Genomic DNA, 118,168 nt, shown 5'->3' on the forward strand with positions numbered 1-118,168 from the left:
TGGCATCCTTATCACATAAGTTGGAAAATCAAGAAAGACTCACAAAGATATCCACGAGCTGGTTAGAAGATAAAGTAAAAATAACCACAAGCTAGCATCTTTATCTTATGGTCACATCCTCAAAGAAGAGTTCTAGTTTGAGTTATGTTTAACTTCTATTTATATTGAGTTATTTAATTATGCTAGAACTTATCTTTAAGTGTTAGAGTTTGGGTTTAATTGTGACAAAGGTAGCTTTATTGTAATTGGACTCTACTACCTTCCTCTATTATAAATAGAAGTTCATGTATTTTGATTATAATAAGTCAATGAAGTATTTATATTTTCCATAAATTCAACACTTACGTTGAATTATATTATGTTGACTGATAAAGGTGAACTAGAGAGTTATGAGGAAGTCATGCAAATTGATGAATCAACCAAGTTGGAGTTGGCAATACGGGATGAGATGGATTCACTATTATCCAATCAGACATGGCAGTTGACCAAGTTATCAAAAGGGAAGAAGGCCTTGCAAAATATATATGTGTACCGAATCAAAGACGAACATGATGGCAGCTAGTGGTACAAAGAAAGACTAGTTGTAAAGGGCTTTCAACAAGAAGAAAGCATTGACTACACTGAGATTTCCTCTCTAGCAGTGAAATTGACTACTATTAGAATAATGTTTTGACTAATGGCAAATGAATACTTGCACTTAGAGTAGTTGGATATAAAGACAGCTTTTCTTCATGGTAATTTGGAGGAAGAAATTTACATGATGCAGCCACAGGGATTCAAAGCACAAGGAAAGGAGAAAATGGTGTGCAAACCTCAAAAGAGTGTTTATGGTTTTAAACAGGCTCCAAGACAGTGGTATAAAAATTTTGACATCTTCATGAGTAGTATGGATTTCTTGAGGTGCCAAACAAATCATTGCTTGTATGTGAAGAAGTTTGATGACTCCTACATCATTCTACTGCTATATGTGGATGAAATGCTGATAGGAGGTGCTTTCAAACAGAAAATAGATAATTTGAAAAGGGAGTTGTCCAAGAAGTTTGCAAAGAAGGATTTGGGTGCTGCAAAACAAATCCTTGGGGTGAGGATTACTAGGGATATTCATAAAAAGAATATGTGAAGAAGGTGCTGAGAAAATTCAACATGAATGATGCAAAACCAATGAGTACTCCTTTGGCTAGTCATTTTAGGTTATCTAAGGAGCAGTCACCTTGTACAGTGCCTGAGCGAGCCTACATGGCCAATGTGTCTTATGCTTCTGCTATTGGCAGTCTCATGTATGCTATGGTGTAGTTATGGTCACTAGCCATGGATCGAATAACTCGGCATGGGAATTGTGAATCTAGCACTATAATAGGGTTGTTGGTCTCGGTAATGAAAAAGGAGCATCCTTTCCTCAGTTGTTCTCGATAATATTGAAAGGCCTTCTCTTGTTGTTCTCGGCCAGGAAGGGTTAAACCCTTTTTTTTTGCTCACGTCTAAGAGGGTGGGACCCTCTAGAAAGGTTGTTGCTATTCACATAGGAGAGATTAGGACTTCCTAACCCTCCCTTGCTCAGTTAGTGGCTAAAGCTACCTCTTTTAGATGTGCTGCTCGGGTAGGGACTCAAAAACCTCCCTTTTCTTGCTCGGATTGAAGGAGAATTATTCCCTCTTGCTGTTGTGAATGTGGAAGAGGCTACAACCTCAACTTGAACTTGGAAAACAGTAATTCAAGCCTTTCACTTGGCTTGAATAATATCAATGCAAACCAGAATTCAAAGAGAGAAAGAATAAAACCCAAATCAAGAGAACCAAAGTTGGAGCTCATCAAGGAGACCTCCCAACCCTAGAGCTCGTTAAGGAGAACTCCAAACCCTATTTAACCTAATTCAATACTTGCCTTTTCTCTATTTCTCTACCCTCTAAATAGGGTTTGACGTAATAAAAATTTTAGTGCTAAAACTGACAATTCTGCCATAGCTACCTTGATCATTACATAATTAATGAAAAAATATACTTAAAGCATTAAAAATGGAATTTTAAAGTAATTAACTCAGTGAGTTATTGCCACTTCCTTTGAGTGACTCGGTGTTCTATTGTGACCCCCCCCCCCCCCCCCCCCCCCCCCCCCCCCCGCCCCATGGAAAAAGAGCTTGTCCTCAAGCTCTTAAGATAGGTAGACCTATTGGAAGCTGGCTAGCTGCTCCCATGTCACATCTTCTTTTTTGGTGTCCTTCCACTGTACAAGAATCTCCAATTGGTCATTAATTTGATGGGCCCGCAATATCGTAGCTGAAGTAAGAATAACATGTCCATTGTCCACCAAAGGAAGAGACGGAATTGCCGACGGAGGTGGACCCTTAAGTAATGAAACATGGAAAACATCATGAAGTTTAGTCGTTGCAGGAAGTTGCAATTGATAATCTACTGGCCCGATGCGCCGAATAATAGCGAAAGGTCCAAAGTATTTTGGGGAAATTTTATGACATTGTTGGCCCACTAGTGAGTATTGACGGTATGGATGGAGTCGTAACCAGACATAGTCACCTTCCTTGTATTCGATATCCCAATGTCCCTTGTTGTAGAAGTCCTTCATACGAACCTGTACTTTGAGGAGGTGATCCGTGACATTCTGTAGCACCTGGTCCCGTTCTATAAGTGCTCGATCAATTGAGTCCACTTGGGTGGAGCCCAGAGTAAACGATAGAAGCCAAGGTGGATCTCTTCCGTAGAAAACGCTGAAGGGAGTAGATTGTAAAGCTATGTAGAAGGTGTTGTAACAATATTCTACCCATGGTAGCCATTGCACCCAGGTTTTAGGTTGATCGCCCACAAGACATCAGAGATACATTTCCACAGTGTGGTTAATGACCTCTGTTTGTCCGTCTGTTTGAGGATGATATGATGATGAGAGCTTCAACTTGGTGCCGCAGAGACGAAACAGTTCATGCCAAAATTTTCAAGTAAAAACCACATCCCGATCATTGACAATCGATTATGGAATACCATGTAAACGAACAATATGCTCGAGAAATATTTGTGCCACTTTGGATGTTGTATATGGGTGAGTCATGGGTATGAAGTGAGCATACTTGGAGAATCGATCCACCACTAAAAATAATATCGACTTGCCAAAAGATAGTGGAAGACCTTCGATGAAGTCCATAGAAATATCAGCCCACACCTATGTAGGAAGTCCCAAAGGTTGCAGGAGCCCCCCTGGACTTAAGTGTTCGGCCTTGTTACATTGACACCCCGAACAGGATGTTACATATGCTGCAATGGACATCTTCTTAGCCTGCCACTATGTAGGAAGATAGGGCTCAAGCCCACACGACCAAGGAAGGCCCACATATCTAAGAGTATTATAAGATGGGCCAAACGACCAAAGAAGGCCCATAAGAAGTAGGACCCACAATGATTACCATGAGCAAGCATCCTTATCACATCAGTTCGAACATCAAGAAGGACTCAAGAAAGTATCTTTATCTAATGGTCACGACCTAGAAGAGTTTTAGTTTGAGTTATGCTTGTCTTTATCAATATTGAATTATTTAATTATGCTAGGACTTATCTTTAAGTGTTAGAGTTTGGGAGTAATTGGGACAAGCGTAGTTTTATTGTATTTGGTCTCTACTACCTTCCTCCATTATAAATAGAGGTTCATGTACTTTGATTACAATAAGTCATTGAAGTATTTTACTTTTCCATAAATTCAATATGGTATCAAAGCAGGTTCTATGAGTTGACTTGGTCAACCCACAGAGATAATGAGATCCTTTTCTCTAAACCATAAACCCTAAGTCAAGGTTCGTAGTTATTTTTTTCAATCCCTACACCCGTAGTTTTGTTTGCATTTTGTACCTCTATACATGATTTTAATATTAAAATTATATATTTACATAAATATATTTGAGTCTAATTTTCAAAGAAAAATGATTTGTTCCAATTGGATTTATATACAGAGAGATATCGATATTTGAATGAGCAAAGGTTAGATTGCAAAAAGTTCTAGCAGCAACAACAATCTTCAAATTCTGAGATATTTTTTTTATATAGAGAACTAGACTTTATATGGAGAAATATCTGTAAGTCTATTCTTTTACCTATTCAAACAATTTTTTTTATCTGAGATACCTACAAAGAGAAATCAATATTTGAAGCAGCAAAGGGCAGATTGAAAAAGAGGTTTGAGCGGCAACTGAAAACCTCAACTTCCGAGGTACTTTATGTTATCAAGAAAGAGAATTTATAAGGAGAATTATATATCAAAAGAAAAGTAAGTCTATTTTATTACTTATTCAACCAATTCTCGGTATGATTTTTATATAAGGAGATATTGATCTTGGAAGACTCAATGGTCATTCTAGAAAAATAGGACAAACAATACTTAGTTCGGCCAGATAACAGAGACCGAAATATATCAACTTATTTATCTTCTGAGAATTATATTTTATGAAGGGAAGTTATACTTGGATGAAAGGTATTTAAGTCTAGTTTCATAAGGAAAAAATTTAATGTCAATCCGATGTATATTTAAATAAATATTCTCATTGGAAAAATCAAAGGTCATGCTGGTATCCTGTTACATTGAAAAATCCGAATTTAAACAGATTGTTTTGTATCACTTTTTGAGTTGATATATAAGGAAAATATCTCACTTCTCCCTGGTTTGAGGGCTTATTTACACATCTCTGTTATTTTGTCTTATTGCTATATCTATGATATTTGGTTCAAGTTGGGATCACTGCCATTACCTCCCAGCTTGAGGGGGAGAAGTACAAGAAGTACAAGAAAGAGGTATTTTATTCCATATATTGTGGATGAGTTTATGTGACCAAAATATTTAATAAAAGGGGAGCACAAAATATGAAGCTTCTGCATCTAAGAAAAAATATTTATATCGGATTATGATTATTTCATGGGTCCTTCTACAAGGTTTATAATTTTGGTTCATGTTATATGTGTTGGAAGATGGTCGTATTATATTCAGTTGTAGCTATTATGTCTCTTTGGGACATTATTATTGAAGAAGAGGTGGCCTCATATCATCATTTATGTTACCCCATCAAAATTATTTGTGGTTGGGACTCCATGACGAAGGAACTTCATCCCCATCAAAAAGATCAATATTATTTGTGGTTGGGAGTCCATGACGGAGGAATTTCATCCTCGTCAAAATTATCAAAATTATTTGTGGTTGGGAGTCCATGATGGAGGAACTTCATCCCCGTCAAAAAAATCAAAATTATTTGTGGTTGAAAGTCCATGACGGAGGAACTTCATCCCCGTCAAAAATATCAAAATTATTTGTGGTTGGATGTCTATGACGGAGGAACTTATTATTGTATCTATGTTATACTCCCTTGAATTGGCACACTGAGTCTCAAGGAAGAGAACACCAGAGTGAGGGGGAGAGTTAGAAGATTGGAGGACTGCCAATTTATACAAAAAGATCTTATACATCATTTGCAGCAAACTGGCAGTTCTTGATGTTCTCTCACCCCCAACTTGAGGGGCAGTGTTGGAAGATAGGGCTCAAGCCCACACGACCAAGGAAGGACCACGCATCTAAGAGTATTATAAGATGGGCCAAATGACGAAAGAAGGCCCACAAGATGGGCCCAAACCCATAAGAAGTAGGACACAATGATTACCATGAGCTATCATCCTTATCACATCAAGAAGCACTCAAGAAAGTATCTTTATCTAATGGTCACGTCCTAGAAGAGTTTTAGTTTGATTTATGTTTGTCTTTTATCAATATTGAGTTATTTAATTATGCTAGGACTTATCTGTAAGTGTTAGAGTTTGGCTGTAATTGGGACAAGGGTAGTTTTATTGTAATTGGACTCTACTACCTTCCTCCATTATAAATAGAGGTTCATGTACTTTGAATACAATAACTCATTGAAGTATTTTACTTTTCCATAAATTCAACACAATAGAAACCCGCTCGAATGTGATGCAAGGTTTTCTGGATGCCTTCATGAGTACTGTCATGTTAAGCTGAGATGATGGCTGAAACCAAATCTGAAGTGTGGAGGATATATAATCGTGAGCGATAAAAAATAAGAGTCCTGAATGGTCCATCTAGAGTCCATGGCCCCCTCTGTGATTTTCTTGCACATTTTGAGAAGAACCGGATTGCTGGCATTTTCCTCCATCACCAAGTCTAAAATAAAAAAATGAGGCTGGTTGATAGCATATAGAAGTGGCCAGGTCTCCAAACATCGGGACAAGGCATCGACCGCCTTATTTAATCTACCGGTATTCCACCGTAAAGTCGAATCCCAGCAATTTACTTATCCAGTGTTGTTGACGAGAAGTCGTAAGGCATTGCTCTAGCAAATATTTGAGGTTGTAATGATCAGTCTGAATAAGAAATGCATGACCCCATAAATACGGGCGTTAATGTTGTACTACTTTGGCCAACATGATTAACTCACGTTCATATGCTGGCAATTTGTCATTTCGTACTGCTAGTTGTCGACTGAAATATGCAATAGGGTAAAAGTGTTGTTGTAGAACGGCCCCAATGCCCCCACCTGATGCGTCGCACTCGACCTCAAATAACTCTTCAAAATTGGGAAGTTGCAGAGCTGGTGCAGGTGTAAGAGCTAATTTGATATATGAAAGGACTGAGTAGCCTTCTCATTGCAAATAAAGGAATATTTCTTGAGGAGATTAGTCAATGGTGTAGCAATTAGTCCATAGTTTATGATAAATTTCGTATAATAACCTGCCAATCCCAAAAACCCTCTCAAAGCCGAGGTATTCATAGGTTGTGGCCAAATAGCAATAGCCTGAATTTTCTAGGAATCCACTGTGACTTCATCATATGAAATAATATGGCCGAGATAGGCCACACGTGAGCATTTTGATTTCTTTATATATAATTGATGGGCATGCAATAGTTCAAATACCAATCGTAAATGCTCTAAAAAGTGATGTTCAGACTGGCTGTAAATGAGTATGTCATCAAAGAAAACAAGTACAAATTTGCGAAGATAGTTGTGGAATACCTCGTTCATTAATGCCTAGAATGTGGATGGGGCGTTGGATATCCCAAATGGCATGACCACAAATTCAAAGTGGCCATGATGAGTGCAAAAAGCCATTTTTTTTATGTCATCTAGGTGCATACGAGTCTGATGATATCTAGAGGGCAGGTCCAATTTGGTGAATATATGAGAACAGTGTAATTCATCTAAAAGCACCTCCACCACCTGAATAGGGAACTTATCTTTCACAGTTTGGGTATTCAATTCCAGATAATCAACACAGAAATGCCATGTACCATCATGTTTTTTTACGAGGACTGGTGATGAGAATGGGAAACGACTACTGTGAATAAGGCCTTGTTGTAGCATTGCTTGGCATTGTCGTTCAATTTCGTCTTTCTGGAGATGTGGGTACCGATAAGGTCGAACGACCACCACTTCGGATCCCTATTTTAAACATATCAGATGGGTACAGTGCCTTAAGGGAGGCAGCCCCGAGGGCCCTTTGAACAAGTCCGATATTTCTTCCAAAACATTATCTATATTGTTGTCCAGATTGTCTTGTGAGTGAATCGTATGAATATGATGTGGTTTGTCCACATGACTGCCCTATAATAATACTTGTTGTTCGCACATTACAAAACTCATAGTTAAAATTGTAAAATCCCATAAAATCAGGTTGAGTGTTTGCAGTCATTTAATACCCAAAACCAGATCAAACTGAGCTAGAGGTATGACAAAAAATCAGAATGAAAGAAAGTCGTATCAATTGAGAACTTAACTTTTTTACTGATGTCATAGCTAGGAACTTTTGCTCCATTGGCAACCGAAACAGTTGTTGTTAAGTGTGAAATTATTTGTAGTTGAAGGTGTCGAGCAGCGGTCCAACTGAGAAAATTACATGTACTTCCCGAATCCACAAGGTTTACAAGGTTCTGGTCCATCACTCAAGTGCGGACTCTCATCGTTTTGGTGAATTTCTGTCCTGTAATGGCATGCAAAGATATTTCTGGGGGATCCTCCTCAATAGTATTATCAATTTGTAATGGTTCAGTGATTTCATCGACCTCTAACCAGAACAACCTTTTACACTAATGTCCTGCCCTGTATGTTTCATCACAATTGCAACATAAGTTCTTTGTCCTGCACACAGCCTTCTCTCCACTAATTAATATCCGAATAAACTAGGTGGGTGGGTTGTTGGGTCGTGTATCTACTGCAGGAGTAATACTGGGATAATTTTAGACTGATTGCCCACATGGAGAAGCTAACTGAGGGCTAGTGTTGCGCCCCCCTTGCCAGCTAGTGGAAGTGTTTCAGTCCCCTTGCCAAGCTGGTCTCCTGTTTTGAACTTTTTGTCGAAGTTCCAATGCGCGAGCTAGATTCATTGCTCGACCTAAGTCAGCAGGTGCATGTAGCTACACCTTTAACCTTAATAACTAATTAAGGCCCGCTATAAATAAATTGACCTACTGATCTACGCGAACCATCTGGCTAGCTCTTGCCAATTTTCCTTGGAATTGTTTTTGATAGAGTTCCACTGGACCAGTTTGTCGTAACAACACCAAATCCCCCTAGGGGTTGCAGTGGGCTGGAGGAACGAATTGTATAGTTCATAATTCTTTAAACTCTCCCCAATCCAGCACTAATATATCCAACTCAACTTCATGAAACCAAAGTTGTGCTTCCCCAAGCAAGAAGCAAGCCCAAACCAACCATATCACTAGCTATTGTTCTTTGATGGATAAAAAAAATTTCGCACCTATGTCACCAAATCAAGGGGTCTTCTGACCCATTAAAAGTAGGAAAATAAAGTTTTGTATACCTTGGTACGGTGCCTCCTCCCTGGTTGAAATTTTCAGTCTGACCAAGAAAACTAGTGCGCCCAACAAACTCATCTCCCCCTCTATTGTGTGAGTTGTCCTCTCCTCTTTGTTTCGGAATTGAGATCCTTCTAATCGTCATATTTCCCATCATCCCAGAAAATCTCTCAATCTGAATATCATATCTGGAATTTGTACCATCTACTCCATGATTAGAGAAATTTTTCTATTAGTCTCTGCCTGATCTCTGAGCACCACTTCCCTTAACTCATTAATGTTGTTCTCTATTGTGTTACCCTGCTCTGATACCAAGTTGTTATGGTCCCTAGCCATGGATCGAGTAACTCGGTGTGGGAATTGTGAATCCAGCTTTGTATTAGGGTTTTTGGTCTCGGTAATGAAGAAAGGATCCTCCTTTCCTTAGTTGTTCTAAGTAAGATTGAAAAGGAGTTTCCTTTTCTTAATCTTCTCGGTTAAGAGAAGACTTCTCTTGTTGTTCTCGGCCAAGAAGGGTTAAACCTTTTTTATTGCTCACGCCTGAGAGGGTTGGGACCCTCTAGAAAGGTTGTTACTATTCACGTAGGAGAGATTAGGACTTCCTAACCCTCCCTTGCTCGGTTAGTAACTAAAGCTACCTCCTTTAGATGTGCTGCTCGGGTAGGGACTCAAGAACCTCCCTTTTCTTCCTCGGAATGAAGGAGAATTATTCCCTCTTGCTGTTGTGAATGTGGAAGAGGCTACAACCTCAACATGAACTCGGAAAACAGTAATTCAACCCTATCTCTTGGCTTGAATAATATCATTGCAAACCAGAATTCAAAAAGAGAAAGAATAAACCCAAATCAAAAAAATCATACCTGGAGCTCATCAAGGAAACCTCCCAACCTTAGAGCTCGTCAAGGAAAACTCCAAACCCTGTTTAACCTAATTCAATACTTGTTTTTCTCTATTTCTCTACCCTCTAAATAGAGTTTGACATCATAAGTGTTTTAGGGCTAAAACTGAAAATTTTGCCCCTGCATCCTTGATCATTACATAATTAATGAAAATTTTACTTAAAGAGTTAAAAAATAAGGAATTTAAAAGTAATTAACTCAGTGAGTTATTGCCGCTTCATTTGAGCGACTCGGTGTGCTATTTTGTCCTCAACAGGTGTGTACTACACCAGACATAGTTCATGCAGTGGGAGTTGTGAGAATATATATGAGTAATCCGGCTAAGCAACGTTGGGAAGAAATGAAGTGGATTTTCAGGTATTTGAGAGGCATTGCAGACTCAACCTTATGTTTCAGAAAGTTCAACTTGGGATTATAGGGTTATGTAGATGTTGACATGGCTGGAGACATTGATGGCAAGAAAAGTACCACTGGATATGTATACACATTAGGTGGCATTATAGTTAGTTGGGTCTCTAAGATGTAGAAGATAGTTGATCTTTCCACTACTGAGGCAGAATATGTCGTCATGACCGAAACCAACAAAGAGATGGTATGGTAGCAGTCTTTCTTGGAAGAATTAGGCCTTAGGCATGGGGAAAATGTATTGTACTGTGACAGTCAAAGTGCAATTCATTTAGAAAAGAACCTTGTTTATCATGCCAGAACAAAACACATACAAGTACATTATAAATTTATTAGATCGGCTCTGAAGGATGAAGTCTTAGCACTTGAGAAGATTCAAGGGAGTCAGAATCTGGTTGATATGTGGACAAAGACTATTACGATTGAAAAAGTGAAGTTGTGTGCAATTTTCCTTGTACTTCTCTCTGAGGATTGAGAAGTTGTTGCCACTGTAAAGGAAATATTGATGATGAATTAGTCACCAAGTGGGAGATTGTTAAGTTGTGAAGCCTAATTAATGTCTTATGTTGAGTCGATATGCGGATCGATATTTGGGTCGATATATTGATTGTTGTTTCATTAAGGATAGTTTGGGGATTTCACTCGAGTATTGTTGTTGTCGTAGTTTTCTCTTTATATTTGAGGTGCCGCTATTAGGGTGTCTCATCATGGATAATCATCTACTGTGCCCCAAGAGAGGCAAGAGAAAAATACACCTGTTAGTGTGTATGATTTCTTTTGTAAACTATTTCATCTTCATAGTGGATTACTAAGTAGTGGAAGACAAGACATAGTCTCACCTTGAGGCTAACCTGTATAAATCTTGTTGTATTTTTGTGCTTGCTTATTTCTTCTTTCGCGAGTATAATTATTGCTCTCGTAAGTTTTGAATTAAGGCGTCTAATTCTAAACATGCGGAAGATGGGTTCAAGCCCACTTAGTCGTGGCAAGATGGTAAATTGTGAGTCATCTCATCTCTATAAATAAAACTTAAGAAGGAGGGTTTGGACAAGTCCATTACCCTAATCTCCGTCATATTTTCTCCAAATTCGGCACTCTTCCTCTTCTCCTCCTAAAAACTTCTCTCTAAACCTTTTCTTCTTCTTCACACCCTTTAATCCTCTTCTACTATGATTATACATCATGGAATCCTAAGTTTCAACATGGCATCATAGTAGGGAAAGATCTGAGATGGAAAAGGAGAAGAAGATTGATAAATAGATGGAGAAGAAAGGGAGAAAGAAGAAGAAGGAGAAGAAGAAGAAGAAGAAAAAGAAAAAAGAGTTTTTTGTTTTTCCTTCAGTCTTATTTCTCAATTTCTATATTTCATTGGAAGTTTCACTCCCTTGCCATAATTTTCAAATAGCAAAATATATACCATTGGAAATATATTTGCTTCTTGTTTCTAACTAAAATATAATTATTTAAATCAGATTTTTGAAGAAAGAGAAATCGACATCTGAAGAAGCAAAGGTAAAGCAGCAGAATTGTTTCGTGCAGTAGCAGAAAGCTTCAACTTTTGAGCCAATTTTTTCCATCAAGAATGAGACTTAATATGGAGAATTATATATCAAAAGAAATATCTGTAAGTATATTTTCTTCCGTATTCAACCAATTTTAATTTTGAGTTTTTATATGGAGATAGCAATCTCGGAAGAGTCAAAGGTCATGCTTGCCAAAGATGAAAGAGTATTCAGTTCAGCCAGATTACAGAGTCCAAAATATATCCAATTATTTATCTCAAAATAAGTATAATTTTTTAAAAGAAGTTATTCTTATTTGAAAGGTATTTAAATCTAGTTTCATAATGAGAAACTTTCAAGTCAATCTGATCTATATTTAAGGAGAAATTCACATTGGAAGAATCAAAGGTCATGTAGGTATACTATTGCATGTTAATATCTTGATTTAAGCCAAATTTTTTTGCTTAATTTTTGAGTTGCATTGATTGACCAACAATATCAGGAAAATAACTCATGATCTAACCTTGGAAATTTTATGTTTGTTAACTAAAAATATCTGGAAAGAATCTTTAGAAGATCATCTTATTTTCAGAAACTTTCTTTGATTTATTTGTCAGAGATTGCCTTGCCTAATGATTTCAAGAAAAAAAAGGCAAGAAAATGTGTATACTTTGATTGCTAAGTTGGAAAATATTGAAGGAATAAACTACCTTATTTAGAATATATTTCCAGCCACATGATTTTTTTGGTTTTTTAAAGATTACAAAGATTTTGATTTTGTATCCTTGCCTAAAAAAATTAAGGCAAGAAAAGATTGAAATATTTGTCTTGGCTTGAGTTACTTGGTTTACAATATTTGCGCTAGTGAAGTTGTTGATAATTGCCTTCTTTTACTTAATCATACAAGAGGTGGATTAGCAATTGAGATTGAAAAATATTTTTTGACTTCAAGCTAGGATCATTAATATTATTTCCCAACTTGGGGGAGAGAATAGAAGGAGAAGTATGAAGGATGAGCACATTGGAGATAGTATTATTTATAGATTATCCAACAACACTTGGTTCAACTTATTATTGGCAATCTATTAGTCGGTTTAACTCACTCACTCATTGTCAAAACTACTATCAGCTATCTACTATTTTTTATCTGCTACTGGGTTGACTGTGGCTTGATTATTACCTTGGATTATTACCTTGGATTATCCTCAGTTTATTACTTGGTGCATAGCTTCCATATTCAAAGATGGATTTGCTGCACATTATCTTATGTGGCCTTTTTTTCTCTTAAGGAATTTTACTACCTATTGGTTATCCGGTGCTATATAATTGCTAATTTGATAGGTCTTATTTGGGCCTAGACCCGTTTCATCTGCTGCTATTGTGTCTCTCTGATTAAGATATTATTATTAAAGGAGGACTTCTTGGCTGTTGATTATCATCACCATTGATTATTCTTATGAAGAAAAAAGCACATGGTGGCCCTAGAATATTATCGTCCGATGATTACATTTTACCCCCTTATTTGGCATTTTTACTCCTACCATTTGAGAGTCGGTACCCCGTGGAGGGACACCGTGATGGAAGAGCTTATTATTACACTTATGAGTAATGCCTATAGACCTACTACCTAGAAAGGATAGGAGTGTGTCCAACATCTAGCATGAGTCTAGTCTATTATTCACCAATTTTTTTTAGCTACCCTGAGAAAGTGGGTTGACTCTATGCCCCACAATAGGACTACTTTTTTGCCTATGAAATTGAGCAGAAATTATTTTTTACTATGACCATTTGACTAGAGTATGGAACGATGTCTTTTGGCTAGGAGTGATTTTACTCTCTCTTATATTATGCCAATTAGGTAGCTTGTAAAAGAACAAAGAGACCACCAGCTTGAGGGGGAGTGTTGGAAGATATGTTGGACTACCATTTTATACGGGAAGATCCTATACACCATCTGCACTAAGCTAGGTGTTTATGATGTTCTCTCAACTTAGCTTGAGGGGGAGTGTTGGAAGATTGGCCCAAACCCGCACGACCAAGGAAGGTGCATACATCCAAGTGTGTGGAAGATGGACTCAAGCCCATAGACCAATGAGAAGGCTCACAGGCCCACACATTGGTGGCATGATGGTAAATAAAGAGTCATCTTATAAAGATGGCATTGATGTAATTAGTTTATAATTTATGTCTATTATTCACTCTTACTAGGTTGAAGCGTATTCTTGTAATATTAGTACTTTTGATATCTATAAATAAAACTAAGGGAAAGGGTTTCGACAAGTCCATTACCCTAATCTTCCTCCTCTTTTCTCCAAATTCGTCACTCTTTCTCTTCTCCACCTAAAACCTTCTCTCCACAACTCTTGCTCTTCTTCTCACCCCTTAATCCTCTTCTACTATGATTATAAATCATGGAATCCTAAGTTTCAACACTTTATTTAGGTACATATGTGAAATCAGAACTTTAGGTCATAATTTGCATTGAGACATGTTTAGGATCATCATAAACATCATTTAGAACACGCTAGAGCCCTTAGAGAAAAATACTCTCTTGATTTGAAAGTCTACATTGTTGAATCAACATTGGAAGGATCAATCAGCCACTGGTAATGTTCGATCATCTAGAACTGTACAGGTAAGAAATATAAAGCATGATTGATCAACCATAGTCAATTGATCGATCATCCAGAACATGGCCATTTCATGCTATAAAGTATGATTGATGATCCCACATTGATTGATCAATCATTTCTGCATTGGCATGAAAATTTCACATGGAATAATCGATCGTCTCACCTGATTGATTGATGAAACAAAACTTTGCTATTAAGGGACATAAAGTATGATCAATCATAGAAATGCACTCATCCATAATACTTGTATTGCATAGCCAGAGGGAATCTTGTTTGATCGATCATCCTTTTGTCAATGATTGATCAACTTCATTTTTCTTGACCAACCATAATATATTGATCAATCAATCCACCGATCAATAAGTCATTGTCTAATAGAATAATTGTTATGATCGATTGATTAATCAATCACTTTTCAATGATTAATCCATCAAAGAACTGATTTTGGCAAACGGGCACATAATGGGTAGTTTGAGTTGGGCAAGCTATAAATACCCCACCAAACCATGTATAGAGAAGAAAATGAGCACTCATTGGCAAATACTCAAGCCATTATTCTCTATCTTTTAAAATTCATTTGAAAGTGTTTTAGAGTGAAAGAGAGAGCCTCACACCTTTGAAAAATATCAATTCTCTTTCATCAAACCTTGCATTGATATAGTTAAAGCAATTTCATCATTTCACATCATGCTATAAAGGAAGAAGAAGCTTAAATCTCTCAAAGAGAAACATCTCTCCAAGTAATGGTGTGTTTTTACCTTTCTTTTATTTGATTTTGTGAAAGCTTCATCTAGAACCTATATAATCTAGATAGAAAGGCTTTGCTAGAGTTATAATCAAGCAGCAATCTCTTAGGGAGATTGGCATAATAAAAATCGTGTTATGAGCTACATGTGGCCAAAGAGTGTTAGAATTTCTTTTGTAATTCCACCTATTAGAGATTTTGAAAATAGCAGAGTTTTTCCAAGGAAGGGATCTTGGGCAGTGACTACCACTAAGGGAACATCGATAACAAAAACTCTATTTGTCTTTGTGGTGTGTGCATGTTACATTTTATCTTGACTTGCTTTTTTGCATTATTTTTTGCTACACGCACAACTCATTTTTAATTTGATAATCTCAATTCACCCCTCTTGATAAGCCATGCACAACTCTTCTTGGGATTTTTTTTATGCATTGTCCAATCTATCTAACTCAAATGGACAAACTTCTTCCTCATTCCATCTTTCTACTATCCTATTTACATGGGTCATCTGGTCAATACTTATCCATTTTGATGACTTTCTTCTTTTCTAATTTTCAAATATTTTTAATAAATCTTGATTAAAATTCATGAGAAATTACTCAAATTTTTCCTTATAACCAGCTAATCTTATAGATAGGTTAGTTACAAAGTTTGGAGACCATTATTGGTCCAATTGAAGCCCTTTAATATCACTTTGAAACATTTGTAAAACCCATTGTTTGGCACACTTTGACTCGGTTGATTGATCTTCCTTGGAGGCCTATTTCTCGTTCAGCCTCATTAGAACTAGTAGTCCGATTGGTTAAGCGAATGACTACGAATAGAGACTTTTTTTTTCACCAATCATTCGATCAACTTGATATTGGTCTGTCAATATTCTTCAATGATCCTTTTTCATCATTCCTTTATGCTCATTATGTTGGCTTAGGTGGCTTCCTTTATGCTCATGCCTTTAGTATTTTAAATTTTAAATTTAAAGTGTAAGGAAAATAAAGTAAAAAATAGTGCATGTAGAAGATAAAGTCACACACCACAAATGGACACAAAATATTTTTTTATCAATGTTCCAATTGGTATTCACCACCCAAGAGCCCGTGCTTGAAAATTTCCACTAATAATCGCTCTATTAGATTGGAATTACAAGAAAGAGATTTCAGTTTTCCATCAAGTCACGCATATGGTCACATACATGATAACAAATCAATCTCTCCAAGAGATTAGCTAGATTCTAGCTCTAGCATGCCTTTTTATCTTGATTAAGCAAGGTTCTAGATGAACCTATTAAGAAATGAAAAATTAAAAAAGAAAGGTAAAACTTATAACCTTTAAAAATAATGGAGAGATAGACTTTTCCTTGAGATATCCAAGCTTCCAACCCTTGATGCACAATGGAATAGATAGGAGCTTGACTAAAATGTATACAAGGAGTTGGAATTCAGAAAGGAATGAAAAGGATATGCGAAATATGGTTTTTCTTTCTCAAAAGAGACTTACGAAGGAATTTTCAAGAGAATGCTTATGAATTGCAGTAGGTATGCCAATTAAGTTCTTTAACTTCTCAAAGAGATATTTGGTGCGGTATTTATAAGTTCCCCAATCCAAATTGGCCATTTTTTGCCTATTTGAAAAAATTTGACATTACATTGATCTATCAGTGTAAAGTGACTAATCGATCCTATATTTGTTTCAAAAAATGACTTATTGATCAATAAATATCTTCCCGTTAGGTCTGGCAATTAAGTTGATTGATTAATGTAAAGTGTGTGATTGATCAATAAGAATTTCTATTGGCAGTGCATAATAAGTATGATTGATCAATGGCTTTGCTGTGATTGATCATACTTTATGTCCTCGGTTGGCAAAGTCTGTATGATCAATCAGTTTTAGGGGGTTGACTGATAAATCGACATGAATTTATATTGTGTGGACTAATCGACCAGTCCACTTGGGTTGATCAATCATGCTTTACAGCATAGATTGGTCATATTCTATATGATTGATCAATTGACCTTGGTTGGTTGATCATGTTTTATATTTTTTGCCTGTGCACTTCAGGTTGATCGACCATTGGCTGATATTGATCAATTAATCCAATGCATGTTCACTATACGAATTTTTAAAGCATAGATTTTTGTCATTCTAAGTGATTCTAGCATGTATGAAATGTATGTATGTTTTGTTGAAAAAATGTTTGAATGCAAATATGTCCTAAGGCTCCAAATTTATATTGAACCTCAAGTTTTGAAAGGATTGGAGCTGCTCTCTCACATAGATTGCGTTTTGACATTTTTTAAATACTTCCTGAACTCTAGTCTTCAATTTTTTGCTTCTTTATGAGGGTGCTTCTTCATGAACACTTTGTCGTTCCGTGGAGCTCAAGGTCTTTGAGAAGCTTGTGCCATTTCATTGCTTATACATTTGAGTTTTGCATCTAAAATGCTTGAATGCAAGTCTTAGAATAATTAAGTGTTGTTTCTTCGTTCAATTATTCAATTGTCTTCCATTAACTTGTTAGGTTCTCGCGCCATGATAGAGTCACCCGGTGATCTCCTCTGGGTTCTAGATTGGCTGACACAAAAGGGAATGATTTGGGGGTTTTAGAGACCAAGGAACCCTTTCAAAGCTGTGACGGAGTGAGGTGTGGGCCATTCCATGACAGCCTGTATCTTGCTGAAATCAGGTTTCACACCAGAGGTGGAGATCACATGCCCCAAATAAGCTACTTCGGAAGTGGCGAGGTCACACTTGGCTATGTTGAGAAATAAATGGTGTGCTCGGAGAAGTGTGAAAACCTGTCTCAATTGTTCAAATGTGCTTCCCAAGTTTTGCTATAAACCAGTATATCATAAAAAAAAACTAAGACATTCTTCCGTAAGAAAGGGTGAAATACCTCATTCATAAGTGCTTGAAAGGTGGACGGGGAGTTGGATAGCCCAAATGGCATCACCAGGAACTGGTAGTGACCATGGTGGGTGCGGAATGTAGTTTTTTCGACATCCTCTGAGTGAACCCGAATTTGATGGTACCTAGATTTCAAGTCCTGCTTGGTAAATAATTGAGATATGTGTAGCTTGTCCAATAATTCTTCTACCACCGGAATTGGAAATTTATCTTTGATGGTGCGAGCATTGAGTTCACGGTAATCCATACAAAAGTGCCAAGAGTTATCTGACTTTTTCACTAGCAATACCAGGGACAAGGGGAGAATGGCTAGGCTGAATAATACCCTGTTGGAGCATTTGCTGACATTGCCTTTCTATCTCATCTTTTTTCACATGTGGATAGCGGTAGGGACGCACTACCACTGGTTATGTGCCCATCTTCAAACAAATTATGTGATCACAAGCTCGTATAGGAGGGAGGGTTGCAGGGTCCTAAAACAAATCAACATATTCAGCCAACAATGAAGCTAAGTGATCCCGCTCTGAAGGACCCACTAAAAGTGTCTGGATGGTGCATGGTTGCTGGGCGTTAGTCCCCTGGAGGGTGAGCTGATGGTGGTCCTGTGTAAAACTCATGGTAAGGGATTGGAAATCCCATAAGATCGGACCCAATCATTGCAGCCATTTAATGCCCAACACCAGGTCAAAACCAGCCAGTGGTATGACCAAAAAATCCGCCACAAAGGAGTGACCCTCAATAGTAAAGGACACTACTGAACAGAAGCCGACAGTGGTGACCTTGTCACAATTAGCCATTGAGACTGATATTCCTGAATTCAGGTGGAGGGATAAATCCAACTGTTGTGTTGCATATCTGCTGATAAAATTATGGGTGTTGCCTGAGTCCACTAGTGCTAGCAGAATAAGATGATTGATGGTGGCGTGGACCTGCATGGTATTTGTGATATATAGGCCTGTCATTGCATGGAGGGAGATAGCTGGTTCCTCCTCCTCGGTTTGGTCCACATCCTTTGAAAAGTCACCCTCATCTGGGTCTTCTATTTCGACCCAAAAAAGTATTTTGCATTGATGGCCCCTTATGTTTCATCACAAGTGAAACATAGTCCATGAGCCCTTCTCTGATCAATTTCTCCTCTAATAAGACTTTTGATAAATCCCAGTGGTGGTGTAGGGGTTGGTGGTAGTGGGGCAGAGGTGGTGTGGGAGTGGGGCCGTGGGAGAGTGGAAAAGGGGCATTGGGATGTGGGCGAGGTTGCCATGGGGTACGTTTGTTTAATGAATCTCGGAAGAGGCACTGCTTGGCGTCCAATGCTCTTGCTAAATTCATGGTGTTGGCTAGGGAGGGTGGGGCTTCCAATTCCACCTCTAGGCGAAGTGGTTCCACAAGGCCAGCAGTGAACAGACTGACATAAAGTTCAGGGCGCACCAAATGGCTTGCACGGGCAAGCTTTTCCTGGGACAATTTCTGATATTGTTCTATAGTTCCAAGCTGCTTTAAATTAACCAAATCATTAACTGGGTTGCTACAAAGTGGAGGACCAAATCGTAGCATGCAATTCTCCTTGGAAAATTTCCAATCATAGACCACAAACTCATTTTTGAATTGATGAAACCACAAAAGCACTTCATCGAGCATGTGGAAGGCAGCTAATTGAACCTTGCCCTCTGGCAGAGTTCCTTGATTGGAAAAGAATTGATCACACCTGTGTAACCAAATCAAAGGGTCGGAAGACCCATCATACATTGGAAAATCAAGCTTTGTATACCTGGGCACAGTAGGAGGTGTTGGATTGACGCCCCCACGAGGTGGAGGTGTTTGGCGCAAGGGAGGAGGTGGTGGCAGGGGCTGAGGTTGGGAATGGTATGCAGTACGTGATGAAGAAGCCATCTGGGCAAAAAGTTGAGAAAAGCCCTCCTCCACTCGGGACATCAACATCTGAAATTTTCCGTCAAGGCCATTGATTTGAGATTGTAGATTAGCATGGATCTCTTCCACAAAATGCCAAATTTCTAAAGGGGAAGCGGAATCGCCTATGGTGGTCCTGTCTGATACCATGATGTTAGGTTCTCGTGCCATGGATCAAGTTACCCGGCAATCTCCTCTGGCTTCCAGTTGTCTGACGCATAAGGGAATGATTTGGGGGTTTTAGAACGCCCAATGGTATAGGAACGTGAGCTTTTGAAGGAGCTCCACCCTTAGGCCTCATTGGAGAGAGTACCCGATCTCGTTTAAACTAATTGACAAATGCTTGGCTCATCTCATTAACCTGACACCCTAGGTAATCAGAGAAAATGTCAAAGGTTCCATAATTACAATTAGACCCTTATTGAACTTCAAATTACAATTAAACCCCTAAGATATTGAAATACAAGTTTACTCCATCTATCCTCTTCTCCGATTCGCTACTATTGATGCTATGGAGTCCATAACATAACTCCTCTTATGATTTTTTATGCAATTTGTGTTGGATTTCAGATCCCGTGATAATAAAGTAACCGTATAGTAGAATAGAGGTGGAAACCGAGGAGAAGGAGAAAGAGAGAAGAAGAACGAGAGATAAAGGAGAAGAGGAGATAGAGAGAGACGTGGGTTTGGAGAGAGTTTAAGAGAAAGAGAGGGAAGGAGAATTAGGGTTAAGCGACATGCCAAATCCATCCCCCCCCCCCCCCCCCCCCCCCCTCAATATGTATTTATAACAATAAGTATCTCAATAATTACATCAATACCATTTACCCTAAGAAGAGAGGAAAAGGGACAAAAATAAAAAATAATTTACATCATGCCACTACACTTCGAGTCTATCTTCCAACAGTTTGTTTGATCGAACTTAGATAAATGAACTTCATCCACATTCCATCTTTCTTGTTGGCCTATTTACATGGACCACTTGGTTGATACATATCAATTTTGATGATGTGCTTCTTGTTGGAAGATAGGGCCCAATCCCACATGCATGGAAGGCCCACATATCTAAGAGTATTATAAGATGGGCCACATGACTAAGGAAGGCTCACAAGATGAGCCCAAGCCCATAATAAGTAGGACCCACGATGACTACCCCGAATTGGCATCCTCATCACATAACTTGGAAGATCAAAAAGGACTCACAAAGGCATCTTTATCTTATGGTCACGTCCTAGAAGAGTTCTAGTTAGAGTTATATTTGTCTTTTACCTATGTTGAGTTATTTAATTATTCTAGGACTTATCTTTAAGTGTTAGAGTTTGGGTATAATTGGGACAAAGGTAGTTTTATTGTAATTGGACTCCACCACCTTCCTCTATTTTAAATAGAGGTTCATGTACTCTGATTATAATAAGTCAATGAAGTATTTATCTTTTCCATAAATTCAACATGGTATCAGAGTGGCTTTTGTGAGTTGACTTGGTCAACCCACAGAGATAATGAGATCCTTTTCTCTAAACCCTAAACCCTTAGTCTAGGTTCGTAGTTATTTTTTTATGTCCCTACACCAGTAAGTTTCTTTGCTTTTTTCACCTCTAGCATTAGATTTTCATATTGTAAATTATATATTGAAGGAAATATATGTGAGTCTACTTTCCAAGAAAAAATGATTTTTTCCAATCAGAGTTATATACAAAGAGATATCTATACTTGAATGAGCAAAGGACAAATTGCAAAAGAGGTTTCGTGCAGCAGTAGAAAGCTTCAGCTTCCGAGGTATTTTATGCTCTCAAGAACTAGACTTTATATGGAGAAATATATATCAAAAAAAAAAAAATATATATATATATATAAGTCTATTATTTTACCTATTCAACCAATTTTTTATCTGAGTTATCTACAAAAGACAAATCGATATTTGAATCAGTAAAGGTCAGATTGCAAAAGATTTTCGAGCAGCAGCAAAAAGCTTTAACTTTTGAGGCATTTTATGCTATCAAGAAAGAGACTTTATATGGAGAATTATATATCAAAAGAAATATATGTAAGTCTATTTTCTTAGCTATTCAACCAATTCTTGGTATGATTTTTTTATAAGTAGATATTCATCATGGAAGATTCAATGGTCATTCTGGGAAAAAAGGAAAAACAGTACTTAGTTCAACAAGATGGTAGAGACCGAAATATATCAGATTATTTATCTTCTGATAATTATATTTTATGAAGATAAGTTATACTTAAATAAAATTTATTTAAATAAAGTTTTATAAGGATAAATTTTTATGTCAATCTGATCTATATTTAAAGATATATTCGCATTGGAAGAATCAAAGGTCATGATGGTATTCTATTGTATTGAAAAATCCGAATTTATGCCATTTGTTTTGTATCACTATTTGAGTTGCTATATCAGGAAAATATCTCACTTCTCCCCGATTTAAGGGCTTATTACTGTATTTATGTTATTTGGACTTATTGTTGCATCTATGATATTTGGTTCAAGTTGGGATCACTGCCATTACCTCCCAACTTGAGGTGGAGAAGTAGAAAAATTACAAGGAAGAGGTATTTTATTTCATATGTTGTGGATAAGTGTTATGTGATTAAAATATTCAAGAAAGGGGGAGCACAAAAGATGAATCTTTATGCATCTAAGAAAAAATATTTATTTTGGATTATGATTATTTCATGGGTCCTTCTACAAGGTTTATTATTTTGGTTCAAGTTCTATGTGTTGGAAGATGGTCGTGTTAAATTACAGTTGCTTCTATTATGTCTCTTTGGATGAGACATTATTATTGAAGAAGAGGTGGCCTCGGTATCTTTCCTCATATGATTATTTATTTGTCCCTGTCAAAAATATCAAAAATGTCAACGGTTGGGATTCCATGATGGAGGAACTTAATACCCCGTCAAAAATATAAAAAATGTCTATGGTTGGGATTCCATGACGGAGGAACTTAATACCCCATCAAAAAAATAAAGTGTCAATGGTTGGGATTCTATGACGTAGGAAATTAATACCCCGTCAAAAATATCAAGTGTCAATGGTTGGGATTCCATGACGGAGGAACTTAATACCCAGTAAAAAATATTAAATGTCAACAGTTGGAACACCATGACGGAGGAACTTATTATTACATCAATGTTATCCCCCCCCCCCCCCCCCCCCCTGAATTGGCCAGCTGGGTTACATGGAAGAGAGCACCAGCGTGAGGGGAAGTGTTGGAAGATTGGAGGACTGCCATTTTATACAAAAAGATTCTATACATTATTTGCAACAAACTAGGAGTTCTTGATGTTCTCTCACCTCCAGCTTGAGGGGGAGTGTTGAAAGATAGGGCCTAAGCCCACACGACCATGGAAGGCCCATATATCTAAGAGTATTTTAAGATGGGCCATATGACTACGGAAGGCCCACAAGATGGGCCCAAGCCCATAAGAAGTAGGACTCATGTTAAGCACCTAGCCAATACTACCCAAAAGACTGGCCTATTAGGAGCGAAAGGCATAGGTACTTAACCCAAGACCATAATATCACACCACACCTTCGGGAGCCAACAACCACGGGGGCGCAACGACACTGGCCCAACTGCAACGACACTGGCCCAATCGCGATAATACCTAGACGCGACCTACCAGTAATTTTAATCCAGCTTCTATGACCTACCAGTAATTTTAATCTAGCCTTTGCATGCCCTGGAACTCGAACTCGAACTCGCGACGTGGAGACTGCTCTGATACCAAATGTTAAGCACCTAGACAATAACACCCAAAAGACCGGTCTGTTAGGAGCGGAAGGCATAGGTACTTAACCCAAGACCATAACAACCCACCATGATTACTATGAGTTGGCATCCTTATAACATAAGTTGGAAGATCAAGAAGGACTCACAAAGGCATTTTTATCTTATGGTTACGTGATGATTTAAAATAAAATCTGGTGAAAATGAACTCTAGGTTTAGGCATATAGGTAATTAGTTAAGTATTTTAGAGGAAGAAATATCTCTTTATAGGAGGAATGATAGATTTCTTGAGGTTTTTCCAAAATCTTGGGTCATGTGGAAGACTGCTATAAGAGAAAATGATAGCTTTAGAATGATGATGTTTGACCAGCGGTTACGGTCCCGGATCTAATAAAGGATTCTTTGGGAGGACTTGAGATCTGCCATGGGTTACGGGTCTTCCAGGCATTACTGTAAGGATAGTAGGAAGACATGGGGAAGACGAAGGTCAATGGAGGATGAGAGAATACGTAGATTTTTTAGGAAAACCCTAACCTCGGATCTCACCTCTTTACGTTAGATTTAACCTAATTCTTAATTCTTCAATGCTTCTGTTTCTCATTACTCTTACCCCTTAAATAGGGTTCACCCTGTTAGGGTTTACAATAAATATTCTAAAAATACCCTTATAAATAAAATATTCCAAAAATACCCCTATGACCTAAAACTAAAATAAAATAAAGTAAATAAAATAAAATAACTAAAATAATGATGTTATTGCGTGCATAACATTACACGCCCTGGAAGACGAGCTTGTCTTCAAGCTCGGAAGCAGTGTTTGCGAGCCTGTGCCGATGGCGCCATCCCTGCGCAAGTGTCAACCGCAATATCGGAGAGCCTCCAACCAGGTTGACCTGGTCTGAGTTGGCCTGGGTTGACTCAGTTCGGTCCGCCCAGTCCGGAGCGAGAGTCAGCGTACTGCGCTGACTCTGAATAAATTTTCCTAACTTAGAAAAATTTAATCGGAACCCGTCTTCTTCCTTCGGCAGCTCCCAAACAATGCGGCTGGCAGATCCTTTCCTCATGGCACAGACGAAGGTGAGCGAAGGACGTCTCCTTCCTCTCTCACGGCACCAAAGGAGTCGCCTGATTTTTCGGTGGCGAATCGCAGCCCATCGGGGCTTCTCCACCTGGATAGTTTTCGAGATAGAGGGCTCTCGGAAACGTGTGAATCGTTGTTGCTCAACCCCCCGAAATCGAGATCCTTTGCGGAAAAGTCGCCTATGGCACTGATGAAATCTCCTGCTTTGCCGGTGGCGAAGAGAAGCCCATTGGGGCTTCGCCACTGGGAGCATTGTCGAGACAAAGAACCTATGTTTCTCAACCCCCCAGAACAAAGACCCGTGGAAATTTTGCCTACGGCGCCGACGGAATTTCCTGTTCCCCTCCAAATTCGGATTTGAGGTCACCCCCAAATCGTCCAGTGCCGACGATTTCAGAATTTCCTCTGTTAGGAAATCACCTCCCCACTACAGCTTCGGTTTGGAAAGATGCACGACGTCCATTGGGAAAGGGTGAGCTGAATACCCTTCCATTTTTGAAAAATCGGTGTCCTCACTATCGGATTTTTGACGTTTGGGGAGCTTTTCCAAGACAGAGGACTCTCGGATTTCATACTTCTTCTTTTGTTCATCTGAGAGAGCTTCCGCTGCGTCTTCTGTGCCACTGTCGTGCTCGGAGAATTTAGGTCGTGTGATCGATTTTGCGACAGCGCGTGGCTCCCTTGTACAGCATTCCATGAAAATTTCATACAATGCTCGTGCTTCTCCAAATTCTTTGCATAGTTTGTCGACGGAATTGTATACATTCTCCATGCAAGCTTGTACCTCGTGCAACCTACTGTCAAATCTCTCTTGACATGCGCCAATAAACTCCTGCAACTCCCATTCAATTTTTCTGGTCTCCGTCATGGATGAAGAATTCATCCTTGTGTTCCTGCTCTGATACCAGTTGTTACGGTCCAGTATTTTTTGGATGAACAGAAGAAGAAGTATCAAATCCGAGAGTCCTCTGTCTCGAAAAAGCTCCCCAAACCTCCAAAATCTGACGGCGGGGACACCGATTTTTCAAAAACAGAAGGGTATTCAGCTCACCCTTTCCCAATGGACACCGGGCGTCTCTCCGAACCGAAGCTGCAGCAGGGAGGTGATTTCCTAACAGAGTAAATTCTGAAATCGTCGGCACTAGACGATTTGGGGATGACCTCAAATCCGAAATCGGAGGGGAACAGGAAATTCCGTAGGCGAAATTTCCACGGGACTCTGTTCTGGGGGGCTGAGAAACAGAGGTTCTTTGTCTTGGTAATGCTCCCAGCAGCGAAGCCCCAACGGGCTTCTCTTCGCTATCGGCGAAACAGGTGATTTCGTCGGCACCATAAGCAACTTTTTCGCAAGGGATCACGGTTCAAGGGAGCTGAGCAACAACGATTCACACGTTTTTGAGAGCTCTCTATCTCGGAAACTATCCAAGCGGTGAAGCCCCGACGAGCTGCGATTCGCCACCGAAAAATCAGGCTACGCCGTCGGTGCAGTGAGAGAGGAAGGAGACATCCGTCGCCCACCTTTGTCGGTGCCGTGAGGAAAGGATCCGCCGGCCGCATTGTTCGGGAGCTGCCGAAGGAAGAAGACGGGTTCAGATTAAATTTTCCTTAAGTTAGGAAAATTTAATCAGTGTCTGCACAGTACGCTGACTCTCGCGCCGGACTAGGCGGACCGAACCGAGTCAACCCAGGCCAACTCGGACCAGGTCAACTCGGGAAAAAAAATTATTTCTCTGGCTGGAGGCTCTCCAATACTGCGGTTGACACTTGCTTAGGGATGGCGCCATCGGCACAGGCTCACAAACACTACTTCCGAGCTTAAGGACAAACTCGTCTTCCAGGGGGTGTAATGTTATGCACACAATAACATCATTATTTTAGTTGTTTTTTTTAATTTACATTATTTTATTTCAGTTTTAGGTCATAGGGGTATTTTTGGAATATTTTATTTATAGGGGTATTTTTGGAATATTTTATTTATAGGGGTAGTTTTAGAATATTTATTGTAAACCCTAACAGGGTGAACCCTATTTAAGGGGTAAGAGTAATGAGAAACAAAAGCATTGAAGTATTAAGAATTAGGTTAAATCTAGCGTAAAGAGGTGAGATCTGAGGTTAGGGTTTTCCTCAAAAACCCACGTATTCTCTCATTCTCCATTGATCTTCGTCTTCCCCCATGTCTTCCTACTATCCCTACAGTAATGCCTGGAAGACCCCTTGGAATCTTCTCAAAATATGAAATGAAATATGATGAAAAAGAGAGAAACATCTAAAAGAAAAGAATTAGCATTGAAGACCAAATCCTTATGTATTGATTGTTATAGTAATAGTGAAGCTTAGGTGAAATTAGCAATATAATAACATATTTACAAAAAAAATATAGGAAGAAGAACTTTAAGAAAATAAATTGTAAGGGTGAAAAAGAGATTTTTTTTAAAGGAAAAATGTTGCTTTGAGTGTAGAAAGCAAGGGCATATAGAAACAGGTACCCAATCTCAAGCAAAAGTCACCATCTATAAGTCATGAATATACACCTCAAGAATCTAGCAATTTTTTATGGCAAAACATACAGCTAAAGATTGAATTAAATTAATAAAAAATTGATTGTAGTTTACTAACTTCAACCCATTTGGAAGGGCAGTATATTCACTCTCAGGTATCTTTGCACCTCTAAGCTGCAAGAGAAGAGTAACTTCAAATTAAAAACAACTCTTATTCTTTAAATTAACAGCACTTCATCGAATCTTAAATTATGGATAATAATTCTAAATATTACTATCTTTATGCCAAAATTATATTATGATAAAATTCTAAATATGACTTATAAAATCAAAAACCTATGGCTGACTAATGTAACAATTTTTTATTGAAATTATGGTATATGCATAAAAGGATCCTCCTTGTGGGCCCTTTTTCAATAATAGAAGGGAGAGAAGTGAAGGTGGGGCAATGTTGGGTTTAAGTTCTTAATTTCAATGTTTCATTGCATGGCTGTTAAATCACATGTGTGACACCTTCTTCCAAATTAGTCTCTTCATACTCTATCTAATGGCAAGAGAAGATAATGACACAAGAGACTCCTGCCTAACCAACCTCGTAAAGCTGCTGGAATAGAGTGATAAGCCATTCTAGACCCTCTGTCCTTCAGGCTTTTTTTGGCTGCATCATATTATAGATTAGAAGATCGATAACCTCCACTAGGATCCTTCTATCGGTGCTAGTCTAGCATGGTAGGTAATTGCACCTAGCAGGGTGCTGCAATTCCTATTGGCAACAACACATGGAAAAATTCTTACCTCTTACTCCATTGTACTCAACTCAGAAGAGAACCTAATACAAAACTTTGTAGGAAACCTATTTCTTAATGAATTAAATTTGAATTTTCACTAATGGTTTGGGTTTGTGTCCATTGACACCCTTATTGAAGTCAAACTTGGGAACCAACTCAAGCTCCCAACAGTTTGAGCTATCGCATTAAAATTTCAAATTTAAGAACCACAAAGGCAACCACAATTTACAACTCAGACTGTCATTCAATAGTCAACAACATGATTTAAAATCTGCAGTTTCAAGCCACCTATGGCAAACCACTATTGCTTCAAGCATGCTCCCACAAACCAACTTGACAACCTAATTTAAAGATGACAACTAAGGCTTCACCTATGAATGTTAAAAAGCATTGGAGAAAAGAAGCAACCCTATTGAATTCCCAAAGAATATTTCTTACTCAATCTTCTTTGTAATTAGTCTTTTCTAATTTCAAGGATCCTCCTTGTGGGCCCCTTTTCTATTATAGAAGGGAGAGAAGTGAGGGTGGGGCAATGTTGGGTTTTAAGTTGTTAATTTCAATGTTTTTTATCTTGCTTCTATAATTCATTAGGTTTATGATTTTAGTTCCCTGAGGCATCAGCAATGGTCGATGCATAATCACATAAGAAATTTCAAGGTTGATCTCATATGAAAAAAGGATAATTTATCTCTTTGCATGGCTCTAACAAGTAGTCTCAAACAAGCAATCTGATTTAGTAATTTGTTGTGCCAAGATAACCATCAAAATATCATGGGCAAACTATCAACATATTCTTAGTCCTTCAAATATTTTGCTAATCTTTGTCCTAATATGCTTGCCTGAGTTAGTATCAGCAAAATTTCTCAATTTCTTGGTCTACGAATATAATTATTATAGGCTACATAAGCTCTGCCATTGCGTCTCCAATCCTTCAATGTAGAATTTGAGTTCGAAAGGCCTTTCAAGAAACATATCACTAGAAAAATTTGAACTCTACTAAATGAAGGCGCTACACAAAGATATATATATATATATATATATATATAGATAGAGAGAGAGAGAGAGAGAGAGAGAGAGAGAGAGAGAGAGAGAGCATTAGGAGGGGAAATCTCAATAATTATTATTAGTCATTTACACTGCATTAGGTAAGTCCTATGCCCTAAAGTACGGTGCAAAGAAAGATCTCAAACTCAATCTCAATATAAAATTCTTGATAAACAATGTTGAAAGATAAGCTCAAGCCCACTCGACCAAGGAAGACCCACATATTTAAGATTATTATAAGATGAGTCACATGACCAATGAAGGCCCATAAGAAGTAGGACCCACAATGATTACCATGATCTGGCATCCTTATCACATAAGTTGGAAGATCAAGAAGGACTCACAAAAGTATCTTTATCTTAGGGTCACGACCAAAAAGAGTTTTAGTTTGAGTTATGCTTGTCTTTTATCAATATTGAGTTATTTAATTATGTTAGGACTTATCTTTAAGAGTTAGAGTTTGAGTGTAATTGGGACAAGAGTAGTTTTATTGTAATTGGACTCTATTACCTTGCTCTATTATAAATAGAGGTTCATGTACTCTGATTACAACAAGTTATTGATGTCAATGAAGTATTTCACTTTTCTATTAATTCAACAGTGTTACAATGTGGGGCCCACCATGGTGCTCGAGCTGGTGGGACCCACCATGAGGACGTAGGTCATCAAGAAAAATCCTAGAGGACTTGGGATACCAAGAAGAGTCCTCTCCCAAAGCAAGCTCGAGTACCTTGGTGGGCCCCACATTGTAGCACTTTTTTTTTTTACTAAAATTTTAAAAATGAGTTAAAAAGAGATTTCAAAACAGAGAACCTATTGCTATGCTGCCTAGAATCAACAATTTGGTAAATAGCACCATTATTTTGATCAAGTCTTGTTTTTGCTAGTCATTTTACTCACCAGTCAATAGAAATAAACCTACTCTATCAAAAGTAGCATTTCTATTAATCAAAAGGTATCAAGTAATAACAATTAACAATGCATAAATAAAAAACACATAATAATTGGCATTGAACATTGAAAAAATAAAAAATTTCTCACCCAAATCCTCTAATCCAACTTATGGCGTTTCAAATAGAATTGCCCCAAGTTTCAAAGCTACAAGACCCACAACAGGGCAATAGCATAAAAGCCTATTTTGAGGCTTAGATACCCGTTACTGTATTTTTCAATCCTGATCTTTGTGTTCTCTAATAGAGAGCCCTAAAGCAACAATTATTCTAAGTAGACAAAGAAAAATAAACTAAAAAAGCCGAATAATCTTATTGTTCTCTAATAGAGCTTTGCATAAATAAATAAATAATAAATAAATAAATAAATTGATAAGGTGCAAGTTTGACTAAGCTTGGTTTGTACCTTGCAATGGAAAGGCAACCAGACGACAACGACATCACCAAAGACAACGATGGAGACTTTGGGAGAAACTTGAAAAAATAGAATGAAAAAATGAAGAAAGGATTAGGCAGCATTGGGAATGAGTGTAACGATAAGGCTTGACGGAAGGGGAGATTAGACGATGACGAGTTGAGGCAGAAGGGAATGAGGCGAGGCGAGGCTGCATGGCTTAGGCAACAGCAAGGCAACGATGTGCGAACGGGAACGGGGCGTGCAATGGGTTGGGTGAGAAATGAGAAGAGAGGAAAAAAACGGGGAACGTGGAGCACAACCTTTCACTTTTTCTGTTGATCAAGATCAGACGACTAAAATAGCCATTTTGTATTTTTGCACAAAATCGGGTTTCGTACCTTATCATCCCTATATATAGTTATAAATTTAAAAAGCCTATATAAGTTAATTAGGTTGGTTAGGGTAAGGTTTGGTAAAACCCATTGCCAGCCAGAACCCACATGGATTTTTTACCAACTTTGTCTTAGCCTCAAGGGGTGAAGAAGAAAACCCAGACTCAAGTTTTTTAGGTTAGGTCAAGTTGGTACTTTGCTTAACCCAACCAAATGCCTACCCCTACTCCCCTTCAAAATTCTTCAAAGTCCGTAGAGAAAAGCTCAGCATCATTATTTTTTTAATTTTTATAAAAAAATACCTTATTCAATTGGTTAAAAACTGGTGGAAGTGGGTTTAGTCAAACTTATCCCACTTTATAATAAGTTCAAGTTTAATAATATTGATGTTTAAAAACATACATATAGGACTATAGACACAGTAAATAATTACACTATATTTAAAATTAAAATGATTAGTTTCTACATAATATATAGAATACATGCATATAATTGATTTATGTCTTCGTGGTTTCCCTTAATAAACTGACAACTCTTTAATCAGTATTTTCAGGCTTTCGCTCGCTGTATACTTTATCTGTGTGGTCCAGATACGGAAGGGGAATCAAGCCTCTCCATACTTGCTCTCTGCTGAACACTCTGGCTTGCTTATAAACCGACGGGCGCGTTCTCTAATCGAAGAAGTTCGATTCACTCTCCCGAGGAAAGGACATTCTAATTAGAAAACGCCCTTCCTCGAGAGAGCATAGTAATCTTTTTTCTGGTGTCGGCGCTGTTACAGAGACTTCTGTTTAAGGCATGTTTTGTAAATCTCCTTCACCTCTCATTCTTTTCTCCATATACTCTGCTGTTAATTGTGGCGATCGCCCGTCTTGGATTTAATAAACCTCTTCTATTTTTTATTATTGCTGGTAGCGGGGTTTTAGCTCATGTGGAGTTGTTAAAAACCCTATTCGATATATCCATTTTCCACATCATGCTTCTGATGATTCTCTTTTCCGTCTTTCTCTTTTATCTTTTCTAATAAAGAAAGTCATTTTAACCCTATGTCTTAATTGCTGATGTAAATTGTATATTCTAGTGTTAGATATGTTGTTTCTCTGAATTCGGATGTTTCGTTTAGTCCATTGCTTTGCATAAGAATACTTCCATTTCTGAATCCTTTGCTGCCTTTATTTGTTTGGTAAACTTGGGAAATCCTTTGGATATTGAAATTTTCTTTAGAATGGAAACGGATATAATTCGTTGAACAGCTCATTTAGCTAATTCGATGACGGAGACCAAGATCGTCAATTAGAATAATATATTTGGTGTACTGAAGAGTAGTATCACTTAGGAGTAGTTGGTATTTTTAATTAAGCTGGCCTCAAAGTTCTTTATTGAACTAACTGTAATTTACTTTATTACGCATTTTAAGGGTCTGAATCAATGTATACCTCTCTCTTGAAGTTCACCTGGTCCGTGTGCTAGTTATTTCTTACAATGAACTTCATTGTTCCATTCTGATCTGGTTGGTTGTGGTTCTGAATGTCTGAATTGGGGCATACATGTACTTCTTTTGCAATAAGTGTATCTGTGCTTAAAACCTTTTGCAATGGATATCTTGACAGCTGAACCTTCTAGGATTGTTCATTTACTGCTTCGATTTTGGCAGTGTCTTCTCTTATGATTTTTTCGTGTTTTTGTATGGATGGCCTTTTATTTACAGTGGACATAGATGTTCCATTCTGATCTGATTGATTGTGGTGCTGAATGTCTGATTGAAGATTAAATGCACTTCATTTGCAATAAGTGCATGACTGTCCTTAGCAATGAATATCTTGACAGAAGAACATGCTAGGATTAAGTCATTTACTGCTCCTATTTCTGTGGTATCTTCTTTTATAATTTTTATTTAAACGGATACCCTTTTATGGAATCATGTAGTGCAGAGTGCAAAGAATTGATGGCTAATAGTTTTAGTTGCAATCTCTTGTGGTTGGTGATTCTTTTCCATTGGATATTAACTCTTGATATATTTTTCCCTATTAGTATAGTTAAGAGTTAAAAAGGAAATTACTGTGTGAATTGAGCCTTTGTCTCAATGGCCATATGGGGGTTTTTTAGTGTGACGTCTTCGGTTCAAGTCTCACTGAGGAAAAGGATTGTTGTGTGTATGTGTAATCAATATTCAAATAAGAAATTACCGTGAAGTCATCTGTTTATAGAAGCATAGAAATCTAGTTGTCTATTCTCATCTAGTTTTGTTCTGTAAAATCCATGTAAAAATAGAAGGTCTAGTCTCATTAATGATTGTTGTGCATGAGATGCAAGAGGGATAGGTGCAGGAGTGTACTGTTTGTTCTGCTTTTTTGCCATATTATTGCTTTGGAACATTTACCATGTTCGGTTGAGAAGTGGAAAAGAACGTAAACACAGTGCCGGATAACAACCTAGTGTTTCTCACTAGGTATTAAGCATCTGGTGTTCTGCTGTTGTAATTTATGTAAAGTAAATATTCTCATTGTCATTGGTGCCTTATCCTAATCATGTTGTTGTTAGCTTTGTGCATCATTCTCTTCCACTCAGTGCAATCATTAGCTAATCACAATCTTTGGTTGGTCTTCTTCAACTCTTTCCTCAGTTCTCTGTTCAGGTCATTTTTGGCACTCTTCCTTGTCTTGCTGGTCCATCAACTAACATTGATAAGACCCTTCCTATCAGGCCGTCACTGAACATCTCAAATGATTGTATCTTACTTTCATGCATATTTGTGCTACTTGTAATGCTTTCTAATATGACATTTTATGTTTCGTAGTTTTGCTATATTTCTTTACTGTTCTCATTTTTGGCGCCCTCATCTTCTGTGGATATTGTGTTTTTATTGATTTTTTACGTTTGAAAATTTGAATGTTATTATGGTAACTGGGTTTTCTGCCCTCCTTTCCACTATCTGTCTGTTTCCCTGATTATTTTACGGCGAATTAGCATGAAAACGTTTTAGATCATTTGAGTTTCGCTACTGAATTAATGAAGGTATTACTTGATAATATTTCACTTTTGTGCAATTAATGCATGTAATCATTCAAAAAATATAAATATTGCTTTCAATATTCTGTTCATATTTCTTGCTCACATAGGAATTCCACCATTGTGAGTCACTTGCAGGTGTTGAAGTTTTTTCAGAAGCCATGGCAACCAATGGTCCAGATGAAGTAATTATTTCTGGGTCTAACGAAGCTGAGTGTTCAGAGACCATGGTTGAAATAAAGATAAAAACTTTAGATTCCCAAACATTCACCTTAAGAGTGAATAAATGTGTGAGTGTTTAAAACTTCTGTTATTTTTCTTAGTAACTTCATTTACATATATATATTTGGATACACCTGTTACTAAAAGTTCTTAGCCTCTTTTAGTCTTTTATTCTTTTTCATTCTTATTTCCATTCAGGTGCCAGTTCCTGCTTTAAAGCAACAAATAGCAACTGTCACAGGTGTCTTATCAGAACAACAACGCCTAATCTGCCGGGGGAAAGTTTTAAAGGATGATCAACTTCTATCAGCATACCGTATCCTTTTTTACCAATTTGAGTTATACTGGCTTGCCCCAAGTTGTGCATCTGTCTAATTTGCTTCTTATGGTTTCCAGTAAAGTTGGTGGACATAAAATCCTTTACTTGACTGGGTGCAGTATAATCTTTTCATATTGATATTGGTTGTCTTTGTATTCTAATGTGCTTATATTTTTGTGCATTATCATTCTCAAAGAATTTTTTTTTTTTTGCTATTCTGATTTACTTGAACTGCATGAGCATCATTTTTAATCTATTGCCTTGAGAATATGAAATCTCTTTGTAGTGAGTAATGAGTAATGAGAATTCTCTCTTCTGTATGTGATGCTGATTTCATCTAATACGGTCTGATGAGCAAGGTAGTGACGAGAACTAGTATGCTAGAATCTCTAGAAATTGATAGTGTTGCTTCTGATTTGGTAACCAAAATTTTTCATCTTCTAAAACAATATGAATGATCCAATAGATATGCTGCATTTTCTTTTGTTGTAGCTATAACCAGGATAAATCAGAATTGTAGCTATGAAATTCTCACTGTTTTTTAAAAGAAAAAGACTAGATTTTGTCTTCTCTAGAAGGATGCTATTCATTCATGCAATATAATTCATTTTACTCTCTTTGTAAACTTGAACGAGTGGTCCCATGCAAAATAGCAAACCTTGTCTATCTATGTTAACAATCTGCAGATGCAGATGTAAGTGGCTCGACATTTTTATTATACCCCTGTGGTCTTGAAGAAAAAAAAGTTGTTGTGTGAAACTTCTCTATTTTCTTGTGAGCCCAAATGTCTGACGAGGCTTGCAAACCTGGGATCATTATCAACCTGTTCAAGCTATGACATTTCAGACGGTCAGAATTGTTTGAACTTCTGGACTTGACTATCCATTTGAGTGTGGCTTTGGATTGTTCAGTGTAATTATTCTAGTTGGTGCTACCTTGTTTTTCTCATTGTGCTTTTGTATTTTATTATCTGTTCAAAGGTTAATATGGAAATTAATGGTTATTATACGCATATAAATAGCATTTAATTTTCCTTGCATTCTTTAAGTCTATTTGATGCTGCCAAATTTTACTGTATCTTGTTCTTATAGCACCTTTAAGGATCCATGTTAGCCTTAAAGATTAGGTTGAAAGAAATTGCTAGTTTTGCTTTCACTTGTATTTATGTTACATTGCATATATGCAGCAATTTATTCTGACTCTTTATTATTCTTTTAATTGAAATTTCATTTACTTATTTGTAGAAATTTTATGTTCTTACTTAATTTGAGTTAGATGTGGAGGATGGTCACACACTGCATTTAGTTGTTAGGCAACCACTTCAGTCATCTTCGCCACCAGGCATTTCAGGATTGGAAAGTGCACCAGGTAATCTAGATCAAACCCTAAGGAATCTGTTTATTGTGATCAATTTTTTAACTCTTCATGGATGCCTGCTTGTGTGATATTGGAAAAAATTCGAGTGAGCATTGATGTTTGAGGTCAGCAGGTTGTGACATTGTGCACTGAGGTTCTAATTTTCTTGTGTGAGTTGCATAATCTTTGCCCATTGATAGAAGAATTCGTATCCTTCATTTTTTGAAATAGGCAAAATTTTGTATTAGGAATCAAGAAAGGAAAAACAAAAGGGCAAAAGAGCCCAGCAACAAAAAATAGAAAAATTACAATACATCCCCAATAGGACAGCCATTTCAGTTTGGGAATGACCCATCCTAGCTTACCAATCTTCCGCAATATTGGCTTCATGAAGAATGTGAACTCACTATCTTCATTGAGTCCACAATATCTTCGATTTGGGTAAGCTCCCTATCAAACCTCCAAGCAAAAATATGTTGTCTTTCCTTACCAACGAGATAACAGTTTTAGAGTCTCTCGACTATAATTGGTTCATTAAAGAACCTCTCATAAATTATGAACCCCTTCAAAAAGGTATGTGATGAAAAAGGGGATATGAATGTGTAAAATCTGAGTTATAGAAGACTAATCTACTCACTTGCAATTAATATACGTGAAAGAAATCAAAGAGAAAAAGAAAGAGCGAATAGAAGAGATCTTTTATTCCTTGTGAGTTTCTAAGAGAAGAAAGAGTGCAGAATTTTTGCTCTCTTGCATGAGCTCACTTTTAGAGGTTTGAGGTTTTCTACAATAAAACCAAAATTCCAAGAATATTGCTAATGAGCTAAACGAGATCAATACAAAAGAATGCATATCTAACTCCAAGCCATAAGACATCGCTCCATATTCTAGTCAAATGGTCATAGTAAAAAATAATTTTCGCTCAATTTTACAGGCGGAAAAGTAGCCCTACTGTGGGGCACAGAGTCTACCCATTTTCTCAGGGTAGCTAAAAAAACACCTTTTGGATGAATAATAGACTTGACTCACGCTGGGTGTTGGGCACACTTCTATCCTTTGTAGGTAGTGGGTCTATAAGCATTGCTCAGAAGTGTAATAATAAACTCCTCCATCACGGTGTCCCTTCATAGGGTACCGACTCTCAAATGGTAGGATTAAAAATGCCAAATAAGGGGGTAAATGGTAATCACTAGAAGATAATAGTCTGGGGCCACCATGTGCTTTCTTCTTCATCGAAGTAACTAATGATGACAACAGTCAACAACCGAGGAGTCTTTAATAATAATGTCTCAGGGAAAGAGACAATCGCAGTAGCGGTAATGAGGCAATGTACCAAATAGGCAGAGTTATATATTAGGGAATAACCAGTAGATAGTAAAAGTCTATAAGAGCAATAAAGACACATAAAATAATCTGTAGCAAGTCTATCATTGAATAATGTTGAATTTATGGAAAAGAGAAAAACTTCATTAACTTGATGTAATCTGAGTACATAAACCCCTATTTATAATAGAGGAAAGTAGTAGAGTCCAATTATAATTAAACTACCCTTGTCCCAATTACACCCAAACTCTAACACTTAAAGATGAGTCCTAGCATAATTAAATAACTCAACATAAATTGAAGACTAACATAACTAAAACACCTTTAAACTGAGACTCTTTTGTGAGACCTTCTGTGAGAGTCCTACAAGAGCTTTCCATATCTTCTCTTTGACACTCTCCTTCAAGCTGGGAGGTAATGACAATGATCCCAACTTGAACCAAATAACATAAATGTAGTAATAATCTCCTTCATCACGGTGTCCCAACACAGAGCACCGACTCTCAAATGTAGAAATGGTTGATAAAACATAAGTCAAAACCAAACTCGGATTTCGAACAAATATAGTGATAATAATCACTAAAGTGGGTAATGCTTGTCATTCACAAGGCGACGATAAAAGACCCACGGTACCAATAAAAAGTCTCAATGGACTTAAAACACCCATATATATAAAAGGGACCAACCAAAGCAATGCTTCAAAAGGGTTTGGCCAAAGGGGCAAATGAGAATCAAATAAAGGACGGTTGGAGTAAGTCTGCCAAATAACTATAACACGATAATGGGAATCAAAGGAAGATAAGATGATGGGGCTACAATGTTCTTTATTCAAATCTTTATCAGAATAACCAATGCTGATAATAGTCAGCAACCGAGGAGTCATCCATAATAATGTCTTAGTCAAAGAGAATAGCAACAACGGATATGGGCCAATACCCAAATAACACGTATCAAATAATGAAAGTTTTAATAAGGACATGTGAAATAATTTGCTGCGAGTCCATCACTGAGTGAGGAAGCTTTAATATTTCTGATATCAATATCTCCAAAAATATAGCTTAGAATCACAAATGGTTTGTTGATCAAGAAGCTAGACTCAAATATCTTTAATTTGATATCAAATTTGACATAAAAATATTCATTCTTGAATCATTTTTGATATCTTGGTTCTCTTTATTCTGTATCAAGACCCTAGCCAACTCCAATGCGAATATCTCCTTAAGTATAGAGCATATTGACCTGAAATTTTCTCCTTCTGAAACTAGACTTCAATACCTTTCATCTAGGTATAATTTTTTTTTCATAAAATATACTTTTTTGAGAAAAAGAATCTGATAGATTTCGGAATCTATAATCTGGCCGAACTAAGTACTCTTTCTTCTTTGGCTAACAACCATATTGACTCTTCCAAGATCGATATCTCCATTTAGAAAATTCAGATTGAAAATTGGTTGAATAAGTAAGAAAATAGACTTACAGATCTGTCTTTTAATATGTAATACTCTCTGTATAGTCTTTTTCTTGATGGCATAAGCTGACTCGAAAGTTAAAGCTCTCTGTTGCTGCCCGAACCTCTTGCAATCTGACCTTTTTTGCTTCAAATATCAATTTCTCTTTGTAGAAAACTCCGATTGCCGAAACTCATTTTTCGTTGGAAAGTAGACTCAAATATCTTTTCGTCAATATATAATATGCAATATGAAAAATTCAGTATAAAGGTGAAAACACAAAGCTGACAATGGGTATAGGGACTAAAAAGAGAGAAAAAAGATAAATACGAACCTACACTGCTAGAGATAATAGATCAGAAAAGGATCACATTATCTCTGTGGGTTGACCGAGTCAACTCTCAAAACCTGCTTTGATACCATGTTGAATTTATAGAAAGGAGAAAAACTTCATTGACTTGATATAATCTGAGTACGTGAACCTTTATTTATAATAAAGGAAAGTAGTAGAGTCCAATTACAATTAAACTACCCTTATCCCCATAACCCCAAACTCTAATTTTTAAAGATAAATCCTAGCATAATTAAATAACTCAACATAAATAGAAGACTAACATAACTAAAACACCTTTCAACTGACTCTTCTGTGAGAGCCTTGTAAGGGCCTCCCATATCTTCTCTTTAACAAATAAGGAAGCTATGCACCAAGTAATAAGCTGAGGATAATCCAGGGTAATAATCAAGCTGGAGTCAAGCCGGTAGCAGATAGCAGATAGTAGCTTTTATAGTGAGTGAGTCAAGCCAAGTAATAGACTGCCAATAATAAGTTGAACCAAGTGTTGTAATCAATAAATCAAATAATCTCCAATGTGTTCATTTTTCATACTTCTCCTTCTATTCTACCCCTCAAGCAGCTTGAAGTCCACAAATATTTTGCAAGCTCAAGTGCTAATCCATCTACTGTATGATCAAGTAAAAGAAAGCTCAAATATTGTAAACCAAGTAACTCAAGCCAAGCCAAATATTTCAATATTTTTTTGCCTTAATTTTTTAGGCAAGGATACCAAATCAAATTCTTTGTAATCTTTTAAAATACCAACAAAATCTCACAAAATTTCAATTGGTGCCAACTTAGCAATCAAAGAAGACGCCTTTCCTTGCCCTTTTTTTTCTTGAAATCTTTAGGCAAGCAATCTTTGACAAATAAATCAAGGAAAGTTTCTAAAATAAAGATGATCTTCTAAATATTCTTTTCAGATATTGTTAGTTAACAAATAAAATTTTTCCAAGGGTAGATAATGAGATACTTTCCTGATATTGTTGATCAATAACAACTCAAAAAGTTAAGCAAAACATTTGGCTTAAATTCGAATCTTCTCATGCAACAACATACCAGCATGACCTTTGATTCTTCCAATGCGAATATCTTCTTAAATATAGATAAGATTGACATGAAATTTTCTCCTTCTAAAACTAGACTTAAATACCTTTCAACCAAGTATAACTTTTATTCATAAAATATATTATTTTTTAGATAAATAATCTAATAGATTTCGGAATCTATAATCTGGCCGAACTAAGTACTCTTTCTTCTTTGGCAAGCATAGCCATTAACTCTTCCAAGATTGATATATCCATCTAAAGTTGAATAGGTAAGAAAATAAACTTATAGATCTTTCTTTTGATATATAATTCTCCATATAAAGTCTTGTTCTTGATGGTATAAAACGGCTTGAAAGTTGAAGTTTTTTGCTATTGCACGAAACTTTTCTGCTGCTTCAGATGTCGATTTCTCTATCTAGAAAAATTTGATTTCAACGATTCTTTTTGAGTTGTAAACTAGACTCAAATATCTTTCCAACGTGATATAATTTGCTATATGAAAAATACGGCAAAAGTGAAACATCCTATGAAATATAGAAATTGAGAAATAAGGCTGAAGGAAAAACGAGGAACTCCTTTTTTCCCCTTTTCTTCTTCTTCTTCTTCTTCTTCCCCCCTTCTCTATCTTCTTCTCCTTTTACATCTCAAATCATTGCTCGCTCTGATACCATGTTGAAACTTAGGATTCCATGATGTATAATCATAGTAGAAGAGGATTAAGGGGTGAGAAAAAAGAAGAGGAGAGAAGGTTTTAAGAGGAGAAGAGGAAGAGTACGAATTTGGAGAAAAGACGAGGAAGATTAGGGTAATGGACTTGTCCAAACATCCTCCCCCTTAAATTGTATTTATAGATATCAAAAGTACTAATATTTCAAAAATACCCTTCACCCTAGTAAGAATGAATAAGAGACATAAATCATAAACTAATTACATCAGTGCCATCTTTATTAGATGACTCTTTATTTACCATCATGCCACCATTGTGTGGGCTTGTGGGCCTTCTCTTTGGTCTGTGGGCTTGGGCCCATCTTCCACACACTTAGATATGTGGGCTTGGGCCCATCTTCTACACACTTAGATATGTGGGCCTTCCTTCTCGTGTGGGTTTGGGCCCATTTTCCAACACTTATTACAAGATTTTGGCTTCGCCTTCACTTTCTGCTAGTTGTTCCAAGGTCTCCTATGTTTTGAATTGTAATGCTCCTTATATTCTTCATTTTATCTAGTATGCTGCCTATGGGAAGATTGGACCTATGACGAACTAATTGAAAGAGGTCAAGTAGTGTTGGCTAGTTTGTGTTAAGTTGTGTGGAGAGGTGGAAGAATGGCACCACATCTTCTACTGCATTGCTTGTTCTGTCGACATGTTTGGCATTCTGTTTTCAGGAGTCGAGATGACCGGTGTTGTTTTCCCACAGATTGCTGGTTTTATCACTCAGTTTACTACATGCACATTCTCAATTGAAGGCAGGAAGTTGTTACAACTGTATTTTGGCATCTGTGGACGGAGAGCAATGCCTGTACTTTTAAGGACTTCCATACTTGGTGGGAGCTGTTATTGAGCAAGTTATTCACTCAATACTTACCTGGGCTTATGGCTATGGCTTGGTTGCTCATTATCCCAGTTCAGTTATTCGAAGGAACTGGTCATATTTGATATTTGTTAAGTTGTGGAGCCTAATCAACACCCTACACTGAGTCGGTACGCTTTCACTCTTGTAAAGCGGTTGCCCTAATTTTCTCTTTATAATTTGGGGGGCGCCGCTATTAGGGTTTTATGGTTATCATCTGAGGAGCATCAGTTGTGGGCGAGAGGGGTTAGAGAAAAACAACACCTGTAAGTATGTGCGATCTCTCTTGTAAACTATTTTTCATCTTCATAGTGGATTATTGCAGCGGCGGAAGACAGGACGTAGTTTCACCTTGAGGCATACCTGTAGAAATCTTGTTGTTTGTTTTTTTATGCTTGCTTTTCCTTTCTTCTGCGATTATTATTATTTCTCTCATTAGTTTGGAATTAGGGCGTCTAATTCCTAACAAGTGGATCAGAGCTTTGGTTCGTGATTGAGAGCAATGGTTGGCAGAGAAGGATCTGCACTTGGAATTAACAAGTTCGATGGTATGGATTTTGCGTTCTGGAGGATGCAGATCGAAGACTATCTATACAGTAAAAAGACGCACTCACCACTTCTAGATATAATACCAGAAGGGATGAAAATGATGAGTGGAATCTCCTTGATAGACAGGTGTTGGGAGTGGTCCGGTTAACATTGTCGAAGAACGTTGCTCATCATGTGGTGTCGGAGGAAACCACAACGGGGATGATGAAGATTCTGTTAGATATGTACGAGAAGCCTTCTGCAAATGATAAGGTACATCTTATTAAAAAACTCTTCAATTTAAAGATGACAGAAAATACATCAGTGACATGATATTTGAATGAGTTTAGCACGATGTCAATCAACTGACCTCCATTCAAATTAAATTTGATGATGATGTTCGTGCTTTAATTCTTTTGGCGTCTCTGCCAAATTGTTGGGAGCCTATGAGGGCTGTGGTCAACAACTCTGTAGGCAACGCGAAGTTGATTTTTAATGATGGTTGGGATACCATTCTTGTGGAGGAAGTTCGTAGAAAGGACTCCGAAGAATTGTCGACATCTAATTTTGCCCTAAGTGTCCATACTAGGGGCAGGCACTTCGAGATGAATTTCAACAAGGGCAATGGTAGAGGGAAGTCAAGGAATGGTAGAAGCAAGTCCAAATTCGGAAGGAATGTGGAATGCTAGAATTGTGGCAAGTCTGATCACCTAAAGAAGAACTACAGAGCTCCGAAGAAGGATGAAAAGAAAAGCGATGTTATAAATGCGGTGATTGAAGAGGTACAAGATGCTTTACTCTTGTCGGTTGATGACTCTTGGGTGTTAGATTCAGAAGCTTCTTTTCTCACCATTGCTTATCGTGAGATCATGGAGAATTATGTTGCTAGAGATCATGGGAAGGTGTATCTTGTTGATGGAGAACTTTTGGATATTGTCGGTATTGGTAATGTTAGTTTGAAAATGTCAAACGGGTCAATGTGGAAAATTCGCAAGGTGAGACATGTACCAAAATGATGCGTAATCTGATCTCAATAGGGCAGCTTGATGATGAAGGTCATAATGTGACTTTTAATGGTGCTGCCTGGAAAGTCACTAACGGAGCCATGGTTGTTGCATGAGGAGTTAAAACTGGAACTTTGTACATCACTTCCAATTGCAGAGACACGGTTGCAGTTGCTGATGCTGTTACTGATTCTTATTTGTGGTATTATAGGCTTGGTCACATGAGCGAGAAGGAAATGAAAGTGCTTTAGTCCAAAGGGAAGCTACCAAGGTTGAAAACTGTAAACAATAGTTTGTGTGAAGGTTGTATTTTTGGCAAGTAGAAAAGGGTTAGCTTTTCTAAGGCTAGAAAGGAGCAAAAGACAGCAAAATGGAGTTGGTTCACATAGATGTGTAGGGGCCTTCAATTGTTACCTCCCTTGGTGGTTCTAATTACTATGTGACATTTATTGATGATGCAAGCAGAAAATTATGGGTTTATTTCCTGAAAAAGAAATCTGATGTCTTTGATACATTCAAGAGATAGAGAGCAATGGTTGAGAATGAGACAAATTTGAAGGTGAAGTGCTTGCAGTCAGATAATAGGGAAAATACATAGATGATGATTTCAATCGATATTGTGCTGATAATGGAATCAAGATGAAGAAGACCATTCTTGGAAAACCTTAACATAATGGTGTAGTTGAGAGGATGAACATAGCCTTGAACGAGCATGAGATTACATACAGGATTGCCAAAGATGTTCTGGTCTGAGGCTATTAGCAATGCTGCATATTTGATCAACAAAGGTCCCTCAACACCATTGGATTGCAAAATACCAGAAGAGGTCTGGAGCGGCAAAGAGGTAAATCTTTATTTCTTGAAAGGTTTTGGTTGTCTCTTATATTCACATTGATTATGCTATTAGAAGTAAACTTGATGCTAAATCTAAGATATGTTTCTTTATTGGCTATGGTGGTACCGAGTTTGGTTATCGCTTCTGGGATGACCGAAGTTGTAAGGTAATCAGGAGCAAGGACGTGATATTCAATGAAGGTACCATGTATTAAGAAAGGTTGAGAACAAAGTCTGAGAGCACAAGTGATAAAGCCAAGAATTTTGAAGTGATCCAGTTGAGAGATCTTCCAGTTATTGAGATGGAGAATATTGCTCAGGAAGACCAGGAAAACATACCTCCAAAAGTAAATCAGAACATTCCTGTGATTGAACTCAGGAGATCTGCCAGAACTAGCATGCCACCATAGAGGTACTCCTCTGCACTGAATTATATTTTGTTGACTGATAAAGGTGAACCAGAGAGTTATGAGGAAGCCGTGCAAGTTGATGAATCAACCAAGTGGGAGTTGGCCATGCGGGATGAGATGGATTCACTGTTATCCAGTCAGACATGGCAGTTGACTGAGTTACCAAAAGGGAAGAAGGCCTTGCATAATAAATGGGTGTACCGAATAAAAGACGAACATGATGACAGCAAGCGGTACAAGGCAAGATTGATGGTAAAAGGCTTTCAACAAAAAGAATGCATTGACTATACTGAGATTTTTTCTCCTGTAGTGAAATTGACTACTATTAGAACAATGCTTGGACTAGTGGCAAATAAAGACTTGCACTTAGCTAGTTGGATGTAAAAACCGCCTTTCTTCATGGTGATTTGGAGGAAAAAATTTACATGATGCAGCCACAGTGTTTCAAAGCACAGGGAAAGGAGAAAATGGTGTGCAAACTTCAAAAGAGTTTTAATGGTCTTACACAGGCTCCAAGACAATGGTATAAGAAGTTTGATACCTTTATGAGTAGTAATGATTTCTTGAGGTGCCAAGAGGATCATTGCTGTTATATGAAGAAGCTTGATGACTCCTACGTCATTCTACTGCTATTTGTTGATGACATGTTGATAGCAGGTGCTTACAAATAGGAAGTATATAAGTTGTAAAGGGAGTTGTCTAAGAAATTTGCAATGAAGGATTTGTGTTGCAAAACAAATCCTTGGGATAATGATTACTAGGGATGTTGATGTCTTGAAACTGTCACAAAGAATATGTGAAGAAGGTGTTGAGTAGATTCAACATGAATGATGCAAAACCAGTGAGTACTCCTTTGGCTAGTCACTTTAGGCTATCTAAGGAGCAGTCGCCTTCTACAAAGCAGGAGTGAGCCCACATGGCCAATGTGCCTTATGCTTCTGCCATTGGTAGTCTCATATATGCTATGGTATGCACTAGACCAGACATAGCTCATGCAGTGGAAGTTGTGAGTAGATATATGAGTAATCCGATAAACATCATTGGGAAACAGTGAAGTGAATTTTTCACGTATTTGAGAGGCACTACAGACTCAACCTTATGTTTTAGAAAGTTAGACTTGGGATTACAGGGTTATGTAGATGTTGACATGGTTGGAGACATTGATGACAGAAAAAGTACCACTGGATATATATATACATTGGGTGGTACAACAGTTAGTTGGGTTTCTATGTTGTAGAAGATAGTTGCTCTTTCCACTATTGAGGCAGAATACGTCGTCGTGACTGAAACTAGCAAAAAAAAGGGTATGGTTGCAATCTTTCTGGGAAGAATTAGGTCTCAAACATGGGAAAAATGTGTTATATTGTGACAATCAGAGTGCTATTCATTTAGAAAAGAACCCTATTTATAATGTCAGAACAAAGCAACAACATGGAGTCTTCACCAAAAAATGAGAGCATGAGAGAGGCGATTTGTGTGATTTCGGAGAGAAATTAACGTTACGCGTAACGTGCGCCGTTAGCTTTGAATGTGCTAACGTGTGCCGCTTTTTGAAAATGAGCCGAGATCTTTTGCTGATCACTGTCCCCGCCGCTGGTGATCGGAACCCTCAACGGCAGACTTCTGGCAATGATGCCGACTCCTTCTCCGACTCCAATAGATGGAAAGAGGTTGACCTTCCGAGAAGACGCAGAAATTCCGAACTAGAAAAAACTTGAATCTTCTCTTCGACGAGCCAACGGAACCTCCTACGGAAGATTTCGAAGCCAGCTGGAAGACGATCTCCCAGTGAAAGAATAGGAACCTCCCTTTTTGTTCTAGCTACGGAAAAAATAGAGTTACAGTGGAGAAAGTCGCCCGGAGCTCCGGACAGGTGATTCACATCTTCTCTGCCGTCGGATCGAAGATGCCCTTCATCTATGTTCTGATGGAAGCCGCTTCAAGCTTCGTCCTTCAGTTCCAACGAGTCACGAATGAAGCTATCCGAACCCGTGAACTTTTGGACACGGGATTCGATTTTCTTCCTGTCAGTGAGCTCCTTTCGGGGACAAAGAGAGTGTCGTGTCGTCCATTGGCGTGGCTCAACAGTGCTTGCCAAGATCTACATTCCCGAGGCTACCAACTCGGGATTTGGCTGGAAGGTGTTTGAAGAAGCCATTCGGAGCCTCTCTCCGGCGCAGACTTCAGCAGGGGGAGCCCCCAAATCCAGTGGCGCCACCCGAGCCTTCTCCCCCCCCCCCCCCCCCCCCCCCCCCCTCCCTTATATCCAAGCCCCATCACCGACAAAACACTCCTATGAGCCCATTTCTCCCCCTCACCAGCCCTCCCCTTCCTTCGAAATTACCTAACCCCCCTAACCCAGCCATTCAGAACCTCTTTTCAGAACACTATGTTCCTACACACCTTCTTCCTTCAGAAAAATCCAAAACCATCCAAATCCCTCCCAACTTGCTCTATAAAGGGCAACAATCTCTAACCCGCTCTATCCTAGTCCACACATTCTCCAGTATCGTCAAATCCAGCATGCTTCAATGGCTGACTGATGAGCTTCACCTCCCCTACACCCAGAATTTCCTACCTCAACCCCCATTCTTGGCTTGTTCACTTTGAAACCCAACAAGAGTCTTCTGTGGCCCTTGCTCTCACACCCCGTACCCCTTTGGGCATCATAGGGATATCAGAATGGCTTCCCTCGACTCCTTGTAGTCAATTTGGGCAATGGGCTACAGTCACCGGCCTCCCTGCGGAACTATGACACAATGAGGTCTTCACGAGCATCATCTCGGAGTTTGGTGACATAATCGCTCTGGACCCCCTTACTGAGCACTGGCATCGTCTTGATGAGGTCCGGATCTTCATCAATCCTATTCATCCTTGCGAAGGATGCTACTTCCGATGCATTATGGTGGATAATACCCGATTCTGGATTCGTATTGAGTTGGTAGATATGCAAGATTTCATAAATGTGACCTCGAGTCCTACAAATAAATCCAGAGATTCTCCGCAACTTGTCCACACATTGAGAGCAGCAACCCCAACCTCTTTTCCCCAAAAGATGCATCTTGAACCAGCCAGTCTTACAGTTGGCGATGACTCTATTCCAGTTGCCTCCTTGGTTGTCCCTCCCTCCAGCCTGCCATACCATCCACCCACCAGTCCATCTCAACCCACCACAAATGTTATCCCTGATAGAATCTATTCCACTCCCCAGATACCTACAAATGCCATTCACCTTACACGCCCCAGATACCTACAAGCCCCGCATGCCTCCCTATAACTCCATCCCACAGTCCTCACACCACTCAAATAATGAACTCTCCCCCTCCACCACCTTCGAGATATTCCCACCCCAAAATTCCTCCTCCTCCCCTTCCACCTACAAGCGCCGGAATAGAGGTTATCCGAGACAGCTTCTCCAAGATGGTCCCAGTGCTACTTCTAGATACCCCTGGAATCTAGAGATAGGGGATTTCATCCTTCCAGAGACGGGTGAAAGAGCTCAAAAGTATGTGGCTGCTCTTCAGATAGAACAACAAAAATTCTACCCAGAAACCTGGCCCACAGATAGTGGAACTTGCCAAGGTGATGGGCACTGTCTACACGGAGCTCCTCAAGGGAGATAACCACTTGTCTGAGAAGTCCAAGAAGAAGACTAGTGATCAATGATCATTATCTCTTGGAATATTCGAGGAATTGGATCCATGCGTCACCGTGCTGCAATTCGGGACCTCCTTGCCTCTACCAAGGCAAATGTTGCTAATCTTTCAAGAAATCAAAGTGGCTTCTCTGCCCCTTGGTCATATCCGTGAGCTGTGGCCTCACAAGAAGCCTAGATGGATTTCTGTGGATGCGATTGGATCGGCTGGCGGCATTCTGATTGTGTGGGACACTAATACCATTGAAGTGATTGATCGTTGATGTGGCACTTACTCCATTGGCATCAAATTGAGAGACAAAGGATTGGGGAACATTTGGTGCCTTGTGGGTGTGTATGGTCCTACTAGACACCATGAGAGACATCTCTTCTGGGATGACCTTGTGAGGACTTGTCAGAGGTGGCCCATTCCTTTGATGCTTGCGGGAGATTTCAATGTTACCCGCTTCTGCCACGAGAATTCCCCGCCCTCCTGGAGAATCACTACTTCCATGAGGCTATTTGCAGACTTTATTGGCAGTTGGGATCTTGATAAGGTTACCATATCTGGGAAGACCTTCACTTACGCAAAGGGCAGACAGCCCCCTGTCCTCTCCAAGCTTGACCGCTTCTTAGCCAACAACGACTGGCTTCAGTTATATAGCAATGTTACAGGCAAAGTCCTCAATTGGGTTGTTTCTGACCATTGGCCGATTATGGTAGATACCCACTTCGGCAGTTGGCCACCCCCCCTTTCAAGTTCAACAATGCTTGGAGAGCGAACCCCTCTTTTGACTCCTCTATCCAGTCCTTCTGGGAGAGGATGGTCGTGACGGGCCCGATCGGGTGGAATTTCCCAGCCAAACTCAAGATGCTAAAGCCGTTGTTGGGATCATGGGCCTCTGCAAGAAAGGCCTCTTCCTCAGCCGAGAGAGCCGCCGTCCTTTCTCATATTTTCACTTTTGATTCTGAAGAGGAATCTAGAAGCCTCTCTTCCTCATAAGTAACTCAGAGATACGCCCTTCAAGGGCAAATGCAGTCCTTCGCTCATAGTGAGCTCGTGCACTGGAAGCAGCGTGAAAGATTTAAATGGCTCGTTGAGGGGGATGCCAATGCTAAATTCTTCCATGCAGTCGCCTCTGCTCGGAGAAGAGCCAACCGCATCACCGCGCTCAGCGTCAATGGTGAGAGTACCTCGGATCGATCCCTTATTTCAGACTCACTGGTGAAATTTTTTGTAGAATTATACTCTGATGGTCAGCTAGTTAGCCCTTTCTTCGAAAGGGTTCATCTCCAGGCTATTCCTTCGTTTGCAACTAGTCTCATCGAGCTCCCTTTCTCCAGTAAGGAAATTGAAAAAGCAGCATTGGGTCTTCCTTTGGATCGTGCTCTGGGTCCAGATGGTTTCAATGGGGAATGCTGATGTTGCCCTTCATCAGAGATGATATTGCCTACATGGTCCACTCGTTCTATCAACATGACATCAAATATAGGAGCATCAAAGCTTCGTTTATTGCCCTCATCCCTAAAAATGAAGGGGCAGAAATTCCTTCTGACTTTCGGCAGATCAGCCTCACCACCAGTGCTTACAAGGTGCTTGCGCGCCTCCTTGCCAATCGCCTCAGGGCGGTTCTCCCTATTGCCATCCATCATGGCCAAAGTGCTTTTATCAAGGGAAAAAATATATTAGACTCGGCCATGGCATGTCACGAGCTCATCCACCATTTTAAGGCTTTAAAGCTTCCCAGATTCATCCTAAAGCTTGATTTTGAGAAAACCTTTGACAGAGTTAATTGGAAGCTTTTGGACACTCTCGGGGGATGGGATTCGAGGAAAAATGACGTTTCTGGATTCAACGTTGCATCTTCTCTGCAAGCTACTCCGTTCTTCTCAACGGAACGACTTGCGGTTATTTTAAGGGATCCAGAGGAATCAGGCAGGGAGACCCCCATTCCCCCTTGCTCTTCAATGTGGTAGCAGAATACTTATCATCTTTGATCTATTCGGCTAAAAACCTGGGTTGGCTCCTCCCCACGACGAGTTGTGCAACCTTTGATGTGCCAATCCTTCAGTTTGCTGACAATACAATTTGCTTTGGGGTTAGTACTATTGATCCGATCTGAAAACTCCGTGTTGTATTGGGACTATTTGAACTGGCTTCTGGTCAGAACATTAACTGGAAGAAAATCACCCTCCTAGGCTATCATATTGACTCACCTATGCTTCAGGGTAGGGTTGACTATTTGGGGTGCTCAGTGGGAAATTTGCCAGCTATATATCTTGGACTACCACTCTTTGACTCTCGGCCTTCGACGACGCTTTGGTCCCCCCTTATTGAGAAATTTGAGAAGTGACTAGCTACTTGGAGGGGCAAACTTTATCTACTGCTGGGCGGTTCACTCTCCTCAAGTCTTGTTTGGCAGGACTGCCAAACTATTTATTATCATTCATGCACTGTCTGGCCTCCGTTTGCAACAGGATTGACGCCATCCATCGACGTTTTCTCTGGAGAGGATCAAAGGACACCTTCGGATATCATTTGGTGAGTTGGAAGGATATTTGCATGCCCCGAAATCGGGGTGGTTTAGGCATTCGGCCTACGAAGGAGATGAACAATACCCTTTTGCTCAAATGGATCTGGAACTTCAACATAAAGCATAACAGCCTATGGGTGATATGGTCAGGTTCTATCTTCAACCTTCGGGTGCCTGGTGGAGGGAGGATGGCGTTACTAGGCTCCTATCCCCGATATGGAAATCAATTCAAAACGTCCTCCCAATTTTAAGAGAGCAACTTCCTTTCACATAGGCAATGGAAGGACCCTTCTCTTTTGGTCGGATGAATGGCGTGGCCCTCGCCCCCTCTCCGAGGATTTCTCGGGGCTCTCTAGGATGGCGAGGGACCTCTCTTGTTCAGTGGTTGATTCTTGGAGAGATCACTCATGGTGTCTTACATTTCGCCGGGGATTAAATGATGAGGAAACTACGATTTTTTGCTCTCCTCTCCAGACTCAGCAGCACTACTATTCGTGAGCATGCAGTTGATAAACTGACATGGAATCCCAGCATTTATGGCCGATTCACAGTTTCATGTGCCTACTCTCACATTAGAAAACAAGATTACAACATGCATGAGCACAAGGCAAACCTGACATGGAAGCTCTCAACGCCTAATAAAATCATATTCTTTGTGTGGACGACCATCAGGGAACAGATCCTCACATCTGACAACCTCCATAAAAGATTTTACACCGCCCCCGATCGCACTTGTCCCCTTTGTGGTGTGTGCGATGAGACAATCTAGCATGTTCTCTTACATTGCGACTTTTCATGGCAAGTCTGGATGAAGATATTTCAGAAAATTGGTCTCCAAATGGGGCTACATCAGGACCTTTTCGGCACCTTTGAGATGTTTATGGGGATACGCCTTCCTAAGCTGGGCAAGATAATTCTCTTGGCATGCCTTGCGCATGTCCCATGGTGTATATGGATAGAGCGACACAACTTGAGATTCAACTCTAAGGCTAGCAACCCGGATAATATAGCTTCTCAAGCAGTGGGCCTTATCTCGAGCTGGCTACATTCTAGGAAGGAGTTTGCTTCTCTATCGGGCGTCTCCCTTCGAGAAAATTGGGGCTCGATCGCACACATGGCGGGCCCCTGTAGGAATCCGGTTATGGCCACTTGGGATCCTCCCCCTTACGATTGCATCAAACTCAATTTTGATGGCAGTGCTTTAGGCTGTCTTGAGCTGGCTAGAGCTGGTGGTGCTTTCAGATATAGCAGTGGAGACCCTATTCTATCCTATGTAGGGCTGGTGGGTATTGCTGATTCAAATACTGCTGAAGTGAGTGCTCTTCTATTCGGCCTCCAAATCTTTAAAGAGGGCTCCATGGCAAGCTGATTATTGAAGGCGACTCAAAGACTGTCATCAGCTGGTGTTCAAAAGAAAGTTCCCCTCCTTGGCGCCACTGGCCAATCACTGATTGTATTGCTGACATTGTGTCATCCATTCATTGTAATTGGAACCTCGTTCCTAGATCAGCCAATTCTTTGGCTGATAAATTTGCAAAATTCGGAACCTCCCAACAATCTCTCATTGTTTAGGAAGGCTTCCCATCATATAATCTGCTCGTTTGAGCTCTCATAATAAAATTCAGCATCATTTAAAAAAAAATGTCAGAACAAAGCACATACAGGTGCGTTATTACTTCATTAGATTGGCTCTTGAAGATGGAGTATTAGCACTTGAGAAGATTCAAGGGAGTCAAAATCCAGTTAATATGTTGACAAAGACTATTACGATTGAGAAATTGAAGGGGGGGTTTTAGTCCACAATGAACTTGAAATGAAGTGAAGAATTCAATTCATCTTAAATGAATTGATTCAACTTCAACTCATCCTTGGGTGTTAGTGTAGACGAGTTCAAGTGCACTGGAAAACAGATTCCAGTGTTAGTGCCTCCAAATGAAAAGTATGATATAAACAAGAGAATGAGTAACCTTTTATATTATACTTAAATAGAACATATACCTAAACAAATAATTAACCAAAATAAACATGGTTACTACACTTATAAGTGATTTAACGTGTAGTATTATAATATATTTTTATCTTAATTAATGAAAAACTATATTATATAACTTTTAATGATTATAATTTATTATAAATTAATACAATAATTACGTGTGACTAGAATAAATTATTAAAAATAAAAATAAAAAATAACATAAGCAAATATAAAAAATAAATAATTTTTTTATAACATAAGATATGTTTTAATATTAAAAACAACTAATTTAATACAATAATAATAAAATTAATATAATAAATAAATATATATTTATCAATAACATAATATATATTTTTATGTATTATTAATTAATAATATATTGTCACAAAATTTAAAACCATTGGTTTAATTAATTATAGCAGTGGGATAATTAAACTAAAACAATTTATCAAATATTTATTTTAAAAATATTTTAATTATGACTATTAAATCACTATTAATTATTTTAAATAAAAATAATTATTTAATAAATAAAAATATAAATTATTATTTTTATGATGATGGTTTAAACCCCCCCCCCCTCCACCGGCCTTCCTCCCTCTCCTCTCCCTCTCGACCTCCGTCGTAGAGCAGCTCGGCCTCCCTCTCTTCTCCTTCTTGGCGTATAGTCGGGGCGCCGCCTCCGTCCCAGTAGTCTCCCGCCGCTGAGGAAGACGATGCGCGTAGTCTTCCTCTGCGGCGAAGGAGGCGGCGCCCCAACGGTACGCGCGCAGTCTTCCTCTGCGGCGAAGGAGGCGGCGCCCCGACGGTACACCAAGAAGGAGAAGAGAGGGACGCCGAGAGAGAAGAGAAGCCGAGAGGCTCGGCCTCCCATGCTTTGCGACGGAGGTCGAGAGGGAGAGGAGAGGGAGAAGAGAAAAACAACACCTGTACGTGTGTGATTTCTCTTGTAAACTATTTTTCATCTTCATAGTGGATTACTGCAACAGCGGAAGATAGGAGGTAAACCTGTATAAATCTTGTTGTTTGTCTTTTCCGTGCTTGCTTTTCCTCTCTTCTGCGATTATTATTGTTGGAAGATAGGCCCAAGCCCACACGACCAAGAAAGGCCCACATATCTAAGTGTGTTAGAAGATGAGCCAAAACCCATAAGATATGGACCCACCATGATCACACGAGCTGGTGGGACCCAACATGATCACGTGAGGTGGCATGATGAATCCTACACAATAAGAAGTCTTAGAGAGCCAAAATTATTATGGAAGCAGGTCTCATAGGAGAATCTCAATTTAAAGGTGTTTTAATTATGTTAGTCTTCTATTTATGTTGAGTTATTTAATTATGCTAGGACTTATCTTTATGTGTTAGAATTTGGGTGTAATTGGGACAAGGATAGTTTAATTGTAATTGGACTCTACTACTTTCCTCTATTATAAATAGGGGTTCATGTACTCTGATTACATAAAGTCAATGAAGTATTTCTCTTTTCTATAAATTCAACAATTATTATTGCTCTCGTTAGTTTGGAATTAGGGGCGTCTAATTCCTAACAATTTTCTTTCGCAATTCTTCATCAGCCCTTGCGCCTTCTTGGTCTCCACTTTCAATTGGTCATTTCAAGTTATATTTAGATGGTAGCTTGGTTTGGTTAGCTTTTTCTGGGCCTTTTGGACAAGCAAATGCCATTAAAGCTGACATCAAGCCCTTTTGCAAGGCCTTAAGCTTTATGTTGTGTGGTTTTCCTATCCATTAATAGTTGAAGAGGATTCTTTGGCGGTTGACTCGTGGTTCACAAAGTCATCTATTCCTCTGCGGTGTCTTTGATATTTTTATGATGAAGTTCATCACTTGGCGTCTAGTTCAGCTGTTACATAGACTCATGTTTTGCACTCTACGGATAGTCATGCCAACATATTACCTAAAGATGATGTTTTAAGTTCATTACATAGCATCTAGTTAGATCACATACATGCCTCTCTATATGTAAACCCTTATATCTCCCTAGTTATACCTGGATTGAAATCAAAATTTAAACATATAACTCTAGCATAAAGATAAGCTCTTTGCTATCCTATGGGAGATATATAACAATGGTAAATGACCAAGATACCCTTTTTATAGATATTTCAACTCATTTCGTGGAAAATCTATGTTATATACATTTGGGAGCAGCTTATTGTATGCTAAAATATTTTAAGGTAGTTCTAGGCAAAGAGTTTATTTATAAACCTTGTAGTATTTTTTTTTTTTTGAAATATTGTTGAATTATATTAAAAAGCTACAAAGAGCAGAATTACATGGTGGGGGGACTGACCCAAACAATGAGAGATTGCATGGAGGTCCCGAGTTTAGCTAATCTATCAACTGAGGAGTTGGTCCATTTAGGGATATGATTCCAAGTACAAGTAATGGTAGATACATTGTCAGAAATAGAAGAGAGGGTGGGCCAATGACGCCAAGGGGGAGAGGTAGAGCTAGAGCACTAATTGATAACAACTCTGGAGTTGCCTTCAATGAGTAACTTCCCATGCAAACGGTCTTTGAAGATTTTAACTCCATGGAAAAGAGCAGTAACTTCAGCAGTGTTGAAGTCCGCAATACCAATCGGCCTAGCATAGGATAGAATGGTCTTACCTCTGTGATTTCTTAAAACTCCCCTTGCACCCACCAAACCTGAGCACCCCAAAGCGCTACTGTCAAAATTCAGTTTTATAGAATCACTAGGAGGAATCCATTCAACCATGGTAGGCGCCTTTTGGGGATCCATCATATGAGCCAAAAGATGTCAATTCCAACGAAGGGAGATACCCACTTGGGGGGCAAATTCCTACCTGGTGTGTACCCAACTAGAGATCATACCCACAATGCAAGAGCATGCTTTCCAAATTGCTGAATTTTAGGTTCAAACAACGGTTGTTGCGCTCCAGCCAAAGACACCACGGGATGTGAGCGAGGCAAGCGGAAAGAAGCAATTTACCAATTCTAGGCAGACAAATCCCCAAAACCATCTGGATAGTGCCAACGAGGTTCTGGTGGAGGCCCAATTGGACACCAATTTTGTGAAAAATGGCCATCAAAACTCCCCAAGAGTAGCTGTAGTGGAGGAGAACATGCTGAACGGACTCCTCACGAACGCTGCAGAGAGGGTAAGTATTATCAGGAGTGGTAAATACACACTTGTGAAGGTTATCCGCGGTCAGGATTTGCTCTCGAATGGCAGCCCATAAGAAGAATTTAATCTTGTTTGGGGCCAAGAGTCGCCATGCAACATAGGCCCTGTGCTTCGACATGCTGGGGTCTTCTCCACTGATATGGGAGTAAGCAGAGGCAACCGAGAAAGTTACTGTTAGTTCCAAATCAACTTGTCATGAATTCGGTCCCGAATGATAACACTGCTGAGGCTGGACAAGAGCGAGCAAAAGGCAATGACTTCCTCATCATTCAAACCTTGAAAGAAGATAAGGCTCCAAGACTGATTATTCCACGCATCAGCCACCAAGTAGGACAAATTTGAGGAAATCCTATAGAGTCCGGAGTATTTCTCAATGAGAGGGGGGAGGGGGGGGGGGGGGGTCCTCCCATTCCCAACATAGAAGGACGTTGCAGTCTTTAAGGTAGGGAGCGGTTTGTATACAAATTTCCATATTGGGAACAAACGGCGGGGAGCGCCTCCCTCTCTCCACCAGTGGCCAGTGAGCTGGAGTGAAAAGCTCACCATACTCTTCCATAGGCCACAATGTTTGGTATTGAAATTCCAAATTCATTTAAGGAGGAGGGTGCAATTCATGTCTTTAGTAGGCCGCATACCTAGACCCCCACGAAATTGAAAGAGACAAGCTTCCTTCCAGTTGACAAGATGATATCAGAAGGTGTCTTCAGAACCTCTCCAGAGAAATCACTGATGGATAGCATCAATCTTAGTACACATCGAGGTGGGACAATGCATGAAGGATAAGAGGTAGTTAGGCAGGCCCACCAAGCACAATTTCATTAAAGTAAGTCTACCCGTAGTGGATAAGAGCTTACCCCGTCAAGTGGCAAGCCTTTTCTCGAAGTTCTCAATGAGGGGACCAAAGAACTGTAGTGGGACGAGTATCAAACAGCGGAAGGCCCAACTAAGTGGATGGTGTGCTACCTAGAGAACAACCCAGAAACTCTGCTTGATCTTGGAGAACCGCACTGTCAATATAATATCCAAGCAAAGTGGTTTTCCTCCAATTTATATCTTGCCCAGAAGCCAACTCGAAGAGGCCAAGAATGACCCTCAGTTTTCTGATCTGATCCATAGTGCCCACACCGAAACATATGGTGTCATCTGCGAGCTAAAGAATCGGGATGTCAAAAGCAGCATGTTCGGCATTTGGGAGGAGCCAATCAATCTCTTTGGCTGAATAGATTAGAGAGGAGAGATATTCAGCCACCACATTGAAGAGCAATGGGGATAAAGGATTGCCTTGAAGGATGCCACGAGTTCCTTTGAAATAGCCACACACCGTCTCATGAAGAAGCACAAAATAACTAGCAGAGGAGATGCAACCTTGCATCTAGAAACGCCATTTGTCTCCGAAGCCCATTTTGCCCAATAGTGTCCAAAAGATGCCAGTTCACCCTGTCAAAAGCTTTTTCAAAATCCAGCTTGAGGATAAACCGAGGGAGTTTCAAGGTCTTGAAGTAGTGGAGAAGTTCGTGATTAACCATTGTGAAGTCAACAATATTTCTCCCTTTAATAAAAGCGCTCTGGCCCTGGTGAATGACAATAGGTAGGATCTCTCGGAGATGGTTGGTGAGAAGCCGAGCTAGAACCTTGTAAGTGCTAGTAGTGAGGCTTATGGGCTGAAAATCTGTAGGCTGCTTCTCCACTTCTCTTTTGGGAACAAGGGCAATGAACAAAGCTCCAATACTTTTGAATCAAAAGCCTCAGTGGTAGAACGCACGGACTATATCAGAAATATCCTCGCTGATTGAAGATCAGCAGTGATGGTAGAATTCGACATTTTACCCATCCGGACCCAGAGCCTGGTCCAAAGGAAGGCCCAAAGCAGGTTTTTCAATTTCATTGGTGGAGAAAGGAAGCTCAATAAGACCAGCAGCCGTTGCGGGAATTGCCGAGAGGTTAATACTTTAGAAGAAAGGCCGAATTGGATGGCTTTTGGAATAGAGATCTACAAAAAAGCTCACCGAAGTGTTGGAAATGAGAGACCGCCCCAAAGTAACTTCGCCATTGAAGCAAAGCGAAGTTTTTCAGTTGGCCCTCCGCCTGGCGGTTGCAACGGCATGGAAGAACTTTGTGTTCGCATCCATCTCCGAGAGCCATTTGAAACGGGCAGGGGGACAAGTCTGTCGAGGGGGCCAGCGGGGTTAGAGTTGCATAGGGAGGGCCGAGATTTGTGGATTTGAATTTGGGGTATGAGGTAGGTGAGGGGGGGGGGGGGGGGGGGGGGGGGAGATAATCACTTGGTGGGATAATCACTTGGTGCCGAGTATACAGGTAAGGGTGCTGGCTTAGGTGGGTTGCCTATCTGGGGAAGAGAGGCGCTATTCAACTGATCGGAAGGGAGATGATGATCAGCCTCTTGCCGGAAGTTCGCCATTGCATTGAAAGTAAATTGGACCCAGAAACGGGTGTTATCAACAACAATGCTTGCAAAGGGGGTTGATGAGGAGGCAGGCCTCATCAAGCCGGTGCCACTGCTCTGTGGTAGGGTCCAATGCAATGATTGAGCCGAAGCCGGTGATAATGCTTGAGAAGACTGTGGATTGCCAAAGCTCCACCGGTAGGCCAAGAATGGAAACCCATTGGCCAAATTGACTGGATGGGGCCTAAGGGAGCCATTCCGAAAAGCTAACGATGCCAAAGAGTGGGCTAGGTGGGAGGACGAGGGCTGTGGTCTTGTCTGTTTGCGAGCAGAAGTGGACTTGCTAGCAATGGGGGTTCAGGTAGAAATTCTAGGGGTGTACGGGAGGTGTAGTTCAGCGCTCAAGCATTGGAGGATGGGAGCTTCCCAACTTCGGGGCTGGTACCGATGACGATCGAATGATCCATTATAGATCATCCATCGCGAAGGAGGTTGGAGGGAAGGAGGATGATCTCGAGAGCTTTTTCTGGTTGTGTTGTGGCAGGGGGCAAAGTCGCGAGAATCAGATTTTTGGGGGCTTCCAAGGGGGTTGGGACGGGAGTGGTGAGAGCTTGTTTGGAGGGCAGAAGAAATTTCTAGAGGTGTTGAAGGCCAGAAGAAAGTGGGGGGAAGGCTGGGGGCATCGGTGTGACTGCGCCTCGCTCGTTGGAGGCGGGGAAGATGAAAGGCTGCGCAAGGCTTCAGATAACACCTGCTAGCCGAAGTCATTACTCGTTCTCTCAAGTATGAAGAGACGGGCCAAAATGAGGCTATCTCGACTTTGGGAGATCCGGCATTCGTGACGTCCTCGGTAGGTGGCAACCGAGAAGAAGGAGATGAAGCAACCAGACCAGAGCTCGCACGATTTGTCGTCCTTCGCATCAGTGGCGTGGGAGAACTGTTGGCAAAATGCCGCGATGGCCACCAAATGAAAGCAGATGAAGGAGACCATGGAGCCGCTGGCTGAGTTGATGCGAATGACCGGTCCAAAGGTGTGATTGACATGCTCCGCAGTCACCGAACAATTTTCGTAAAAGAAACGGAAAAAAGGTTGAGGTCGCCGTCGACGAGAGACAACAGTCTAGTTGCTGCCAGAATCCTCAGTTGGGGCCGTCTGGTTCTGGTCAGCGGGTGGCGTTGGTCTTCTTGGCCTCCTTCTGCTTGCCTGGTTGTTGGTGGTAGAGATGGCCTTTCATCGTCTGTTCTGCACTCGGAGCTCAGGGTCGGAGCACCGGCGGTCGACATCAATATTGCCAATGACGGAGCTGCTGGCAGGGTGGTGCCAGCTAGACCCGCGCGGCCCGTAGCTGGCTGGGCCTGTCTTCTGCACGCCCAGGCACACAGGCGTGCTCTCAGATCTTGTGAGCGCCATACCTCCAATTGGGTGCGTATGAGCCTCTCTCAAATGCTCTCCTCTCTTTCTTACTTTTCCTCTCTTCTCTCTCTCTAAACCTTATAGTTATTTGAACATGGTAGAATATTTAAATGCTGATTATCTGGGTCAAAGATTGATCAGAGGTTTTCTTTTGGTTACTATATATTTGTGGGTGAAAATTTAGTTACATAGAAGAGGAAGAAAACACCCGTAGTAGCACAACTAGTGCTAAAGCAGGATATTGAGCTATGATTCACATTGCGTGGAAGATGATATGGGCAAAATCCATGCCGGTAGACGGTTTCCAGTAGAGTCGCCTTGAAGATGTGATGTGATAAATAATCTATTATTCAATTACCATTTCATTTAACACTATATTGAGTGGTTAGATTTACACTTCCAATGTCTGATCAGAAGATCAGTTGGGTGATTTTTATTAAATATATGTTCAAAATGCAACTTGTTTTGATATGTAATAAGCTTTCAGCATGCTTGATATCTATGCTCCAGCTTGAGGGGGAGTTTTAGCTGTGATGAATTTTAGCTTGGGATTGATGGATCAGTTGTTTGATCCCTAACAGTCACCTTCTTTGCTCTCGTTGTCTTTCCTCTGTCTTCTTCCTCTTGTTCTCTTATTGCATTGTTATAACTTGCTCTCCATCTTTACTTTCTGTAATGGTTTTGCCATTATTTGGTCAATTTAAACATTTCAAAAATAAAGAGGAGATGGATGGTTCCACTCAAATTCCTAATTTTACTGTCAGACAATGGTCCATAAAACATCACTTAATAGTGCTTGTAGATATTGAACTAACTCAGTAATCATTGAGCCTTTTTTTAAGAAAGAGTTATTTTTTCTGATCTAATTTGCAGCTGCTGATCCTGCTTCGGAAGCTGCTCGAAATCGTGTAGCTCACAGTGTAGTTCTTGGGACCTTTAACTTAGCCGAGCAAGGGGATGGGCTTATGCCTGATCTCAACAGGGTGAGGCCACGAGCAGATACTAAGTCAGTGTTGTTATTATTTGAGTACTTACCTTATTGCGCTTTTTTATTCTTAATGATTTTTATTACTCATGTTCCTTGTCTGTGTCCCTATAAACAGATTGTTTCAGCTGTTCTCAGTTCTATTGGAATCACGGGACCAGCTGCTGAAGGAGTAGGTGTAGTTCGGGTAATATATTACGGATTGGAAGGATTGACCTGCTACCATTTCAATTTTTGTTTTTCAAAACATTTCCTCTTTATTTCTGTTTTCAGTCTTGTGGTGTCTGATCTTTTGACATGTAAAATGTCCTTCACTTAATAATTTTCAGTCATCTCCTTTGTTGGCATGTTCACCTCAGATTTTCATTAAAAACTATCACAATGTAGGAATATGTCCCAGAAAGACTTGATCAGACGCCTAGTGCTGGCGGTATAGTGGACATGGCTCGAAGTCAAACTGACCAAGTGCCTCAAAGAGATGCCACTCATGATGCTTCTCATCTTCCAACCGGAGCTCCTTCAGGTCCTCCACATGCAACAGTAAGTCCAGTTTTTTGTCTCATGTTTTGTCCTACTTTTAATGTTGTGTTTGTTTATTTGAAGGAAAAAATAAGGCATTTTCCACTCATATTTTACAGGTTATTCCTGATTCTTTGTCTACTTTATCTCAGTACTTAAGCAGTCTGAGGCGTGAATTTAGTGTGGATGGTCAGTATTTGCTTATTGTGGATTGTTGTTTACATGGTATTTGAGATTGATCCTATGATGGTTAGCAGGTAGAATCTCTAACAACAATGCAGGAGCTTCAGACATTCCTGGTGTTGAAGGACAACACTCAGGTGCAAGCATCCAATCAAGTGGGGGACAAGGTCCTATGCCTACACCAGCTTCTTTGGCCGAAGTAGTGCATTCTGCTCAAAGGTTGCTTACTGAACAAGCTTCAGGATGTCTGTTGGTATGATCTTGTTGTACTTTTTTATTTTTTAATTTTTTTAGCTTTGTCGTATTGTTACTATGAAATTTTCTCATGATTTACTTGAGACTTCATGAACTACTCGAATCTAACAAAACAGAACGGAAAATATTTGACTTATTTGGGTCTTGGATGAGTAGAGTGGTGAAATTCAGCCTTTGATGGAAAGGAGCAATTGGAGAAATTCCAAATACTGGGTGGTGAACATTCAATATCATGAAGGCAGACTCTTGTTGTCTCACAAGGGACACATGGGCTTGTTGATTCTTCTGAATCTAAATTCATAGCTCTTCTGAAAGGATTAAAGCTTTGCAAATTAGCCCTTTCTAATCCCATAATCATCTAAGGTGGTTCCAAGGGGTTATTTCTTGAGCTTCAATTACTCTTTCCCCATCTTGGAGATTTGTGCATTTCTTTAAAGAAGTTCAAGATACTGCTAGCCGTCTCTCAGTCTTGTGGGTGCATATGCCTACATTGGCCTAGATTGGAAAAACCATGTGTTGATGTTTGTATTGACAGTGGGTTGCCTGTTAATGTCTTGGTTCTGGCAATTCCTGTCCTCTTTAGCTCTTGCTTTCTTTTGTGCAACTTTTTCATCCTTCTCTTTTGTTTAATGTTTTGCAATCCCTCTTTCCAGTGGGTATGACTTTGGTTTCCTTTTCTCTTCTACTAAAACTTCCTTGCCTTTCAAATGAAACAAAAGATTATTTAAAGACTATCTAGCTGTATCATACTCCTGGCTAATTAGATCTTTTTCTTGCAGCAACTTGCAAGACAATTAGAGGATCAGACAAATATTAATGATTCTCTGGCTCGGACAAACATTCAGTCTAGTGCCATGAGATCTGGAGTTCTTTTACAAAATTTAGGTGCTCTGTTGCTCGAGCTTGGGCGTACAACCATGACATTACGCATGGGTCGTTTACCTGTATGGTTCTTCCCTTTCTGACTTTCACGTTCCTTTAGTTAAAAGATAGTTTTCCTACTAATGGTAATTGGATTTTGCATTGGGCAGTCTGAAGCTGTGGTTAATGCAGGACCTGCAATTTTTATATCCAGATCTGGTCCCAACCCTATCATGGTTCAGGTTATTAACCTATCCCTCTCCTTTTGTCTATTGGTACTTATGCATTCTTTAATTTCTTATTGTTTCTGCTTCATCTAACTTAAATATAAGCAGCCTCTTCCTTTTCAACCTGGAACAAGTTTTGGCTCATTTCCTGGTGGAGGTGCTAGTAGTGTCTCTGGTGGTTCACTCGGTTCTGGACTTCTTCCAAGGAACATTGACATCCGAATACGCACAGGTGGCATTACTAGTGCCTGAATATATTTACTATTTGTTTATTAAATATATGTTGTGACTGCTCCATTTGGACAGAAAATGACATTTTTTTTTCCGGCAATTAGGACCTTTGATGCCTAATGTCAATGCTGTTCCGGGTGAACAAGTTGGTGGTTCACAACAACCTCCTGCACAAGTTGGTATGACAAGAGATGCTTCTTCAGGAGTTCGGACTAATGCTTCAACTGGAGATGCAGGCATGCGGGTGCTACCAGTGAGGACTGTAGTTGCTGCAGTACCTGCAACAAATCGCTCTCCTGATTCAGCTAATGGTGGGAATGGAATTGGGTTGTTTTACCCACTTCTTGCAAGGTTTCAGCACTTAAGAGGAGGCCTACTTGGTTCAGGAGATGGTGCCTCACAGACCGGCCATCTTTTCTCTTCTACCAATGGATTTTCTGTATTATCTGACATGAGGACTTCAGTGGACACATTGGTTCCTCAACAGCAAGGTTAGTTTAAGGATATTATAATTCTATATGCAGTTGTTTTTTTATGTACACATAGTTGTTTTTAGTTCAGTTTTCTAAACTGGTAAAGTATATGTATTTGAGGCAAGTTGGCGGTTGCTGCCATTTAGTAGTTCCAACTCTTATGATAGCTCAAAATTATGTTGCAGTTGTTTTACAGTTTTACCCCTGATAGTTAGACTACCAGATTATCACCTCTGTTAGTTTGCCATCCAGTTTTACCCCTGTACAGAAGGTTTAATATGTAGAGAGTTTAGGGTTGAGTATAACCCTCAGTTTGACTATTCCCATTCTCTCTCTTATTTTAGATCTTTTACTGTTTCCCTTTCAGTTGCACACACTTTAGTCTCTTTTCTCTGTGGTTCAGTTTCTTCAATCATCTCTCCTACCTTTTAACCAGTAGGTTGTTCTCTGGATTTTGTGCAGTAATATGAAACCCTGTAACCTCTCTACCCAACTGCCAACAAACACACTTGTAGCCTGAAAATGTCTGGCTTTTGATATAATTTAGCTTTAGAAGTCTTAGCAAGGGCAAGGGGCGTGTGTGCATGGGTAATCAAAATTTGTAAAAAAATTTCGCCCCGTAGAAGCGCCAATCCGCCCCAGTGATTCCAGAGTAAAATTTCTACCTCTCCTCCCAGCAGCCCAGCGCCACCAAAACACCCTCCTGACATCCCTTCCTACTCCTAACAGCACCCCCTCCCCGAAAATTCCCGATTTGCCCCAAAACCATGCATCAGTCCCCCTTGCTCCCACAGAAACACCCAAAATCATCCAAATCCCACCAAACCTTCTCCATGATGGGCGCAAAATTTTGACTCGCTCCATTCTCGTCCAAACATCCCTGACGTCATCAAATCCAGCGTTCTTCAATGGCTGATTGATGCACTTCACCTCCCTTACACTCCCAGAATCTCCTATCTCAGTCCCCAAACTTGGCTTGTTCATTTCGGAACCCAGCAGGAGTCTTCTGCGGCTCTTGCCATCATACCCCACACCAGCTCTGGCATCATCGGGGTCTCAAAGTGTCTCCCCTCGGCACCCTCCAGCCAGTATGGCCAATTGGTCACAGTTACAGGGCTGCCTACTGAGCTATGGCAGAACGTGGGTGTATGAGTTTGACTCTATCATTGCTTTGGACCCACTCACAGAACACTGGCACTGTCTGGATGAGGCTCAAATCCTCATCAACCCTCTTCACCCATGTGAAGGGCAATATTTCATATGTGTTATGGTGGATAAAGAGCGATATTGGATCAATATCAACATCGTTGTGATGGATGATTTTTGAGATGTGGTCCCCGAAAGCCACAATAAAATCTCGGGAAATTACACGACCAGCCAATGAGCTTGGAAGTGCACCTCTCGACTCTGCCCCCTCCGATCCCCCCTAAGCAGCTTTATAGCTGGCATGGGAACTATACTTGCTGACCCCCCGGCATTCCCCCCCACTTATCTGACACATCACTCACCCACCCACTCAACCCAGTCCCCCACCAAAAATACCCTTGGCCCAGATCCAGATGTCGTTCACCCCTCTTGTCTTAACTCCAGAAATACCCTTACCTCACCTCCCCCCCACCATAGAAACCCTCACAAACCCTCCTACAAATCATTCCCATAACCCCCACACTCGACAAACTTCCCCCCAAATATTGGAATCCCCCCCCCCCCCCCCTAGCTCACCCCCAAGAAATCCCCACCCTGAAAATTACCTCTCCAACGCAGAGTCCGGAAGCAGGGAGCACACTCGTGCCCACATACAAAACAATTCTCCCCCTCCCGTTGTAACCTACCAGCGCTGAGCTAGAGGGTACCAGAGACAACTTCTATAGGGAGGACCCAGTGCCACCATTCGATACCCTTGCAACCTAGGGATGGGATATTTCATCATTCCAGAGTCGGGTGAACGAGCTCAAATGTTTGTGGTAGCTCTCCAGTCAGAACAACACAAATACGACCCAGAAACCGGGGCCCAGATAGTGGAACTTGCCAAGGTGATGGGCACCATCTTCACGGAGCCTCTCTCGGGAGACAACCACCTATCTGAGAAGTCAAAGAAAATGAATAATGATCAATGATTATTCTCTCCTGGAATGTTCGTGGAATTGGGTCCTTGCGTCGCCGCTCCTCCATTCGGGACCTCTTTGCTTCTACCAAGGCAAATGTTGTTGTTCTCCAAGAAACCAAGGTGGCTTCTCTACCCCTTGGATACATCCGTGAGTTGTTGCACCTAAAGGCTGGGCTTCAGTGGATGTAGTGGGATCGGCAGGTGGTATCCTACTTATGTGGGACACCAGTACTACTGAGGTGCTTGATCGTTGCGATGACTCTTACTCCCTTGGCATCAAGGTGTGAGACAAAGGTTCGGGGAACATTTGGTGCCTAGTTGGTGTCTACGGCCCTACCAGACACCATGAGCGCCACCTATTTTGGGTGGATATATTGAGGACTTGTCAGATGTGGCCTATTCCTCTGATGCTTGTGGGTGACTTCAATGTCACTCGCTTCTGCCACGAGAAATCCCCGCTGTCCTGGAGAATCACAACCTCCATGAGGCTATTTGCTGATTTTATTGGCAGCTTGGACCTGGATGAGATTGCCCTATTTGGGAAGACCTTCACTTGGTCAAATGGTAGGTAGCCCTCTGTCCTCTCAGAGCTGGACCGATTCTTAGTCAGCAATGATTGGCTTCAGCTCTACAACAACGTCTTTGGCAAAGTGCTCAATAGAGTCATCTCTGATCATTGGCCAATTATGCTTGATACCCATTTTGGCAGTTGCACCTCTTTCAGATTCAACAATAATTTGGATGGCGGACCCCTCTTTTGATCTCTCTCCAATCCTTTTGGGAGAATATGACCGTTGTTGGACCGAGCGGGTAGGCCTTCCCAATCAAGCTCAAGATGTTGAAGCCGTTGCTAAGGTCTTGGGCCTTTGAAAAGAAGGCCTCTTCCTCGGTTGTGAGTGTCAGAGTAGTTCAGTCCACTCTTGTAGGTGGTAGCTTTCCGCACCTAACAGATCGGTCTTTTGGGTGTACTGTCTAGCCGCTGTCATGGTATCAGAGCTGGGCACGCCACGTCTCGCTTTCGAATCCCGTGAGAGGCGGTCAAGAATGGGCGGGGTGGGTGTCAGAGTGGTTCCATCCACTCTTGTAGTAGCTTTTCGCACCTAACAGATCGGTTTTTTGGGTGTATTGGCTAGCCGCTGGCAGTGAGAAGCAATGCCCTTGCTCAGATAACCTCTCTCGACTCTGAGGAGGAAGTCAAAGGTCTCTCTTCTCCGGAAGTCTCTTAGAGGTATACCCTTCAAGGGCAATTGCAGTCCTTCGCTCACAGCGAGTTAGTGCACTGGAAGCAACGTGCAAGATTCAAATGGCTCTCCGATGGGGATGCTAATACTAAATTCTTCCATGCAGTCGCCTCTGCGCGAAGAGGGGCCAATCACATTGCCATGCTCAGCGTCAACGGTGAGGCCACTTCGGACCGAGCCATTATTTCTGATTCACTGGTGAATTTTTTTGCAGATTTATACTTTGATCACCAACCATTCCGACCCTTCTTCCAAAGGGTTAACCTTCAGGTTATTCTATCAGCTGCAGCTAGTCTCATTGAGCTCCCCTTCTCTAATCGGGAAATTGAAATTGCAGCCCTTGTCTTCCTTTGGATCATGCTCCCGGCCCGGATGGATTCATCGGGGAATTTTATCGTCATTGCTAGCCCTTCATCAGAGAAGATATTTGCAGCATGGCCCACTCCTTTTATCAACATGGCATCAGATATAGGAGTATTGGAGCCTCTTTCATCGCCCTCATCCCTAAAAAAGATGGGGCAAAGCTCCCATCCGACTTCCGACAGATCAGTCTCACTACCAGTGCATATAAGGTGATTGCGTGCCTCCTTACTAGTCGTCTCAGGGTAATCCTCCCTATTGCCATTCACCGTGGCCAAAGTGTTTTTATTAAGGGAAGAAACATTCTTTATTCAGCCATGGCATGTCATGAACTTAGTCATCATTTTAAGGTCCGAAAGCTCCCTAGATTCATCCTCAAGCTTGACTTCGAAAAGGCATTTGACAGAGTTAACTGGAAGTTTCTAGACACCCTCCTGGGGAAGATGGGATTCAGAGAAAAATGATGCTTCTGGATCCAAAGCTACATCTCCTCTGAAAGCTACTCCGTCCTTCTCAACGGAACAATTTGTGGATATTTTAAGGGAACCAGGGGAATCAGACAGGGAGACCCCTATCTCCCTTGCTCTTCAACGTGGTGGCAGAATACCTATCCTCCTTGATCTACTCGGCCAAGAACATGGGATGGCTCCTCCCCACGATTGATTGCACAACCTTTGATATTCCGATTCTCCAGTTTGCGGATGATACTATTTGCTTCAGGGTTGTTACTATGGATCAGATCAGAAAATTGTGTGCCGTGCTGGGATTATTTGAATTGGCTTCCGGTCAGAACATAAACTGGGAAAAAACCACTCTCCTTGGCTATCACATTGATCCAGTTGGGCTTCGGGATATGCAGACTATCTGGGATGCTCTATGGGAAATATGCCAGCTACATATCTTGGGCTTCCACTTTTTGATTTTCGGCCTTTGGCGTCACTATGGTCCCCCCTCATTGAGAAATTTGAAAAGAAGCTAGCCACTTGGAGGGGTAAACTCTTATCAATAGCGGGGCATCTCACTCTCCTCAAGTCTTGTCTGGCGGGGTTGCCAAATTTTCTATTATAATTAATGCACTGTTCGGTCTCCGTTTGCTCCAAAATTGATGCCATTCGTCGATGATTTCTATGGAGAGGTTTAGAAGATACCTTTAGATACCATCTGGTCAGTTGGAAGGATATTTGCATGCCTCATAATAGGGGAGGATTCGGCATCCGACCTACAAGAGAAATGAACAAAGCTCTTATGCTCAAATGGATTTGGAATTTCAATACAAGCATAACAGTTTATGGAAGAATATGGTGAAATTCTACCTTCAGTTTTCGGGTGGATGGTGTGGAGAGGGTGACACTGTTTGCCTCCTATCCCTGATATGGAAAGCAGTTTTCAAGCTCCTTCCAGTATTCATAGATGCTACCTCGTTACACGGGCAATAGAAGGACCCTTCTCTTTTGGTCAGACGAATGGTGTGGCCCCCGATCTCTCTTAGAGGACTTCCCGGGGCTGCATAGGGTGGCAAGCGACCTCTCTTGCTCTGTGATTGATTCATGGAGTGATCACTCATGGAGTCTCCCATTCCGTCGGGGATTAAATGATGAGGAATCGTTGGCTTTTTGCTCTCTCCTTACTAAACTCACTAGTACTATTATCCGGAGCACTCAGTTGATAAGCTGATTTGGAAGCCCAGTAATAATGGCCGATTCACTGTCACTTCGACTTACTCTCATATCAGAAAGCTAGACTACAGTTAGGGGTGACTTCGAATCGAGCCGGCTCGAGTTCGGCTCGGTGCCAGCTCGGTTCGATTCGTTATCTCTCGAGTTCGAGCTCCGAAATCGGCTGGTTTAAATAAACGAGCCGAGCTCAACCGAAGCCCGCTTCGGTTCGTCGGCTCGCGAGCCTGCTCGAGGTGAGTCAGGATTGGTATCGGGATCAGCTCGTCACCGCCGAGCCCCTCCCGTTGGTTGTTGTCGCCGCCTCTATCGCTGTCGACAGCTGCTTGCCGGCCGCCTCTGTGGCCGTCCATCCATTCGATTTCTTCCTCTGATTTCTTCCTCTCCTCGCCGTTGCCTTTGTTTCCGTCGCCGTCATAGCCGTCATCCCCGACGACAGGTCCTCCCCGGCGCCGTAACCCCCTTCCCTCCGCGTCGTCTCGGCAGAAAACCAGAACCAGTAAGTTCAGGGGAGAAATTAGGGGAGAAATAATTTCTCCCCTCCCTCGCGCGAAGATGATTTTGCATGTGCGAGATCATAAAGTAAATTTTTTTTTTTCCTTAAACACTCCTTCCTCATAGCTCTTGAACAAATTAAAAATAAATTTTATAGAAATAAGTTTCGATGAACTATTAGTATCTCATTTTTTTGTAAACATTTTTCTAATTAAAAATTCTTATTAAAAAATCATATAATTTTCTAAGTAAGATTTTTCTGCCAAGATGTGGTATAAAACTCTATAGAAAATTTTTGAATAAGTATTTAACAGTTGATGCTGTAATACTTTTAGCATGAAGCAATTTTCATTGCAATTTTGTGTTTGATATTTTATTTGATTAAAATTGTATCGATAAGTATAATAATATATTAGATTGATTATTAATTTTTATTTATTTCCCTAGAAGAGGCAATAAGAGGTCCATTTAACTTTCCTAAGAAAAATTTAAAATATTTCTTGTAATTTTCTAATAAGTCACTAATAGTAATAGGATTTTATTTAAAGAATTTATAGTTTTTACTTGGGTGATTGTAAATTGATATTGATATTTCATTTAATTTTGTTGCGTTTGATTATTGTATGGAATTTATTCATAATGTTATGCAGTGTATGGAGTGTTTAGACTATTTTATGGAGTGTATGGAGTGTTTATGGAATGTTAGACTATTTTATGGAGTGTTTATGGAGTGTTTATGCAGGTATTATGTATATAAATTATGCCCAATTTTAAGTAGAGGTTATGCCGAATTTTATATAGGTATTATATACATAGATTATGCTCAATTTTAAGTAGAGGTCATGCTCAATCTTATACATGTATTATATATATAGGTTATGCCCAATTTTATGTAAAATTTATACATAATTTTATATACAATTTATTATATATATATTTTTTTGAAAAGTTTTAAATGTATGTTGAAGCTCGAGTTCGGCTCGAACTCGGTTAAAATTTTTGGGTTCGAGCTCGATAACAATTTTAGGCTCGAGACGAGGTTCGGCTCGAAGCTCGGCTTGAAATATTTAAATCAAGCTCGGCTCGAACATAGGTAGGTTCGGGCTCGGCTCGGCTCGATGCCACCCCTAACTACAATACTTATGAGCACAAGGCGAATCTGACTTGGAAACCCTCAATGCCAAGCAAATTCAAATTCTTTATGTGGTCAGCCATCAGAGAACAAATTCTTACTTCAGACAACCTTCATAGAAGAGGCTTCACTGCCCCCGATCTTTCTCGTCCCCTTTGCGGTGAGTGCGAAGAGACATTCGAGCATGTCCTCTTACACTCTGGATTTTCGTGGCAAGTTTGAAAGAAGATCTTTCAGAAAATCGGGCTCCAACTGGGGCTACATTAGGACCTCTTTGGCACCTTTGAAATAGTTCGAGGGATTCTTCTTCCTCGGCTGCGCAAGTTAATTCTGTCGGCCTGTCTTGCGCATGTTCCATGGTGCATTTGGCTCGAGCGGAACAACCGGAGATTCAACTCAAAAGCTAGCATCCCAGACAACACAGCTTCTCATGTCGTCGGCCTCATCTCGAGCTGCCTCCATACAAAGAAGGATTTTGCCACTCTATCAGGGGTTTCCTTTCGGGAAAATTGAAATTTGATCGCTCACATGTTTGGCCCCAGCAGAGCTCCAAGAATGGCTACCTGGGATCCTCCCCCTTGCGACTGCATAAAACTGAATTTTGATAGTAGTGCTATTGGATGTCTTGGTCCAGCAGGAGCAGGTGGTGTTCAGAGGTGATAATGGAGACCCTATTCTTTCTTATGCTGGTCCGGTGGGCATTGCTGATTCTAATACTGTTGAAGTTAGTGCTTTGCTGTTTGGCCTCCAAATCTTCAGAGATCGTCTCTATGGTAAGTTAATCATTGAAGGCGACTCGAAGACGGTTATTAGTTGGTGTTCCAAGGACATCCTCCCCCCTTGGCGCCACTGGCCCATCACTGATAGTATTGCTGACATTGTATCTTCTACACATTGTAATTGGAATCTTATTCCTAGATCAGCTAACTCTTTGGCTGATAAATTGGCAAAATTTGGAACTTCCCAGCAATCTCTCATTGTTTGGGAAGGCTTCCCTCCCTTGTAATATGCTCTCTTGAGCTTTTGCCTTAATAAAAATCAACATCATTTAAAAAAAAATTGTAAAAAAAAAAGAGGCAGGTTAAATAAAGAAGAATTCCTACAATTTGCCAGATTTCTGTTGTGAGAATTAATTATACTGCAAGTTTAATGTGTAGAGATCAATAGTTTCATTATCCTGCCATCCTCCTTGGATGTGTAAATCTGGTAAATCTGATTTACTTGTAATGTTTGTGCATCTTGGATGTTGGTTCTCATCTATTGGGAATGTTCTTTTTTTGTCATAGTCATCAGTTGCTCAAAATGAAGAAAGAAATAATAAATAAATAAATAAATACATATATATATATATATTGATCATTTTTATTGTATGAGGAAAGTTTTATTGCATTTTGCAAACTGGTTTGGAGATGATGAGCAATTTTAGGAGATCATAATGGGAGAGAGATTACTATCAGAATTTGCAGCAGAGTTCAAATTAGTAAACATGAGTACAACTTTTTGTTAGATCTCCCCTGACTTTCAATGAAGTGAACAATACAACAAGAAAAACTTTCTGTAGTGTGACCATATGCATCTATCTGTTTCATGGATTACACTCCCAAAGCAGTTGATATGGAATCACCCTACTAAATTGTACAAGAATCACATTTTGAAAGTTGTCTTAAAGGTTCAGTTCAACATTAGTTGGCATATGGTGATGACAAATATGGAATCTTGCAGCAGATTAAATGTGAGACCAGCACCCTCTACTCTCTGAAGAAGCTGACCAGAGTTGTGATTAGACTGGTGTTTGGTAGACCTTCTAGAATTGCAGAGAGGAAAAAGGGAAGATTGCTTCTTCTATGCATAGGAAATAAGATACTGCAGTTGTTTGAATGTTGAAGGGTAAAGTTGATTCATTTCCTCTCTCTTGGGCAGCATGACAAATTGTTGCTCGGGGATGAGACCTTCCCAATGTTCTGCATAAACTTATGGAAGAGCTTTCAGTCATATGACCCTTGTGGCACCAATTTGTGATCAAATTAAAGCTCCTCAAAGTGAAAATAGCGACTGGTCTCAGAACATGTATAGGTGGTTGAACTGTTTGTTGTATTCTTGTCTGATGTGGATCCATGATCTTGATGTCGTTGAAGGAATTCATCCTTTTATTAAATGGTAACTTCTAAGACACCGTTTCTAAAGGATTAGAGAGGGTATGAAATCTAACCCATTCTGCTTTCTTCTTATAATAGAGGAGCTATTTGAGGATATATCTTTTTGACATTATCTGAGTTTGCAAACTCCTTTGTCAGTCTATCTCGCAAACAGCCTCAAGCTGACAAGTTCCCTCCATAATATTCCCACATCCTTGGCAGCTGCACACCAGAGAAATACAAGTTGCAATCCTTTCTGTTTTCTAATAAAGCTTCTAGGGTAGATAATTTTACTTGGGATTTTCGAGCCATAATTATCATGGATAATGTGGGTCATCCCTATGAAGATGTCTTTGAAAATAACTGATAGCAAAGCAATGGGTGCCGTCTTTGATAATTTCATCCTGAAATTATTAAAGATCTGAGAGACCATTAGATTTTGTGTCACTGGCCTCATATCCAGCTCCTCCAAGATGACATGGACGTGGTTGCCAACCATGTCATACTTTGTACTATTGGTTGGCCACTTAGGATCCTTTTTTAAAGGAAAACAAATTTACACTGAGCTAGGTTCTCACAAGATCCAAACAGCTATTGCCAAGGTGGATTGGAGAAGCTTCTGCAACTAGGTTTGTTCTTTTGGACTTCTAAAAAAGGTGGCTTTTGGGGCAGAAGGTGATTTTGGTTGACAAGTTATATGTCCTTTACCACATACTCCTTGATTGGAGCAGCTCATGGGTACTCCTAAAGCTCAAGCATGCTTAGACAAGGAGATCTGGGAAGAACAGAACTACCAGTACGAGTGATAGAGGAGATATCCATTACCAACATATATCTTATCAGAACCTGAATAGGGTTTGAGATTAGAGATAACACCTGGATTTTTGGTCATATTAGAAGCTCCAGTATCTGAGTATGGCACCAAAAGATTGTGGTAATTCATCACTAACAGAGACATGATTGAATCTCCGTTGACAATTCAAGGCACTGTGGTTGTATTTTCCATAGATCTGGCATTGAACACCAGTCTTGACCATTGGAGTTGTTGCTTAGCATCACCATTGTCAGAAGAAGATGCACACATGTTTATATGAGATGGCTGCTGGAAGGAGCTTCAACCAGCAAATTTGCCTCCTCTGCTATGATTCCTACCATTTCTTCCTCTTCTTCCCCCATGAGCGTGTTGAATTTGGCCATGACCTGTGGCAAATGTGCTTGTTGAATCAGTCACATAAGAAGTGTGTAAAATGGTGAGATTAAGAAGAAATAGGAAGAAATAGAATTAGAGGGAAGAGAGGGGAGAAGATGAGAAAGCAGCAATATGATGGCTGCTCTGGATTAGGTATCGAAATTCGAGCTTAATCCTCTTTTATATCACTTAGGTGAAACATTACAGAAAGGACCAAAATACCCTTGTGTAAATATGTGCTTATATCTCTTGCGATACACACCAGACTGTAATGCAATTTAAGACAGATAGATAAGAAGTAACCTAACAAGCTGAAACTATGTGAGTCCCATATTTAATGGTCAAATGACCAAATTACCCTTCTACCAAAATTTCAACTCTCCCCCTCAAGCTGGAGAGTAAATATCAAACAATCTCAGCTTGTTACAAAATGCTAAAGGCTCAAGTCTTCCTAGGGGTTTAGTGAACATATATCCAAGTTGCTTTGAGGATTTAACATAAGGAGTAATCACCTTCCCTTGCATAACAACATCTCTTATGAAGTGACAATCGACTTCTATGTGTTTAGTTTTTTTTGGTGGACTACTGGGTTACTTGCTTTGAATATAGCTGCTTAATTGTCACAGATAATAGTCATAGGTTTTGAAATTGGAAATCCAAACTCAACGAGAATACATTTGACCCAAATAAGCTCACTAACTGTGTGAGCCATTGCCCTATACTTTGCTTTGGCATTGGGTCTAGCCACTATAGCTCGTTTCTTGCTCTTCAAACTCGCCAAGTTACTACTAGCAAAACAACAATAACCGGTGGTAGATCGCCTATCCATTTTGCAACTTGCATAATTTGCATTCAGAATATCCCATAACATCAATGTTCCCATTTTGGGTATACCATAGGCCTTTCCTAGTAGCACTTTTTAAATATTTTAAGATCCTTTGAGCTGCTTCCAAATGTATCAATCTTGTGTTTTCCATAAATTGATTTACTATTCCACTGCAAAAGATATATCGGGCTTAGTAACTGTAGCATATGTTAATTGACTTACTAGACGTCTATACTGAGTCTTGTCATTGAGTGCAGGATTCTAAGAGTTATGAAGTTTAGAATTTACCTCTATAGGAGTATCCATTGGTTTTAACACCCAAAAGACCATACTCCTGCAACATATCAACAATGTCTTTCTCTAAGAAAGAACAATTCATTTCTTACTACGAGCACTTCAATACCAAGAAAATATTTTAGCTGTCCCAAATCATTGGTTTGAAAGTGAGTGGCCAAATATTTTTATCTCCTCAATTCCTTCCAAGTCACTTCTAGATAGGACAATATCATCAACATACACCACTAAGATAACCATACCAGTCTTCCTTTTTAGCACACAAAAAAATGGTCACAATGACTTTCTACAAAAATCTAAATTTCATTATCATAGTGCTAAACTTTCAAACCATACTCCAGGGTTTTTAAACCCCCATAAATGGCTTTCTTAAAAAACTGAGATAAATTTATGCTTCTATGAGATGACGATGACTTCGGCTCTACGGGCGATCTGGTTGGTGACCATCGTGAGCGTCGCCTTGCCGAAAAATGACGGACGGGCACACGACGGCCTTCAGCTCGGTGATTATGAATGAATGTTGGAACCTCAACACTCCATCTCGAACAACTGTAGACATGGAGGCTTGATTGAGAAGAGGTAGGAGGTTCGTCACAATGACACCCCAAGGACCGAAAATGACGACGATGTTGCTGGAGCCAGGACAATTGTAATGGGAAGACGAAAGGTTACTACCAGAAGGAATTCTTTCTGTTTTGTATATGGAACTACCACCCTCACCATGGCCACCTTGGAGCGTGCCTTTGGTGCAATTGTTCATGTCATCGTCACGAATGGGGCGAAGCGATCTGTCGTTTCCATCCTGATCGTGGCGGTCTTGGCTTTTGCAGCTCAATTTGAATGGGTGACTTCTAATATGGAAATCATTGGAGTTATGGACGGGCTGCTTCACATTCTATCTCTCTAGGACAAATTTTCGTGAAAAATGTGAGTGCAAAATCATTCAATACAAGGGAGACCTCATCATGGCGTGCCTCTACATTCTAGAGCAGACTGCATGTCACCTCAACAGGGGACCTCTTCCTTGCCTATTTAAGAAAACTTTCAGTACCGATACCAACCCGTGCAACCAATCAGCTCCCAACCATCCTGAACATCCACTTCCCACCTCTCTCCCCCTCCAGCAGCCCCGTCACCCATCCCCTCCACCCCCCACCCTCCTCCTTCCCTCCTCCTCCCACATTAGCAACACTACTAGCCTCATTCACTGACCTCCTATGTGCCAGCAAACCACCAGTCAAACATCCGAAGCACTCCACCAATCCACCTGCCAACCGTACAAACCGCTCTCCAACTTGTCCTAATATAGAACCCATTGTTGACCCTGGACCACTTCCAATTGACTCTTCTTTAATCAATGCCATATGATTCTGCAGTGATAAGTCACCGCCTGCAAGCTGCATTTCCTCCATGCAGAATTTTTCTGATTTTATTGGAAGCTCTGAGCTAGACGAAATCACTCTCCGGTAAGTCCTTTACTTTGTTGAATGGTCGGTGTTCCCTCATTCTTTCCAAGTTGGACAGATTCCTGGCCAACGGCGATTGGCTTCGCTCCTATGCGAATGCTACAGGCAAAATCCTTGGCTGCACCACCTTCAACCATTGGCCAATCATTTTGGACACACATTTTAGGTGCCCCACCCCCCCCCCCCCCCCCCCCCTTCAGTCGAGAATTCGTGGCTCCATGTTTCTAACTTTGACACTGTCCTTTCTGATGGGTGGAGAAACTTTAATGTGAGTGGGTCGAAAGGTTGATCTCTCCCTAAAAGACTTAGATGCAACATTTCACACTCTGGTCCTTGGGGCGGCATTCTGCATTGTCAGCCTAGAAAGCCTCCCTTCTCAATCAGCTTGCCAACCTTGATGCAAACAAAGAGCATTGGTGTCTCTCTTTCACTAAATTCCTTCGTCTCATATCTATTCAGAATCAATTCCAATCCTTGCCCATAATGAAAAGACACATTGGAAGCAGTGTGCTTGTTTTAAGTTGCTATTTGATGGCGACGCTAATTCGAAATTCTTTCATGCCGTCACCTCAGGTAGAAGGAGCCAACTGAATTACCTCATTATGCATCAATGACGAGGTAATGTCGGACATGCTCTCATAACTGATTCTCTAGTGAGTTTTTCTTCAGACTTATATTCAAAAGAATGCATGAACCATTCAACCATCTAGAACATTAGATTGGCCTCAATCTCACAAACTGCTGCCGCATTCATCGAGCTCCTTTTCTCCATTATGGAGATTGAAAATGCCACTCTCGGCCTCCCTTATGACCGAATGCCGTGGTTGGACAGATACAATGGTGAATTCTATCGGAGGAGCTGGCCTGTCATCCATGATGATGTTATTGCCATGGTTTGTGATTTTCACCACTTGAGCTTAACTTTCAAGGGCCCTGCTTGCCTCTCGGCTTTTGGAGGTGATTCCATCTTCTAAAACTAGAGAGGCCATGGTCGACTCAATGATTTGGTGGTCGGAGATTACTGGTACTTTCTTTGTTTCCTCTGCCTACTCCCTCATCAAGGGATGGACTTCGGCGCTTCTTGATCATGAAGTGGCTCTTATTTGGTGCTTATGCAATCCCTCGAAGGTCAAAATTTTGTTGTGGAGTGCCGGGCTCAATAAAATCCTCATTGCTGACAATCTTCAACGCTGTGGTAATCACAATGTGTGCACCTCCTGCCCCCTTTGTGGTCTTAAGAGGATACTATCAGCCACCTTCGCATATCATGCCCCTTCACTTGGTTAGTTTAGATGAGCATTCTAAGTCGGATTGGCCTTCACATATGCTTGCCTAGGGATCTCTTCTCTATATGCCGCATGCTCCTTGGGGGTCCCTATCCCCAAATTGGACAAGATGCTCATTTATGTTTGTGTTGCTTTCATACCTTGGGGTATCTGGAAGGAGCGCAAATGTCTCTCCCAGGAAAGGGTCACCTCCCCCGTCATTGGTTTCATCTCCTCTTGGCTTCTTTCCAGAAAGAAGTTTTCCTTTCTTAGGTCATTCTCTCAAGGACAATTGGCATGGCCTTGCCCATATGGGCTTTTTGGTGAGGCCTCCCACTCTATAGGAGTGGCAGCTTCCTCAATCAGGCTGAATTTTGATGGTTGCTCCTTCGATAATCCTGGTTTGGCCGGATTTGGTGGTTTTTTTTTGTGATTGAGATGGTAATCAGCTCTTGTCATACTCTGGACCTATGGGCATCTTTGATTCCACTTCTACCAAGCTTCAAGCCCTCCTCAATGGTCTTACCATATTCCTTGAGTACCTCTCTGGCCTGCTCCACATTGAGGGAGACTGCAGTGATTATTGGATGGTTCTTCTCTCCCTCCATCCCACCGTGGCGGCATTGGGATACTTACTATTCTGTTATGGTCATTCTTGCCTACGTCTCTGGTATTTGGTTTCATGTTCCCAGATCTGCTAATTCTGTAGCTGATGTTTTTGCTAAGCAAGGAGCTTCCCTCCAATCCCTTGTTGTTAGGGGTGTGCTTTCCAAATTTATTGTTTCTTTGTTTTGCTTAATAAAATTATCACTTTCTAAAAAAAAAAAGAGAGAGAGTATTGGAGCATCCTTCATTGCCCTTGTCCCAAAAAAGGCAAATGTCGAGCAGCCATTGGACTTCCGCCCCATCGGCCTTATCACGAGCACATACAAAATCATTGCTCGAATTCTAGCTCATTGCCTCAAGGTGTTCTTGCCTCTGGTGATCCATCATGGTCAGTATGCTTTTATCAAGGGACGAAACATTCTTGACTCAGCAATGGCTACCCATGAGATCCTCAACTTTCTCAAGAAATCGGGCCTACCGAGATTTGTTCTCAAGCTAGACTTCGAAAAAGCTTTCGATAGAGTCAATTGGAAGCTCCTTGATGATCTCCTTGGCAAGATGGGTTTTGGGTCGAAATGGAGATTTTGGATCAACAACTTCATTTCTTTGGCCTCCTCAATCCTCATCGTTGTGCACCAATAATGAAGTGACATCAGATAGAGCCTCTATTATTGATGCCTTGATCAATTTCTTACAGCGTTGTACTCTGAAGAATGCCAATGCAGACCAAAGCTTCAACGGTGACATCTATTTCCTCTTCGGTTGCTGGGCTACTTGAGTTACCTTTCTCTACCAAAGAGGTGGAGCTTGCAGTGATGGGTATGCCTTGTGATTGTGTGCTTGAGCCAAATGGATATAATGGTGAATTCTTTAGAAGGTGTTGGTCGATTATCAAAAAGGATGTCTTTGCCATGGTTCAAGATTTTTATCAGAGAGGCATCACATATAGGAGTATGGGTGCTTCCTTCATTACACTCATTCTCAAGAAAGCGGACGAGGATGGCCCTATAGATTACCACCCTATCAGTCTTGTCTCTAGTTCTTATAAGATTATTGCCTACCTTTTTGCCCACCGACTCAAGGTGGCCCTACCATTGATTATCCATTGAGGGCAAAGTGCTTTTGTGAAGAGGAGAAGCATTCTTGACTATACTATGGCTGCCCATGAAATTCTGGATTTCTTCAAGAGATCTAATTTACCAAGATTTGTCCTCAAGTTTGACCTCGAAAAAGGCATTTGATAGAGTCAACTGGACACTCCTTGATGATTTGCTCGGAATTATGTGATTTGGGCAGAGTTAGAGATTCTGGATTAAAAGTTGTCTTCGACCTCTTACCCCCTCTTACTCAACGACACTGTCTATGGGATCTTCAAAGGTTCTAGAGGCATCCGACAAGGGGATCCCCTCTCTCCAATGTTGTTCAATGTCATTGCTGAGTATCTGTCCTTCATGGTGTATGCGATAAAGGATGCTGGTTGGATTAATCCTATTGCTTGCCAAGGCGGAGTTTCATATACACCTTCTCCAGTTCACGGTTGACACTATGACACTATCTATTTTGGAGATATTACGTTTCAGCAGATCAAAAGGGTCAAGGCATTGCTAGGATTGTTTGAGTTATCTCGGGCAATGAATTAATTGGAGAAAAATCACTCTATTGGGATACCACATTAACCCTGAGGACCTTCGAGCTATGGCGGATTATTTGGGATGTACATTGACCTCGCTCTGTGCTACTTACCTTTGTCTTCCTCTTTTTGATTGTCGGCCGCAAAAGAACTTATGGATCCCCCTGGTTGAGAAGTAAGAGTAGTGCCTTGCCACATGGAGGGGGAGGCTTCTCTGTAATGTGGGACGTCTTGTTTCGCTCAACTCTTGCATAGCGGGGTTCTTGAATTACTTGTCTTTCATGCCATGCCCAACCTCTATTTGTTGGCACATTGAAACAATCAAGAAGGGTTTTCTTTGGAGGGGTTCTGGTAGCACATTTAGGTACTGCCTTGTAAATTGGGAAGATGTGAGCTTCCCAAAGTCTATGGGTGGTTTGGGCTTTCGTCTTATAAAGGATATGAATAAGGCGCTTCTTGAAACACGGGTGGATGCGACATGGGCGGCAAAGCCGTAGAAGGATGCAGCACAACCGACACAGCCGATTTTGACGAATTCGTATGTTGGACTGCCAAAGTGGAGACTATTGGCGATGGTGTGAAAATGGGCTTTTCAAGGTGGAATGGCAGCGCCAAGTCATCAAAAAGCCCACCTGGGGGTAGTAACAACTTCGCAGGGCCCAAAAACACGAATCTGGCGTGAAACTGCCAAGGCAGCAATAGTGGCTAGGCATGTGGGCATGCGTGGGGCAAAGGTAGGTGTGTTCGCTTGGCACAGGCCAGCATGTGCGTGCGTGCGTGGGCAGAAGCCAGCAGCTGGCTGGCTGGCAGTTTGGTTTAAAATTTGAAATTTGAAATTTGGGACCTATCTAAACTGATTTGGATGGGATTTTGAACGATTTTAGGCATGTGGGATAATGCCTTATTTGAATTTGAATAATTTTGAGATTTACCTTGCTTACGTGGCAATTTCTCATTGGCTAGAGTTTGAATAAGGGATAAGGGGGCTTATCCCTCTTTGGCCTATAAATAAGGCTTTGTAAATCACTTGTAACATCTTCAAATTCGTGCTTAGAGTTCTCCATTTCTGTAAAAGCTCAGTTCTCTTCATTTTTGTTTAGTTTCTTTTTAAAAGAGAGGCCAACTAGCTTACTTTCCACCCAAAGTAAGTTAGGCCGCACATTGAGGGACTAGGAGTTTTTTTTGCTTGGTCTAGTAGCGTGACACTTCTGCTAAAATGAATTTGGAAATTCAAGTGTTCTCAGACTAGCTTTTGGAGGCCCATGATTGCTGTTAATCTTCTGTTGGCTGGCTATTGGTGGACTACGAGAGGAAGACATAGCGGGTTTTCGCCTTTCTAGAGGTCCCTGTTTCTTCTCCTTCCAATTTTCTAAACAACAGTTAGATTCTTTGTGAGCAATAGTCAAAAAATCAGTTTTGGAATGACTGGTGGACAGGGCGGGGGCCATTGTGTGATCACTTTAGCACAATAATGCAAACAGCCACGCACCATGAGATCATTGTCACTGATGCTTGGGATTGTACGCATGAAATCTTCACTTCTGCCGGGGTCTCAATGGTGGAAAAGCATCCAATATGTGCCGTCTCCTTAATGACATTGAAGTGGTCAATATTTGGAGACATATCTATGACAAGCTGATTTGCATGCCTGTTGACAATGGGAAGTTTTCGGTCTCTTCCGTGTTCAGGCACATCAAAGGCTGGACAAAGAGATATGAGGAGCATGAGGCAGCTATTGCTTGGAACTTATCTGCCCCTAGCAAAATCCGTTTTTTCCTATGAAGCGCCTGCTGGAACAGAATACTGACTTCGGATAACCTCCATAAGAGTGGCAATCCTCCCCTATGCAGACTTTACCTCCTTTAATGTGTCACCCACATCCTTTTTCATTGCTTGTATGCATGGTATATCTGGTCTTCCTTTCTTAATTGCATCGGTTTGCAGATCCATCTCCCCAAGGACCTCATTACCACATGCAGAATGCTTCTAGGGACCATGATTCCAAAACTAGGAAAGTTACTTCTCTCAGCATGCTTGGCCCACAACCTTCGGTGTTTATGGAAATAAAGAAATAGTAGAACTACAATCGCTGGTTGTAAGGGATCCGCTCCCTCCTGTTTTGTAATTTCTCTTGTTTATATAAATACATCTTTATAAAAAAAAAAAAATAGTAGAAGGTTCAATTTCAAGTTTAAACTGTGGAAGATATCATTAGCCACATCATTGGCCTTGTCTCTTGCTGGCTTCACACGAAAAAGGAGTTTGCTTGCTTGTCTGATGCTCCTCTTCGCATTTATCGGGGTGTTGTGGCTCAGATGTCTGCCCCCTCCACGCAGCCTTCAATGCAAGAATGACAACCTACTCCTGTTGGCACCCTCAAGCTTAACTTTGATGGTAGTGCTATAGGTAGCTCAAGTTTGGCTGGATTTGGAAGTGTTTTTTGAGACTCGAATGGTACTCCCCTCCTTATCTACGCGGGCCCGATGGGAATTTCTGATTCTACTTTAGTCGACCTCTTTGGTCTCCTGCATGGACTCATTATTTACCGTGACCACCTCAGTGGCCCTTTGCTCATTGAAGGTGATTCTAAAGTAGTGATTGGCTTGCGTGCTTTTTTTGCTAAGCCCTTGGTAGCATTGGGATGTTTTTTATGAGATTTTTGGTATTTCTTGTGTAATTTTATGTTCTAGGAATCATGTCCCAAGATTTGCTAATTCTTTTACTAATAAACTTGCCAAAAAAGGGGCCTCCCTCCAATCTCTTGTTGTAATGGGAGGGCTTCCTTGATATGTAATTCTTCTTTACCGAAATATTTGCACACTTTCCTTAAAAAAAGTCTCCATAGAGGAAGACATTCTTAACATCTAGTGAGATAAGGGCCATCCTTGATTAATTGCCACAACAATTAAGATGCGAATAGAAGTAAGTTGAACCATAGGTGAAAAAGTTTCAAATACATCAACATCAAGCGTGTGTATCCCTTGGCTACTAATCTAGCCTTATACCGCTTAATTCCATCAGCCTTATATTTAATGGTGTAGACCCAACGACACCCCACAACAGCCACACCTAAAGGTGGGTCACAAAGTTTGCATGTACTTCAAGATAGCAAAGAGTTTATCTCCTTATCCATAGCTCGTTTCCACTCAGGTGAAGCCATAGAATTCTGCATTGATCGAGGAATAGAAAACATGGACAATGACATAACAAAGGATTTGTAGGATGAGGATAAGAAATCAACACACATCGAGAAATAGGATGAGAGGTACATGAACGCTTACCTTTCTAAAGGCTATTGGGAAGATCCAAGGAGACAAGAACATTAACTGTATACCTGAAGTGGAGGAGCTAAACCTGTAGGAGGTGCATCCATCACAGTCACAACAATTGGAATTGGATTAACACATGGCTCAAACATACTATGACTTTGCAGGAGTAAAGTATGGGGTGGGTTCGAAAAATGTTATATCAAAGGAACCATATGTTTTCCTTTTAATAGGATCATTAAATTTGTATCCCTTCTGATGTTGTGGATAACCCAAGAATACATACCATCACTCGAGGGCACAATTTTATCTATAAAGGCACTAAATAAATGTATAAAACATGTAGACCAAAAAATACAGGGAACAACCTTAAATAATTTACATTGTGGTCTTAAAACCTGCATAAGAACTTGTCCTCACAAAACAAAGGAAAACATACGATTAATCAAATAGCATGGAGTTAACACTACGTCTCTCCAAAAAAACTTAGGGATACTCATATGAAACAATATAGTGCGGGATATTTCGAGGTGTCAATTTTTACGTTCAGCTACCCCATTTTGCTGGGGTGAATAGATGCACAAAGTTTGATGAATAATCCCATGCAATGCACAAAAAGATGCAAATTTCTGAGAAATTCAAGATCATTATTAGTACGAAGAATATTAATCCAAGCACCAAAGTGATTTATTATTTCATTAAAGAAATTCACTCATACATCAAAGATTTCAGACTTTTCTCATGAAAGATACAACCAAATTACTCTGCTGAAGTCATCTATGAAAGATACTGAGTACTTTAATGCAAATGGACTGTGGACTCTACATGGACCCCATACATCAGAATGGACTTAACTCAAAACACGCGAACTAACTGGGAAACTTAATCTGTGATGTTTTCCCAATTGACTCACTATCAAATGAAACATTAGCAGGCAAAGAAGGAAAGGATTGACATAGTTTGGCCGGTGATGGATGCCCCAAACGTAGGTGCCATAGCAACGGAGATTCTTTTGTTGCAAGTGCCATAATCAGTGGGGTAGATACATCATCCAACAAATAGAGCCCCTCTTCTCACGACGGGTACTGATTGTCCTCTTTGTCTACAAGTCCTAAAACACGTAAGAAGTAGGAGAAAAGGTTACAAAACAATTTAAGGATTTAATTATGTGATTGACAAAGAGCAAATTAATAGGTTAGTAAGGAAACAAAAAGAATTGAGCTTAAGGACATTCAGGAGTAGGTTGTATTGTACCCTCCTCCTGAAGAGGGAAGGTAGAACCATCAACTAAAATAACTTGATAATAGGATTGAGAAGGATCTATGGACCGGAACAAAGAAGCCATACCTGATATGTCAGTGGAAGCTCTAGAATCGATGGTCCAGGAAGGAGAGAGACATATTCAGTGTTGGCATACCTGTACTTGCTATTGTGGCACTTACTGAGGTAGAAGTATTCAGTTCGATGGTAGTAGAGGCATTCATAGTAGTAGTGGTAAGTTGGCCAAGTCTCAGAAGTAACTGCTGAATTTCTTCTTGAGGACCCGAATGGGAATGTGATTCATGACTAGTCACTGTAGAATTAGCCTAAGCAGACTTTTCAAATTTCTCCCAACATTTGTCTGAGAAATGATTTGTCCTTCCATAGTGAATACACTTCATATCCCTTTTGTCATTACGAGTATGGCCTCGAGTGAATGATTCTCAGCCACAACCTCTATTACTGCTCTCACAACCTTGGGTCTCAAGCTTATTATTAGACGAATTGAGGTTGAGAATAGTTGCATTAGAGAATCATGTAACTTAGCCCTTATGGCATCATATTTTCATCCCAGACCATCAAGAAACCAAGCAACCCGAATCTGATTCTTCTCCTCTTGAATGCCTTCAACATTCGTAGTAAAGGGATGAAAAATACTTATTTCCTAAAGAACACCACTCATCTTAGTGAAGTAATCAGTCACTGACCAGTCACCCTTCTTCATATTGAAGTATCAAACCTAAATTCATGTATGCAAGACAAATTACTTTCCTCGGATAAAATTGAAGACAAGGTATTCCACATCTCTTTAGCTGTTCCACAACTCAAAATCTTATCACTGAACTGTCCCTCCATGCTATTTACCAACCCAGTCATAACTTGGTTATCTTCTGCCTCCTAGACTTCAGTAATGGGGGTGGGAGGATCATTTTTTAAATACTTTGCTTTCTTGTTGGCCTTTAGAAAAATAACAATTGAACGAGACCAGTTCACATAGTTTGAACCATTTAACTTGATGGAAGTTATCTGTATTGAACTTGAATTCTTCTTATTAGAGCCTTCAAATTGTCTAAGGGCAACAACTTGTGTGCTGGAACCAGCCATATAAACCTTTCAATATGCCTAAAATGAACTCAATAAACTGCACCAAATAAGCTTCTAACTCAATGCAACAACTTTTTCCAATTTTCCAAAATTAGGTCATGTGGGCCTCACACTTCAAATTAAGGCATACCCACCTCAATCCAGCAGTAGTATCTCAATCAACTTTAATTCTGATAGAAATCGCCATAAAACATCATATATTGCACAATAACTATGATGATGCAAGCTAGGGCTTGATGATGCAGATCGAGACTGGCTGCACAGGTAAAATAAAAGCATAGGGCTTCAATAGGAACCCTCTAGGGGCAGTAGGGGCATAGTATATGATCAACCAACAAGAGTGGCCATCAACCGGATGGTTATGGCAGGAAAAAAGAGGAAAAAAGAGGAAAAAAAAGGAAAAAAAAGTGAAATTTTACCCTACCAGGAGAAAACTGAGTTCATCCCCTTAGTGTTGTGAAAACTGTAGAAATACCTGAGATTGTGGAGAAAGGAGTCCCAAAATCTAAGATTACCGCTCTGATACTTTATAAAATGGTGACATTTAGAAGAAATAGGAAGAAATACAATAGAAGGAAGAGAGGAGAGATGATGGAGAAAGAAGCAATATGACGGCTACTCTGGATTAGGGCTTGAAATTCGAGCCTAATCCTCTTTTATATCACTTAAGTAAAACATTATGGGAAGGACCAAATTGCCCTTAGGTACAAATATGCTTCTCTCTCATACATACGACCCAGAATTCAATGCAATTTAAGACAGATAGATGACAAGTAATCTCACAAGCTGGAACTATGTGACTCCCATATTTAATAGTCAAATGACCAAATTACCCTTCTACCGTTTCAACAAAGTGTCTTGCTAAATCTTCAACACTTGATTAAGAAATGGAGGACATAGCTCACTGAATGTTGGAGTGGTGTTTGCATATTAATTGCAGCAATACAAGCAGCATAAGTACTAGATCTTCTACCGAGACCATTTTCAGCCTGTAGGACTAGATCAACATCTGAAACTGGATAACTGATGGCTTAAGGCAATCATTAAGTTGCTTAAGCTTGTGTCAATATGCAGTCATGAAGAGTTGGCCATTCGTTTAAGGTAGAGAGCTCCTTTTTAAGATACAAAGGCAGGAAGATGTCTAATCTACAATTTTTTTTTTTTTAATAGCCAACTATAACCCAATTGTTGTATTAGTTGTGGTAGAGAATCATTTCAAGAATTTCTGTGGACAAGATAGCATTCATCCATGAAATGTGAGTGGCATCTTTTTGAATCCAAGAAACATATTCTGGATTTGGAGTTTCAGACTCAGCACTAAGAGATGGACAGAAGTTCCATCGACATGATAATAGGCATTAAAGCTTTTCAGAACAGGTAGAAAAAGGTATTTCCAAAGACGACAGTTGGTAGAGCTGAATTCCAATGGAACTAGAGATTTGATGTTGGTTAGAAGCAGAGAAAAAAGGAAGTAGTAGAGATATTGGATTTAGAGAATGAGTCTTTGGATGAAGCCCTGAGAGAGACAAAAAAAAAAAAAACTTCTGGTCGAGGCTCGTGGACCTCAAGCTCTGACACTGTAAAAGATTCGAGGCCAAGATGATCCTCACAATGTGCGAGGATAATATTTTTATGGATAAGATTACAGCTAGTTACGCCAATGGAATTACAGCAAATACAATAGCTGGATTACAGTAAAACAGTAAAAATACAAAATAGTAATGGAAGTATAACAACACGTTATTCTATCACTAAGGAAATAAGTTTGTCAGATGATCAGCGTTGGGAGGGTATGGGTTAGATGAATCAATCTCAAGGTCTATGATGTTGAAAAAGAATTAATAAACCATTTGCATTTTTTTTTTTTTGAAAATGATGAAAATTTCATTGGAAAGGAAGAGAGAGCTCAAAAAATACTAGAATAACAAAAGTAAGACTTCTCTTCAAAAAAACAAAAGTAAGACTAGCCTAATGAAGTTGGCCAGCACCAAAATAGAAAAAGACACCACACCCCAACCTATCCAAAGAAATCAAAACAATTTGCTCGGGTCAATGACATTCAAGTTGTTCTTCGTAAGTTAAGGAGAGAAACACCCATTCTTGCCAAAGTGTAAGCAACTCCATTTGCACTTCTAATAATATGGGACCAGTTTAGGTGAAGGCCGTCATAAAGAGTTTTCCAACCTCTGCTTTGTCATGAAGTGTCCAAAATCTCCAATGGGATGACTTACCAGCTGAAAACCAGCTTTCTCCTGTCATGTTTGGAGTGGTTTGGTACTTAAACTTTGAGTTATGCTTTTTTTTTCTTGTCCAGCAACCTATAGGTAGTATCTGAGACCTTCGCCATGCCTTTATTGGACCTTGGAAATGTTAAAGTTGGGTCTGGGTCTACCTCAAAATGCTAAACTGAAATTAGGGGTTTGTTTTCTGAACAATAAGCACAAGATCTTTTTAATCTTGGGTTTTATTTTTGGACTACTCTAACACTTCTTCTCATTTCTGTGCCTTCTTTATTGCTCCTACATGTAGATATTTTTGGGTGGGGGCCCACATAGAGGCGCTCACTCTGATACCATGTTAATATATGATTTATGTCCATTTAATTTGGTTGTCAAAGTTAGGAGGTCCAGGGGTGGCATCGAGTTGAGCCACGAACGCATGTAGGTTTGGGCTTGGCTTGACCTTAAAACTTCAAGCTCGAGCTCGAGCTTGGCATCGAGCCTTAAATTGAACTTGAGCTCGAGCTAAAAAATTGTTAATGAGTTCAAGCTTGAGCTCGAGCCATGTTCGAGCTCAATATACATTTAAAGCTACAAATATAAATGAAGAGAATATGGTAATGAGCTTAGTACCATTGAACTTCAAGCTATCACTAAGGAGTCCCAGACTTTGCAATGAAGTATACTAATGTATAATAACCAGCTTAATAGACCTAATAGAAAGAACAAACATCTCCATCAATAGTGTTTATTCCATTGACAAGCAATAACATTAGATGTTGAGGGACCCAAAAGGGCTGAACGATCGATCGTCTTTGAGGTTTGAGGTAAATAAGAGCAACCATCAACCAATTACAGAGGGAATTGACGAGAACAATTAGAGTAAAAGGTATTTTTTAAAAAAAATCTATGCTAACGAGCTAACAAGCCGATCTTGGAAAATCTTGAGTTTGCTTGTTATACTTAAACAAGCCTTATTTCAAGTTTGAGTTCGAGCTGAGCTCAAGTAAAAACTGAACTGAGTCGAGTTTTTTTCGAGCTGAGCTCGAATGGTTTGCGAGCCAGTTTGGCTTGGTGCCAGCCCTAAGGAGGCCTTCCCATGTAATAAACAAATGATCTTTTTAATTCTGGGTCCCTATAACGGGAAGAGCGCTATGGACAACCATCTTTACCTTGTTTCTTGATAAGGTTTGTGAAAGAGATTGAACTTTGTGTTGTGTCTTCTTCAATGAGGCCTCTTCAAACCTTTATCATGGGGTAGAACATTGAGTTCAACACCTACTTGGTTGTCATGTTTTGGGGAACTGAAAATTGGTGGCTTCTTTAACAACTGGTGCCATGGACTCCAGATGGAATCGTGGAGGTTAGTTTTGGTGGGAGCTTTAGATGTTACCCAGGGTGAGAGATTGTACCGTTTCATCTTATTCTGGCTTTCTAGGTGTAGTCCACTCTAGTGAGGTGGGGTTGCAAGTCCTATTTCTAGGACCAAAGATCATTTGAGACCAGCTTGTTGACCTGGTTGAGGTGGAGGGTGATTAGATGGTATAAAAATGAAACCAGCTCTTCCTTGAGACACATGTTTTGAAAGAAACGTGAGATATCTCTAGTTTTTGTGCCTGTCTCGGTTATTACTTGAAATCTGCTGGCAGTGTAGCAGATTATCATGCTAGGGAAACAGTTGGTCATTTCTTGCTGCTCATGTAATGTAGAATTACCTTCTTTAGGGGTGAAATCTTATTCTTTCCCACCTGTTCCTCTCTCTCTCCTTACTTTTCATTTGATGAAATAAAATCATTTTTGTAATTAAAAGCAATGCCACGGAGAAACGATTGAATGTTGAAACCTGTCAATATCATTAGAGTTCTTTAGTTACCAAAGCAAGGGTTAACTGATTTGCTGTTGGTGATGAGAGATATTAATACAGTGAAAGCAGTTTATTAGTTTTAGCAAACTCCTTGAGCATTGATTTTGTACTATCACCTACCTGAAAGATACATGTTTTTTGCCTTGCCTGAAATAATGCAAGATCAGCAGTAGTTAGAATAAAACAAGCTGAACTTTTCTGTTTTTTTTTTTTTTTGGTTGTGTGTGTGCTTCAGCTTCCGATCAAATCAGGCAATCTCAGACTCAAGCAAGTAATGTGATGCCTCAAAATGGCCAGGAATCTCGGTCTGATATTTCAAGCAGATTTGATCAGTTGTTGCGGACTATATTCCCAGGAGAAGAGTTTCATGTTAGTACTGGTGAGGTGAACTTGCAGCATAGCATGAGTGTGGCAGGTGCTACACGGGAGCAGCAGGGAGGGCCTGAGGAGCCGTCAGGAGTTACGGATGAAGGGCTGTTATTTTCTAACTTGCTTCAGCAGGTTATGCCTGTTATATCTCAGAGCATAAATGAAACTGCAGGGTCCACTCATCCACCTGATTTGTCAATAGACCCAGTATGCTATGCCACTTTTATGAACTTAAGATTTGAAATAGTTGTGTTTTTTGCTGTTTTGTACTCTTTTCTACAACGTGACATTGTTTATGACACATGTATTGCACATCTGCAGATTGAGGTGGAGAATCCATGTGATGCAGGGAGCTCACATCTTCGCAGAGATCCTCCCAGCCCACCTGATTCAAAGCGTCAGAAGGTATTGTTTGATGGCTGGTCCCATGTAGAACATATTTACGAAGATCTTGAATTAAAGAGAAGAAAACACAGCGTTTAGCATATTTTTTTTGGTGATAAAATTCTTAAATCAAGACATGGAAGGATCATACCCTCGATTCTAACTTGTTTTCATTTTCTTTGGTGATAGATTTACCTGCTCAAATTTTGCATTAAAAATTATTTTAACTCTTTGAAATTTTACTCATTTTTTTGTTGCAGATGGAATGATTCACCTTATACCAGGATGATTAACCTGTAGTCAGTGACCAGCCTTACTGAATAGATGGCAGATGATGTGCATTTTGATATGCTTCCGCAAGTTATTGGTACTGGTTGCTGCACAAAGATTTTGGTGGATGTACATCATGTATGTTGGAACCTCACTTAAAAAAGAGCAGCGATCTGCTGCGGATGAGCTCATGGATCATGCTTCGTCAAGGTGCAAAACAATAATGGATGAGACGTCTCTCCTGGTGCACTCCAGTGTAGATCCTAAGGTAATATATAGTTGCTTATGGTTCATCAGTACTGAAACAAGATGTGCCATTTGTTACACCGTCATTTGGAAAAAGAAAACGAAGGCAAGAACCCTGAGAGCTTCGTACTATCAGTGGTGTCTCTAAGATTAAAGGTATTTCCTTGTTGCGGTTATTACTTTGTGGTTGCCTCCTATGAAAAACGAAATGCGCCCTACCTACATCTTGAATTGTGTAGGCTTCAATGCCATCGCTAACCTGAATCTCAGCTCTATTTTGGCTCTTAGATATGAGGTTTAACATAGAGCCCATTGATCTGTCCTGGTTGATGCTTATATTCAGTATGGGTGGCTGATTCGTTGATGTAGTAGGATCACAGAAGTGGCATCGAGCCGAGCCAAACTTGAACCTGTATATGTATGAGCTTAGTAGGTTCGAGTTTTTCTTCATTTAAATATTTTGAACTCGAGTTCAGCCTCTAACCTAAAATTGGAATTGAGTTTTAGTCCAAATTTTTTAACCGAGTTTGAGTTTTGAGTTCTTTGATGGGTTTGAGGTCTTACTTATATTTAAAACTAAAAAAAAAAAAAAAAAAAAATTGTAATGAACTTAGTACAGTTGAATGACAAGCTATCACAAAGGAGTCGAAAACTTTGCAATGGAGCATATTAATGTATAATAATCAATTTAATAAACTTAAAAGAAAGACTAAACACTTCCATCAATAGTATTTATTTCATTGGCAAACAATAATATTAGATGTTGAGGGATCCAAAAAGGTTAAACGATCAATCATCTTTGATGTTTGAGGTAAATAAGAGCAATTATTAACCAAGTAAAGAGGAAATTGATGAGAGTAATAAGGCAAGTTTGGGAAATTTCGAGTTTGATTTATTATACTTAATAAACTTTATTTCAAGTTTGAATTTGTTGAATTTATAGAAAAGAAAAATACTTCATTGACTTTTTTTTTTTTAATCAGAGTACATGAACCTCTATTTATAATAGAGGAAGGTAGTAGAGTTCAATTACAATTAAACTATCCAAACTTTAACACTTAAAGATAAATCAGAGCATAATTAAATAACTCAATATAAATAGAAGACTAACATGATTAAAATATTTTTAAATTGAAATTATTCTATGAGACCTGTTTCTATAATAATTTTGGCTCTATAAGACTTTTTATTGTATAAGACTCATCATGCTATCTCACGTGATCATGGTGGGTCCCACCAGCTCGTGTAATCATGGTGGGTCTATAACTTATGGGTTTGTGCCCATCTTCCAACACTCCCCCTCAAGCTGTAAATGATGTATATGATCTTCTCGTATAAAATGACATATAACATGATAGTCCATCATTTCTTCTAACACTCCCCCTCATGTCAGTGGTCTCTTCTATGAGGCCCAACTGGCATAAAATAAGTGAGAGTAAAATCACTCCAAGTCGTATAACATTGCTCCATACTCCAGTCATAACCCATGTTGAATGTAGGACACACTCCTATCTTCTGTAGGTAGTGGGTCTATACGCAATGCTCAAAAGTATAATAAAACTCCTACATCACCGTGTCTAAACTCTAGACATCAACTCTCAAATGGTAGGAGTAATAAATGCCAATTAAGGTGGGGGGTAGGGGGGTAGGGGGGGGGGGGGGGGGGGGGTGACGGGTAACATAGATGTAGTAATAAGCTCTTCCATTACGGTGTCCTAACTCTCAAAGGTAGAAATGGGTGATAAGTGATGCTTATCATTCACAAGACAACGATAAAAAACCCACGGGTATATATATAAAAAAATCTCAATGGACTTAAAACACCCATATATATGTATTTATGTAAGAAATTAAAACACCAACCGAACAACACACAATAGGTTGGCCCAAAGGGTATTTGAGAGTCAAATAAAGGATGGTCGGAGAGAGGCTATCGAATACCTAATGGGTAATGGGTAAAGAGGAAGATATGATGTTGAGGCCACTACTTCTTCAATAATAATGTCTCATCCGAAGAGACACAATAGTTGCAGCTGAAATGGACCTGGGCCCATTTAACACGAACCAAAATAATAAAAATCCTTGTCAAGGACCCATGAAATAATCCGATGCGAGTATTTGCACCAAATAATATGTTGACTAAAGAATATATTGTGAATACCTCAAAATGATAATCCAATCGGAGAAATAGAATTGAATTGCGCCGAGTCAAATAGTAAACCAATATAGCCAAGTCGCAACAGAAATATATGTAAAACTTGGGCCCTGATACGTATACCGAAGTAGAAAATAAGTGGGCTCAGTCGGGTTGACCCGAACCTGAGTTGACATGGATCGGGTTGGTTTGAATTAACTCAATAGATGGGTGCTGCTCGATAGCATCTAGAAGGGCAGCCCTGTTCGCTGGGTTGACCCGGCAAGGTCTGGTCCGGGTTGGGCAAAACAGGTGTGGCCCGGATTTAATAAGTTTCCTAACTTAGGAAACATAAATAAGACAACACAGCCTTCTTCTTCCCCGATGCCGAAGGACTTGGTGGAAACAATCCAGAAACGGCAACTCAGTGTTGGTGATTGTCGAGCACAACAGTTCTCCAAAAATGGCAGAGGGTAATCCAGTGAGCAAAAACAAGATAAATATTTTCAAATAGAGTTGTGATCTTTCTAAACAGAGGAAAATCAAATAATTTCGGAAGGTAATATCAACCCAAGATATCAGAAAAAATTATAGATTGTATGGATCTCTGGATAAATCTCCGAAGATAATCTTGCTGGCAAATTAATCAATCCAATCTCTCTATTATAGGAAATCAGCAACCTCTGAATCAAAGATCCCAGATAAGAAACAATAGAAGAGTTTCCGAAAAAAACAGCTCTCTGTAAATGGCAATGAAGCACATGTTTCTACAGCGGAGAAAATAAATCAGCAAAGAACAATTGTTCCTCCTGTTTTGAAATAAATCAATCTTCCGTAATAAGAGGACAAGAGCCAGTGATAGAATTTCCGTGATTTAGGCTGATCAATACAGTCGGAGGAAATCAACGAGAGATCAACATAATAACTTATGGGGATTAATGTTGAATGATAGAACACTTATCAGGCAGAGACTTCCACTGGATGACAACGGTGCCAAACATATATTTCCAAAGGAGAGTGTCTTCCGACGATAGCAGCAGTAAAAGAATTTTTCCTACAACAACAACAATGCTGGATAATAGGCTAGGTCCGTGATTAACTTGGAATGAATCCGACGTCTAGGTCAATGAAAGAGCACTAAAAGAGCACCAAAGATAATCTTGACAAATATATTGTATCAATGTATAATTCAATCAATCAACAACAATGCCAACTAGCAAAGGAATCAGCGTGGTGCAGCGGGGTGATCAGCAGACAACAATGCAAAATAATTTTTCGAAGATAGATGGCAGCTGTGTTCGTCAAGTAACGGCAACACGGTAACTCAGAAGATAAATTCCAAAACAACGTCCAAAATAGAGAGAAGATCCCGAGTTGACAATCAGCAAAGCAGAGAGTTTTCCTCGGAGTGGGAGAGCAGCTTCAGAGATAGAGAGAGATCATTGCGATCAGCGGTCATAAACTAGAAACTCCCAGAAATATAATAGAAGTATAAAGGTAAAACGTAAAACAAATAATGGGTATAGGGACAGAAAAAAGATAAATATGAACCTAAATTGCTAGAGATAATAGATCATAGAAGGATCACATTATCTTTGTGGGTTGGCCGAGTCAACTCACAGAACCTGCTCTGATACCATGTTGAATTTATGGAAAAGAGAAATACTTCATTGATTTTTTTTTTTAATCAGAGTACATGAACCTCTATTTATAATAGAGCAATATAGTAGAGTCCAATTACAATTAAACTACCTTTGTCCCAATTACACCCAAACTCTAACACTTAAAGATAAATCCTAGCATAATTAAATAACCCAATATAAATAGAAGACTAACATGATTAAAATACCTTTAAATTGAAATTCTTCTATGAAACCTGCTTCCGTAATAATTTTGGCTCTGTAAAACTTCTTGTTGTGTAAGACTCACCATGCCACCTCACGTGATCATGGTCGGTCCCACCAGCTCGTGTGATCATGGTCGGTCCATATCTTATGGGATTGGGCCCATCTTCCAACAAAGCTCGAGCATAGATCAAGTAAAAACTAAATTGGCTTGGTTGGCTTGGTGCCACCCCTAGGTAGGAGTAAGTTTTATGATGATGATATCATTGTAGGGTAGATATTATTATTATATTTAATTAATTATACGTATTTGTCAGTTTTAATAAGACTATAATGTATCTTATTTTTGGGTCTATCAGTTAAAAGGAAACTATAAGAAAAAAACATAAATGGAATTCATCTTAAAATATTTGAGCATTTTGCTAGTTTTAAGGATAAGAATTTTTGATCCTAATGTCACTCATCTCACATATAGTTAAGACTATACGAAATCGGGTTTGTTATTGTTCACATCAGAATCAATTTGAAAAGTATACTATTATAATTTTTTGTGGTATAAAATAATTATTGGACAATATTTTTTGGTGTTGGCAAAAAGCATTAAGAAATTAGTTCTCATTTAGTTATTTCTTTTGCGGTACAAAAGTAAGAATTTATTAAAAAGAATTTGTTATTCAAGAAAGTTTTTTAAATAGAATTTTAGTCAATATAAAAATGAATGACCTCTTAAGGTTCATTTGGGTTATTTAAAAGGGAGGAAATAATATTATCCAAGTATTATCTCAATCCAGGGTTTTATTTGAAAAGAATATTGAAGACTGTACAATGTCAGGTCTTGTGAGTGCCTCTCTACGAAAATCTTATTCAATTTGGACTTCAAATTCAAGGCAATGAATTGATTCAACTTCAACTCATCCTTGGGTGTGAGTGTAGATGAGTTCAAGTCCACTGGAAAACAAATTCTAGTGTTATTGCCCCAAAATAAAAAATATGATATAAACAAGAGAATAAGTAACTTTTTATAATATACTTAAATAGAACATATACTTAAACAGATAATTAACCAAAATAAACATTGTTACTACACTTATAAGTGATTTAATGTGTAGTATTAAAATATATTTATATATTAAATAATGAAATACTATATTATATTAATTAATGATTACAGTTTATAATAAATTAATATAATAATTATGTGCAACTAGAATAAATTATAAAAAATAAAAAAGTAAAAAATAATAGAAGTGAATATAATAAATAAATAAATAAATTAATTGAACTGAATAAATAAATAAAAATATTTTATTAATAATAGAAGATTAATTTTTTACTTACTATTAATTAATAAAATATTTTTACAAAATAAAATTAATTAGTTTAATTAATTATTAAAAATGAGATAACTAAACCAAAATAATTGATCAAATGCTCTCTTTAACAATATTTTAATTACCAATCTTAAATTTATAATTTAATATAGTAATAAAATTAATGAATATAATAAATAAATAAATAAATTATTTTATTAATAAACTAGGATAAAATTTTCATTGTGTAAGAAAATTTTCTTACTCCCAGATCAGTAACAAATTTATTTGGTAGCCTTTAAACTCTGCAGCCGGAGAGATTATTGTTTTACATGGTTCTTTGTAAATTTATTTACACATGGGAGGTGACCATAGAAATTATTTCGAAGAACTTGTTTTAAGGTGTTGGTAAAGCAAGTAAAACAATTTTGATTGATTTGTTTACTCCTATTGCTTGGATGCGACGAGTTTTTATCCCATGCATCGGATGATCGATGCTATACAACTAACATAATTTGCCAAGGACAAAATCATAGTGAATCATCAAGTTTAGAGTTCATCTGGGAAAGAAATAAAGTGACAACAGCGTAAGAGGCAGATGCCACAACAAGATTCGTATTAATTCATAGCTTGATTTTCCATTACAGATTTGTAAGAACTAGAACTAAGATCTATTTGCCCCAACGAGAAATTTAGAGAAAAAAACAGAAGACTTGGAAGGAATTTAAAAAAGGAAAAAGAAGAAACCAAATCAATTATCGTCATCAATAGCAGACGCACCTTTTCCAGAACTTGTACCAGCTTTCTTCCAAAACCCAATTTGCTTAACTCCTCATCGTTCCTCATAGCGAGTTATATGTGTCTCACGATTCTCGTCTTCTTGTTATCCCTAGAAGCGTTCCCCCACAAGCTCCGCATGAGATGTTAATTTCATTGAAGCCGAATGAGAAAATCGAAGTCAGATCGAAATAGATTTGAAGAAATCGACGCCAAAATATCAAAAATAGAAATCGAAATGGGGGAAAGGTGAGGGAAACAAGAGGGAAATATTTTGGGGGAAAAGAGAGTAGCGACAGGGAGAAGGGAGTGGCATGCCGAGAGGGAGGAGAGTGAGGCCGAGAGGGATAAGAAAGCAAAGGAAGAAGAGAGCGGGCGAAAAAAAATATTCGGGAAAAGAAGGCCAAGAGAGAGGGAGAACAGAGTGCAAATGAGGAAAAACTTTTCGTCGGGGGAGGGAACGACGCATCCCACACGATGCTTCGAGTGAATGATTTAAAAAATTGGGCTAAAACACGATTCCACGATTTTTGCCTAAGAAGATTACTTGTGTGATTCAAATGATACTTGCGCTCATTCACCACAAACAGCCTAATCGAATGAACTGAGAAACGTGGGCGAAGAAAATGGATACTTAGATTGTTCTTTTGTTCCTCATTTCTTATACAACGCATGAAACCTTGTTTGTCACTCTTATCCACGCATGATCACCCACAATTCACTCCGTGGTAGAGAAAATCTGAAATATGCAAGTGTTTTACAAAGGAGCAAGCAAAATGCTCCTTTGATGGTTGTCAAACCACATCAATGTGCATCCATGTTTTGAAAGAGTCTCTGTCTTGCACCTTGTGGTCAAGAGTTTCTTCATCACCCTAATCATCTCTTTATTCCTTGAATCATGGTTGACTGCATGTAAATCCAAAAAATGTATGTTTCTCACACTATCCGTCATCGATGAGTACCAGAGTTGCAGCAATTCTAAGTTCAGGAAGGGAAATTTGGGTGTTTATCGATCAAGTCATACAAATCATCTCCGATACCAAATCCGAGCATCCTAGCCATGTCACTGGTTTTCAACCTGGGCTTTGCAATTTTATGTTGCTTCAACCAAGGATAAACAATAAATACTTTCTTCATCACAAACAACTCCAAGGCCTCTGGATTGAACACGACACCCATTCTCATACTCATCTGCCAAATAATATAGACACAGATAAATTGAACTGTTTTCTTACTTGTTATAGTGCCTGGAAGTGTTGAGTACACACAGCAAAAGGATCAGCTCTGACTTTTGATTCAGCAAAGGGCATACCTGATGAGGAACCAACATTGCTGCATAACGTGCAAGCTCCCCAGCTCTCCAGTCTAGAACAACAGGCAGCCATGGGAAACAAGCATCCAGTCGTACAAACCACAATCTTATGTCAGGGAATTCTGATAATTCACGAGGATCGTTTGGGTCTTCGCGCTCATAATCTATGGTAAATCCAACTGTATGCTCCAAAAGCTCTTTAACTTTTGTAACAGCATCTGCACAATTTTGTAAAGACCATATTGGATTTTTACTTCTGAAAAGCCACAAATTTCTTGAGCAGAGAAATGAGGAAATTTTCACTAAAAGTGATTCAATAGCTTGCTTTTGGTTGAGCAATTGGCATCACAAAAAAGCATCATCTCCAACTGTGGGCAATTTAGCTCATATAATTGGAGGAAACTCCAATTCAAGCAGCTACAATCTTATTCCACAAAAATAATGTCTTTTCATCAGAAGCCAATCACCACAATATTATTATTTTCATATTTTTTCCACAGAGATGGTTACAAGTAGTTTGTGAGCACAGTGTTTACATTCTCAGGCAGATGGCCCGTATAAATGAGTTGAAACAACAAATTATGCCCGAAATCTGATAAAATGTGGTAAACCAACAACAGAGCAACTGTCAGGAAGGGAAACAATACATTTCATGAATGAGGGCTCACCTTGGGAGATATTATGTGCTATTTTGTGAACAGGAGATAAGTCAAGACCCCGAATTGTATCATTGTTGATTAGTATTTCAAATCTGCCCTCAGCTGGTGGTAGGGGCTTTGCCACTTTTGGATTATCTGTTCACTCAAATAAGTAAATGTCGTGCTTTTCAAATTTGACAAACACTGATATCAAAACGATGAATATGTTCCAGTTAAATGGAGCCTTATCTTTTTCCACAAACCATACTCCTAATAATCATGGAGTTCCAGGAATAAACCTGATGATATGTTGAAGAACAGAGGCACATGCAAAAGCTTTTAGGGGGAAACTGAAAACAAAAAGGGCCGAAGTCCATGAGGAGGAATAAGAATATTTTCATTTCACCTAGATGTTTTCAGCTGTTTAAAATGTAGGTTGTATCGTCAAGGCACATGAAATAGAGGAAGGAATAGAGGGGACAACAGGAATTAGAGGAAGACCGAATGGAAGCAGAGGGGAAGATCGACTTAAGAGAAGCAAAACTAACAATGAAACTGGATGGAGCACAACGGAGGAGGATTAATGCGACATTCCAGCGTTCGCAGAACCAATGCTCGAATGGACAGTGATAATGTTCTTGAATGTACATGACAGGTAGCTAAAGAATGAAAACTTAGATGCTAAGCAGGTCTATAAACTGCGATATCAACTGGCTTGTCTTACAGTTGATTCAACAAGAAATTCCAGAATACGTTTACAGTTATCCAATTCCGTTTCTAATACTTACTTGAGAAAGAAAAATGCCCCAGTTAAGTCAGAGTTGGAAACTTTTAGTCTACGGAATTCAAAGTATCTACAAGAAAAGTAGGATAAAACTGGATGACGATAACAACTGTAACAATTACCATCTTCTAAATCTTCGAGAGACGGGTCGAAGTTGCCAGAAGGATTGAATGCCACAGAAGCTGCAACGTCCCTGGCCCAGAACCGCGAATCAGGGAAAGAAGACAATGTCATAGTTCTGAAGGAAACGCACGAATTTGTTTGGGAGGGTGCCCTTCTAGGTGAACACGAGAAGAAGGGAAAAAAAACGCCAGCCGCAGCCATGGGAATTTTGTCTCAGATTCTCGGTAGGCCTTAAAAAAGGTGGTCGTGTTTTTCTTTATCAGGCTTATCTTGTCTAATAGGCCTAGCGCTCTCTGAAAGGATCGTAGCCTACGGTTCAAAATCATCAATACCCGATTTACTAGTTTCTACGACACGTATGATGTTTAAAATTTTGGAGGATAATTTATAAGAGTCGCTACATTGGGGTTAACGGATTCAATGGTAGAAAACTTCCAGATGATTCGGTGATGGTATGTATCATTGTGATGTCAAACTAAAAATATAAATGAAAACTATAAACAATGCAAGGAGGAGAAAACAGAGCGGAATCCCCCTCCCGTTATTCTGCAACGGAGAGGCCTCTGCCCCCCACTGCATGCCAATAGAGCAAACGGGAAGAGTGGACTCAACCACTCTCGTCCCCCTTGAGAAAGGATGAGAGGGGCGCCTTTAGTGTTAGAAATATAGGAGAATTTATTGGATCTGTCGATCAGGTTCAGGTCATTAGTTTGTTGAAACGTGTGAATCAACTGTCTATTGATTTCTGCCCCTCGTTTTTTGTCTTTTTTTTTTGTTTTTCTAATATTAGGCAAATGAAAGGCTAGCTCTCTAGTCTCCTTGTCACATTTTGGACGTCTCTTTGGTGGTCGAGTTCATTTTTTTAATTGTGTTTGTTCCCTGTTTGCACCGGAAGAAGAGAGGAGAGAGAGAAAGAGAGGGCCGTGTCCATGCACAATGCTATGGTATATAATCTATGTGCTCTTCAATTTGTTTAATTATGTTTATTTATTCAAGTGTATTATATTCACATTATTTTTGGAGTGCCATAGAATGATTTTTATGCAATGAATATTTTTTTCCATTGTGAAGTTGGAGGAATACGATGAGATTGATTCATGAATATTATATTATTATTATGTGTATATATGCGTTGTTAAGTTGTGGAGCCTAATCAACGCCTTACGATGAGTCAGTATGCGGATCGACCTTCGCGGTAAGGTCGTCGTGAGCCGCCCCCCTCCCGGGGGTTCAGGGGTGGCGCCCCAAAAAGCCCATGATATATCGACTATTGTTTCATAACGGACAACTTGGGGATTTCGCTCTTGTATTGTGGTTGCCCCCGAGAGAGGTTAGAGAAAAACACCTATAAGTGTGTGTGGTTTCTTTTGTAAATTATTCCATCTTCATAGTGGGTTACTACAATGGCGGAAGACAGGATGTAGTCTCACCATGAGGCGACCTGTATAAATCTTGTTCTATTTTTCAGCTTGCTTTTGTCTTCTTTCGCTATTATTATTATTGGTCTTATTAGTTTAAAATTAGAGCATCTAATTCCTAACATGTGTGTGATAACACCAAACCTCTTAGGTGTTAAAGTTAGGATTCCATGATGTACAATCAAAGTAGAAGAGAATTAAGGGTTGAGAAGATGAAGGAGAGTTGTGGAGACAAGGTTTACGAGGAGAAGAAGAACAATGATGAATTTGGAGAAGGAGAAAGAGGTTGGAGAATTAGGGTTGTGAAAGATATCGAAACCCTCCCCCTTAACCTTTATTTATAGATGTCAAAAGTACATAAGTTACAAGTATGCCCTTCACCCTAGAGAGAGTGAAGAAAAGACAAAGTACACAAGATATTTATAATAATGGTACTTAAGCTTGTCTACGACTTTCAATACTCCCCCTCAAGCGGGGGGTGAAATTGTATGACCCCAACTTGGTACATGCTGTGGAGAGAACTTTGGAGTTGATTGACTTCATGAATATATCAAAAAGTTGTTTTTGAGTTTAGACATGTTTAAGGCTTATGATTCCTTCTTGCAACTTTTCTCTCACAAAGTGACAATCCATCTCAATATGCTTAGAGTTCTCATGAAACACTAGGTTGGAGGAAATGTGGATTGCTACTTGATTATCACAATAGAGTTCCATAGGGTCCCTTTGTGGAATCTCAATCCAGTTAGAAGAGATTTAATCCATAGAAACTCACTTACCGTATGTGTTATGGTTCTGTATTATGGTTCTGCATAGGACCTAGCAACCACATTTTGTTTTTTACTCCTCCATATAACAAGGTTGTCTCCCACTAGAGTACAATATTTTGAATTAGATTTTCTATCATCTAGTGATCCAGCCCAATCCGCATCGACAAAGCTTTCAATATTGAGATGACCATGCACTTGTATAGGAGCCCTTGTTCTTGTTCTGGTGTCTTTTTCAAGTACCTGAGAATCCTCTCTAATGCTTGCCAATGAAACATCTAAGGTTTATGCATATATTGACTGACCACACTGACTGCAAAAGAAATATTTGGTCTAGTCATAATGAGATAGATAAGCTTGCCAGCTAGCCTCTGGTACTTGCCAACATCAAGTTCTCTTCTCGAGCCAACACATAGTTTTTATTTGTCTCCATGGGGTTAATAGTAGGGCGACATCCCATAATTCTTATTTCTTCTAGCAAGTCAATGTTGGAAGATATGATGAAATTAGGGTGGTACTGATGTAATTGGTTTTGATTTATGTATCTTATTCACTCTTACTAGGGTGAAGAGTATTCTTATAATATTAGTACTTTTGATATCTACAAATACGACTTAAAGGGAAGGGTTTGGATAAGTTCATTACCCTAATCTTCCTCCTCTTTTCTCCAAATTTGTCGTTTTTCCTCTTCTCCTCCTAAAACCTTTTCTCCACAACTTTTTATGGACTCCATAGCAGGACGAGTCATCTAGAGGCGACGCAAGTGAGTTGGTAACTCAGTGGAACAAAAATTACCGTAGGATTATATGTTTACTTTAATTCATAATTAGTTAGCATGTAAGCCACGATGGCATAGTTGTAAAAACATTCACTTGGGCCCTTAGCGTGATTTGTTTTAAGGGAGCTCATGAAATGAAAGAAGGAAAAAATGATTTTACCCTAACCAGGATCGGCATTCTCCTTAAGGAACCCAAGGATCGTCGTTCTCCTTGTGAGCCTGACTTCGATCTGCACTCCATCCTTCATCTCCTCTCCTTCATGGCAACATAGGTCGACCAGGTAAGTCAGTTCGGCCTGGTTCACCCTCTGCTCCCCTTGGTGATCCTTCCCTCTGTCAAGTGACAAGGTCTATGGTCAAAGACCACAACACGTTGGTATCAGAGCAGGTAAATATGGGGGAGTCTTCAAGCTAGGAGGAATTGCTGGCAAAGTTCACGTAAATGGTTTACGCCAGACAGGAAGAAACAGAGGGCCGCTTAGCAGCATTGTTGGATAGCCGACTCTCTCAAATAGTATCTCAATAGGTTGAAGAGGTCACGAATTGGGTTTATGAGAGGCTCTCAGGATGGACACCCACTCCGAGAGAGGGGGACAGGGCACCTTCGAATGGACAAGGTGCACCTCAAGTTGGATGCACAGAGCACACTGGATACGGGGGACATTTCAGTCCAGGCAGTGGGGCGGTCCCAAGGTACACTAAACTCAATTTTCCAGTTTTTAATGGAGCAGACGACCCTTTAATTTTGTTATATTGTTGAGAATTTTTTTTTTATAATCAATGAACGTCTGAAATATACAAAGTTGTGTTGGCCACATTCCACATACTCGATGAAGCGCAACTATGGGGACATCAACTTGAATTGGAACATCTAGGCATAGATTGGGAGGAATTTAAGGAATTATGCACCATCCAGTTTGGGCCGCCGGCTCAAAGCAATCCTTTGGGCGATTTAGTACTGTTACGACAAACAGGTAGTGTAGCACAGTACCAAAAGCAATTTCAAGAGAAATTAGCATGAGCAAGCAAGGTGGTGCGGCTGGACCAACATGTCAGTTTGTTCACGGCTGGCCTCACTGAGTCCCTCCGTTTGGAAGTGGAGCTACTTGGGCCTACGGATTTGTCCAAAGTGATGAATTTGGCTAGAGCCTTGAAAGCCAAACAGAAATTTCAAACTCGAAGACCAGTTTGGCAAGGGGGGAAGAATAGCTCACCAGTGCCGACTACAACACAACCATGGAGAAGTAATGCTGCTCCCACTCCTTCTACAACACCTAAACCTCCTCTATCCACTCCAACATTCATCCAAAATTAAACAGGTCTGAAATGGAAGAACGTAGGTCGAAGGGGTTATGTTATAATTGTGATGAACAGTACACATTTGGCCACCAGTGCAAGAAATTATTCTGGTTAGAAGTGGAAAATGAGGAAGAAGAAGAAAATTCAGAAGTGGAACAACTCGAGGTCGAAGAGCCAGCCATTTCCTTGCACACGATCACCGGCCTCCAGCCCACCACCACAATGCAAGTCTCTGCATTAGTCAATGATCAACCCCTTTTAAGTCTAGTGGACTCCGGCAGTACTCATAATTTTTTGAGTTTCACTGCTGCCAAGTCTTTATAGCTTCCAATTCAACCGCGGCCAGTAGCTTCAGTTTCTGTTGCAAATGGGGAAAAGGTTCCAAGTTATGGGGTTAGCAAGGCAGTCATGTTTACTATTGATAATCATCACTTTTCAGCGGAATTTTTAATCATTCCACTTGCAGGATTCGATATGGTTTTGGGCGTTAAGTGGCTCCAAACTTTGGGGCCCATCTTGTGGGACTCTGTAGCCTTGATAATGAGCTTTGCAGTTGACAACAATAAGGCTACATTACATGGCCGTAAAACTAAGGGGCGACTACATCTACATGGGCTGCAGCAACCCACCCCGGTGGACAACAATTTAGACAACTTGTTGGAGCACTTCCAGGACCTCTTTCAGGAACCTATTACTCTACCGCCACTGCGACATTGTGACCATAAGATCAGTTTGAAGGCTGGGTCCGAAGTGGTGGTTGTGCTAACATATAGGTACCCTCACCTCCAAAAGGATGAAATTGAACGTCAATGCCAAATCATGCTCAAATAGGGCCTTATCCGACTGAGTAAGTACCCTTTGTCCTCCCTAGTTCTATTGGTAAAGAAACATGACAGTACTTGGCGGTTTTGTGTGGACTATAGGGAGTTAAATGCCAAGACCATTAAGGACAAGTTCCCTATTCCACTAGTGGATGAGTTATTAGACGAATTGCATGGAGCAAATTTTTTCACAAAGTTAGACTTGCGCTCGAATCACCAAGTCAGAATGTACCCTTCGGATATCAAGAAGAACGCATTCCGTACTCACCATGGTTACTTTGATTTCATCGTCATGCCTTTCGGTCTCTCCAAGGCCCCTTCTACATTTCAGGCACTAATGAACGAGGTATTTCATGACTATCTCAGAAAATTTGTTTTAGTATTCTTTGATCATATTTTGATCTACAACAAGTCATGGACTCACCATTTAAGAGACTTACAATTGGTGTTCCAACTTCTTCTAACGCATCATTTATACTTAAAACGTTTCAAGTGCTTGTTTGGTACAAATCAGATGGCCTATCTGGGTCACGTTATTACAGCCATATGGGTAGTAGTAGATCCGTAAAAGATTGAAGCCATTATACAGTGGCCGCAACCGAGACATATTTCAGCATTGAGAGGGTTTTTGGGCTTAGCTGGGTATCACAGAAAGTTCATCCACAACTATGCTCCACTTGCTACTCCTTTATCCAACCTTCTCCGCCGCAATGCCTTCCAGTGGAATGACAACACTGAAAAATCCTTCCAAGCACTCAAGCAAGCTTTAGCCTCTGCTCCAGTTCTCCAGTTACCAGATTTCGATGATGTATTTGTGGTAGAATGTGATGCCTCGGGAGGCGGGATTGGGGCGGTGCTTCAAAAATCTCAACACCCTATTGCCTATTTCAGTCGTCAACTCGCACTTCATCATCATAAGTTACCGGCCTACGAACATGAACTCATTGGCCTAGCCAAGGCCGTCAGCCATTGGAGACCTTATTTATGGGGCAGATTTTTTCGTATCCGCACAGACCACTACAGTTTGAAGTTTCTGTTGGATCAACGTATATCAACTTCTTCCCAACAGCACTGGATTAGCAAGTTAATGGAGTTTGATTATCAGGTGGAACATAAGCCGGGTACTCTGAATAAAGCTGTTGATGCCCTCTCTCGTCATACTGAAGATCAACTGCATCTGGCCACCATCAATCAACCTACTCCTCTCTTACTAGATTCCATCAGAGAGGAACACTAGTGTACACCAGAATTAAGGGAGTTGTCGCAACAGATTGTTGTGAGCGCGAAGTCAGCACACTGGTCCATGCATGACCACATTATTCTCTATAAACAGCGTATCTATTTATCTTCCAGTTCACCCTTGGTAGCAGTGGCTATCTCATCTTATCATGACAGTACTAATGAAGGGCTTCAGAAAACTCTCCAGCACATCCGACAAGATTTTTATTGGACAGGGATGAAATTCACAGTGGCAACATATGTGGCTGAGTGTCTCGTGTGTCAATGGAACAAAGCCGATCATTTGAGTCCAGCCGGCATCCTACAACCACTCAACCTTCCCACACAAGTTTGGGCAGACATTTCCATGGATTTCATTGAGGGGCTACCTAAAACTTCGGCCAAATCTATTCTTTTGGTGGTGGTAGACCGTTTTTCTAAATATGCACACTTTATCCCAATGGAGCATCCTTATACTGCAGCCACGGTCGCCCAAGTTTTCTTCCCCAACATTGTCTGTCTCCACGGTATTCTGGAATCCATCATAAGTGATCGAGATGTGGTCTTTACTAGTATCTTTTGGAAGGACATTTTCAAGTTAAGTGGTACCAAACTCAAATACTCCTCCGCATATCACCATCAAACCGACGGCCAGACTGAGGTGGTCAACCGCACCATTGAGATGTACTTGCAGTGTTTGGTGGGGGACAGTCCTAAAAAGTGGGTGGATTGCCTTCCTTGGGCGGAGTACTGCTACAACACTTCTTTCCATACGGCTTTACAGGCAACACCTGTTGTGGACTCAATAGCACACCGAGTCATACAACGAAGAAGACAACAACAACTCACTCAATAGGATTTAATTCTTATATTTCTTTGAGTAGGATTTATTTCTTATATTGTTTTAAGTAGGAGTTATTTCTAATTACTTTTTATGTAAGGGCATTATGGGGAATTATTGTAACCCTAACGCTAAAACTCCTTGACGTGACCTATTTAAAGGAAAGGTATGAATGAAATAGGTAAGCTTTGAGATTTTAGAATAACCTAGCCTAAATAGGTTGAGATCACCTCTTGATCTCGAGTTTAGGGTTTACTCCAAAAATCCAACCTATCCTTCACCCACCATTGCCATCCATCTTCACCCAAATTCATCCCTCATCATCCATACTAAGAAAAGGAGCTTCCTACCCCTTTTCCGAGCCCAAAGAGAGGATCTTCTCTGATCACCAGCGTCAACAAGAAGTTGGGTTCAATCCCCTCTTGACGAGCAACAAAGGAGGAGTAATTCTGGTTCTTTCACGTGAGGGATTAGAGCCACTCTTCTTGCTGGGAATTCATCACGAAAATAGAGCAAGGACAACCATCAACGTGAGCCAAGGCTGCCCCATCAAGCTAGGTCTTCAAGTCCTAGAACGAGCTGCATCAAATCAGGGTTGAAACCCTGATTAACGTGAGCAAAACAGGTATTTCTCCATTCTTTCTCCACCTGAATTACTTCCATTCTAGCTATAACTTTAGCACTAGAATGAGATCATAAAAAGGGAGACTGATCACTGGTGGAAGAGTACCCAAAGAAGGGACCTTTAATCCTCACCGAATCCAGCAACTCAATACCAGTGCTGGATTCACAACTCCCACGCCGTGTTACTCGATCCATGACCCGAGATCGCAACAACTTGGTATCAGAGCAGGGTAACATGGGGGATAATATCAGCAATGAAGAAATCCAAATCAGGATACAAAAGATAGAAGATAGCCTTGAAACAGCACAACCAGTGTTGGGAAAGGTTTGTGATTTGGAAGAAGAGATGAGCCGAATCATTAGCATGCTACAGGAGTTGAGGACAGAGAGACATCAGAGTCCAGAGGTGAGAGAGGTTGCTCAACCATATCACAGAAGAGGGGAGCAGTGGCCTGGGCGCACTGCTGTCCAAGCACCTCAGCATGGAGGCACAATCCCAAGGTACACCAAGTTAGAGTTTTCCTCTTTCAATGGTTCTGTGGATCCCGTAATTTGGTTGCATAGATGTGAATTTTTTTTTTGAACCAAGGGACTACTGAATGGGATAAGGTGCAACTAGCCTCTTTCCATATGACAGATGAAGCCATGTTATGGGTGACTCAAGTAGAGAAAGAGAGACCGGGAATGACTTGGGGAGAATTTAAAAATCTATGCATAGTTAGATTTGGGCCTCCCGTCAACAGAAACCCCCTGGGAGAGTTAGTCCTATTGAGACAAACGGGTTCGGTGGAACAATATCAAAAACTATTCCAGGAAAAGTTGGCTCGTGCTGGGGAGAGGGTATTGGTTGACCAGCAGGTCTCCTTATTCACAGCAGGTCTCAATGAGTATTTACGGCTAGAGGTAGAACTCCTTATGCCCAGGGATCTAGCTCATGCCATGAATATGGCCCGAGCAATGGAACAACGACAACAGTTGCAGCAACGTAAGCCAGGTTGGTCGAGTGAGAGGAACACTTCCTCCACGTGGCAAGGGCGCCACTATAATTCATCTCAGGGAGCATCTACAGTAGCACCATCCAGACACACTTCGACTACGACTCGGGTAGCCGATCCCCGCCCTGGTAATTCCCTACCGAGCTTTATAAAAAAATTGATGAGTGCGGAGATGGCAGAAAGGCGGTCCAAAAATCTCTGTTATAACTGCGATGAGCAGTATCGGGTCGGACATCAATGTAAACGATTGTTTTGGCTCGAGGTGGAGGAGTCAGGGGATCCAGAGGAACCAGAGGATATTATCAAGGAGGAGCCACCAGAGATATCCTTGCATGCTATTACTGGGCAGAAATCGCCTACGACAATGCAAGTCCGAGCTCATGTCATCGACCGCGAACTGGTGGGACTATTCGACTCGGGGAGTACACACATTTTTCTGAGTTTGACATCCGCACAACATCTCCAGCTCCAGATACACACTCATCTGACAGCCACCGTCTCAGTGGCCACTGGCGAGAAGGTCCCTAGCTATGGGATTAGTAAGGAGGTAACTTTTTCCATTGGATTTACTTCATTTAATGCGGAATTTTTTGTTATTCCCCTGGCAAGATTTGATATGGTTTTAGGCATTAAATGGTTACAAACGTTGGGGCCCATTTTGTGGGACTTTTCGGCTTTAACCATGAGCTTTGATTTGGCCGAAAGTCGGGTGCTCTTTCAGGGCTGTCAGGTGGACAGGGCCCACCGCATACATACTTTGCAGACATAGGATCAGCCTGACAATACTAGTGATGGTTTGGTTGAGGAGTTCTCTGACCTCTTCCAGGAGCCTTCGGGGTTGCCTCCCATAAGGCACTGTGACCACAGGATCTGTCTGAAACCAGGTTCTGAGGTAGTGGTTGTGCGACCATACCATTACCCTCACCTTCAGAAGGACGAAATAGAGCGTCAATGCCATGAGATGTTGAAACAGAGTCTTATTCATCCCAACCGCTCCCCATTCTCTTCACCCGTCTTACTTGTGAAGAAACATGATGGAACATGGAGGTTTTGCGTGGATTATCGGGAGTTGAACGTGCAGACAGTAAAAGACAAGTTCCCAATTCTGGTAGTGGATGAGATTCTGGATGAGTTACATGGGTCGTGGTTATTCACTAAACTCGACCTCCGTTCGGGATATCATCAGGTCCGGATGCACCCCTCTGATATCGAGAAGACGGCGTTCCGCACGCACCATGACCACTTTGAGTTCGTCGTCATGCCGTTCGGGTTATCCAATGCACCCTCCACTTTTCAAGCTTTGATGAACGAGGTATTTAGCCCCTATCTTCGAAAATTTGTTCTTGTATTTTTCGATGATATTTTGATATATAGCAAGTCGGTTGAGGAGCACTTGGCACACTTGAGGATTGTTTTCGACTTGTTAAGAGCACATCAGCTCTATTTGAAACATTCCAAGTCTTTTTTTGCGGCTTCACATGTGGGGTATCTGGGACATATTATCTCACATGAGGGGGCTACGGTGGATCCCGAGAAGATCTGAGCTATTCACGAGTGGCCGCAACCACAATCGTGTTCTGCATTACGAGGTTTTCTGGGTCTTGCGGGCTACTACCGTAAATTTATTCAGAACTATGGGCTAGTGGCAGCACCATTGACAAGTTTACTCAAGAAAAATTCCTTTATTTGGAATGAGGGGGCCACCACGTTGTTTGTGGCACTCAAAGCTGCCCTTGCATCCACGCCAGTATTACAACTTCCCAACTTCGACAAATTGTTCGTGGTCAAGTGTGACGCTTCGGACGTGGGCATGGGGGCCATTTTACAGGAGCTGGGCCATCCTATTGCGTATTTTAGCAGACAGTTGGCAGTCCGCCATCACAAGCTGGCAGCCTATGAGCACGGATTGATTGGATTGGCCAAAGCGGTCCAACATTGGAGGCCTTATTCCTACCTTACCACCCATTGAAGACGGTAAAGTTTCTCTCACTCCTTCCCAAATCTTAAGTGCTCGATAGAATAAGGAACACAAAGAAGTACTCATCCAGTGGACACAAACTGATGCCACTGAAGCCACTTGGGAGGACCTAGATGTATTCCGCCATGTCTACCCTACATTCGAGCTTGCAGACAAGCTCTTTCTCCAAGGGGGGAGTGATGTTATGGACTTCAAAGTAGGACGAGTCATCCAGAGGTGACGTGGATGAGTTGGTGACTCAGTGGAATAGCAATTACCATAGGATTATATGCTTACTTTAATTCATAATTAGTTAGCATGTAAGCCACGATGGCATAGTTGTAAAAACATTCACTTGGGCCCTTAAGTGTGATTTGTTTTAAGGGAGCTCACGAAATGAAAGAAGGCAAGAATGATTTTACCCTAACCATGATCGGCATTCTCCTTAAGGAACCCAAGGATCGGCTTTCTCCTTGACGAACCCAAGGTGCAGGTCTCCCTTCGACGAGCTTGACTTCGATCTCCACTCCATCCTCCATCTCCTCTCCTTCACGGCAATATAGGTCGACCAGGTAAGTCTGTTCGGCCTGGTTCACCCTCTGCTCCCCTTGGCGATCCTTCCCTCCGTTGAGTGACGAGGTCTATCGTCAGAGACCACAACACAACTCTTCTTCTTCTTCTCACCTCTTAATCATCTTCTACTATGATTATACATCACGGAATCCTATGTTTCCACATGGTATCAGAGTGGGCAATGATCTGAGATATAAAAGGAGGAAAAAGATGGATAAGAAGAAGATGGAGAAAAAAGGGAGGAATAAGAAGAAGAAGAAAAAGAAAAAATAAAAAAAAGAGGAGTTTCTTGTTTTTCCTCTAGTCTTATTTATTATTTTTTATATATCATTGGATGTTTTTCTCTCTTGACATATTTTTCATTATATAAAACTATATATTGTTGGAAATATATTTGAGTCTAGTTTCCAACTCAAAAAGAATCGTTGAAATCAGATTTTTTCAGAAAGAGAAATCGATATATGAAGTAACAATGGTAAAGCAGCAAAAAGTTTCAACTTTCGAGCCATTTTATGCCATCAAGAACAAGACTTTATATGTAGAATTATATATCAAAAGAAATATCTATAAGTCTATCTTCTTACCTATTCAAACAATTCTCATTCTGAGTTTTTAATATGGAGATATCAATCTCGGAAGAGTCAATGGTCATGCTGGCCAAAGATGAAAAAGTACTCAATTCGGCCAGATTACAAAGTCCAAAACCTATTAGATTATTTATCTTATTCTTGTTTCCCAGCAGGCATTATATGAAGAGCCAAAAATGAACACCTTCATCAGTTGAACCATGCCAAGGATTCTTACATACACAATAGCCGAAGGAGTCTTTCTAAAAATAGGAAGCACACATGCGTTGGCTTCAAGAAGGCGACAGTAACACTAAAATTTATCTTTGAAATAAAAATTATATTTTATGAAGAGAAATATACATCGTTGAAAAGTATTTTAGTCTAGTTTCAGAATTTGAAAATTTCTTGTCAATCTGATCTACATTTAAGGAAATATTCACATTGGAAGAATCAAAGGTCATATTGGTATCCTGTTGCATGCGAAAATCCTAATTTAAGCCAAATTTTTTGCTTCACTTTTTTGAATTGCTGTTATTGATCAAAAGTATCAGGAAAGTATCTCATGGTCTACTTGGAAAGTTTTTGTTTGTTAACTAACAATATCTGAAAAGAATCTTTAGAAGATCCTCTTATATTTAGAAATCTTTCTTGATTTATTTGTCATAGAGAAGAAGTGTTCTTATTTTGAATTATGGCAACTTCCCAAAAAAGTAGTAACTTGATTTAATATTTCAAATTATAGAAGTATCTATGTAAGGAGATTATGATCTAGGATTAGATTCAAAAAATGTGTGTTTCTTCTTTGGTTATGAGAAATCCTTGCGAGATTTTAACATGTTGGAGTAGCACTTGGAGTACTTATCCCCTTATAAAGTGAGAAGCCTAGCTCAGCTTGTCACTCAGTGAAATCCTTTCAAGCTATAACCTGACACTTATGTCCTTGGATACTAATTTTTTGGTTTAATATGGTTAGCTCTCAGTTTGCTTTCTAAATTTATCATTGATGTAGTAAGCGTGGAAGCATCATCCATTACTATTTTATTCAGTCTTCTCTATTTTTAGAAGACCTTGTAGCTGCTCTCAGCACCAACAACACTTAGTTCAATTATTCTTTTTGAGATGATTAACAACATTTGGTTCAACTTATTGGCAGCTTATTACTCGCTCCAACTTATTGTTTGGTGCACATCTTTCTTATTCAAGGATGGACTTGATGAAGATTATCTCACGTGTCCTTATTAATCTTAAGGACTTTTACTATTTACCGGTTATCCGTTGTTATTCAACATATTTGGTATGTGTTATTTGAGCATATACTCATTACCATAGTTGCTATTGTGTCTTTTTTATTGAGACATTATTATTGAGGAAGAAATCCTATGTTGCTTGCCTTGGGTTCATTATTTGCTAACTGTTGTCAGCATTGGTTCATTGGTTCATATGATGAAGAATAAAACACATGGTGGCCTCAAAATCTTATCTTCCTCATTACCCATTATCCTCTTATTAGGCAGCCTTTCTCCTACTGTCTATTATTTGACTCTCACTTACGCCTTTGGCAAATCCTTTTTGGAGCATTGCTTTGGTTGGTCCCTTTTATTTATATGGGTGTTTTAAGCCTTTTGAGACTTTTTATGGGTACTCATGGGTCTTTTATCGCCTTCTTGTGAATGACAAACATCACCCACTCTACTTTTTAATGGTACCCTTGGGTCTTTTATCGTCATCTTGTGAATGACATGCATTACATACTTTAGTGATTATTATCACTATATTTAGTCAAAATTCTTTGAGGTTGGTTTAGACTTATATTTTATTACCCATTTCTACCCATTGAGAGTCAATGCCCAGCATTGGGACACCGTGATGGAGGAGCTCATTACTACATCTATGTTATTTGGTTTAAGCTAGGATCACTACCTTTACCTCTCAGGTTGAGGGGGAATATTGGAAGATATGATGTAATTAGGGTGGCACTAATGTAATTGGTTTTTGATTTATGTCTCTTATTCACTCTTACTGGGGTGAAGGGTATTATTGTAATATTATTACTTATGATATCTATAAATACAACTTAAGGGGGAGGGTTTGGACAAGTCCATTACACTAATCTTCCTCCTATTTTCTCCAAATTCGTCACTCTTCCTCTTCTCCTCTTAAAACCTTTTCTCCACATCTCTTCTTCTTCTTCTCACCCCTTAATCCTCTTTTATTGTGAGTATACATCATGGAATCCTAAGTTTCAAGTGTGTGGAAGATGGGCTCAAACCCACAAGACCAAGGAAGGCCCACACATCCAATAGAGGTGGAAGATGGGCTCAAGCCCACATACCAAGGAGAAGGCCCATAGGCCCACACATTGATGGCATGATGGTAAATAAAGAGTCATCTCATAAAGATGGGATTGATGTAATTATTTTTAGTTTTAGGGGTATTATTATAATAACATAACCTTATTCATCTATAAATTGAGCTTTAGGGGGAGGGTTAGGACATCAGTCCATAACTTGTTTCTTCCTTCTATTTTTTCTCCAATATGTTGTCTCTCCTTTTCTCCATGAGCTAAATCCATAGAGTCCTGAAGATCAACAGTCAAGAACATATTTCCTTTGTGATAAGATAATACCATGTTTAGACTAAAGAATCTCAATATTGAGAAAATATTAAAGAAGTCCCAAGTCTGTCGTCTTGAATTTATTGCATAACTTATTTTTTACTTGACTGATGCTATCAGAATCACTACTCGTCAAAATAATATCATCCACATATACAACAAGTAATACAACTCCTTTTTCAGTATGCTTCACAAATACAGAATGGTCCACAAAGCACCTTGTGAACCCAAATCGAATCATTACTTGACTAAACTTGCCAAACCTAGTCCACAAAGATTGTTTCAAGTCATATAATGTAAGGCGTCACACCAACTCCCCCTCAGCCATATTCCTTAATATCGCCATTGAAGAAGGTATTTTTTACATCTACCTTAAAGGCAGATCATTGATAATTAGCAACTAGGGATAATAAGAGATGCATCGAGTTGAGTTTTGCAACAGGGGGAAAAAGTTTCCTCATATAAAACCCATTACACTGGGTATAGCCTTTAGCCACAAGTCGAGCTTTAAGGCTGGCCACCGTGCCATCCAGATTTTATTTGATACTGAAGACCATTTACAGCCTATCGGCTTTTTATCATATGGTGAGGAAATAAGGTGCCATGTTTGATTCTCTTAAAGAGCTGCCATTTCTTCGTTCATGGCTGATTTCCATCCTGGATTCTGAAGGGCCTCCTGATAAGATTGAGGAATAACAACAAAAGAAATGGAGGCAAGAAATTGAAAACAAGATGGTGATAACCGATGTGTAGATAAAAAATGAGCAATGGGGTGAGAGGTAGAACGTTGGGTGTAGGCCTTAGGTTCTTTCGAAGAGCAATAGGCCAGGTATCAAATAAAGGACCAAAAATAGGGAGCGGGGAAAGAGAACTTACCTCAAAAGAATTTGGAGACTCTACAAGTGTAGTGTCGACCAATGCTTCAAAAGGATGGGGGTGGGTGGTCGGGGCAGGGGCAGGTACATTTATACGGCCATGAGGTGCAAGGTCATCAATTCCCACAATAGGTTTAGGAAACTCATTAGTCGTAGGAAAACCAGGTGGGGCACCGGTGGATAGATAAAAAGGCTGATCCTCAAGAAATGTGACATCTTTAGAAACAAACAATTTTTGAAGTGACAGAACAAACATATCCTTTCTTAGTACGGGAGTACCCCAAAAAAATATATTTAAGTGCCCTAGTATCCAATTTAGTAGTATGCGTGGAAGTATTATGAACAAAATAGGTACACCCAAACACTCTCAAAGGAAGAGATAACAACTTATCACTAGGAAAAAGACAAGAATATGGTGTCTGTTGACCAAGCACTGAAGAAGGTAATATGTTAATAAGATAACAGGAGGTGAGAAGAGCATGGGGGCAGTAGAAATGAGGCACATGTATATGAAGTAGTAGATTAGGAGCAACATCAAGAAGGTGTCTATTTTTTATTTTGGCCACACTATTTTGTTGTGGTGTGTAGACACAAGAGGTTTTGTGAACGATGCCTTTGTCCTGGAAAAAAAATTGGAAGTCTGAAGACAGATATTCCTTGGCATTATAGAAGCGAATAGTCTTTAAGGTAGTGTTGAATTGAGTAGAAACCATGGCACAAAACGACTTAGAAAGAGTTAAGACTTTTGATCTCTCTTTTAATAGGAAAAACCATGTAGCTCGGGAGAAGTCATCCACAAATGTAACAAAATACTTAGACCGGGAAACATTGGAGATGTTCACAGGGCCCCATATATTGCCTTGAACTAATGAAAATGGGGCAACACTTGGTTTCACCACGAGGAGAATAAGTACTGCGTTGGTGTTTACTCACTTGACAGTCTTCATAGTTGAGATAGAAAATTGACTTAATGTAGGAATAATCTGTTTGAGTGACTGAAGGGAAGGATGTCCTAACCTATTGTGTCACTAAAGAACCATATGTTGAGCACTAGTGGTGGTCGTTAGTGCTGGTGAATGAAGATAGTAGAATCCCCTCTTTCACAACCTTCACCAGTAGCCTACTTTGTCTTCAGATCCTGAAGAACACAAGAAGTGGGAAAAAAGTGATGGAACAGTTAAATTTTTTCAGAGTTGACTAATGGAAAAAGGGAGAAGGCCAGCTCATGGCCTTATCCTTGTGGGTCCCTCATGATCTTCCAGCTCATCTTGAAAAGGTTGACAGCTGGTGAGATATTTGTGGATCCCACTTGATCTTCAAGTCTGCTAACTCAATTCAGGTTGTGCTTCTTAATTCCTTAACTCATGCTTGCTTGGGTGAGGACTCTTCTTGGTGTCCCACGTCCTCATGGTGGGTCCCACCAGCTCGAGCACCATGTTACGGTCCCGAGTCATGGATCGAGTAACACGGCGTGGGATTTGTAAATCCAGCACTCAGAATTTACTCACTTCACGTCAAGGGTCTGTGTATGAGTATTTCTCCTTAACCAATGCTTGGCCAGGAGGAAAGATCCTCTTTTGAGGGTCCTACCGAGTTGTTGTGCTAGGTAGAAGACCCCACAACAATGCTGACCTTACTAGAGCAAGGTGCTCTCTTTCTTGGTCACGGCAAAGAGGGTTTGGCCCTCTTTGTTGCTGCTCTAGCTAAGAATGCAATCCTTCTTTCTTAAATAACTTGAAACAAGAGTTTGGGATAGATTAATACCTCTTCTTTGATGCTATGATCAGCTCCCATGTTGCACCAGGAATTGCTCAAGATTTGAGGATAAAAATCCTCACTTTGCTGCTTGGTAAGGGAGGAATTGGGCCTCTCTTGTTGCTGCTGCCAAGAAGGAGGATAGACCTCCTCTTTGGGCTCGGAAAAGGGGCAGGAAGCTCCTTTTCTTAATAGGGATGATGGTGGATGAATTTGGGTGAAGATGGATGGCAATGGAGGGTGAATGATAGGTTGGATTTTTGGAGTAAACCCTAAACTCGGGATCAAGAGGTGATCCCAACCTATTTAGACTAGGTTATTCTAAAATCTCAAAGCTTACCTATTTCATTCATACCTATCCCTTAAATAGGGAGTTTTAGGGTTAGGGTTACAATAATTCCCCATAATGCCCTTACATAAAAAGTAATTAGAAATAACTCCTACTTAAAACAATATAAGAAATAAATCCTACTTAAAACAATATTAGAAATAAATACTACTCAAAGAAATATAAGAATTAAATCCTATTGAGTGAGTTGTTGTTGTCTTCTTCGTTGTGTGACTCGGTGTGCTATTGAGTCCACAACATCTGCCTCCCCATGGAGAAAGAGCTTGTCCTCAAGCTCAAAAGCTGGGTAGACTTGTTTGAAGATGTCCACACGTTCCCATGTTGCAGCATCAGGGTCAGTGTCCGTCCACTGAACGAGAATCTCCCAATGATCATTGGTCAGCCGTGCACGTAACACCGCAACTGGGTTAAGAATAACCTCGCCATGATCAACTGGTGGTAGGAATGGAGTGGATGTAGACTGTGCTCCGGAATGCGGCTTCAAAAGAGAGACATGAAACACATCGTGAATTTTGGCGGTGTCCGGTAATTTGAGTTGATAGGCGACTGGTCCCACGCGTCGAAGAATGGGAAACGGCCCAAAAAATCGGGGTGAGAGCTTATGACGTGGAGGTCCCGCTAGAGACTGCTGACGGTAGGGCTGGAGCCGTAGCCACACATACTTTCCAACCTCAAAAGAGACCTCACGGTGGCCTCTGTCGTATACATCCTTCATCCGAGCTTGGGCACGTCGTAGCCGTTCTGTGATATTCTGTAGCAGTAGATCCCTGTCTATGAGTGCCTGATCAATCGTGTCCACACGGGTGGACCCTGGGTTGTACGAGAGGAGGCGAGATGGATCCCGGCCATATATAACCCGAAAAGGAGTGGATTGCAATGCAGAGTGGAACGAAGTGTAGTAACAATATTCGGCCCACGGAAGCCATTGAACCCATTGCCGCGGACGATCCCCCACCAAGCACCGTAGATACATCTCGATGGTGCGGTTCACCACCTCAGTCTGCCCGTCTATCTGTGGATGATAGGCGGAGGAGAACTTCAATTTCGTCCCACTCAAGCGAAACAGTTCCCGCCAAAAGGTGCTCGTGAAAACTGCATCTCTGTCACTCACAATGGATTCTGGAATGCCATGTAAGCGGACTATCTGCTCCAGGAAATTCTGAGCAACCCGTGTTACTGTATACGGATGAGCCATCGGTATAAAATGCCCGTACTTGGAGAATCGATCAACCACTACGAAAAGTACGGATTTGCCGGCTGACAGGGGTAGGCCTTCCACAAAATCCATTGAAATGTCGGCCCAAACCTGCGTTGGAAGGGCCAGAGGCTGGAGAAGACCGGCTGGACTCAAGTGCTCGGCTTTGTTGCGCTAGCATACCTGACAGTCGCCAACATAAGTCGCAATAGAGGCTTTCATGGCTTG

General features: G+C 40.1%; 2 protein-coding genes across 3 annotated transcripts; one reads left to right on the top strand and one right to left on the bottom strand.

Moving 5' to 3' along the window:
• The first annotated feature begins 31,300 nt into the window (after positions 1-31,300).
• Positions 31,301-90,597, top strand: LOC137942225 (ubiquitin-like domain-containing protein CIP73). Of its 2 annotated transcripts, none has more exons than XM_068787929.1 (16): positions 31,301-31,491; positions 33,843-33,994; positions 34,125-34,242; positions 35,521-35,613; positions 60,112-60,221; positions 60,342-60,410; positions 60,611-60,763; positions 60,862-60,931; positions 60,997-61,178; positions 61,960-62,124; positions 62,212-62,283; positions 62,377-62,500; positions 62,604-62,990; positions 89,340-89,680; positions 89,795-89,878; positions 90,118-90,597. In XM_068787929.1, exons 2-16 carry the CDS (start codon positions 33,866-33,868, stop codon positions 90,124-90,126), a joined length of 2,106 nt encoding a protein of 701 aa, XP_068644030.1. In that variant the 5' UTR covers positions 31,301-31,491; positions 33,843-33,865; the 3' UTR covers positions 90,127-90,597. The 2 variants fall into 2 exon arrangements, with proteins under 2 accessions (XP_068644030.1, XP_068644031.1); XM_068787930.1 differs by having other exon boundaries at positions 61,000-61,178.
• Positions 90,598-96,993: 6,396 nt separating this feature from the next.
• LOC137941982 (protein CHLORORESPIRATORY REDUCTION 6, chloroplastic) lies at positions 96,994-99,577 on the bottom strand. Its single transcript, XM_068787632.1, has 4 exons — positions 99,295-99,577; positions 98,419-98,544; positions 97,751-97,968; positions 96,994-97,629 (listed from the first exon to the last, which is right to left on the bottom strand). Exons 1-4 carry the CDS (start codon positions 99,494-99,496, stop codon positions 97,423-97,425), a joined length of 753 nt encoding a protein of 250 aa, XP_068643733.1. The 5' UTR covers positions 99,497-99,577; the 3' UTR covers positions 96,994-97,422.
• Between the last annotated feature and the right edge of the window lie 18,591 nt (positions 99,578-118,168).

Source organism: Aristolochia californica, unplaced genomic scaffold (genome assembly GCF_029961685.1).
Source record: "Aristolochia californica isolate CCGP_79_NKW_82.1479 unplaced genomic scaffold, dmAriCali1.0.hap1 SCAF_9, whole genome shotgun sequence".
In the NCBI taxonomy this organism is placed as follows: domain Eukaryota; kingdom Viridiplantae; phylum Streptophyta; class Magnoliopsida; order Piperales; family Aristolochiaceae; genus Aristolochia; species Aristolochia californica.

Excerpts from the sequence above, each read along its gene's own strand:
- LOC137942225 (XM_068787929.1), top strand. The coding sequence starts at position 33,866 with ATGGCAACCAATGGTCCAGATGAAGTAATTATTTCTGGGTCTAACGAA. Across the intron at positions 34,243-35,520 it reads TCAACTTCTATCAGCATACC|ATGTGGAGGATGGTCACACA; the intron begins GTATCCTTTTTT and ends AATTTGAGTTAG. Across the intron at positions 60,411-60,610 it reads AAGGAGTAGGTGTAGTTCGG|GAATATGTCCCAGAAAGACT; the intron begins GTAATATATTAC and ends ATCACAATGTAG.
- LOC137941982 (XM_068787632.1), bottom strand. The coding sequence starts at position 99,496 with ATGGCTGCGGCTGGCGTTTTTTTTCCCTTCTTCTCGTGTTCACCTAGA. Across the intron at positions 97,969-98,418 it reads AGCACATAATATCTCCCAAG|ATGCTGTTACAAAAGTTAAA; the intron begins GTGAGCCCTCAT and ends AAAATTGTGCAG. Across the intron at positions 97,630-97,750 it reads CAATGTTGGTTCCTCATCAG|ATGAGTATGAGAATGGGTGT; the intron begins GTATGCCCTTTG and ends ATTATTTGGCAG.